Source organism: Hemiscyllium ocellatum, chromosome 15 (assembly GCF_020745735.1).
Source record: "Hemiscyllium ocellatum isolate sHemOce1 chromosome 15, sHemOce1.pat.X.cur, whole genome shotgun sequence".
Classification (NCBI taxonomy): Eukaryota; Metazoa; Chordata; class Chondrichthyes; order Orectolobiformes; family Hemiscylliidae; genus Hemiscyllium; species Hemiscyllium ocellatum.
Window position 1 is genome coordinate 32,495,087 of NC_083415.1, and position 144,179 is coordinate 32,639,265.

Here is a 144,179-nt window from a genome sequence, read left to right on the forward strand (position 1 = left end):
TTCAGCGAGAGAGAGAGGTGAATATTTTAAAATCTCTATCCCAGAGGACTGTAGAGGCTCAGGTATTAAGTAAGTTTAAGACAAGAGATCAAAAATTTCTAGGTATCAAGGGATACAGGCTAGCATGGGAAAATTGTGTTGAGGTGTTACAGGATGATGTTGTTGAATAGTGGAGCAGGCTCAATTCACCAGTTGGTCTATTCCTCCTATTTCCTATGTTACTTTTCTTACAGGGCCCCATAAATAATGAGAAAAAAATAGTAGATTAGCGAGGTTCAAATACTGTTGAAATATTAAAATTCACATGGGATTGACACTTTTACACATAATATTCAAAACTAGATGAAAATCGGCCAACCTGTTTTTTGACATGTAAATTGTGCTTTGAGTTTTAACTTTCATCTGTGTACACCCTTTGCTACAGTATAGTTATTCAAAACTACTGCAGCTTTTACTGAAGCACGATTTTACCAGAATATTATAAGTTACTGTATTTGATATTTTAAAATTAATTTGTCTTTCAGATTCACATTGCTGATTTGTAATACTCAATTTTAGTTAAAAATCCATGACTGAGAAAGAAGAAAATATTATGATAAAACTTAATGGTCAGATTTTTAAAATATATGTAGAGAGTGGAAGGGTTAGCAAGGTTGAATGATATTTTTCTAGGTGAAGGCTAGGAAAGGAAATGGAAAGTACACTAAAAGGTTAGCTCATAAGTTTTCTTTGTTACCCAAACTGGCAGCCTGATATTGCAATGATGCCTTACAAAATATCTTTTGCATCATAGAAATCATACCGCTTCACTTGCACGTCATTGTGTGTCATACTTGTCATAGCTATATACAAAACCTCAATTTGCAAATTGGTAACTTCACCCTTATCACTACAAGATATTTTACCTTCAATTTGCTAGTAGACTGATTTGATTGCAAAACACTTTTTCCACCATAAAGCCCTGACAGGTGAGATATATTATTAGTGACATTTTACTGTTCTAATAGTAGGCTTTTCTGGCACAGTGGTAGTGTCGCTACCTCTGGGCCAGGAGATCCATGTTCAAGTCCCAATTGCTCTGAAGGTGTGCAATAACATCTCTGAACAAGTAAATTCAAAACTATTTACTGGTCTAGTAGTAAGGGGCTCTTGTGATACTGTCCCTACCATGGGACTTGGTTTTGAGTGTCGCACCTACTCCAAAGGTCTGTTAATAAGATAGCTGAATATATTGTTTAGAAAATACCTCTACTGGTGTAGTCGTTAAGGACTCTTGTGGTGCAATGGTAATGTCCCTATCACTGGACCAGGAAGACCAGAATCAAGATCCATGTGCTCTAGAACTGTGTCAATTTATATCTGAACAGGTTGATTAAGAAATATCTTATGGTGAAGTATTACAGTTCCTACCTCTGGGTCAGGTCCACATACTCCAAAGGTGTGAATGGAACAGATTGATTAAAAAAAAACTCTACTGGTATGGTACTACTTTCCCATACTTCATTTTGAAATTATTGAATTTTGGAACGAGTAACAGGAATGCAGACTACTGGGCGAATGGTAAGATTCTTGGTAGTGTAGATGAGCAGAGAGATCTCAGTGTTCATATACATAGATCCCTCAAAGTTGCCACCCAGGTTGATAGGACTGTTAAGAAGGCATAATGTGTGTTAGCTTTTATTAATAGAGAGATCGAGTTTCAGAACCATGACGTCATGCTGCAGCTGTACAAAACTCTGGTGCGGCTGCACTTGGAGTATTGTGTACAGTTCTGGTCACATTATAGGAAGGATGTGTAAATTTTGGAAAGGTTTCAAGGGAGATTTACTAGGATGTTGCCTGGTATGGAGGGAAGGTCTTATGAGGAAATGCTGAAGGATTTGCGGCTGTTTTCATCAGAGAGAAGGTTGAGAGATGACTTAATTGAGACACATAAGATAATCAGAGGGTTAGATCGGGTGGACAATAAGAACCTTTTTCCTAGGATGGTGATGGCTAGCACAAGGGGGCATAGCTTCAAATTGAGAGGTGATAGATACAGGACAGATGTAAGAGGTAGATTCTTTACTTGTAGGGGCTCAGAGAGTGGAACAGTCTGCCTGCAACAGTTGTAGACTCGTCCAACTTTACAGCATTTAAATGGTCATTGGATAGGCATATGGATGAGAATGCAATAGTGTAGGTTAGATGGGCTTTAGACTGATTTCACAGGGCAATGCAACATCGAGGGCTGAAGGGTCTGTACTACGCTATGTTCTATGATTTAGTAAACAAGTTCATATTTTCATTAGTATCCAGGAATGACACAGAAACGCTACTCACCATTAGAAATTTCTTAACTTTGATCTTTAAACAATAAAGCATAAAAATGCTTAAGAGTCTTAATAACTTCAAAAAATGTAGATTATATTCAGTTGGTTACCATCTTGTGATTTTGGGACCAGTATTCTGACATAAACGAACTATGCGTAACAGGAATAATTTGTAAATATTCTATGGAGGCATGTATACATTAGTCAGCTAAGCTTTAGCAATGCTCTATGGTCTTTATTCTGCACTAAGATCTCTGGATCTGAGTGAGTAGTGTAGATCCTTCACTACAAGTCAAACTGAAATTCTACTATTGTGGATGCTCAACGGTTGTTTGGAGATATGAAATATAATAATATTGTCATGTGCAATTAATGTAAGTCCATGTTTGGGCACTCAGACTGGATGCTTCAGCTTGAGCCCCAATCAACATCTAGTGTGGAATGCATTTGTACAGACCATCTGCCAGGGACCCTTAGACACCTGCTTGTTGCTAGTTTAAAACAGGTGCTGTGTGATCCAACTTTTAATCCAGGGCGTCTGAATGTGTTCTAATTGAACCATTTTTACTTTTTAAAAACACTTTATGAAAACTTAATAAGGAAAACGGAGAATTCCTGGAGCTAAATACGTATTTATGTCATCTCAATGGTAGCAAAATATGGTACAGTTTATGACTATTGCCTGTCGTGTTGCCGAGATTTAGGAATTCCGATTGTAATTTTCACCGTTTGCGAGAGAGGGCATGGTGAGCTGTAAAAATGGGTTTCCAAATTTGTGCTCACACTGGGTCCCACAGACTCACAGAAGTCTCGACGGCACAAAGGAGGCCACTCAGCCCATCGTGTTCACAGCTACCCGCTAAAACGAACAAAACGTTGTAATCATTGTTATGCGGAGGGAAAGGAAACCATCAAGGATGTAAACTCTTAATCAATCTTGCTGTTTACATGTATAACTAAGAATCTGCCCGTCGGAGGTCCACATGCAGGATATTACTAGTTTCCGGAAAATTCAGTTCCACCACGCAACCAATCATTCACTGATGTACCCAAGCAGACCAGTTAAAGACATTTGAAGCAAAAATGGTAATTGCAGCACCAAATAAATTTTAAGCGCAATGAATGTTATTGAAAATGAAAAAGGTACAGTTATAAAGAGGGGTGAGTAGAGTAGAAATGCAGCTTCGGTAGTTAATGGTTACTGTGTGTTGACGGGGGCGTGAGTTAACTCAATGTTCGAAGCTTTAGAGAACCGCACCTTTTTATGACACACTGCGTTACCTGAGGTGAACGGAATTGCTGTGTCCTCCCACCCACGGTTCAGGACATCTGTTGATGCCCATAAACCTTTGAAACAGTCATCTCAGATTTAGCAATAAAAGCTCATCAGAACAGCAAGGGCTCACTTCATTCCATGTCCAATTAAATAGGAAAGGGTTTCAGTGACAGACACATGGGGGATTTTTACAGGAAAGCTTTCTCGGAAGGAGAACTGTCAGTGCAGACGACTCTCGTCGGGCACTGAATTGTTGCTAAGTTTCTGGGAGGCCATTTGAAAGATGAAACAACAATGTTGTACTCCGATAAAATTATGGTGAGCCGGAGAAGAAATCGTTTACACTTAATCAGCGAAAAGAGGGAATCGACATTTTTATATTAAAACGAAAGAAAATTGCAGGATGAATCCCCGAACTGTGCAGAGGCGTGCAATGTAGGGAGATGTCTGGTTGTGCCCTACGTATTTTTGAAGTAAATAGACTTTGGTTTATTACATTGTGCGATCACGGTGTGAAATATCAGTTGAGACCAACCCCCTCCTTCCCCTTCCCCAACCCAGGACATGGGCAATGATTTTTTTTTTGAAAAGGCGTTTGCGGAGATTGTTGATTGGGTTTTATTTTTGGAGCTGAGTGGGATCTGATAGCCTTGTTGGGTATGTTATAACATTCCGGCTCCCTCTGTGTGTGTCTCCCTCTCTGTGCGTGTATGTGTGTGTGTGTGTGGAAGGGGGAAAGCACAGCTCCCTCCCTGACTGCTCTCGCACTGACGCCTGGCTGGGGTGGGGGGGGGGACAGTCCCTGAACCCTGGATACTGAGGGGTGGGGGGGACAGTCCTTGAACCCTGGATACTGAGGGGTGGGGTGGGGGGGACAGTCCCTGAACCCTGGATACTGAGGGGGTGGGGGGACAGTCCCTGTGCTCTGATACTGAGGGGGGGGGAATAGTCTCTGAGCTCTGATACTGGGGGGGGGGAGAGAAAATCCTTGAGCTCTGATACTGAGGGGTGGGGGGACAGTCCCTGAGCTCTGATACTGAGGGAGGAGGGACAGTCCCTGAGCTCCGATATTAATGGGTGGGGGGACAGTCCCTGAGCTCTGATACTGAGGGAGGAGGGACAGTCCCTGAGCTCTGATCCGGGTGGGGAGGGGGGGTGACCTGCTGCTGGGATCACCCTGTGCCACCCCCTTCTCCACCCATTCCCCCCCCAGCCCTCCCTCATCCTCCATCACGGGTACCTCCCTCCTTCCATCCTGCTCCATTTAAATTCACATCAACCCCCCTCCCCTCTCCTCTCCACCCCACATTACAGTACACCCCCCCCCCCCCAACACCACCGGGCGCCTTTTAAATTATATTTTTTTTAGTATTTTTTTCTCCCTGTGATCCCCCCCGGGGGGCGGCACCCCACCCCCCCGTTTCATGCATGAGCGGAGGACGCTTTGACTTCGACGATGGCGGGGCGTACTGCGGAGGCTGGGAGGGCGGCAAGGCTCACGGCCACGGCATCTGCACCGGACCCAAGGGCCAGGGCGAGTACGCGGGCTCCTGGAACTACGGCTTCGAGGTGGTCGGCGTCTACACCTGGCCCAGCGGCAACACCTACCAGGGTTACTGGTCCCAGGGCAAGAGGCACGGCCTGGGCTCGGAGACCAAGGGCCGCTGGGTCTACAAGGGCGAGTGGACCCACGGCTTCAAGGGCAGGTACGGGCTCCGGCAGAGCCAGGCCAGCGGCGCCAGGTATGAGGGCACCTGGAATAACGGCCTCCAGGACGGTTACGGCACCGAGAAATACGCGGATGGAGGTAAGACCCTGACCGCCTTGTTATCAGCAACATTATTAACACTTTAATCAGGATTTAACTACAGGCACCACAACTCATCTTACACCAAAAAAACTCTAAAAGATCAATTTTATGCCAACAGACTCTAAAATATCACTTTATATCAAAAGACTGTAAAACATTATACCAAAAACTGTAAAACAATTATTTTATACCAAAAGACTTAGAAAAATCATTTTATGACAACAGACTCTAAAATATCATTTTATATCAAAATACTCTAAAATCATTTTATATCAAAAGACTCTAAAAGATCATTTTATATCAAAATACTCTAAAATATCATTTTATATCAAAAGGCTCTAAGATCATTTTATATCAAAAGACTCTAAAAGATAATTTTATATCAAAAGACTCTAAAAGATCATAAATTAAAAGATTTATGCCAAAAGACTCCAAAGGATTACATTTATATTTTCCTAAAGGTCATTCTTCGGACCATACTCAACGTCTATGTTATTTTTAACGTGTGGTTTATTTCCTGGGAAAACCAGTTGTTTGCTTTTCGTCGTTTTTCCTGGCCGCGAGTTCGACAATATTTGTGATTTTTTTTCCTCTCGGTCGTCATGGTAACTGTATCAAAACATGTACCACGAGTAACAAAACTGAATGTTAACTAAAGATTTCTTTTACATTTTACAATTTCTGTCTTCAAGAAAGTTAGTTTGTGGGGAAAGATTTGTGACTTGACTCAACACACGTGTGCACAGTGCATTGTTAAGCAACAGAAGTTATCAGATTTAAAATGTATATCTAGAAGCTTTGTGGAGGAAACAGGTCTAAGTCGTTTAAGGGGAAATAATTCCTATCTCTTCTGTGTGAACTAGTGCATGCAAACATGGGTCACAGAAGGTCAAGTTTTTTCTTGTCACTTATGCTTCCCAAACTTTTCCCATTATGTTCTCATTTTGAGGCTTGATAATTGTTAATGCCCCTCTGTGAGAACTTGGAGAGCAGAAGCATGTTACAGAGGGAGCGTAGCTGTTATCACTTGGTCAGAGCTTGCAACCCCATTGGGGTCCCATCCCCACTTTGGGAGCATTGACATTTTTTAGTTTTTAAAGCATAATTTGCAGTGGAGGTAATTGGGGTCTCCTCAGGGGTCAGCATGGTTCCAGGAAATCCGTGGGCTGAAGAGGGTCAGACAGATGGAATTTAGTTTGGATAAATGCAAGTATTGCATTTTGGTAAAACAAGCAAGGGCAGGACTTATGCAATTAAAAGTAGGGCGTTTGATAGTGTCACAGAACAGAGAGATGTAGGGTTCAGGCACAAAATTCTTTGAAGTTTGAATCATAGAAAGCGTTGAAGAAAGCATTTAGCACACTTGCATTCAATGCTCAGATCTTTGAGTATAGGAGTTGGGACATTATGTTAAAGTTGTAGAGGACATTGGTGAGACCTCTTCTGGTGTACTGTGTTCAATTCTAGTCGCCCTGTTCGATGAAGGATATTATTAAGCTAGAGAGTGTTTAGAGGAGATGTACCAGGATGGAGAGATGAGTTATAAAGAGAGGCTGGGACATTTTTCTGCTGGAGCATTGGAGGTTGAGGGATGAGCTTATAGAAATTTATAAAATCGTGAGAGATATAGTTAATGGCAGGTATCTTTTCCCTGGGGATAGGTATTTCAAGACAAGGTGTCAAATCTTTAAGGTGAGAGGAGAAAGATTTGAAAAAAGACATGAGAGGCAGATTGTTTTATACAGAATGGTTTGTGTGTGGAATGAACCTCCAGGGAAAGTGGTGAATATGGGTACAGTTGCAACAGTTACAAGACGTTTAGATAAGTACACGAATAAGAAATGTTTAGGGTATATAGGCCAAGCACAGATAAATGGGATTAGTTTAGTTTGGGATCCTAGTTGGGCCGAAGGATCTGCTTCTGTGCTGTTCCTGTGTCAGTGGTGAACGTTAAGAACTAAGTCCATGCTTTTTAGCAGATTTGGTAATCTAATACCTGACTCTGACTCAGGTCCACAGTACTCCACCCAGGGTACTGTTGATCACTAACCAATCTTCCTTTCAAGAGAAACCCAGAGGAGTAGGCTTTTCACGAGCTGACATTCATCACATTTGTCTTCAGAGCCCTGTGAGTCAATGCACTATTGTTAAGATAGTGTGAGCATGACAAGCAGAGGGAAACATTTCTGGGCAAACTGCAGTTGCAATTGTTTAAAGCCCCAATAGTGCAGTTGCACACATTAAGTCCTTCTTGGTTTTGCAAATTTAGATTTAAGGAAATGATATGTGTCCTTAGGAAACCATGTGTGCACAATATTTTGGGAGAAGAGGAACCCTACCTTTGGCTGTTAGTCTTTCAGTAACATAATTTGGCAATTAGCATGTAAATGAGGAATATTAGACACCTGGCTGACATTTTCAAAAAAAAGTGTCAATATTAAGGAAGTAAGTTTTGATCCCCATGTTTCTTCTAGCAACCATACATACTCATGCAGTTGCAGCATGAATACAAGCCATTCAGCCCAACCATTGTACCAGTATTTAATTTGTGGCGGCAAATTGTTCTTGAGAATATTAAAACCACGAGGTAATGATAAACCTATGCAAAGCCTTAAAAAATTATGGAGTTTTGTGGACAGTTTTGCACTCTATGGTAAAGAAAAGGTACGGACACTTGAGATAAAGTATGATGAATGTCTCTAGTAATGAATGGATAAAATAGGTTAGGTAGAAAGACCTTTTTAGTAGTTGGGATATTACTAATGAGGATCCTTTTGCTAATTCATTTTAAAACAAAGAACTTGAATTGCTTTTTAAAAGATACTTATCAAAACCTGAGATGTTGTTTTTAATTTCTGTGAAATTGCACTCCAACGCGTCTTCGTTTGTTCAAAGCATCAAACATACCTGTATTTAAAATTTACTTAACACAACTTATTTTTTTCCAAGACACATTAAACCACATTCATTGATATTGAATTCCACCTAATTTTTTTTTACACATTTGCTCATCAATAATCCTTTGCTGTTTTCTTTTGTCTTCTAAAGATTCAACCAAATTTTGGTGTGATGTGCAGATTTCAACTTTCTCTTGGCCTCCATCCAAATCATTGTACACAGATTGAGCAGATGTGGCCCAAATTTGAACTTCAGGGATATGACTACTCATTTCCAACTATAACAAACAAAAACTGATAAGAACTAGTCTGTTTTTCTCCTTCTCACAGTTTTTAATCCAGTTTGCTGTCTTTCCATCATTTAAATCCCCATTAGTCTGCTCCACTAATCTCCCACATGGTACCGTGTCAAAGGCTTTTATGAAGTCCATGCACACTAAATGTAATCATTCATATTAAAGTAAGTTGTCTGTAATTACCTGGCTCTGTCTCCCTTTTTAAAAATAGGTACTAAATTAGCAGCTGTCCAATCTTGCAATCCCTGAAGGATCTCCTCTCGCTACCTCTGGAATGCAAGTATTGACCGACTCTATTTCCTATTTGAAGATAAAAACATATTCTCAAAACATATCTAAAAATTTATTTAACAATATAATCTCACAAGAAGACAAACAATCCAGTAGCTGCTGTAATTTATAAGCAACTGAATTATATATTTTCTGCAGACTTTCTTGGCCTTGTCAGTATAATTATAAACTTAATAGGAAGGAGTATTTTTGCAACAACAGTTGTCTATCTGTTCACCAAATTTGCAGCCTGTTGTTTAAATTATGATAGGTATTTTCTCTTGTATCTCAATCTTCTTTTTGACCTAGGCTTCAGTTTTGGAAAATGTAATGCATTTACACATATTCTGTGAAATGCAAAATTAATTTCTTCAGATAATCAGAATTAAATTCCAAGATAGAATTTTTAACCTTAACTGGATATTTATAAGTACCTCTAATTGGATTGATGTTACAAATGATTCCTCCATTTGAAACATGATTGATTTAGTAAAATTATGTTTTGGGTAATTGGATAAATGTTTTGGAAATTGAACATTTGTTCTTAAAGTTAATGAATAACCAGTAACATTTTAACAAGTATCGTCAGTTTTCAAAAGGATTCTAATCTGAAAAAAAAGGTGTTATTGGACTCCAAATGAAACATATTCCGATCTAATTATCTCAAATAATTTTTTCCTATCTAATTATTAGCAGTCAACATTATCGAAATTAGCACTTCAATTGAAAATGTACCAATTGAGTTCATGTCCATAATTAATTTTCACGTTGGAGAAATAGCAGAAATTCAGAAAATTTATTATACTGTTGTTAATCTCAATCAGAATCAAAATATCCAGCATTAGATTTTGATTAAACTAATTGGTGGCAAGATTTCTATTTCTTCCATTGAAATTATTGCAGAGGAAAAGACTCATTACTCATGAGTACATATTAAATGAGTACACAGATTCACAGATCTCTACCAGAAGGATGTGAATGTTTTGGAAAGAATGCAAGGAAGGTTTACTAGGATGTTGCCTTATCTGGAGTGTTTTAATCATGAGGAGAAGTTGGATAAATCTCAATTGTTTTCACCGGAAAAAGCGAGGCTAAGGAGCAGCCTGATAGAGGCATAGATAGGGTAGATAGCCTTGTAGTTGACCTTTCTCAAGGTGGAAAGGTCAACTTTACGAGGCTACAGGTTCAAGGTGAGAGGGGAAAACTTTAGGGGAGAAGTGCGGGAAAGTTTTTCACAGAGTGTGATGGATGCCTGGATCGCACTGCCAGTGGAGGTGGTGAAAGCAGGCACATTAGAAACATTTAAAGTATATCTTGCTAAACACATGAATGGGAGACAAACAGTGGGATAGAAACTGCATGTGGGCAATAAGTAGTGAATCTAAATAAGGCGTAGGAATCGGCGCAGGCTTGGTTGGCCTAAGGGCCTGTTCCCATGTTGTATTGTTCTTTGAATGCCTGTACATTTTTTAAATTGGAACAATTTAATTATCTGGCATAGAACAGTACGGCACAGTACAGGCTGTTAGGCCCTCGATGTTGTGCTGACCTTTTATCCTATGAAGATCAAACTAACCTACATACCCTACATTTTACTGTTATACTTGTTATAAAATATATAAAACATATTGTATATTAGTTTCCCTGTGTAATTGTGTCTAAATTAATGAAGCATTCTAACTTCGAAAACAATTTAACATCTTGCTTTCTATTCTATGTGTACCAAAGTGATGTTGCCAGAGATGTTGCCTGGTTTCCATAGTAACAAGCAACCCACACTGCATCAAATCCTAGCTGCAAAATAACACTGCAGTATATACAATATATTTCCTAAAAATTATTCAAATATATTTTAACAAGATTAAAAACCTCTCCATAGATTGATCTGTAAGTCATATATACCGTATGGCATTCTGAAGTCAGTGTACAGCTATTGGTAAAGATGAGTGTGGATTACCTAAGGATGTCTAATTCCCAAACAATATAATATCTACATTTTCATTTTGCCAGGGTTAAAAAATCTGTGTCCTGAAAATTCATAAGCTGAAAGCCACAATGAATAATGTATTAACTAATTTAGGGACTTAACAGTGACTAAAGTACTTCTTGCCGATGTTGTTTAGTTTTACACTTTTGGCATTAGGCAAGTAACAAATGCTATTTTATTATCCATTAAATACTTGTTAATATCATTGCTAATGTATAATTATGTTTAGTTTTAAAACCTGACACTGTTTTGAATTGTTTTGCATCAGAGCTGCTACAAAACCTTCCAAGTCAGGCAACAAATAAACACACTTAAATTTTAAAAATACCAATGCAATGATCAAAACCCAGTTATACAGCTTCCATGTTGGGAACATGAGAGACTATCTCTACAATCAGTTTTCTTTGATGTAGGATTCCTTAATGTGCTAAAATTGTTCAGGAGTCACACTTTTCAATTGGTTGTAATTGCTCTGAGTTGGAATACTGTGGGTTCAAATCCAACTCCAGGTACGTAATCTAAGTTTGGACTTTGGTCCATTACTGGGGGAGTGAGTACTGCAGTTTTGGAACTGTTTTTTAGATGAAACTTTAAAGTGAAGTCCTACCTTTTCCCTCAAGTGGATATAAATGATTCCATACTACATAGCAATATATATATTTGAGGAAGAGCAAAGGCATCCTGTTCTATTGGTTAAATTCTTTCCATCATCAACATCATTTAAGGTTTGTTGTTGTGTCTCTACCTCTGAACCAGAAGGCCTGCTCTAGAGGTGTGTAATAACAGGTTGATTAGGAAATGTAAATTAACATAATTAAAATATTATCTGGTTATTGTTATTGCTGTTTGTGGGAGCTTGTGAGCAAATTTGCATTGCAGAAGGCTTTTGACAAAGCTGCAGATAAGAGATGAGTGTATAAAAATAAAGCACATGGGCTTGGTGACAATAAGATGAGCTGGATAGAAAATTGGTTAGTAGACAGGAAACAGAGCAGGAATTAACATATCTTTTGCTGGATAGCAGTAGTGACTAGTGGTATACTGCAGGTATCAGTACTAGGACTGCAACTATTCACAATATACATTTAGTTCTCTCATTTAAATCATTACCTGCAATTTTGGACAAATTGTATTAATGTAAAATTGGGTGGGAGGGTGAGCTGTGAAGAGGATGCAGAGATCCTTTGGTGTGATTTAGACAACTAAGTGAGTGGGCTGATGCAATATAATGTGATTGTGAGGTTTTCTATTTTGGGAGCAAATACAGGAAGGTTGATTATTAGCTTGCTATAAATTGAGAAAGGGAATATGCAATAAGACCTGGGTGTCCATGTTCACAAGTCACTTAGGGTAAGCATGCAGGTGCAGCAGAAGATCATGAAGGTAAATGGTGTGTTGGCCTTCGCAGTGAGAGAATTGAGTACAGGAGTGGGGATTGCTGCAATTAACTAGGGTCTTAGTGAGACTACACCCAGAACATTGTGTGCAGTTTTGGTGTTCTTATTGAAGGAAGCAGGTTCTTGATATCAGAGGGAATACATTGAAGGATTACTGCACTGATTCCTGGGATGGCAGCACAGATGTAAAAGAAGGAGTTGAATTGGTAAGGATTATATTTGCTAGAGTTCAGAAGGATGAGGAGGGAATCTTGGAGAAACCTATAAAACTAAATGGGACTAGAGAGGGTAGATGGAGGAATGTTGTTCCTAATGATGGGGCAAGTCTAGAACCAGGGATTATAGTGCAAGAATATGTGGTTAAACATTCAGGACTGAGATGAAGGGAAATGTCTTCACCCAGAGAGTGGTGTGCCCGTGGAATTCACTAGCACAGATAGCAATCAAGACCAAAAGTTGTGGGATTTCAAGAAGGAGGTAGATATTACATTTAGGGTTAAAGAGATCAAAGGATATGGTGGAAAAATAAGAACAGATTTGAGTTGAATGATCAGCCATGGTTACACTATAATGAATGGCAGTGCAGTTTTGAATGGCTATATAGCCTGCTCCTGCTTCTATTTTCTATGTTTTACTATGTTTCTGTGATACTTCAAGAATTACTTAAGTTGTAAAATACTTTCGGACATCCTGAGATAATTAAAGATGCTGTGTAAATGCAAATTCTTACTCACTTTCAGTCACCTATACATTCTTGGTATATTGCATTTTAAGTTACTTCTGATACTTTTGCTATTCCAGTTTATATTAAAACTATGAAAATAATAAACTGAAATAACAAAATGCAGTATTTTGGGCATTTTAGTAATGATTTTATGATCAAAATAAATCTGCTGCAAAGTTACAGTTTTTAAATGCTTTGAGAAGTTTTCCATTTTTAAAAATTGTACAGAAAGGATAGCTCAAGGTACTGACATTGCATTATGCTGTGTCAAAGATGCTTAGGATGTGTTCACCACCTAAATTTTTCAAAAAAAGGAAGAAGGATAGGGATTGGTCTTGAGCAGTGGGGTAAAATGTTCAAATATTATTAACATTGGCTATAGTACTCACTTGCTGGGCAATTCCATTGATTCCAGTGCAGCCTGTTTTTCATAGTTGGGTAAGAAAAAAATTCCACCTTGGTGACTATTCAGCCTTACTAATGTCATTGCATGAAAGCCAAAACTTTCTCTAGATATTGCTGCGCTTCATAAATCTTATTGGTTGACTGTAGCATGACATTGTTAGGGAGCTACAGACAGATCTTCAGCTCAGTCTTTTAATCCCAAGATATATGTGTACCATGTGTAGGTTTCAAAAATTTGTTTTGTGGTTAATGGAATCACCACCTATCGCATGATTAGTATCTTAAACGTTTGTGGGTAAATGTCAAGAACATCCAGTTGTTTGGGCATTTTACTGCCCTGAAGTCTGTCACATGATCTTTTATTAATTAAGTATTCATTCTCATGACAAAGAGATATATCAGCCAATCATCAGGATCTCCTTTGTTCTTGTTCTTAAGTTGACAGTTTTAGAATCATCATTGTGTTTTGAAATTTTGCAACTTATTTCACTTTTGCACTTGGTGTAACTTTTCTGGCATTAGCCAAAGGAAAACAGGCTTTTTAATTAAGCTCGTCATTGAAATGAATTTCCAATCCAAAAGTACATTGATCTTGTTTTCTTTTTTTAAATAGCATTTAGGCCTAAAACTGACTTGTTGAAGTCTACAAGAAAGCACAGCCTTTTGTCAAATTGACTAAAGTATTGGAAACATTATAGTGTTTGTATCAGGCACTGTCGGGACAACTAACACTTTGGACTAAGCAAATGATTCATAGGCCTTGATTTTACCTTTGTGAATGCCAGTTGAAATTAAGTGGTAACTCACCTAACCTTTCTCCCACTTGATGTGATTGCCTGCAAATTAAACTTCAGGTGGAGAGTGGGCCAGCCCGCGCATATCAGTCTTCAATGATGTAAAAATTGGTGATGTCTATGTGCTTACCTTTAGAAGAGCTACCAAGTTCAGGAGTAACAAAGAGGGTATAATAAAAAGCAGAAGATTTGCCTCTTTTACTGACATATGGTGATCATGTTGCCTTGTGACAGACGAGAGTATTTCTAGTTTTTTTCAGTTATTATTCTCATTTGCATTTTTGGATTTGGGTCCCATACAAGTTTTTGTAACTCTTCTATCTGTATTTTGAAATGATAGTGCTGATTTTACATTTATGTTTACATGTGATAATAAGCTTGTAACTATTAACATTGACATGACTTATCAATGTTTCAATGCCTTCTCTGTCTTATTCATCTTCTTCATCCTATAGCAATCTCATATGACTTTTTAAAACACTTTTTTAATCAAGTTAGCATCAGCTTTTCTTTACTAAATATTTGGACCTGAATGATAAGAGTATATTGATTTCTGTGGTTTTCTATACGTTAAAATTCTTAAATATGATTGAATGACATCCTTAGTGTTGTACCTCTGGAGATCCCCTTGGTGCCTGGTTTAAATGTTAGCAAAGGAGAAATCTATGCTGGCAACTTTCTTTGAGATCTGCTGTGAAATTGGGCCATATGATTTATGGTACTGAGAAACAGGCAATTAAGCCCCACTAGTCAATGCTTCAACAAACAAAAAACAGAAACTCAGCAGGTCTGGCAGCACATGAGGAGAGAAAACCGTTAACATTTTGAGCCCTTCCTCAGAATGGTTTGTTTTAGATCTCCAGCATCTAGCACCCACATGTTTTAGTATATGGTGGCACAATCATTACGCCACCTTGCTTCCTTTTACCCTATCAGTATATCTTTCTGTTCTTTTCTTCCTCATGTAGTTATCTAGCTTGCCCTTGCACATAAGTGTTTGCCTATATGTGGTAATGTGTTCTTACCACTCTTTTTGTAAGGTTTTTCCTCTGAATTCCCTACTTTGAATCATAGACATGTACCGCTTCGACTCATAATCAGAAACATTGTATGTATGTCAAGGATATCAGACCCTTTTATCATTCTAGATATATGTTTTATGTAAGTCCCCTCTTTGCTAGATATCATAAGCCCTAACCTTCAGTATTTCCTGATTGTTGTAACCTCTTAGTTTTGGTTTCTCCATATAAATCTTTGGTATATATCATCTTCAATGCTTCCATATCCTACGTGGAGACCAGTACTGTGATAAGACACTTTAATTGTGGTTAATCAAAGATTTTATTTTGGATCATGTCTTTATTTTAGAACCTAACTTTGTATTGAGTTACATAAAGAACTTGCATTTATATAGGGCCATTTATTTTCTCAGGTTACACTACAAAATTCTACAACTAGTGAACTATTTCAGAAGTGTTAAATGTGAGGATTCACAAGTAGCAACAACCAGACATCAGCCTCAACCACAGCTGTCTATTCAGATGATTTACACTAGTCTGGTGATAATTGTTTGGGATTATTAATGGATGTTTATTTTCTGATTATGTTTCTAGGTACATACCAAGGCCAATTTACTGGGGGAATGCGACATGGCTATGGAGTGCGCCAAAGTGTTCCCTATGGTATGGCCACCATGATCCGCTCGCCATTGAGGACCTCGCTCACCTCCCTTCGTAGTGAGCACAGTAATGGAGCTGTGCTGCAACTCGAGCCACCAGCTGACTCTCTGACTTTGGCCACCCCCTCTGCTGCTGCCTCAGCCTCTTCCTCTGCCTCCACCATCGGACCGAGCCGTGGAGGGTTCGCCCTGAGCCTCCAGAGTGCTGGTGATGCTGAGCAAAAGCCTAAGAAGAAGGGTCTGTTCCGGCGGAGCTCACTGCTTGGCAAGCTGAGGAAGAGCGAGTCCAAGAGCTCCCTGTCCAGTCAGAGGAGCAAAATCAGCTTTCTCAGGAGTGATGCCGGACTCAGCTCAGCTGCCAGTGATGCCAACTCGACTGTCAGCCTGGGCGAAGGTGGTGATGACTTCCCACCTGTCGAATCCGACATTGATGCCACCACGACTGAGAGCTACATGGGCGAGTGGAAGAATGACAAACGCTCGGGATATGGGGTCAGTGAGAGGTCAAGTGGCCTCAAGTATGAGGGTGAGTGGCATGACAACCTAAGGCATGGCTATGGCTGCACCACCTTCCCAGATGGCAACAAGGAAGAGGGCAAGTACAAGAACAATGTGCTGGTCAAGGGCAAGAAGAAGCACCTGATACCACTGAGGACCAACAAGCTGAGAGAGAAGGTGGAAAGAAGCATGGAGGGGGCGCAAAGGGCAGCAGCTATTGCTCGGCAGAAATCAGAGATTGCCTTGTCCAGGTAAGCTGCTCTGAAACATCTAGAATTTATGGATATATCTTGGACTAATGGCACAAAATGGGTGGTATTGACTTAATTGCTCATTACAAGTATTGTCTAATAATTTAGAAATGAAAACAGAAAGTGCTGGCAAACTTCTGCAGGACTGGCAGCATCCATGGAGAGAAAACAGAGTTAAGGTTTCGAGTCCAGTACGACTCTTCTTCAGAATTTTGATAATTCAGTCTTACCTGTTTTATGCCATTGGCCAAGAGGAGTATCTACCCTCTATTGCTCAGATTCTGACATTGGGGAGGGAGAGTTGGATTACTGAACATTGACATAAGTATAGTAAGTGTTGTTGAACAAAGTGACCGTGGAGTGCAGGTTTGTAGTTCTTTGAAAGTGAAGTCACAGGTAGATAAGATAATGAAGAAGGCGTTTGGTATGCTGGCCTTTATTGGTCAGTGCATTGAGTATATGAATTAGGAGGTCATGTTGCAGCTGTACAGGACATTGGGAATACTGAATGCAATTCTGATCTCTCTGTTATAGGAAGGATGTTGCAAAACTTAAATGGGTTCAGTAAAAGATTTACAAGGATGTTGCTAGGATTGGAGAGTGTGAACTATAGGGAGAGGATGAATAGGCTGGGGCTGTTTTCCCTGCAGTGTTAGGGGCTGAGGGTGACCTTTGGAGGTTTAGAAAATCATGAGGGTCATGGATAAGGTAAATAGACAAGATCTTTTTCCCAGGATGGGGGAGTCCAGAACTAGAGGGCATAGGTTTATGGTGAGAGGGAAAAGATTTTGAAAGGAACTAAGGGGCAACGTTTTTCATGCAGAAGGTACTGCGTGTATGGAATGAACTGCCAGAGGAAGTGGTGGAGGCTGGTACAATTACAACATTTAAAAGGCATCTGGATGGGTCTATGAATAGAAAGGGTTTAGGGGGAATATGGGCCAAATGCTGGCAAATGGGATTAGATTTATTTAGGGTATCTGATCGGCATGGCTGAGTTGGACCAATGGGTCTGTTTCCATGCTGAGTAAGGTTGAGTCTACAATGCTATAAAATGCAACTGAAATAAATTACACTTGACAAGCCAACTATGGTGATGCCAAGTTTAGGAATGGTAAGTGGTAATAACCTCATCACTGAGGGTATTTTCAAACAGTGTGATTTTGATTGGGTGTTTGGGGGTGGGGCTTGTAATAGGAATTTTAGCATGTTAAAAGTTTGAATTAAAATTTCCATTCCATTTCCAAAACATTTCTGGTTCAACTAAATTTTCTGACTAAGCAGATCATTTAAAAAGTCTTTTCTGAGTGCACGGTTCACAGGTTACGTGAGAGAAAGTTTCCAAGAATGGGTTTTGCCAGTATATCTGTTTCAATTCCTTTAGTGTTGAATACAGAGTAGGAACACAAAATAGCAGTATCCAGTAATAGTCAAAGGTCAGGTGTCACATAATTATAAAGACATTGATTATGACTGGAATGCTCTTTGATATTAGGCTTTCTTTTATGGAAACCATTCCTTCTTTTCTTCAATTGAAGAAAAAACATGTTAGAAATTTCAAAACATGACAGCAGCTGAGGCTTTCAGCTGAGAATGTGTATTCATAAAATTGGCCCTCGTAAGTGATGCTTGGTCTGTATCTTTTCTCTAATATGTATAAATCTTTTAAAGATTTAATATGATTTTATGCGATTTGTGTTAAAATTTTATAGCAGCTACCCTAGTTTGTTAGTAAAAATTACGTAGACACTTAAAGTTATGAAATTAAGGGAAGCACATTTATCCTTAAAAATTTAGAGATGATATTGGCAATGACGTAGAATTAAGTATCTGTAGGAATTGTTCATTCAATGAACAATATTGATAATGAGAAACAACTATTTGAATAGATGAATTAGTTATACGTTTCCTTCATTTCTCTTCAAAATAGATTACCTTTTAATGATTTAAAATATACTTAAAAATGCATTTTAAAAAATCACTGGAGAAAATTGTATAGTTACTGCAACAAACACAGAATGCTTGAGAAACTCAGCAGGTCGGCACTGCAGCTGTGGAGAGAGAAACAGAGTTGATGTTTCAAGTCTGGTATGACTCTTCGGCTCTGAAGAGGAGTCATATGGACTCAAAATATTAGCTCTGTTTCACTTTACAGATTCTGCCAGATGCTAAGTTTTTCCAGCATTCTCTGTACTTTTTACAAATGCATAAGCCTTGTCTTTCACACTGATATGCTTGGTCCCTCATTGGAGGATGGGGATGCCTGTGGAGATTTGCTATTTCTCCACAGATGCTTCCAGACCCGTTGAGTTTCTCCAGAATTCTGTGCTTGTTTTAGATTTCTAGCATCTGCATAATTTTGTTTTATGGATAATTGGTGCATCTTATTTTGCATGTTCTCTGTGTCACCATCAATTCTACAAGAAATATTTTAATTCCAGTCACATGGAATTAATCTTAAATTCCAAGTGTGGTTATATCAGACTTTCTTTTCATGGAAAGAGTGAGGGCTGTGGATGCTGAAGAGTCAAAAAGTGTGGTGCTGGAAAAGCACAGTAGGTCAGGCAGCATCCGAGGAGCAGGGGAGTCAACATTTCCGGCATAAACAATTCATCAGGAATTCCTGATGAAGGACGTATGTCCAAAACATTGACCCTCCTGCTCCTCAGATGCTGCCTGACTTCTGCTGTTTCCAGGGCTACCCTTTTTTGACTCTTTTCTCTTTGTGGTCAATTTATCAGAATCCCCTTGCTTAATGTTGTTGTGGTTCTGTTCACCGAGCTGGGAATTTGTGTTGCAAACGTTTCATCCCCTGTCTAGGTGACATCCACAGTGCTTGGGAGCCTCCTGTGAAGTGCTTCTGTGATGTTTCCTCCTGCATTTATAGTGGCTTGTCTCTGCTGCTTCCGGTTGTCAGTTCCAGCTGTCCGCTGCAGTGGCCGGTATGTTGGGTCCAGGTCGATGTGTTTGTTGATAGAATCTGTGGATGAGTGCCATGCCTCTAGGAATTCCCTGGCTGTTCTCTGTTTGGCTTGCCCTATAATAGTAGTGTTGTCCCAGTCGAATTCATGTTGCTTGTCATCTGCATGTGTGGCTACTAAGGATAGCTGGTCATGTCTAGTTGGTGTTCATGGATGCGGATCGTTAGCTGCCTTCCTGTTTGTCCTGTGTAGTGTTTTGTGCAGTCCTTGTATGGGATTTTGTACACTACATTGTACATTGTGCAGTGGAAAGTGTGCGTTGCATATTTTCTCTGACACAAGGTCCTACTCATTATTTTACCCGAACACCTGGAAAGATGGTGTTAAGCAATTCTTTGAAATGTCAAACTTAATTTTTTACTGAAATAATTAAGCTGAAGAAGAATTGATTACAATATGTCTAATAAACTGTGATTTCGTATTTACTTTAATTTTATTTATCAATTTTGCACTTGGTAAAAGAATAACATTCATATTCGTTATTCCATATTCATTATTCGTTATTCATATTCGTTAGAATAAGTGGAACAAAGCTGATAATTTTTACAAAATTAAATTTCAGGCATTTTTAAAACATTGACATTGCTGCTACAGTTGTCAAAAGTTATAAAAGGAATCCTTTTGTTGGGTGTAAGAATCACTGACAAGGCCAGTATTTGTTGTCCATCACAAATTGCCTCTGAACTCAGTGGTTTGCTAGTCTGTTTCAGAGTGCAGCTAAAAGTCAGTCCACATTCATTTTGATCGGGGGTCACATGTAGGTAAAATCTGATAAAGAAAGCATATTTTCTTCCTAAATCAAAATAATGATTGTCTCAATAACAGTGACCATGAAACTAGTTTCAATTCCAGATTTTACCAATTCAAGATAAATTGCATGGCATGATTTAAAACTATATCCCAGTATATTTCACAGTGGAAGATACTAGCAACACACCAGAACTTCAAGAGAGTCAAGGGCAGAGGTGAGTGTAGTGGCTATCATTAAGGAGAAAGTGCTGGGGAAGCTGAAAAGTCTGAAAGTGATAATTCATCCAGATCGGATGGACTTCATCCCAGATTTTGGAAGAAGAAAGCTAAGAAGGTTATACAGACATTGATGGTGACCTTTCAAGAATCACTGGAGTAAGGGATGGTCCCAGAGGACTGGAAAATGGCTAATGTAACCAGCAAATGTTTAAAAAGGGAGGGAGACAGAAGATAGCAACTATAGTCCAATTAACCTGACCCTGGCTCACTTGGTGAGATTTTAGAGTCCATAATTAAGAATGAGATTACTGAGTACTTGGAAATGCAATGTGAAATAGGGAGATGTCAGCACAGCTTTGTTAAGGGGAGGTCATGCCTGATGAATCCTTTAGAATTCTTCAAGGAGATAATATGCAAGTTAGCCAAAGTAGAGCCAGTGGATTTGCTCTGTTTGAATTTCCAGGACATCTTTGATAGAGTGTCACAGAAAACTTCTAAATACGAGCCCATTATGTTAGGGGCCAAGTACTGGCATGGAGAGAGATGATTGGCTGACTGGCGGAAGGCAGAGTGTAGAGATAAATGGGTCTTTTTCAGGATAGCAGCCACTGACTCATGGATTTCTAGAGGGATCAATGTTGCAGCCACAGCTATTCACATTATACATTAAGTTTGCAGATGACACAAAGATAGAAGGCAGGACAGATAGTGTTGAGGAAGTGTTGAACATGCTAGGTGAGTAGTCACAGAAGTGGCAGATGGAATACAATGTGACAAAGTGTGTGGTTCTGCTCATTGGTAGGAAGAATAGAGGTATAGACTATTTTCTATACCTCTAGAAAAGATAGAGATAGGCTTTGGAAATCTGAATTGTAAACGGACTTGGGAATCCTAGTTCAAGATTCACTCGAGGTTAACATGCAGACTTAGTTGGCAGTTAGGAAGGCAAATCCAACATTGGTATTTATTTCAAGAAGGTTAGAATACAAGAGCTGAGATGCACTGCTGAGTCTATATAAAACTCTGGTCAGACCACATTTGGAATATTGTAAATAGATTTGGATCTCATATCTAAGGAAGGTGTGCTGGCACAGGAGGCAGTCCAGATGAGAATGATCCATAGTTGAAAGGCCTTTCATATGAGAAGCGGTTGAGGAATCTGGGTCTGCAATTGATAGACTTTAGATGGATGAGGGAGATTCTGATTGGAACTTACAGGATACTGAGAGGCCTGGATGGAGTGGACATGGAATGATGAAGCAGATTTGATGGACTGAATAGCCAAATTCTGTTCCTTGAAATTAAGGTTTTATTTGCCTGGGTCTTTGAATTAATAATCTAGTAAAATTACCACAATACTATCATCTTCTCAACATCCTTTTGCCAATGTTTTTTTGATGGTTGAAATCAGTTGTCAAATTGCTGTCTGTGGCTTCTGGCATAGCTACGTATCACAGTTAGTTTTGACATGTGCACAAACAGTGTTTGCATTTGAATGCTGTAGTCTGAATGAAAATTCTAGGAATTAATTTCTGATAAAAGGTGATTTCACTATTCCTTAAAAAAATCCATAAGTAAAAATAATAGTTTCTCCAAAATGTGATAGATTATAAATTCTGATCCAACTTGAATGTTGAGAGGATTGAGAAAACGTGTTACTAGGGTTTTATTGCATCTTGACCTAGGAGGAAATCCAAAGTTGATACATAATGCACCAGAGGAAAAATACACAAATTACCTTTTTCTCATAATTTACTCTCCAACTTTAATTTGAAGTATATGCAAACAAAAGGCATGATGCTGGAATGCACAAAATGTTTAAACTGGAACTTTGAATCTGCTTTACTTTTCCAACCCCATGTTATTTTTGTGTTGGTATTTCACTGGTCAGGAAGGGTGTTGGTTGTTATTCTGCATGCTCCTCTCTGAGGTCAGGTTCGCAATTGTGAGTGCAAGGCAGAACTTGTATTTCCTCCCCTAGCATCTTATTTTCATATGCTGGATTGGGTTTGCACATTCTAAAAAGAGTTCTCGACTGCTAAAGGAAGACTGGTGAGGAGTTTTAATTTTACGTTGTGTATTACAATATAGATGTGTTTTAACTGCAGTGAGTCATCGTAGGGCTGTGTCCTGAAAATGTAGTTAACCATTACATTCACCAGCATTGTTTATACATTGAGAAGTTTACTTTCTCCATTTGGAAAAGTGCTGTTCTGCATCCAAAATTAATCAAACACTCCTCATGATCTCTAGTGTAAAGATCTGAAGTGATTTCAATGACCAGGATTTTTAAAAATCAAACAAATCCTACAGCCGTTTAAACCTTAGGAAAAAAAAACAGGAGCTACCTGCTCCTGTTCATTGTTTTAACAGGATATCTGACTTGCTTGGAAAAAAGAGCCATCTTTCAGCCGTTTGATTGCTTGATTTGGTAATTGTTTGTTTGGAGGGCTGAACTTGTTACAAATGCTCAAAAGATATTGAACAGCTTTCTTCATCAGGAGGTGTGTTCACATTATCATTGCCAGTTTTTCAGTTGGTAACTGAATAAATATTTGTTTTTATATCAGTTACTATTTGAGGGAATCTTTGTTGCGTGGCTATTTTCTAAGGAGATTTTTTTCAGTGTGAAATATCTCTGAATGACAGATTGATAAGAATGTTAGAAGTTTTGTTACTGCCCATTTCAAAGAGATTCTGAAATCTGTTCCTAATGGAAAATGTATGTGGATACTGTGAGTGGCAATAGAGGACATATAGGAGTATGAGGGGACATGGATGGAGCATGAGCTAATATGGCAGTATGGAGGCATGTTGTGATTAAGGGTAGAGGATGATGTTTAGAAGATGTGAGAATTATATGGGAAGTTGGGCTGTTGTCCTTGTGAACAGAGGTGCACTGTATCACAGTTTGCAAAACCTAAGATATGTAGTCCACGGTCTGAGTCAAGAATGTGAGTCACAGCTCTGCTGTGGTTCAGAGCTGAGCTTGTGTTCCAGAAATCATAGAAGGGTTAATTCGGGCTTTCCCAATGCAACATGAAAATCCAGCTTTATACAGGAATATTTAGATATTTTAATAACTCTGACTGTCTTCTTTTTGCACATATCAGTTTCCCAATGAGGCAGATTGAAAGTACTATGTTAGGAGACTGACTGACTCTACTAATTTGTACTATGTTGGTTTTACACCTTAGCAGTTTTAACATTTAACTGTTCCATTGGTTCTGCAAATATCTTATTGTCTTATTAATAAATTGGTTGATGATAAATTGGTTTGACTCTTCAACATCCACTGGCTTATTTTAGGTGACAGATCCATATATGGCAGCATTCTGATAAATGACAGCTTTCATTTTTTCCCCTCTGCATCATCACCCCATTGTATAATGGCTGCTCTGTTACGACTTAGGAATAGCAAGCCAGAGCAAATTAGACTTGCTAACACTATATATTGCAACACAGTGAAAATATTCAAAGACCTTTAAAAATTGCCCATTTGACCCTAACTCAACGTTTTGAGTAATGGGTGTCACGCACCAAGTGTATAGATTAAACAGAAATTAAAATTTATTATTAATAATGTAACTTTGGCAGAGCAAAGTTAAACAACAAGGTAATTTAATTAATGTCTATGATTTAAACTCAATCTTCTTTGATCATAATGCCTGCTCTCGCTCACAGACTGACAGGTGCAGTTAAGGGATAATTAAAAAGAAAACAAGAGTTGTAACTGGCAAGTTCATTTAAAGAGTTTTGAGCAATATTTGCTAAACCTTCATGTAATTCTTGGATATTGAGTCATTTGTGGGCACATAGGATGGTATATCTTAGGGCTTGAGTTCTGACGTCACCCGTCAATAGAAACAGCTTCCACAAATTTATATTTATGTCCTACAGACTGGGGTTCTTTTCTCAGAACATTCATAACTTGGTGACTGGATATCAATTGGAGAGCAACCAAAGCTCTGTCCAACAGCTTTCACTGCCACACTGCCTTCTGTCCAAAACTCAATCCGATCAGGTCAATCCAACAGCTGTGCTATCTACTTTGGTTCACTCAATAACTCCCTTTCTCTTAATTCAGGGAAACTGGTCCATAATAGGAAGGAGGAGCCAAGATATGTGTTAGGGTGCTCAACTTTCAACTCCTCACCCTCCTACAAGGAGCGAGTCCTAACTTGTCGAGTCCAAGTGACTGCCTGACCGTTCTCAAGCCACTGTTCTGATATCAAAGGTGCCCTAGACCTATTTGACCAGGACCCCCAGCTGAAGGGTGGTTCCTTTAAGGTGACTTCACACTTCTCCTCTAGATTCTGAGCCTTGGCCATGTGTTTAAGCACATACAGTGTGTCTGCTACAGCAGCTGCTGGCATATGGTACAGGTGTAACACTGGCACAGAATGGTGAATTGCAATAATATGTCTTGGACTTGTGATTTTTGGCAACGTGACAAGCTGCCTGGCTTTGTGTCTGCATTAAAAGATAATCAAGACAGAAGTACTGACTGCTGGCTGTCTCTGCGGGTCAAAATGTTAGAAGGCAAGGAAGAGATGCTGTACATTCTGGGTAAGCAATAAGTGAGTGGATGATAAGGAAGCAAGGGAGGAGTTTTGAAATGCAGCTGAATACCATCCATCATCTTGGTGTAAAATGTCCTTGCAGCAGCATTCCATAGTTGCCAGTGCAATCCAAAGTGCAGCATTACACTGTTAAGCCACACTAAGTGAATTGGGAATGTGCCATGATGGTGCAGAGAGGCAGGCGTGTTTCAGACATCAAAGTCCATGGACATGGGGTTTGTGTAATGACTGGTTTCAAACATGCCCTAAGATTTGGTGCTGGGTATCCAAGATCCAGAGAAAGAAGCAGCAAGTTGTAGTTGCCAGGTACATGCTCTGACTGTCACGTCAGGAATTCCTAGTGTCTAATTTTAGTATGTCGAGTGGTGTGAGAGGTGGGTGCATGTTAATGAGGCAACTTTCATTGAGGGTGATAACGAGCAATAATCTCTGCTAACTGGTATCTTACTACTATCTAGTGGGAATGTTATTCCAACACAATGTACTCTGTTGGAAAATGTGTTTGGAGATGAAGAGGTATGAGTTAGCATGGGCAATTGTTTGAGTTTGACATGACACAGAAGAATGGATTGGGTGAGGGCTTTGAGGCTTTGAATGCTGTTGGTTGCTGAACTGTTTTGTTGGTGAACCAAGGCATACACCCACACACTCTGTATCCTCCACTGGAACCCATTGCAAATACACTGCAAACCTGACTCTTATGTGAAATGACAAAAGCCCCAGGCAAAATGACAGGAGTCAGCTGTGAATTTTGGAAGGCATAAATGTACACAAATTGACTTTTCCCAAACCTCCAGGAAAATATGACTCTATGATTAGCAAATATGGACAAATCTGGATAAATCTTCCAAATCCATGGCAATCTCAATATGTACTGAAAAATCACCAATATCATTGGAAGATTTTCCGATATGCTTTGTGATGGGAGAGAAAGGTGATGATTTAGAAGATCTATTATTCCCTACTCCAGCAGTCAAATTTGAGGCAATATTTATTGTTCATCGGCAACTTAATATTAAACTCCCTTTAAAGTAATATTGTCCACACAGAATAATTGCTAATTGTGATGATGAATGTTTATCAAATGATAATTTACAGATCATTACAATAAAGTATGTGGTGTAAATAATGATTATTTAAATGTTAAATTAAATGTTTCTTATTGTTTGTCAATAATTAATTGAGAATAACCCGAAGGTGACTGCAGCCTACCAAGCTCATATTGGCAAAACTGTCGATGGTTCAGTGGTATTCAATATGATTGGTCACATGGATTAGTGAACACCTTCCATTATTTATAAATTCCCTCAATGTTCACATTTAGGAAGTTTCTTGTGCAACAGTGTTGTTTAGAACTGACAGCAAGTATACTTTTCAAGTGCTGGTGGGATACTGCTGTTTGCTGTGTGCTATTTCAGCTTTGCATTTGTTTTGGGACTTTAATTAAGCCCTTAGGAGAAAACTGAATGAAAGAAAGCATCAGAAAGGATTAAAAAAATTACGAAAAAGTGACATAATTTACTTTTGGTCTGTTAAATAGAAAACAACATTGGGGCATTAAATGTTGTAGTTTGGAGCAGAGGAGTGAGAATTTGGAGAAACATGGTTGGATATAGCGAAATGTGGACTATTCAAGTATTACTAAAGCTGTCCATGTTTGTGACATTGTGCATTCTGCAAATGTTTTATTAAAAGGTCATGAGGGATAAGACCAAATAAAGACAAGAAGCAGGCTAAGTACATCATTTTGTTCTGTGACACATCAGAGCCAGCTTAATAAATTTTAAGATTCCAAGTGAGTTTAATGGTGTTGCAAGATATTGTGTGCAAGGTTTAAACGTTGATCTCACATATATTATGTTTTTGATAAATAGAACATGGAATGCAGCAATATTTCACTTAGCCAATTAATTTGTTTTTTTGAAATAATGTTGTCATTGGGTAACACTGACATGTTGGCAATGAATTGCAAACTGCAGCTTTGATTAGATGCCAAATCTGTTTGGCAAGTTTTAAAGTTTTTTTCCTTAATTTGGCATGTTTTTAAAAGGCTTGTGTTTCTCTTCAAAATAAGATAAATGCTTAGCTAGAACAAAATTTGATCACCATAAATAATATTCTTCTCAAATTTATCAGTGCTTTCAAGTCACTGTTTCTTCTACCTATTGAGTTGAGTATTCAGTACGCCTGTACAGCTGGATAGAGAGTCTCTTTGGGCCAGTTAAGCAGGGTGAAAATGACGCACATGTTTCTCAGAGTCAGCAGTGAGTCCTTACTAAATAAGGCAATGTACAAGCTAGTTTATCATTGCTGAAAGGGAATGCAACAGCTGATAGCCGACGTCTGCTCCTATTCCCGATTAGTACTGAGATGCACACAGAGGCCTCTCTTCTTCATGGCTGTAGTAATCAGATTGGTGAATACTTGGAGCTGCAAAGCATTCAAAGGCTAGAGCCATGATCAAACAAGTCATTTTATTGATCCAGTTTGTGCCTTTGCCCATTATTTAATAAAGCACATTTCTAACCAAATTAACAGAGCAACATTTTTTAGAAATTAAATCTGTGATATCTTTTATATATCAGAATTTTACTTTATATTTGTACTGTAAAGAAATATAGGACTTTTTATGAGCATCCATTAGACTAACATGAAAACTCCAGCAGCAAATCAGATTGACTTACTCCTGAAAGTTCACTTGTTCCAATGTTTTGAATGAACCTTGACTTTGCAGCCTGAGCTTCCACTGCAAGCACCTAAAGCCTTATTTATATGTGGACATAACTAATTAATTTCTCAACTTGTCTGGCGGCCTGGGATGGCAAATATCAGGATGTAAACATTTTTAAGGATCCTTGGGTGAGGCCAGGGAAATTGGAAACAGGTTTGGTATAAATGTTTTCAGCAGCTCTTGTCTTCCCTCATAAATCCTCCACTCCTGCATACTCCTGCATCAAGGTGTTGAGAAAGCTCTTGTCATATACTTCACAGGAAGCTTTGCACAACAGAATGAACATTATATCTGTTGTTATATTTAAAATATGTAATTTTAAAGGTTGTTTGATGGAATAATATAAAATTTAGATTTAAACATTTACCCAGTTTCATAAAATGTGTTTTGGTGTTATTAAAAAACCCATTTTTAAGAAAGGGAACATTTATACTTCAGGTAATGTAAAATAACATAAAATGTAGTATCTACTATTCAGAAAGATGTAGGTTGTTTATACCATGGATAGACTAAATATAATTTCATCAATATTTGAACATTAGTGACAGTAGATACAATCATTTGAAATAACATTAAGTTTGACTTAGAATTAACAGCATATTGGAATAGCAAGTATGTAAATATACAGTACTAAAGTAAACTTATTAACACAGTTTGTATAGTAAACAAAAATAGACGGCACTAATAAATTGGTCGGTTCGTATAATAATAAATCTGCCCATGTGGGAGCAAATAAAGAAGAATGCTAGCACCAGGTTTGAGAGTTCATAATTGACACTGATGCTGTGTCAGGTTTGATTGTGAAATATGAGTGACATTTCTTTGGGAATGAGTACCTAAAAAGCATATTGTGGGAAACAGGCAAAAACTTTTGTTTTGCTCATAATGTTACAAACTTTCTAAACAGTCCTTTTTGTGTAATAGACCTGTGTTGTTGTGTTAACGAAAATCGCCACCCTCATGTGAATAGGTTCAGTAACTAATCACCAGTTTTACTAAACTCTTAAAAATTGAAACTTATTATCTATCTAGTCCATTTTATCTGTACATAAATTCCCTCTCTAATCTTACAAATAATTTATCCAGCAGAATTTGAACAAGCATTCCACCTTCCTGCTGATCTTTCAAATATAATATTTCCATTGAACTTGATGCTGTGTTCAAATCACCTCTTGAGAGTGTTTACTATTTTACATTGTTGTAGGTCTTTAATCTTATGACCATGCATTATTTGACACCCTGTGGCAAATTCTAGATGTCAGTTTCTGAAACAAGAAGCTTTACTGAGTTTTTACATGGAACAAACTTATTCACAGCTTGTAACATCATGGGCATATATCTGCTGGCTCAACTGCCTCTCTGTGTGCTAATGTTTCTTTTTATGTGCTCAAGTAACAAGCTAGAGTGCCCATTCCCTATTTTTGCTTAATCCAAATTGCCATAATTAACACATTGTCCCACCCTTTCCCTTCACTGCCATTGGTTGACCTTTCTGTCAGGTAACAATACACCAGGGGTTTGACCAATTATATAAATTAGGCTGATTTGGAGAGACTAGAAGAAAGATTTGCATTCCATGAAATGGGGGTTGGGGGGTACTTTCCTGCCCTTATCGTGTGGACATCATCTTTATAATGAATAATCTAGACAATTTTGTCTGAAATTACTTCCATCATGCTTTACTGCAAATGATTCCTCCTTTTTACTTTGTTGTAAGCTTCGTTTGGGAAAGAAGTGAGAAAATTTCTGAAAGAGACAATTGGATTTTTTTCTTTATCACAGACATGATGTATGTTACATTTCTTCTACACTACAAAAAGCCACTACTGGTACTTAAACCACGTATTCATACAAGCTTAGTTTTTCCATCAACTGGGTTATTCCTGTGTCAGTTCAATTCTGATTCAGCTTTGTGTTGATTTTCTATTTTTAGTCTTTTCTTCCCCATTTCTCTTGGGTCTCTCTGACTGCACGCTGTTACCTGTTCCAAGTTGAATTTAGTAGGGCCCATGGCAAGCTGAAACTCCCTACTAACATCAGATGGAGCACTTGACTAAGGTGGCTTACCATCTCCAACCCAGAAGTGACGAGCAATGACCTTTCCATCAACAATCCAAACTTGCATCCCATGAATACATTTTTAAAAAGACATTGCTCATTGAACACACACTTGCAGAGGCAGATACGTAGTTACATTCAAAAATCATTATTGTCCAAGATGTGGTACACCTCCAGAAAAGCTAAGTCTTAGTGATTTTTTAAAAAATGGTCACAGCTGCTAAAGTGTGATCCTTTAATTCATGGGAAGCAACCATACCTGTAGTCCAGCAGCTATAATGTGTTTGGGAATAGTCCTTCGCTTGAACCATCACAATAATACCCACAACCTTTCCTGCCCTGATCTTCCATCAAGTAGACTGATGCCAGCATCCCTGAGTGTAAAACCAATTGACAGTTAACAACAGGGTCATAATAGATTTCATAATTATTAATTTGCAGATAATTAGCTGCCTCTACCTCCATGTTGGATAGCTAACCCAACACTAACCTGACCTCTTTGACAATATCTTGGCATGGGATAATGGCAGACAACAGTTAGTATCACCAAATTGTGAGCTTGCCACCTCTGAACCTGGCATTGACTGAAGGTGTGACCTATAGAATGAATTGGCAGAGATGGTGAAAACACCAACAGATGCAAGAAGCATCAACTCACTCACATGGAAGTAGCAGACAAAGATTGTGGAAAAAAATGTGAATAGTAAAATAGATTAACTGTTTACTGCCAGTACATTTCTGATTACACATGGTAATACAGGTTTGCAGATTAGCAAATCTGTGGTAACTGGAATCAGATCTAGGGCATACTTGAGGATCTTCAATGTTCTGTTCACATTTAAAACTGGACTGTAGGATAGGCTCCATCAAAAATCCTTTTAGAATTAAATTTGGGATTGATGGAACCAGGATTTGAGTGATTGCAAGTTATTATTTTATGCCCAGCCTGATTTAATTTTCTTGTAGATTAGGCATGCTATAAGAAGAATTTCTGATTTACTGTTGGTTTATTTAAACTATTGTTGAAGTTGTATTTCCACTGCCCTCGCCCCCATTCCATAATTATACTGAGATTATATAAAAGATGAATTGCACTTTTATTTAGTATTCTAATAAGTTGCCTATCCAAACAATGCTTTGTTTAGAACTTTGACGATTTTTTTTGTATTAATTCCACATTGTAAGGCACAAATGCTATTTAGAGAAGGAGACTACTGTCCTTATCTGGTCTGGCCTACATGTAATTCCAGACCCACAACAATGTGGTTCACTCTTAACTGCCCTCTGGGCAATTAGGGAGTGGCAATAACTGTTGGCCTGACCAGTGACAACCTCATCCCATGGTTGAATTTTAAAAAAGCCTCTTAATATAATTCATAATGCATGTCACATATTATTTTGCTGCAGTATGCAAATAAAATATGTAGCTATATGATAATTCACAGTTGCTTTTTGCTTGAGTAATATAAAGTAATATGTAGTTAAATTCAATATAAAGAAAAGTCACGTGAACTAATCTTAACTTCAGACAATTTGCCGATTCTATCTCTCCTCATTGCCAAAACCACTAAGTGCTGAGAGATTACGAGTGTACGTTTCAGTTCAGGCCAGACGCTCAGATGAGATGCTCCCACTAGTGAAATAGGTTGTTCATATTCAGCATCAAGGTTCATATCTGAATTAAGGTTGCATATGTGAAGTACAGCCCTACTCCTTAGAACCATTTGCTGTAGGAAGAGAATAAGGTTTGAATGTGATTTCTGCTGCATGCTGGAATCAAGATTTATCCCCTTGCGTGCCTTTAACAATGTGATTGTTGGAGTCAAATGCATTTTGGCCAGTGTCAAGGCACAGAAGAAAAATATGGAAGGCTGGGGGGAGAGATGGGCCAGATACAATCCAGAGTTGTTTTGTGGAATCAGGAGGAACACTCCTCTTACCTCTGACTCCACAAATAATTTTACAGTGTCAAAATCTTTGTGCCTTTTTTCAATGGCTTTCTCAAGGACCTTCATTCTGTGTTCAGCACCCAAATGAAGCAAATTTAATTCACTGACTATAACACTGACTCAGAACTTATACATTGTATGCTCCTATCTAGGCAAGCAAATTTAAGAATACAGTTCTAAAATTAATGGAGGAACCCCACTGCAACATTTTTACTTCATTTTTTTCTTGAGATATGAGCTTCTCTAGCTAGACCAACATTTATTCTTTGTCCCACATTGCCCTTGATTGAGAAGATAGTGATGAACTGCCTTCCTGAACCGTTGGAATCCATGTGCTACAAATATACCCACGGTGCTGTTAGGAAGAGAATTCTTGAATGTGTATGCAGTTACGGTGTGGAATGATGAGATAATCACATCATGATGGCTTGTGGCTTGGCACAGCTTGGAACTGGTGTTAGCATGGAAATGCTGTTCTTTCTGAGTGGTAGTCACAGATTTGGAAAGGAACCTTTGGTGAGATTTGCATTGCACATTGTAGATAGAGCATACTGTTGCTACAATGCGTTGATGGTGGATGAGGTGCTCATCATATTGGCTGATGTATCAGTGTCGGTGTCATGGGAATTGTCATGAGTCTTGAACGTATTGGAGCTGCATTTATTTAGGCAAGCAGACGGTAGCCCATCACACTCCTGACTCCATGGTGAACAGGCATTGGATAGTCAGAAGATGAGTTAGTTATTGTAGACTTCCCAGTGTCTGATCTGTTTTTGAAGCCAGAGCAGTTATATGGCTGATTAAGTTCATTTTCTGGTCAGTGCTAGTCCACCAGTGATGAAAGCAGTCATGACAATGTAATCAAATATGAAGGGGAAATTGTTAGATCCTTCCTTTTGGAGATGGTTATTGCCTAATGCTGGTGTTGGGTGAATGTTACTTTCAATTTATCTGCCCAAGTCTAATGTTTTCCAAGACTTGGTCCATTTTGGCAGGGGCTTCTTTGATATTGGCGAAAAAGTGAGTAGTGCTGAGTCTTGTATAATTATCAGCAAGCATCCCTTTATCTGACCTTTTGATGAAGGGAATCTCATTGATAAAACAGCTGAAGATGATTGATAATAGGAATTCCTGAAGGATTTCTGCAACCTTATTTTGAGGTTGAAATGGTAGGCTTCCAACAAGCACAACTACTGGTTTTCATATTGAGTACTGTATGTCTCTAACCAGAGGAAGTATGACCAAGTTTGACATCAAGGAGCAAAACTGACATTGAAGAATCATGCAAAATCTTGAGTTTGAAAATCACTTATCTTGAGTTTACCTGTTTTGTAAATATTTGGATGAAGGCTATAATGAGACCAAGAGCAGAGTTTCCCTGATGGAAACTAAACTGAGGGTCATTGAGCAGGTTATTATAAGTAAGTGTAACATCGCTTTGAATAAAAGTAAACAGATAGGAAGGTAATTGGCTGTGTTGGATTTGTCCTGCTTTATGATAGGCAGGATATATCTGGGTAATTTTCCATGTTGCTGGGTTGGTGGCAGTGTAATATCAGTATTGGAACAGCCTTGTTGGATGTGCAGTTAATTCTGGAGCACCAGTCTACAGTTGACCCATAGCCTTTGTATTATCCAGTGCCTTCAGCAACTTCTTGATATCATGAAGAATGAATCAAATTGACTGAAAGCTGGCATTTGTGAAACTGGTGACTTCAGGAGGAGGCTGATATGGACATCCTCTATGCAACCTTCAATCACAAGCACAAAGGTATACCACAGGGACTGTTCCCTCTGTGGTACTCCTCAAAGACTCCCTGAAGTCCCAAAAAAAGCCATTTGGCCCATCAAGTCTACACTGACCCTCCAAAGAGCATCCCACCCAGACTCAGCCCCTATCCATTCACTGTAACCCTGCATTTCCCATGACTAATCCACCTAGCCTTCACATCTCTGGGACAATTTAGTATGGCCAATCCACCTAATCTGCACATCTTTTGACTGTGGAAGGAAACTGGAGCACTCTGAGGAAAACCATGCAGAAACAGAGAACGTGCAAACTCCACTCAGTCATCCAAGGCTGGAATTAAACCTGGATTGCTGGTGCTGTGAGGGGGCAGTGCTAACCACTGAACCACTGTGCCACCCTCCATCACTCCTCATATTTCCTCACTTACCCCAGGCATCTTGGTCAATCACCTCCCTTCCAGGTGAAGCAGCATTTTATTAGTAATCCTTGCAGTCTAGTCCATTGGATTCATCGCTCACAATTTGTGGTCTCCTGTGCATTGGCGAGACCAAACCCAGACTGGATGGTGACTTTGTTGAACACTTCTGTTCAATCTGTAGGAATGATCCTTACCTCCCAGTTGCTTGCCTTTTCATAAACCACCTTGCTGTCATGCTAACATGTCTGTCCTGGGCTTGCCATAATGTTCCAGTGAAGCACAATGCAGGATTGAGAAAAAAGGTTGTACTTTTCACTTAGGCCTTTACAGCCTTAAGATGTCAATAGCAAATTTCATAACCTCAGGAATGACTGCATTATGTCTGTTCTCCATCTTTCTTGCGTTCTCTCTCCACAGCTCACCCTTAACCCCACCTCCATAAATCCTCAACCCACAAGAGTGTATATGGTTATTTTGCCTTTATAGAGAGGAACCATTTTTTCCCTTTCACAAGTTACATTTCTTTTTCTCTTTCCTCACCGTTAATAATCCTTTTGTCTTTTACACTGGGCCTTGGCGCCATCTTCTGCCTCTGTTAAAAGTATAACCAAAATTTTCCAACACCTTTCAGTCTTGCTGCTGCTGAGGGAGGTGCCTATGACTGATGGGCACCACAGGGCTGGCATGCACCATTATCCCCCATTATCCCCCAAACATGTGTGCTTCAGAGCCTGTCAACCCTAATTTTTGGTAAATTTGGTCAATTACGTTTTCAAAGAGTAGGAAGGAGGTATTGTCCACAACTGGTGTGGAAATTTAAATGTACTCAGTTTCTTTTGTGATTTGGAGTTTGTAGGAGTGCTCCTTTTGGGCTCGCGATGTTAATTTTGTATATCTTAAAATAGTAGGAAGGTGAATTGGGGGCAACACTCAGAAGTTGGTGTTGCAACATACGACATGTACTGTACCTACTGAAAATTTGAGATGAGGCCTGTGCTAATTCTGTGTGCCCTGCGGTCCTACCAGGGAAAAGGGACAAAATAATGTAGCATAGGCCTTGCCTGCCATGCAAATCAAGTGTTGGCCTCTACATTCTAACTTTCTTCTCTTTTTGCTCCTGGTTTAGGGTTATAAGGTAGGTGTAGTGAGGTTCAATTTAGATACCTTTGCCTTAAAAAGAAATTAAATGATTAGATTGGATTGGGGAGGGATTATGAAGTACCAGTTATGAGCTACCATGCTTGCTTGTGAACAATCTTAACCTCTTCAATTGAACCCTTTGAATTTAATTTTACTTTTGCTATTGCCATATCTGAAGAGGACTGAGTTCTACATGTTTTTGTTCCAGCGAATACTAGATTTTGTGGTTTGTCCCTCTGCCTCCACATGGTAGTATACTTTGGTAGCGGCTTCACATGAGGGAATAGAGGCTTTTAATGTTTAATTTTTGCTTCCAAGTTGAGAGTGCTATCAGTTTTCCCTTATTCAGAATCAGCAGTAGCATCTCCTTTCCCAAAGATACATCCAGAAAAGGAAGTAAAGCTGTTGATCAACAGACTGGTGGAGATTCAAATCCTGCTAATTGTTCCATTGGGACATATCATTTACTTGCTGATCTGAGTAGGCACATTTATTTATGAACATGTGTCAAGTTACAATATTCGAGAAATTTGCAAGGTGATCATCTGTAATTCATTGTGGAATTAGAGCATAGCTGTTCCATGCTACGTGTTAGAAATCAAAATTAATTTGTATTCTATCATGTCACAGAGGTCAAACCTTTATCATCCATAGGGGAAGACATATGGTCTACATTTGATCACAAGAAATCTTATTAACCAATATTGTAATTTTAATGATGGAAATGCACAGTGTTTGAGCATATGTGTTTTCACCTTTGGTTTCCAGTAGGTCACTCTGGTCCATGTTCTCTCTGCTACCAGTAGAGGTCCGACATGAAGTAGAACAAGAATATCAATTGAATTTGTAGTGGACAGAATCTGCACCGTAAGACTGACCAAAATTTGAGACTATTTGCAGTCTCGCCCATGGCCAACACAGTAATGCAGAGGCAAAAAAAAAAAGCAAAAACAAAGGCTAAAATAATTAAATTTACTGTGATTGTTGGAGAAAACATTTGGCTGTTAGGATCAGATATTCTCCTAAACGTGTTTTCTAATGACAAATCATCAAATTAAAAATTAAAAAGTTTTTTTAAAAAATAAGAGATTGGTTTGAGTTGTTGTTTAACCTCATGGTCGACTGACCAGGATCCTGTGCCAGCTCTTCAGCCTCCACTGCCAGACCTGTGGATTTCCAAATATTTCAATTGCCCTGCACAAATAAAATACTAGTAATGAAAGATGTCATCTGATGTATTTTCCTGTCATGAGTGCCTTATCTGTGTTGCTATAATGACCTCAAATACTTCTTTCTATTGTTGCTGAGGCAGCAGATGGAGCATTTGAAAATTTAACGGGTGGCAGAGGCTATTGCAGTTGGTGAAGTGTAGATCATCTCTCATGTTTGTTTCTAGCGTATTCTGTTTTGTATGCGTAAGCAAGAGATTACAGATAGTGAGAGATATTGACCACAAACAGGAGTAGTGTGGGGTGGGCCATCAAAATTATGATACTTAAATGCTTAGAGGTAAAAGTAGATTAGATTAGATTGCCTATAGTATGGAAACAGGCCCTTCGGCCCAACAAGTCTTCACCGACCCTCTAAAGAGCAGCCTATCCAGACCCATTCCCCTACCCTATATTTACCCCTGACTAATGCACATAACATTATGGGCAATTGAGCATGTGGAGAACATAAGATACACAGGGTCTCATTGGGCTCCTACCTCTGGAAAATTCCAAGTTGAGGCTTGAGGCATAGAATGTTTTTAAGGCATTTACTAATTTGTAAGAGGTCCCATGGCTATGCACGAGAACACTGCTCTGGCTGTGTTTTACCTGTGTTGCTACACTTGGATTCCCTGTGTAGGAGTCTTATTAGGATAACGATATTTTAGGAACTGTTAGCCTCATAAATTATTTGATTGTGGCTTTACAGGCCATGGCTTTAATTTAAAGCAGCATTCACCATATGAAGAACCAGACTCCAGTGCAATGCATTGTATCAACATCCACTATTTTGTTTCTCACAAGATCTCCAACTATGTTGAGTAACAGTAGCAGTGGAATGGCAGGCGCTGGAAGAGTTCGCTCTTATTGCTAAAGTGGCTATAACAATTTTTCTGAGCAAACAGAACTCAATCAATTACACAAATTCCAATGATGTCAAGAGGTGCAAAACTACCTATTACCACAGGACAAGGTACCACTGGACTCTCTCTATCTATACTTGCATTTCTTGACACCCAGTAACTGACACTTCCTTCTTCCAACTGAGGAGCCATATAAGGGAAGCACAGAGTTGAGAGTTAGAAAAGATATGGGGCTAGATTTTACAGGATGTCAAATCCCATCACCCATCCAAACTGCAGTTTTTTTGGTATCCTGCCACCGGAAACCTGGTTGCTGAGTGCTTTTGGATGAAACAGTTTTGAATACACCAAGTAACAGGCATTCATGTGCATATTCCTGTTCTGATGACCACAGATCAATTGCTCATTCAGGGATTGGTAGTCCTTTGTGTGGCTGATCGGGGCAGTAGTAGGGGGCAGGGATGCTTGTAGCCACTTAAGCATAATCAAGAATGCTCTTCACAACTAAATTATTGTAAGCTAAAAATGGAGGACAATTTTCTTGCCGCTACCTATTTTCCTAAAGGAAACTGGTAACTTTATTGGCCGCAACAAGAAATGCATGAATGATCTGCATGGTGCAAGCATTCACTGAAGGTTGATAAATACAATGAAAATCTCAATACATGTGCAACTAGCGTTTGCAGTCACTGCAACTTTTGATACATACCTGTGCTTAAACCTACAGGGTGGTGTTCAGCTACTTTACTCATTTTACAGAGATGTCACCCTTTTATGAAAATGATTACCTTACTGAGATAACTGTGCAATATGCACAGCCTATAACCTGTGGAGGCTTGCGAAGCATTATCTACTACTGTGTACTTCTTAACTGGTCTTGAGGCCTCAGTTCCCACAAAACATGAGCTGGACTTCAATCAGCAGCAATATTATGTGCACTAAGGATTGTATTAGCAATCCACGTTTCCAATGGTAACGTGCTTGCAATGTTACTCAGTGCTTTCCACTGTCTCATTGAGATACAAAAAAAGAGAAGTTAATCACAATCAGATCTCATGAAGTGGCCAATCTTTCCATGAAATAAAATCTGTTTCTTACTTCCTCTGGTGGATCTTTGTTTCAATCTTCAGTAGTGGCCCCACAAAGATGCCACAAAATGTAAATCAATACTTATTACTTGAACTTGCTTCTTCTCTCACTCCTTCCCCTTACTCTCCAGTGTGTCTCTTGGCAATATTTGCTTTCCAGCACCACACCTCTACTCCTATTCTTTACTCCATGCGTGAATTAACTAGAAGATTAAATCTAAAAGATTATGTTAAATCCTCTTCTGTTTTTTAATGCATTCTCTAGCTTTTTAGGTTTCATCTGCGTGGGTTTCCTCTGGGTGCTCTGGTTTCCTCCCACAGTCCAAAAATATGCAGGTTAGGTGCATTGGCCATGCTAAATTGCCCGTAGTGTTAGGTGAAGGGGTAAAATGTAGGGGAATGGGTCTGGGTAGGTTGCACTTCAGCGGGTCGGTGTGGACTTATTGGGCCGAAGGGCCTGCTTCCACACTGTAAGTAATCTAATCTAATCTAATGACTGAAATAATAGTTGGTCAGCATTGTTCCTGGCTTTGTCCAGCATTAGATAGATTCATGATTGATTGGGAGTTCAAAGGGTGTGGGGAGAAGATAGGAGAATGGGGTTGGGAAATTTATTAGCCATGATCAAATGTTGAAGCACTCAGTGGGCTGCATGGCCTAATTCTGTTTCTTTTTCTTGAAACCCTGTCACAAGGCATATAAAGGCAGATCCACTGGAAGTGAAATTCAATTTTGGGCTTTAGTGGATTTACTACCCATGTATAAACCTTATCCACTTTTGCTTTTCATTGCCTTACTTACTCTCTTTCTTCCACAGTCTCATCTCATTCAGACATTTGCCTGCTTCGGTAACTCAGTTGAAATTTGAATAAATTTTTTCAGATGTTGTTATCTATCACTCTGTGGCAATTCACTGCTGTGTAAAAAGGCTGTTGTAATGTAGTTTGCTATTATAGGCAGCTAAGCTTGAATCAACATTAATATGTAAATTGCAACTTTGAAACTGTTCAAAAATATACTCAGGGTGTTAATAAACATTTAACAGACTTTTTTAATATATGCTGTGTTTATACTACATTCCTTAGCCTACTGCTGTGAGTCTCACGCCTTTTGAGCTTTAATATACCGAGCAACCTTTTGATTTATAAAGGATCATCTTCTGACCTTTCACTCCCAGTCAGAGTATCACCTGTCAAGAGCACATGTGCGCAAGTTGGAATTTCCATGAGACTATCTAGTCAGGTAAGGTACTGTATTGAAAGGTTTCCTCCAAACTGCCAAATTTCTATTGACACAGCATTAATGAAAATGTAATCTCCATTTACATCATAAAAATATTTTTGTTATATGTAAGGTCGGATGCCACTTTTCTAACCCAATTTCATGTTTTATAATTTCATTACACCTTTAATTTCAAAGAAATGAAGTGAACATTTGAAGTGAACAAATGAAGTAAATTATTATTTTCTCTCCATAGCTATCTCTTTTGCTATTGACTTCCTTGTAACATTTTGATTAGTTATATTGTGTACATGGGTTTAACAAAAGTACTATTATAAGAATGTGGTAGAGGTTAAAGGAGGCTTATACCTCTTTGGCTTGCTTATTGGTGGGAGTCAGTGGATTGCCTATTCTGTGTATTTTGCACATAAGAAAGCATTCCAATCGGTAAAGATACTGAGAATATTTATGATTTTGTTGTATCTGATAATTGGAAATCTTGTGTAAATCTTTGGTAGTGACATGCAGAAAAGAGCAGTTATGTGACGAACTGGGAATTGAATTGAATTGAATTTATTGTCATGTGTACTAAGGCACAGTGAAAAGCATTGTCTTGTGAGCAATACAGACAGATCACATAGTTAAGTAGCATAGATAGTAATAATAGAAAAACAGCGGCAAAAACAAAAACAGGTACAAGTGAATGTTAAGAATTTGTGAGTCCATTCAGTAGTCTAACAACAGTAGGGTAGAAACTGTTTCAAAACCGGCTGGTGTGTGTGTGTTCAGGCTTTGGTACCTTCTCCCCGATGGTAGAGGTTGTGGAAAAACATTGCCAGTGTGGGATGGAACTTTAAGAATGCTGGCGGCCTATCCTTGTCAGCGGGCCTGGTAGATGGATTCTGTGGATGGGAGGTTGACCTTTGTGAATGTCTGGGCTGAGTTCTCCACTCTCTGTAGCCACCTCCGATCTTGAATGGTACAGTTGCCATACCAGGTAGTAATATATCCAGACAGAATGCTCTCGATGGCACACCTATAAAAATTGGCAAAGATATTCGCCGTCATGCCAAATTTCCTCAGCTGCCTGAGGAAGAAGAGATTGCTGGGCCTTTGTAACCGGTGCATCCACATGAAGAGTCCAAGAAAGTTTGTTATTGATGACCACTCCCCACTTGCTTGACACTCTCCACTTGTTCCACCTCTGTGCTGTTAATGTGTAGGGGGGCATGGGTAACATTCCACCGAAGGTCAATAATGAGTTCTTTGGTTTTGCTGGCATTGAGAGCTAGGTTGATCTCAGTGTACCATTTTTCCAGGTCTTCCACCTCCCGTCTGTAGGCTGTTTTGTCCCCATCTGAGCTTTGACCGACTATGGTGGTGTCATCAGCGAACTTGTAAATGGCACTAGTCTGGTATTTGGCAACGCAGTCATGGGTATACAGTAAGTACAGTAAGGGGCAGAGTACGCACCCCTGGGGTGCTCCAGTGTTGAATGTTAGTAGGGATGAAATATTGTACCCAGTCTTCACTGGTTGTGTAATGTGGGTCAGGAAACTGAGGATCCAGTTGCAGAGAGTGGGGCTTAGTCCGAGAGCACTAAGTTTAGTAATCAGTCTTGAAACAGTGTTGAAGCCTGAACTCTAGTCAATGAGTAGGATTCTTACGTAGCTGTTCTTGGTGTCAAGATGTTCGAGGGAGGAGTGAAGGACAAGTGATATGGCATCTGATGTGGATCTGTTGGTTCGATCTGCAAATTGGAGTGGGTCAAGATTAGTGGGAGGCTGGAATTAATTAATGCCATGACTAGCCTTTCAAAGCACTTCATGACTATTGAAGTTAGGACTACTGGGCGGTAGTCATTGAGACATGCTGCATGGGCCTTCTTAGGCACAGGGATGATGTTGGCCCTCTTGAAACAGGCAGGGACAGTGGCCTGCTGCAGGAGAGATTGAAGATGTCCGAGAAGACCTCGGCCAGTGGATTTGCAGATGATCTAAGTGCACGGTCTGGTACTCCGTCTGGTCCCATCGCTTTCCTTGGATTCACACGAAGGAAAACTGATCTGACCTCTGATGCAGGTGCTGTTGGGATAGGTTCATCAGGACTTGTCAGAATAGGTGTTTCCTCTCCATCAAAATTCTGCTCAAAGCAAGCATAGAAGGCGTTGAGCCGATCTGGGAAGGTTATGTCATCATCTGCTATATTGCACTGTCTCTTTTTAAAACCTGTGATGTCATTCAGTTCTTGCCATAGTAGTCAGGTATCTGTCTAGGTCTCTAGTTTGGATCGGTATTGGTCCTTGGCTGTCTTAATGGCTCTGCAAAAGACATACTTGGATTCCTTATATTTGAGTGGGTCTCCTGATCTGAAGGCCTCATGCCTGGTTTTTAGCAGGTTCTGTATGTCCTGATTCATTCAGGGTTTCCTGTTGGGGAACACCCAGATTGATTTCCTTGGTATACAGTCCTCCAAACACTTGCAGATATGGTGGCATACACATCCAAGGTACCTGTAGACTGTTTGAACATTCCCAAATCGGCCGATTCCAGACAGCACCGGAGTTGATCCTTTGCCCCCTCCGACCAGCACTGGACCTGTATCGGTGAGGGGATCTCCTGCTTGAGCTTTTGCCTGTAAGCCGGGAGAAGAAGCACGGCATTGTGGTCAGAGTTCCCAAAATGAAGGTGGAGGATGGAGTGGTAGGCATCTTTCATAGTGGAGCAGCAGTGATTTAAAATGCTTGGGCCCTTGGTGGGGCAGGTAATGTTCTGGTGATACCTGGGCAACACCTTCCTTAGATTGGCTTGATTGGAGTTGCTAGTCTAATAAACAGGGCCTCGGGGTGTTCCATCTCCACGGTGTTAGTGGTGGAGTACAGCACATCCAGAGCTCCCTCAACCTTTGATTGTGGCAGTATGTACACAGCAATTAGTATAGCAGTGATAAATTCCAGTAGTAGGTAGATGGGACGGCATTTGATGGTGAGGATTTCAAGGTTTGGGGAACAGTGGTTGCCCAGGGTTGCAATGTCCATGCACCACAAGTTGTTGATTAAAAAGCAAACCTCTCCACTCTTTGTCTTACCCAAGAACGCTGTGTGGTCCATACAATGGATAGAAAAACCATCAGCCTGAAGTGCGCAGTTGGGAATGGATGGGTTGAGCCAGACTTTTGTGAAGCAGAATGCGCAGCAGTCCTGCAGTTCACGCTGGAAGCTGAGCCGTGATCTGAGTTCGTCCATCTTGTTCTCCAGAGGTTGTACATTTGCTAAGGGTAATTTAGGAAGGAGGGTCTTGAAACCACGTACTCTCAGTCTTACTAGCAAGCCGGCATGCTTACCCTGCTTCCTCGCAAGGTTTTTACATTTGAGTGGTCCAGTAGTGTGGTGGAGTGGATTCTGACTGTTTCCAGTTAAATGATCTTTATAAAGTGTATAGCATTGATAATGTTCTATCGTACACATTGTATGTATTCTGTAGTAGTTTCATGACCAAAACTGTATCTTTGAGTCAAATTTTCCACTCCCCTACTGGCTGTTGGTGCCATGGTAACAGGTATACTCATGAAATTCAGTGAGTGGCCTGTCTGACACCTTACCATTGTGCTGTGTGTGGCCTACCCGCTAGTGAGGTAGGTAAAAACAATGACTGCAGATGCTGGAAACCAGAGTCTAGATTAGAGTGGTGCTGGAAAAGCACAGCAATTCAGGCAGCATCCGAGGAGCAGTAAAATCGACATTCAAAGGGCTTTTGCCCGAAACGTCGATTTTACTGCTCCTCGGGTGCTGCCTGAACCGCTGTGCTTTTCCAGCACCCCCCACCCACTAGTGAGACATCTGAGGGCCTGAAGTAAGAAAATAATGTCTATTCAAAGACCATAAGGTGTAGGAGCAGAATTAGGTCATTCAGCCAATCAAGTCTGCTCCACTATTTAGTCATGGCTGGTATGTGTATCAGCTCCATTCTCCCTGCCTTCTCTCCATAATCCTTAATTCCTGATGTTCCGACATGGCGGCGAACCCTTCTTTTAATTAAACCGAACACCCAGAAAAGTTCATCTCGCCTCGTAATCTTTTAAAATATGAGTGACAGAGAAGCCGCAAATTCCACTATTTAAAAAAAAATCAATTTATTTTTGAACATTAAACAACAACTATTCACAACTCTAAGCCCCCCTTTCTGTTAACTGCTTATTACCAGCTCCAACTCTATAAAAATATGCTGTTCTAATAAGTCACTTACATCAACTTAATTTCAAAACCACACATCTGCTGTTGTCTTCTGCGACTTCACTCTTTTGCCTGCTGAATTCTCTGGGTCATCTTCTTTCTTTTTATCGCGAGACTTTTTCATATGAAAAGGTGAATTTGATAGAGAGTTTCCTCATTTCTTGGATCTATTTCGATGGCAGTTTCTCTCTCTCCAATTTTCAAAATATCTGCATTTTTATATCCCTAATATTGGATTGTTTCATTTATTCAATGTTGTCAAAACAATAAGTTCAAACTCAATTGGGTTTTAGTATCCTGGGGCAAAATAAAAACTGATTGATTAAATTTGAATTGTTGTCAAAACAACGACCAAAACTCAGGTATCCATTTCACAGCCAAAAGTTTCATTTTTTCAATTTTCCACTACATTCTGGGACTGCCATCTAGTCATATACAGAGCTTGCAGGATCTCAGTTCTGAACAGCATTCTCTCTCTGAGATACAGTACATGCCTTCAATGTCATAACAGCTCCCACCTTAAGAAAAAAATGAACCATCATAATGAAAAGATGACTTCATTTTTTTCTAATTCTTAATCCCATTACAATGAAATACACAGATCATTAATCTACGTTATACTTTCATATTAATTTCTGTGCATGCACAGAATCTGTCCAATTTTATCTCAACTTTTTCCTTTAAATCTGCGATAATGCATCTACTATCACATTTTTACAACCTGCAACATGTACAATTTGTAAATTAAAAGTCTTTAACATAAGACTCCAACAAAATAGTATATTTTTGTATTTAATTTTTTCCAAGAAGGAAAGAAGTTTGTGGTCCATGTACAAACCATCTCTAATATATAGTTTATCATATAAACATTAAAATGTTGTAAGGTCAGTACCAAACACAATCAGTCTTTTTTGGTGTTAGAGTATTTTCCCTGGTGGTTGTTGAGTTTCTTTGAAAAGTAGCTAATTGGCCATTCAATTCAATCAACATCTTCCGGTAGCTGTACAGCTCTAACTCCTACATCGCTAGCATCGATTGCAACTTCGAAAGGTTTCAAAAAATTTGGTGTAGCTAAAACTAAAGATTGCTTTTAAGTTCTCAAATGCATCCTGGCATTGTTCTGTCCACTAAAATTTTGTGTTCTTCTTTAGTAAATCTGTTAATGGTATCACCATGCTGCTGAAGTTTGGAACAAACTTCCAGTAGAATCTGCTTAGTCCCAAAAGATCAAAGCACCTCTTTCTTTGAGGATGGTTATGGAAATTCCTCGATGGCCTTCATCTTTGTGTTACTAGGGAGTCACCCTTCCATGAATGATGTTATGTCCCAAGAATATCACCTCTGCCTTTGCGAATTTTGTTTTCTTTAAGTTTATTACCAGTTTTGCTTCTCATAATCTTTCAAAGGGCTCTGCCAGTGGTACAGTGTAATATTTCCATGACTCGCCAAAGATCACTACATCATCAGACAAACTGCACAATTTGTTAATCTGGCCACAACTCTGTTCGTGAATCTTTGGAATGTGGCTGGTGCATTCTTCATTCCAAAGGGCATCACTTTGAATTGATATAGCCCATTTGGAGTTACAAATGCAGAAACTTCTTTCACTTTCTCTGATAAAAGTATCTGCCATTACCCACACAGTAAGTCAAATTTTGTGATGTAACTGGTTTGTCCAATTTTCACTGTTCAGTCCTCCAATCTTGGTATTGGGTATGACTCTGATTTTGTTACGGCATTGACCTTCCAGTAGTCCACACAAAATCGTCGAGTTCTGTCATGTTTGGGAACTAACACAATTGGCGAACTCCCCTCACTCTGACTTGGTTCGTTGAGCATTGCATTCACTCCTTTCTGAACCTGTGTGGCTTTGAGAGGATTATGTCTGTAGGGGTGTTATCTTCTCAGAATAGCATTCCCTAATTCCACTTCATGCACGATAGTATTAGTCCACCCCATCTTATTTCTGCATATATCCTCATACCGCTGCAATAAACCTTTTGGCTGGATTCTTTGCTCCTGAGACAGATAGTTCACTAACCTATCCCTTTTCTATCAGGCTTCTTTACCAGATAGTTTAGGTGATTTAACTTTGTCTCAATTTGATAGGGACTAGTACATTTGGCTTTGAAGGGATTGCCCACCACTGATGACAATACTTTTGTGTCATCCCCACAGGAAAATGTCTGAATTTTAGAGTTTTTACCTGCCACTTGCTTCATTCTATGCTGTGCCTTCTTCAGGTGCTGTTTAGCTAACTTGCCTACCCATTTAATCTCTCCCTCACCTCAAATACATAATCTAAGTGTGAGATCTCTGACTTGGGTCCAGTGAATTTTTCTTTAATTAATTTCAAAGGCCCTCTCAGTTCATGTCTGAGTATTAACTCAAAGGGAGTAAACTGAGTCGATCCATTTGGGGCATCTTTAATGGCAAACAATGCATTCAGGTAATCCTGACAGTACGTTCTTCACATGGTCTTCAGGGTCTGATGCCACCTTCATAACACTCTCCAATCAAGAATCTATCTATCTCTGTCTTAAATACACTCACTGATTTGGCCTCTCGCAGCCTTTTATGGTAATGAGTTCCACAGATTCACAACCTTCTGGCTGAAGATATTCCTCCTCATCTCAGTTCTAAATGGTCATCCCTTCATTTTCAGATTGCACCCTCAGTCCTACTCTGTCCAACAAAGTGGAAACATATTCTCCACATTCATTCTATCTACTCTAATTTTCAATGCGATTCCCCCTTCATCCTTCTAAACTCAATTGAGTACAGACTTAGAGTCCTCAATTGCTTCTCATCTGACAAGTTGTTTAGCTGTCTTGAAATAAATGCTAACATTCATTACAAGTATCCTCAGGACATCAGAAGGCCACTGCAAAGTTTCACCTGTATTAAGTTGCCTTCCCGTATTGTTCTGTCCAATCATTGCAATCAATACATTCACTGGACTCTGTTGGCTTGGCCCCTTAAAACTGACCCAAATACTGATCCAATGGCACATTGTTCTTTCCCAGAATACAAGAGAGCATCCAGATTCTGATTTGCCAACAGCTCTCCGAAATGAAATTTCTTTTCTCTGAGGGATATACATTCCTCTACTGTTTGTAATTTTTATTAATGACTTGGATGAGGGGATTGAAGGATGGGTCAGCAAGTTTGCAGACAACACAAAGGTTGGAGGTGTTGTTGACAGTATAGAGGGCTGCAGCGGGACATTGACAGGATGCAGAGATGGGCTGAGAGGTGGCAGATGGAGTTCAACCTGGATAAATGCGAGGTGATGCATTTTGGAAGGTCGAATTTGAAAGCTGAGAATAGGATTAAGGATAGGATTTTTGGTAGTGTGGAGGACCAAAGGGATCTTGGTGTGCAGGTACATAGATCCCTTAAAATGGCCACCCAAGTGGACAGAGTTGTTAAGAAAGCATATGGTGTTTTGGCTTTCATTAACAGGGGATTGAGTTTAAGAGTCGTGAGATCTTGTTGCAGCTCTATAAAACTTTGGTTAGACCGCACTTGGAATAACTATTATAGGAAAGATGTGGATGCTTTGGAGAGGGTTCAGAGGAGGTTTACCAGGATGTTGCCTGAACTGGAGGGCTTATCTTATGAAGAGAGGTTGACTGAGCTCGGACTTTTTTCATTGGAGAAAAGAAGGAGGAGAAGGGACCTAATTGAGGTATACAAGATAATGAGAGACATAGATAGAGTAGATAGCCAGAGATTATTTTCCAGGGCAAACATGACTAACACGAGGGGTCATAGTTTTAAGCTGGTTGGAGGAAAGTATATAGGGGATGTCAGAGGCGGGCTCTTTACACAGAGAGTTGTGAGAGCATGGAATGCGTTGCCAGCAGCAGTTGTGGAAGCAAGATCATTGGGGACATTTAAGAGACTACTGGACATGCATATGGTCACAGAAATTTGAGGGTGCATACATGAGGATCAGTGGTCGGCACAACATCATTGGCTGAAGGGCCAGTTCTGTGCTGTACTGTTCTATGTTCTAAATCCAACTTGCAGTCTATTTGTGGATATAGAATGTTGCATGTTTTGAGTTTCATCTGCTGACATCTGCAGTGTAATTGGATTGTAAGTCAGTATATAATATTACAGAAGAAGGTGACATAAAATAAATGTCATGATCTTAGCTCTGAAGATATTGAAACAGAGGTCAGAGAATTGAGGCTGCAAGCATTGCTAGTCTTCTCCCTGGATTGTATCTTCTTTGAATTCAGCTCATTGGTGAAATTACTGAATTCACTGATCGTATTGTAAGTCAGACATGTAATTAAAATAGGCAACAATGTTAATTGGTATGATAGAGGATCTTTACTAATATCTTGTTTTTAATAGCACATTTCCCATTATTATGACAGAAAATCGAAGGGTTGGGGGAATAAACCCATGTATTTTGAGGATGGGATCTGTTTCACATGTCTATTTTGTAACTGTTTGATGGTTATATTTCTGGATTAGTTGGCTGTCAGTGTGAAAAGCTTGGGATTGTTTTGAATAGTCTTCAGCAATCTTGAATCAGTGTGAGAATCTGACTTACCATAGTTTTGTGATCTCTGACATGGTTAATTTCAGTTTAAATAGTAATCCACTGCATAGAACGTAAGTAGACAAACAGGAGGCTGGAAGAACACAGCAAGCCAGGCAGCATCAGGAGGTGCAGAAGTCAACATTTTGGGTATTACCCTCCTCACTGTCCAAGACCCCTGACACAATATCCAGGCAAAGCAGCAATTTACTTGCACTGTACTCAATGTAGTCTATTGTATTTGTTGCTCACAATTTCATGTCCTCTACATAGAGTAGATGAAACACAGACTGGGTGACACCTTTGCAGAACACTTATGTTGTGTCCACAAAAATCACCCTGAGCTTCCTGTTGCTGCCACTTCAACACACCACCATGTTCCCAGGCCAACATCTGTCTTGGGCTTGCTGTAGTGTTCCAGTGAAGCTCAGCACAAGCTGGAAGAGCAGCACCTCATTTTCTGCTTGGGGGCTGTGCAGCCTTTAGGACTCAATATAGAGTTCAGTAATTTTAGGGCCTGAGCAAGATGTTCTCATGTCTTTCCCCCAATGCCCACGCACCAGGTTTTGTCATCACATAGGCTGCTACCACAACCATCCCATTGTCAGCCACTATGGTTCTAGTTAGCAGCTATCGATACCCACAGGCTGACCTTTACTCATTCCTTTCTCTGTCCAACAGTTTATATCTCTCTCTGGGCTTCATCTCCATCCATTATTTACTCCTCACCCCACTCCATCCTCAGTACATATACCAACTTTTCCTTAGCTACAGTCACTTCTGATGAAGTGTCACTGAACCTGAAATGGTAACTCTGCTTTCTCTCAACAGATGCTGCCAGACCTACTGAGTTCTCCCAGCAATTTCTGTCTTTGTTTTTATAGGTCTGGGATATCTTCCTGAGGAGTATTGTCTCTAAGCAGATGAGAGTTTGAAACAAAATATTTAACGAGAGTTCCAAACTGCCTTAAAGTCCTGCCTCAAAGGTTATATTAGGGTGAGATAAATATTAAAAAGAAGTAATGAAGAAAGTGACAACTTACAGAATAAAGTAGCAGTATGGTGGCAGTTAATAAAAAATAAAAGCTTAAAGAATGTGTAAATCCAAAAGATCTCAATAAAGAAATCTCTGTACACCTCAGAAATTATTGAAGAAATTTTGCCATGATATGGGCCGGTTGCTGGCTGTTGGGACTAGATTGGGTTAGTATATCCGGTCGGCATGGACAGGTTGGACCAAAGGGTCTGTTTCCATGCTGTACATCTCTATGACTCTATAACTTACCATAGATACAAATGATACTTATTGGCAAGTAAAGGTGGATGCAAGTTTTTTTTTAACTACATTCTGGGTGCAATGTGAGAGATGCAGATTGTTGTACATGATGTGTAGCATTTTAACTGCTTGAGAAGACTGTCAACACAGACAGCATGAGATAGTCAGTGATCTTCCCTGGAGAGAAGGTATAATGAATGTTCTGTTAGTCTCTAGGTATAATGATATGATGGAAGAAGCTGTCACAAACCACCATCAGAATCTGCCTAACTGCTGGAGAGAGCTCGCCAAATTGACCCCTGGCTGAACAAGAAAAAAAAAGCAATTGCAAAAATGCCTGAAGTCAAATACGTAGGTCATATACTGCAAAAGGATTTCACCTAAATCCTGGCAAGGTCAGAAATGTGGCAAATATAGAGTGACCAACCGATCTGAAAATGGTGTAATGAGTTTGTTGGTTTCCTGAATTACCTAACAAATTTCTTGCCTAATTTCTCATCAGAGTGTGAACCCCTTAAAGAAAGGATGAAAAATGTGTAATATTATTGAAGCAGATAACAAGGAAAAACATTCCTGAGAATTTAACAACCAAAGACAGCGTTGTCTAGCATCATATCTTTTCATGTGGTTTCCCAATGTACAATAACTAATTTGTCCCTCATTGCCTCTCAGATTCCTTTATTAAGGTTAAGACCAATATATCCAACTGAAATATATCACTTTCAAGCTTAATGTAACATGCTACTATTTTATGGTCACTGTTTCCTAAAGGCTTCTTTATAACAAGATTACTAACTCGCCCTTTTTCATTGCAAACATTTTGTGATCCAGTTAGAAAAGTGTGCTAATTCACAAGCCCCACTACCCCGGAGTGTTCACAAAAGTTCATTTGGGGACTTGATTATATTTCTGTTTGTCTGATGGAATCAGGTGAACAAAAAACATACTTGTGAATCTGGATTTCAAATTTAAACTGTACGAGACGAGCCAGTTCTGAATATCTTAGTTGCCAGTTTTACTTGTTTTTCCTTCTGGGAATTTTAAGTGGATGACTAAGGTTGATCCCTTAAGGATTATTTTACCTTTAAAGTACTACATTGCAATCAAACCTGCATTGGTGAAGATGTGCTCTTCACTAGTTCTTCGATAGCAAAATGGGAAAACCTGCCCTCAGAAAAATCTTATATAAAAAATGACAATGTAATTATATTCTGAGGTTTCCTCAGACCCAATGGCCTCAGTACTTGCTTGATAGTGTGAAAACAGTGGAGCAGGAGGTTTTTAATACACTCTGAAGAAATTATCTGGAGGGCATGTTGTTCTTAATAGGTTACTACTAAGATTATCAAGGTGGGCTACCTGTTGGGCACTGGGTTCGGACATCACAAGGGAGATGTGCTTCAAATATCACAGGAGGATGTTTTGAACATTGTGAGTGAGAAGAGACACAGTTGGAAGACAGTTCATTAGTGGAGGATGAATCATTCATCATGGGGTAATCTGATCATGGCAGCATTAGGTGTACAAGCAGTGTATAAGGGGACATAGTTCATGGATCTAGCCATTGTTGCTACCTTTTACCAAATAGCAATTCTGAGGCCTGGAATTGGCAGAATTCATGTGGTAAAAACAATATTTTGCCTTACATGAGGCATACATCTTACAAAAGACCTCAGTGACTGACATGGCATTTGAAAACAGGTTGGTCACGTGCCCATTTCACCTGTCTCTGAGAAAATGGAAAAGGTTGGGGTGGAGGCATGCTGGGCTTAAGTTTGCAAATTTTGCAGTTTTTATTTTTCCTCCACTGGTTCCAACAGCAGCTCATCCAGTCTGGGGAGTTAGTTTACCCCAACTTGCAAAATGGATTTTGATATTTCAGCACAGATTTAGAGAAGCTAACTGAGAATGGTAGGACATTGGGTGGAGTGCAACTGTCATTTACCTGTCCTTGCTGGGTTGAGTGTCAGCCTTATTTACTTGGGTCACCATTTTCTTGCCTGCTTAAGTGCTGTTTAGAAATATGTTGCAGGAAAGATGCAGACTTGGAGTTAGACTTTAAAATATGTGGATTGAAAATAAATCCCCATGCAATTTTGTAACAATTTACATTCTGTTCTGATATAACACGGTAGTTCCGTTACCTTGCGATCCCATTTTATTACAAAATTGCGTAATAGCAGCACAAGTTAAGCCAATGGGACCGGAATTACATTATAGCCAATACAGGTGAGGAAAGGTCGAGTCTACAAATAATGGTCTAAATTTTTCAGTCACATCATAGCCAATTTGCGTTGAAGAAACGCTTGTTATAGCAGAACTGATTGCATACCTCAGAGAATTAAGGCAAGTGCCTATATTATAAATAATTTGAAAATTGAGAAATTCTTGTTGGCTCAAGTTTAGGTTTGCGTAAAGTACCAGTTTCTTAGGTTTTCCAATGGTCTTCCAACCCATGGAAACTGGGTCTACTGTTTCCAAGAGCAAGGTTGCTGATATAATTGCTGCGAAAATGTCTGATAAAACACTTGACCATTTCTGTCAGTACTTGAAAATACTAAACTTTTAGAAGTTCTGCCACATGTTTTAATTTTAAGTTTTGCACACTACTGCAATGATCCACCAGAGCTAAATTAATTAGTATTGTTCTTAGCTCTGTTTTGATTCAGAATATTGAAGTTCATGTCACAAAAATATTGGAAAGACTCCTCAGTGGTATGTGGACATCAATAGAAACAGGTCAGAACCAGTGGTAATATTAATATGTAATTCTCTGAATAACCTCATGCATTGCAATGTTGAAAATTAAAGTTAACCATTGAACTTAAAAATTACTGATTTAATTTTCTCTAAAGTGGTTCCAAAAGGAATGCTAATGAATAAGGTTCAATAATTACTTTCAAGAATTATCCTATGTTTTAAGTACTGTACTTGATAGTGTGGCCACTTTGTGTGTGGATGAAACAAACTAAAAGTTGCGCTTGGGATCAAATGCAGTCTTCTGAGGAAGCAGCATTACAGAGCAGAAAATCATTCTTCCAGAGTAAAGACAACATTCAGTTTATTTTTTATTTAAATTATAGATTCCTAAGTCCGCATTTATAAAAGAAGTTGCTAATATAAACTTGTCAAACTGTAACTGCATAAACAGGCTGGGGGATTTGGTCTTGTCATGATTAAAGTGAGCTTAGTTGAAAAAATGTGACTCTGTAATGTAAATATTAATGTGTAGGCTTTGATTTATGTGCATGTAGTGCAAACCTTTTGTGCTTATGGTGTGGTTATGCTCTGCATGGCAGCACACTCGTCCAAAATGAACAAAAGGCCAAGTTCTATAAGCAGAGGAGCTCTTTGGAAGGAGCAAGAGCTCTTTCAATTCATATATTTATGGTGCTTTTCAATGGTAGCTCAGTTAGCTCAGTTGGCTAGCTGGCTGGTTTGCAAGGTAGAGTGATGCCAGCAGTGCACTTCAGTTCCCACACTGGCTGAGGTTACTATAAAGGAGCCTCCTCCTCTCCCCTTGCCTGAGTTGTGGTGACCCTCTGGTTAAACCACCAGCGGTTATCTCCCTCTAATGAGAGAGCAGCCCTGTGGTCCAAAAGGATTATGGTGACTTTACCTATTTCTGCAAAATTTATTGATTTTATTATTCATTTGAACATTAGAATGCGATATGAATACATGTGGAAACAGCAAAGTTTCATAGAAATTAGTTCCACCAACTATAATTGCAAATTGTAAGAGTGCTTGCTGCTCTGCAGCTTAGGATAGTTTCTTAAAACATACAAAAGCAAATGCAGAGAATACTGGAGAAACTCAGGTGTGCCTTCCAGTTCTGAAGCAGAGTCAATGATAATTCTATATCTCACTCCAAAAATGCTGCCAGACCTGCTGAGTTTCTCCAGCATTTACAGTATTTTGTCTTTATTTAAAGAAAAATGTCAGTTGCATTCAAAGTTCCACTTTTCATTGTTGAAGTCGTGCAACTTGAAAGAAAGCATGTAGAGTGGAGCACCAAACATGCCTGGTTTATAGAACTACCTAATTACTCCAGGCACTGGTGTGTTTACTCGTCTGTGATCAAAGACAACTGCTGTCTTAGGCTCCAAATAGGCATAAAAGTCAAAGTTACAGCTGCCATCTGCTGCCAGGGAAGTTGTGGTGATGCTGTACTATTGTAATAGCTCTGTCATGGCAGACACATGCCATGTTGGTCACTTTAATTGACAAAACTGGGATGGGTTTGGGGTAAGTTAGAGGTTACAAGGTTGAAACCTGAAAAACCAACCCACTTCATACCCTTTCAGTTTTGATTTTAAAAGGGGCAGTGATCGATCCACTTTCAGAAGATGTGTCAGTCGTCAACATTCTATAGAAAACTGCAGTGCCTTAATTTTAAGATGGTTTTTATTGATAACCAATGTTCACCAAGTTTCTCAGTTTTTGGGAAACTCAAAGTCACAAGACATCAGGTTATAATCCAACAGTTTTTTTTTAAAAGTCTCAAGCTTTCAGAGCGCCGCTGTTTTGTCAGGTAAAGTGACTTCACTTGATGAAGGAGCAGTGCACTGAAAGCTTGTGATGTGAAATAAAACTGTTGGATTATAACCTGGTGTCGTGTGACTTCTGACTTTGTTAAACACTGGCACCTCTACATCTTGGGAAACCTGGTAGGTAAGAAGAGATAAGAAGGGCTAGGATTTAACAAAATGCTTGGGACTGAAAAAGAGCAGGAGTTTGCCTGTTGACCCTTGGTAATCTGTCTATTGAAGTCTTCCAATGCCTCCCTCTCGCGCAAACTGGTATCACCTGCCAGTTCCACTGTGATTTCTCCCCGAGCATCATTTCCACTACTGACCAAACCTTGCTGTTTCATTGAAGTGCTAGCGGACATTCAGGGAGAAGCACCTGAAATTTATTAAAAAAATGAATCGCCAAACTAGTGAAACTACAACACATGCTTGCACGCATGTTAAATAGGAGAAGCAGTATGCTTGGTGAAATCATATAACCATGCCACAACCAATGAGTTAATGCATGAGCAGTCATGCCACATCTGGTGATGAATGGTAATGGACAATTGAGCAAATAACCCAGAGGCAGTGGTTCCATAAACATCCCCATCCTCAATGTTGGGGCAGCCCACCATTGTGGATTATGTTAGTGAAAAAGTGCAAGCCTGAAGCATTCTCATCTGTCTAACCAACTTTAGCCAAATGTATTGAGTGGATGAACCATCATGCTCTTTTCCCAAGGTGCCCTCCCATCTAAGATATTCAGTGTTATGAACCTTGAGAAACTGATGGCTTTAAAGAAGAGATTTGAACTTGCTATGACTGACTCAAAGGATCGCCCAGCACGTTGTCAAATTTCAAGAATTTTACTATAGTAAATGAACTAAAAGCAAATTGACAAAACACAATGTAGTAAGCAACTAATTAATTTCTTCAACGCAAAATATCACCTCAACTTTTTCTCATGACTGAAAACTCTATGCCACAGATATATTCACTACTTGCATGAATTGCAGATTTTACAGGAATGAGTTCGACATCACTCCCTGCTTCCAATGGATACATTTCTCCTTGTTTTACCAAAGTGTAACATCAAGTGACCTTTGTTTGAAAGGTACTTCTGTCCATTTCTGGATGAATCTTAAATTGAATATAAATTGTAAAGTCTGCTGCACAATTTTTTCCACATCCCTTTTTGTGTTCATTAATTGAATCTTCTGTATTACATTGTGACAGGATGCGTCTCTCTGACTAGAGATCCTAGTTCCTCTTGCATTTCTGCCTAATTGCTCACAGAGAACTTAAACCCTCAATCTCTCTGCTGACCACACCAGGTACATACTCTTCCTCTCTGTATGAAACCTTTATTGCCTAAAAACTCAGAGACTGAATATCTTTCCATAGCTGCTTAATATTTATTTACACATACGAATATTTTAAACACTGCTCCCTGTAAGTAACGATCTATGCTTCCCTGCGACGCACTTACTAAGCCATCCAGGCCTGTTGCTGGGCAAAACTTAAAGGACAAGATCTTTCTCATCACTCCATTTAATATGGAATTGAAGATTGTTCCAAAGTTCGATCATCTTATAAAACCTCAGATTAATTACATTAATCAATTCAAGTCATAGTAAAAGGCATGGGATGCAGCAATTTATTTTAATTAACTGATTTTTCTAATCAACCTGATGTTATTATACACCTCTGGAGCAGGTGGGACTTGAGTCTCTTGGTTCAGGGGTAGGACACTATCACTGGGCTACAAGAGAGTTCTGAGATTTTTTTTCCCAGCGCCATATGTGCCCTGTAGCAAATGGTAGCAAAGGCTGTGGGCACTGAGAGAATTCAGCTATTGTATTAAAACTTGGTACTCCGGAACTATTCTAACCCAGTCAAATGCTGTAAGATTAGCATCTACTTAACAATGTGGAAAATTGAACAGTTATCCACAAAGCAAGGCAAATTTGATCTGGCTGACTGCCACCTCATGTCTGCTCTTAATCGTCTGCAAAGTGTTGGAGGGTGTCATTGACAGTGCTCTTCAGCAGCAGTCACTCAACCTGCTCACGTGCTTAAATTGCACTCCTGTAAAACCACAGAACTCCAATGATCATTACCTTTTGCGCCCAAACATGGAAAAAAGAAGTTGAATTTCAGAAATGGTGTGAGAGTGACTCCTTTGAGAGCAAGGCAACGTTTAACCACTTATGATATCAAGGAGCCCTAGCAAAACTGAAACCAATGAGAATCAGTGGGAAAACTCTGCATTGGTTGGAGTCATATCAAGCAGAAAGGAAAATAGTCTCCACCATACAGAACCAATTAGCTCAGTGCTGCAGGAATTCTTTGAGTACTTGATCCCACTATTCTTCTTCTGATTTATCAATGACCTACTATTGAAGATAGTCAAAAATGGGATTTTTGGTAATAATCACAGTGTTCAGTACCATTCACAACTTCTTAGACTTTGAAGCAGTCCATGCTCATATGCAGCAAGACCTAGACATTCAAAAATGGATTTATAAATAGCAAACAACATTTTCACTCTGCAAGTGCCAGGCAGTCACCATTTACAACATGAGAGAGTCTAATATCTGTCTTAACATCCTCTCTTTGATGTTCAATGGTGTTACCATCACTGAATTCCCTATTATCAGCATACTGGGCCTAACATGGACTGGAAACTAGAGACAAACTATGACAACAGGTTAAAAACAGGAATCCTGACAAAGTATCTTGCCTCTTCTTTCTCCAAAGCATGCAACCATATACACAGCATTTGCTGAGTAAACTGAATTACTTTCCACTTGCCTGGATGATTTGCAGCTCCAACAGCAGTGAAGGAACTCAGCGCTATCCAGGATGAAGCAGCTACTTTATCATCCATCACCTTCAACATTCACTCCCTTGAACACCATTGTGCAGAAGCAGCAGAATGTAATATGTCAAAGTTGGTTTCCATCAACTTGTCAAGGCTCCTTCAACACTATCTTCCAAACACAACCCCAGCACCTAGAAGAACAGAGCTAGCAGATGCATTGGAATCTGAGTGTCACACACACTTTGGAACTATAATGCTGTTCCTTTACTGCTGATGGACCAAAATGTTGGAACTTCTTCTCTAAAAGCAGTATAGGTGTACCATCAATCAATTGTGGTGGTTGAAAAAGGTGAATCACTACTGCAAACTCATCTCCAGGGCAATTTGGGTGGACAAATCACAAGGGCAAATCTAAGATTAAAAACAATCTCATTATTAAATATTAGTGTTAAATACATTTTGAACTCGATGCGAATCTGTTGTAGCCTATAGAAGTTTCTCCCTTTCTAACTGCAGTAAATTAGTTGCTAACCCGAGAATAAAGGTATTAGAAGGAACTGTTTCTGGGTGGGCCTGGTCAAAGTCACAATGATTTATCATGCTACTAACTGCATTGTGGAGCAAATCTTTGTTTTGCAAACCTTAAAATAATATGCACATTATTTTTTCCAGGTCTACATTTTCCCTTTTATGTAACGTTGCTAAAATACTGAGTTTGAAACTTTGGTCACTGTCCAGGTGTTTTTTTTTACTTTCCTGGCTCCATTTGTGATTCTCCAGTCAATTCCCATGCTTTGCAGCTACAAATCATGAGATTTCAACTATTGACATTTGAGAATAGCTCATATCAAAATCTTTAAAGCCATCAAACAGACATCTGCTGAGGCACATTGATGAAAAATATACAGTACAGGAGTAGAGTCTGCTGTGTGGCACAGTTGCCATGCCTGTGTCTTTTCCTTCCTCCAACCCCCCCCCCCCCCCCCCCCCCCCCCCACCCCCAACACACACACACACCCCAATGCAGTTAAGATTTAGAACATGAAAATGGGAGAGTCTTTAATACCCCAAATCTGGGGTAAGTCAGAGCAGGAGTAAGTGCCATGAAAATGGAGTCTGTCAGTTAACTTCCCCCCCCCCCCCCCCCCCCCCCCCTCCCCACATCCGCCCACCCCACCAAGCTTATCTCACTGTTGGGGATTTTAATAACATTGGTTCACAAATGGGACTGACTACGTTCGGCATGTATGTAAAATGTGGTCATATTAGATCAATAGGATCTCGATTACTTTTTAATTGTGATTTGAGCAGGAGAGCCACTTGCTTACTGAAATGTGCTCTGAGAATGAAAGAGGCTTTGAAGGGAAGTGATAAACTTTCCTTTATATAGCCAGGAGAATTATGAATGTTTCTTCAGCTCCCGCAAGGAAAAGTTGATCTCTCCTGTGTTCCTTCATCAATTTTCCCCTCTACATGCCTTCCATTCAGTGAATGGACTTTAGGTAGTTCAACTTTAACAAGTTTACAGCTAGTCAACTGTTCCTTTCACAGGAGCAGCTGATCAATTGTATGGGAATAAGGTCAAAAAGTTAGTTAAAATGTTTGGGGTCTCAGTTTGTTTGGGATTGTGACCTGATGCTTTTTAATGGACTAGAAGAAAGTGAGGACTGCAGATGCTGGAGATCAGAGTCGAGAGTGTGGTGCTGGAAAAGCGCAGTAGGTCAGGCAGCATCCGAGGAGCAGAAGCTCTTTCCTGATGAAGAGCTTATGCTCGAAACATCAATTCTGCTGCTGCTCGGATGCTGCCTGACCAGCTGTGCTTTTCCAACACCACACTCCTGCTTTTGAATATATGTTGAACAGGCTGCCTCAAAATCAAATGTTCAACGTTGTTGAAATTCAAGTTGCAAAGATACATTCACCATTGAGGGATTATGCAAAATGCTGTGAAAATTCTAAATAAAAGAAAACTTAAATTTCAAGTGCATTCTACATATCCACAATATCCTTGATTGATGCAAACTGTTGACATGCATTAAACATGGTTTGAGTTTCAATATGCAAACATTTTTCTTAACTTTTATGTGATTTGCTGTATTATCCTTCATCTCAGAACTATTATTTCAATGTTATACAGATGTCAAGAGAAGCAAGCTAATGTTTTGTGATGGCTTCTGTTTGTCTCAATTTTCCTTACAAAAAAAATCTGGGTTTTTGGATTTTTAAAAAAATTTAAAATGTGTTCTTGATATGATAGCTGATACCTTGTGTGTGTTGGGGTTGGAGCAAATGATGAGATCAATTGTGAATAAAATGGATTTATTTCCTCCACGTCAAAGCACAAGTTTTAGAACATAGCTTTATTAATTAATATCAGTACTTGACAATACTGAATTACTGTGAATGGGTTATACAAATTTGGCTTTAGCGTTGTGAATTTCAACATGCCCGGGAAATATAATGTATAAAAAGTGTCATGCAAATGCCTAATGTATGCATATCCAATTTCTTCAATTGCTATATTAGTAGTGGTTGTAAACTTTACAAAATAGTGTAGATATAATGTTCTAGCGTAAACTGTGAAAGCCACTATGCATGATTAACCTGTGTGCCAATGACAGACAGGAAAGATGTTTTTTGAATTCTGTTCTTTCCCAGACATTCTATTTAAGGCTAATATAAATTTCACAATTCTACACTTGAATAGTTCAGCCCTTAAGTAGAGTTCATGTCAATGGCAGAATAATTCTGTAGCTCTGATTCTCAGACGACACTTTCAACAAATCCAACTCCTGGTGGAAGCAAAGGCAGTGGGCCTAGTGTTATTGAGTTCAGTACTATTAATGTCAGTAAATCTAATTAATCAGGAAATCCCTCAGATTGAGGATAACGTGTTTCCATTCCAGTTCAATGAGTTCTGTACTTGATGATAAATCCAATGTAATCTGCAGACTCTGTGCATTTAGTTCAGGTGGTTGTTGTGGTTCTGTTCGCCGAGCTGGGAATTTGTGTTGCAGACGTTTCATCCCCTGTCTAGGTGACATCCTCAGTGCTTGGGAGCATCTTGTGAAGCACTTCTGTGATGTTTCCTCTGGCATTTATAGTGATTTGTATCTGCCGCTTCCGGTTGTCAGTTCCAGCTGTCCGCTGCAGTGGCCGGTATATGGGGTCCAGGTCGATGTGCTTATTGATTGAATCTGTGGATGAGTGCCATGCCTCTAGGAATTCCCTGGCTGTTCTCTGTTTGGCTTGTCCTATAATAGTAGTGTTGTCCCAGTCGAACTCATGTTGCTTGTCTTCTGAGTGTGTGGCTACTAAGGATATCTGGTCATGTCGTTTCGTGGCTAGTTGGTGTTCATGGATGCAGATCGTTAGCTGTCTTCCTGATTGTCCTATGTAGAGTTTTGTGCAGTTTTAGTGTACAAAATCCCATGCAAGGACTGCACAAGACACTACATAGGATAATCAGGAAGACAGCTAATGATCTGCATCCATGAACACCAACTAGCCACGAAACGACATGACCAGCTATCCTTAGTAGCCACATACTCAGATGACAAGCAACATGAGTTCGACTGGGACAACACTACTATTATAGGACAAGCCAAACAGAGAACAGCCAGGGAATTCCTAGAGGCATGGCACTCATCCACAGATTCAATCAATAAGCACATCGACCTGGACCCAATATACCGGCCACTGCAGCGGACAGCTGGAACTGACAACCGGAAGCGGCAGATACAAATCTCTATAATTGTTGGAGGAAACATCACTGAAGCGCTTCATAGGAGGCTCCCAAGCACTGAGGATGTCACCTAGACAGGGGACGAAACATCTGCAACACAAATTTCCAGCTCGGCGAACAGAACCACAACAACGAGCACCCAAGCTACAAATCTTCTCCCAAACTTTGAAGTTCAGGTGGTGTTGGAAGGGTTTAGTAGCTGAGAGGCTTCAAGGTTTGTGTGCTGCCTCCATATCCTCAACTTTAACTCCAAGTTCTGCACAATATCTCTCAATCTGTTTTTTGCCTTTTCAAATGAACCTGCTTCAGTTTGGTTGGTCACAAGCCAGGAGCTCTCATGAACTGGTGGTGATGTTTGACCGTTTATCAGGAAATGCAGAGAAATGTGTAACTGATCTTGGAATTCTCCTTGCAAGACTGAGTTCTGTTCAGAGTAGTACTTTGGAAGCCTGGTGACAGATACAAATGGTATGTCCTGCTCAGTGGAACTGGTTCTGAGTGATTAGTGCTCCAATGTTAGGCATATTGCCATGGAACAGGATGTTGTTTTTGGACTGCCTTTTGGCCAAATTTGGAAGATCGTGTGAAAACACCTTTGATGCTATTTCTGCAGAGCTTTGAGTACTTGCTGTCGGATGTCCAAATCTTTGAAACACAGGGGTCATTGAATTGAATTGAATTTATTGTTACATGTACCAAGGGACAGTGAAAAGCTTTGTCTTGTGAGCAATACAGACAGATCACATAGTTAAGTAGCATAGATAGTAAATAATAGAGAAACAGCAGCAAAAACAAAAACACAAGTACAGGCAATGCTAAGAGTTTGTGAATCCATTCAGCATTCTAACAACAATAGGGTAGAAACTGCTGCAAAACTGGTGGTGCGTGTATTCAGGCTTCTGTAACTTCTCCCCGATGGCAGAGGCTGTAGAAAAACATTGCCAGGGTGGGATGGATCTTTGAGAATTCTGGTGGCCTTTCCTTGACAGCGGGCCTGGTAGATGGATTCTGTAGATGGGAGGTTGGCCTTTGTGATTGTCCGGGCCGAGTTCACCACTCTCTGTCATCGTCTCCGATCTTGATTAGTACAGGTGCACCTGTAAAAGTTGGCAACGGTATTCGCCATCATGTCAAATCTCCTCAGCTCCCTGATGAGGAAGAAGAGTGGTTGTTGGGCCTTTGTAACCAGTGCTTCCTCATGAAGAGTCCAAGAATGCTTGTTGTGGATGACGACTCCCCACTTGCTAGACACTCTCCACTTGTTCCACCTCTGTGCTGTTAATGTGTAGGGGGGCATGAGTAACATTCCACCGAAAGTCAATAATGAGTTCCTTGGTTTTGCTGGCATTGAGACCTAGGTTGTTTTCAGTGCATCATTTTTCCAGGTCTTTCACCTCCTGTCTGTAGTCTGTTTTGTCACCATCTGAGTTTTGACCAACTATGGTCATGTCATCAGTGAACTTGTAAATTGCACTAGTGAGGTATTTAGTGACGCATTCGTGGGTATACAGTCAAGGGCTGAGTATGCACCCCTGGGTGGGGGAGGGAGGAGGGCTCCAGTGTTGTATGTTAGTGAGGATGAAATATTGTCCGCAATCTTCACTGATTGTGACCTGTGGGTCAGGAAACTGGGGATCCAGTTGCAGAGAGTGGGGCTTAGTCCGAGATCACTAAGTTTAGTAAACAGTCTCGAGGGGATAATAGTGTTGAAGGCTGAACTGTAGTCAGCGAGTAGGATTCTTACATACCTGTTCTTGGTGTCCAGATACTCTAGGGGGAGTGAAGGGAAGTGATCTGGCATCTGACGTGGATCTGTTGGCAAATTAGAGTGGGTCAAGAGTAGTGGGGAGGCTGGAGTTGACCAGCCTTTCAAAGCACTTCATGAATACCGAAGTTAAGATCACTGGGTGATAGTCATTGAGACATGCTGCATGAACTTTCTTAGGCACAGGGATAATGTTGGCCCTCTTGAAACAGGCAGGGACAGTGGCCTGCTGCAGCGAGAGGTTGAAGATGTCTGAGAAGACTTCTGCCAGTTGATTTGCACATACTCTAAGTGCACGGCCTGATACTCCGTCTGGTACCATCGCTTTACTTGGATTCACATGAAGGAAAACTGGTCTGACCTCTGATGCAGTTACTGGTAGGGTAGGTTCGTCAGGACTTGTCAGAATAGGTGTTACCTCTCATCTGAAATTCTGCTCAAAGTGAGCATCGAAGGTGTTGAGATAATCTGGGAGGGATATGTCATCGACTGCTGTATTGCACTGTCTCTTTTTAGAACCTGTGATGTCATTCAGTCATTACTGCTCGACAAACCATGACCTTAGCTGCGGGTTTGAGATTCTGTTCTCAAATACTCTTCCTCTCTCTGGCGAAGGCTGAGCTGACACATCTATTTCAGCATCTCTGTCTGGTAATAAGGAATGTCTCAAGATATGGGAAGTGGTTCTGCATTTTCCCGGAGCTCTCCAATGATCTTAATCAACATGAGGAAAGTGATGTGCTTAGACAACTGACTAGAGGAGGATCTTAGTTTTCTGGATGCCTGCTGAAAGGTTTGTTTTCTCATATACTTTGGATAACAAGTTGACTATTGGAGCTCAGTTTCGTAGTTCAAAATATCTTCAACATATGATGACTCAAATAGTATCTAGTGTTAAATCTCATGACAATGATGAAACATCTTCAGTAAATCTTCACAATTAACCTTGGATTGTACACAGAGAATGGTGGAGACACTGAGCAGATCTGGCAGCATCTGTAGAATGAGTTTGAATGTTTTGTGTCCAGTATGACTCTTCACAACAAGATTAATCCTGGATGCTTGAAGATTTTGTTTTGTGTAATTTCATACTTTCATACACCTTTCCTATTCTATCAAGCCCATTAACTGAACGATGAACTATCCCTGAATTTATTATTTTCTGTCAGGACTTTCAGGAAAAATATAAGCCTTGCAGAACAAAAGTAGCCCAGGATCTGCTCTGGCGATGTGACTATTTATACAGCCCAATAATCGCAAAAGGCCTGTTGGAATCTCTGAACCCAGGCCAGATGTCAGCTCCTCATCGTGTGTAAAAGTTTAATGTTCTGTTTTGTGCCTACCATATATTTGTGTAAAAGCAAAGATTTTACAAACTTTGTTAATACTAGTGAGTCAACCATTGCACTAGTATAATTTTTGTAGCGGTTGAAGTCCCATTGCCTCACTGTAACAGTATTAACACCAGAGATAGTACAAAAGGTGACAAAAATATTATCATTTGTAAAAGAAAACTTCAGTGAAGAGACCAAATTTAATGAATTTAGTGTTCAGAAATTGATAATCAAATTCATCAAAAACAAAATCTATGTTCACAAATTTATACAATTTCACTCAGTTTGTCTGTAATACAGAAGAAAAAAAAACGACTTAACTGCAGTGGATGCTTTGAATGTGTATTTAATCTGTAAAAACTACTGCACTCATCCTCAGAGCCAAATAATTCACCCTCATCTGCTTTTGGACAGACAGGATCATACAAATTATCTTCATTACTGTCCACATTGTCAAGAACCATGTCATTCCATAAATGATTAGGTTCTGTGCCTCAAAGTGCATTGGATAACCCACATGTCTTAAATGATTGATTCTATAGTAATCTCTGTTCTAGTTTCGTCCTAAACATCCATAACTCATTCGAACAGAATTGTTAACATCAAAGCCCTTATGCTGCCCCCTTTATGAATATCTTCTCTCTTCCAATCAATTAGTCAATGCACTTTCTGTCCCCTTGCTTTCTGAAGAACATGTTTAGAGAGACATGCTGTGTCTGAACACGGATGGTTAAAACACTGCAGTGTCGTTATTTTGTAGTCTAACTTCAGCGACAACCTAATCAACAAAGTGTTACCTGAGCATGTTCTAGATGAAAAGTCTTTATCCTAATTAGAAATGCTACACTTTCCTCAGCCATATCTTCAAGGAGAGGTGCTAAATGAACATTTCTCATCGGTTTTCACTCAGGAAAAGGAGGGTATTGTAGAGGAGAAGAATGAGGTACGAGATATTAAACTAGAAAGAATCGTGGTTAGTTAAGCACAGGTGTTATCAATTCTAGAAGGAGTGAAAGTAGACAAGTCCCCTGGGCCAGATGGGATTTATATGAGGATTCGCTGGGAAGCTAGGGTGGAGATAGCAGAGCCTTTGGCTTTGATATTTGAGTTGTCATTGTCTACAGGTTTAGTACCAGAGGACTGAAGGATTGCAAATGTTGTGTCCTTGTTCAAGAAGGGCAGTAGAGATTACTGAGGAAATTATAGACCAGTGAGTCTTATTTTTGTTATAGGAAAGTTTTTGGAAAGGATTATAAGAGATAAGATTTATAATCATCTAGTAAGCAACAATTTGATTTCAGATAGTCAACATGGTTTCATCAAGGGCAGGTCATGTCTCACAAACCTCATTGAGTTTTTTGAGAAGGTGACCAAGCACGTAGATGAGGGTAGGGCAGTTGATGTGGTATACATGGACTTCAGTAAAGCCTTTGATAAGGTTCCACATGGTAGGCTGTTGGAGAAAATGAAGAGGCATGGAATTAAGATTGATTTAGCAGTTTGGATTATAAACTGGCTTTCAGAAATAAGGCAGCTAGTGGTGGTTGATGGAAAATATTCAGCCTGGAGTCCAGGTACTAGTGGTGTGCCACATGGATCTGTTTTGGGATCACTGCTGTTTGTCATTTTTATAAATGACTTAGCCGCAGACATAAGTGGATGGATTAGTAAATTGGCAGACGACACTAAAGTTGGTGGAGTAGTGGACAGTTTGGAAGAATGTTACGGGTTGTAGGGGAACTTAGATAAACTGCAGAATTGGGCTGAGAGGTGACCAAATGGATTCTAGATTACAGTGGTGCTGGAAAAGCACAGCAGGTCAGGCAGCATCAGAGGAGCAGGAAAATTGACATTTTGGGCAAAAGCCCTTCAAAAGGAATATTCCAATTTTTGCCCAAAATGTCCATTTTCTTGCTCCTTGGTTGCTGCCTGACCTGCTGTGCTTTTTCAGCACGACTCTAATCTAGACTTTAGTTTTCAGCATCTGCAGTCCTTGTTTTTATCTTGGTGGCAAATGGAGTTCAATGCGGCTAAATGTGAGGTGATGCACTTTGGGAAGAATAACAGAAAGGTAGAGTACTTAATCAATGCAAAGATTCTTGGTAATGTGGATGTGCAGAGGGATCTTGGAGGTCATGTGCATAGATCCCTGAAAGTTGCCACCAAGGTGGATAGTGCTGTTAAGAAGGCATATGGTATGTTAGGTTTCAGTCGTAGAAGGATTGAGTTCCGGAGCTGCAATATCATGCTGCAACTCTACAAAATGCTGGTGCGGCCACACTTGGAATCTTGTGTAAAGTTCTGGTCCCCATATTTCGGGAAGGATGTGGAAGCATTGGAAAGTTGCAAAGGAGGTTTACCAGGATGTTGCCTGGTCTGTGGGAACGGCTGAGAGACTTGGGTCTGTTCTCATGGGAAAGAAGGCGGCTAAGGGGGGATTTGATAGAGACATTCAAAATGATCAGAGGATTAGATAGGGTAGACAATGAAAGTCTTTTTCTTAGGATGATGACGTCACTGTGTATGAGAGGGCATAACTACAAATTGAGAGGTGATAGATTTAAGACAGATGTCAGAGGCAGGTTCTTTACGCAGAGAGTGGTAAGGGCATGGAATGCCCTACTTACTATTGTAGTCAACTCAGCCACATTAGGGAGATTTAAATAATCCTTAGATTAATACATGGATGATTTTGGGGAAGTGTAGGGGGACAAGCTGAGAATAGTTCAAGGTCGGTGCAACATTGAGGGCCATGGCCTATTCTGTGCTGTATTGTTCTATGTTGTATGTGCAAGCCACCTTTATCCATCTTTTATCATGAATGTGGATGACTACTCCTTTTGGGAATGGATATTTTGGGATAATTATTTCTCTTGAGTGTCACCATTGGTTTAAGCATCTCCAGCATCATTCTCATTTATCCTGAGTTCTCTAATTGCTGCATAATCATTTGACTGCTCTGCAGTCTCAACAAATTTAGATAAGAACTGTGATTTTTATTCACTGTTCCTTCTTGATACATTTTAGAAGGTAGGTTTGATAGAAATACAGCATGCACTGCTGGTGTGGTAACCTTGACAACAAATGTTGACTTGCCCAAATACAAAGAGTTGAATAGCCATGTTTAACAATGTATTTTTCTATGATTGTATTAAGTAGGTTTGCTTTAAGGAGAGTTTGCTTTCAGTGATGAGTGAATGGTATGTATAAGGAGTTGGAGTGTTCAGCTAAAATCAATGGTTGACCTATACATGAATTAAAATGATGCTTTTGGCTAAAAAATGGGAGTTGACTTTTACACAACATTGAACATTATTCAAGTTTATGGAGTGTTTAATGTGTATAACTGTACATCTTCAGATCACAATGTATTCCATATCCAGGTGCAATCCATTTCCCTCTTCTAGACAACTGACTGTGTCATTTGCAAATATAATTCTTTGGATGACTTCCAAATTACTAACGGACAAATTGGCACTGAACCCTGAGGCATTTCTTTTGAGATGAGACGGTAAAGGGAAGCTATTCTATTTAAAACCATTCTTCATTCTTAGTCACAATAACAATTATTTTTTGTTTGCTGTACACTTCCCATTCAGTTCCCAGAGAATAAGTTTGATGTTTTCTTGCAACTGTAATAATAAGCATAAAATATTATCGCAATTATTTTAATATTAAGGATGATAAAAACTGTTGCTTATTGATTTCTGAAAGCATGTTCTATTGATACAAATTTGCTCAATCTGTTTGTGAAAGGAACACTGATTTTGTACTTAAAATGCTCATTAGTTTTCATAACTGTTGACAGACTATTGCAATTTTCTGTTTAATATCATTTGAACAATCTAACGTTGTTTCCCATGCTATATTTGTTTAATTATGTGTTAATGTGTGCTCAGTTTAGCACAGTTGCTTCTGAGTCTGAAGTTTATGGTTCAAATCCCACATTAGAGACTTTGGGTCAGATTTTCCAAGGAGTGGCAATCATACCAAGATTGCCATTCCACCCCTTTTGCTTTCTATGAAATTAGAGCCTCACATTCCTATTAAGAGAATCCAATCAGGAATGTGGAGCCATACTTCAATTCAGACTGGTCCCTTGTGGCACAGAACAGTCATGGGGAGACAAGTTAAGCTGTCCTTTTCACAGCAGTCATCTGCAATATTCTGCCATCTTTTCATTGAGCATCACAGTCAGCCACTTTATTGGCTTCTATGAAAGTGTAAGTGTGAGGGCTCTTATGGCACAGTGTTAATGTCCCTACCTCGAGGACAGCATATCCGGGTTCAAGTCTCACCTGCCCCAGATGTATCTCAACATGTCTGAACAGGCTATTAAAACACATATCTTTGGGGTTTTAAACCCTCTTTGGGGCTCTTATGATGAAGTTGTGATTTCCTACCTCTGAGCTAAAAGATTTAGATTCAAGTCCTACCTCCCTACATGTATGTCATAACAAAATTCTGAACAAGTTGACTCCAAATGTCTCTAAGCTAAGTGTGAAGTTAGGGTGCCAAATATGTAGGGGTTAGTATGCCAGGTGAGTGACGGTGTGCTTAGCTTGAGACAGGTGGCAGATATTGGATCTGGGACTGGGCTGGGTTGGTTAGCTGTGTCAATTCATGGGAGCTGATCCAGAAAAGGGAATGTAGGTGTCAGCTCCCTGGAGGAGGTGGGTATCAGGTCTGGTGGCAGAGATGCGGCAAGTCTGAAGGTGGGGAGGGGGGTGCTGGGGTGCGGGAGGAGTGTGTCAGGGTAAATGGAGTGGTTTGGGAGAGTGAAGATAATGGTGTGTTAAAGTATGTTAATGGGTCAGTTGAATAGCTACTTAGGAGTTAGACCAAGTTTTCTAAGGTCTAACTTTTCCTGAGTAACTATTAACTCCATCTGAACCCTTCAAAATCTTCAATTTAGATGAATACTTTTGGAGGATTCCACACAAAGGAGAATTGCCCAAGAGAATGTTGATTTTGCAGGATCCCCATGCACAACTTCCATCTTTGCTTCAGAAATAATAATCAAGCCTGTGGCTGGAAGGAACACATGAATCTTCTAACTCAGGTGCTGATTTTTTTTCATGTTTGTGATTTAGCTTTCTCTGAGTGTTGTTAAAATTTTTCAGATACTTCTTGCTGGTCTGGCAATGCTTAAGAACATTGGACACAGGAACAGGTGGAGACCATTTGGTGCTGTGAGACTACTCTGCCATTCAGTAAGATCAGAGTTGATCTGGTTGTAATTTAGTAAGATCCTAATAATAATTCCTGACCAAATGTTGTTGCGTCTATTGTTGCCATGCAATAAACCTTGTTATCAAAGTTCCTTCAAAACTGTGCATCCTTGTCTCTGCCTTGAGGGTCCGTGCACGGCAATCAGTGTCTTGACATTGACTTTCAGTTCTGAAAGTTGCTGCTGAGCATGACTCTCTGAGGTTGCACAGATAAAAATACAAAAAAACCCAGAATGCCGTTTGTCATCTTTTGTAGATTTATTACAGTGGTGTACCCTCTCTTGCAAATCATGAGATTTATTCAAGACAAAGCAAATAAAGTAGTGGACTGATTCATTTAACCTGTAACCAGTACCATATACTCAAAGAGGATGGAAATGTCACAATTATGAAATCAGTGAGAAAATGCATAAATTATTAATAATAATTGCACTAGCAACTAGTTTGTTTGGTATAGTAAGATATATAACATGGCACAATAATTAGTAACAAAGTCAATAAAAGGTCAGTATATGCACGATGTAAATGACTCATGTTATTTACTCGTGACCACTTCTGGACACGCGGGAGTCTTTTACTCCTGAGAAAACATCCTGCTTTTCCAATCTTCTGATGTAGACCGGAAGCCTTGCTTTCATATTGTCCACTTCTGGCTTAGTTTCTTCAGGCATTATGCTGAAAACAGGTTCTCCAGGAGCATCACTTTATGGTATGAAAAATATATTGGTGCTGATTGTGTTTAGATTTTCTTTTGCTTTGAGCTTTGCTGACAAGTTTCAGATATTTTGTGCTGGTTTGTCAATACTTAAGAGCAGGAGTAAGCCATTCATCCTTTGAGCCTACTTATCAATAAGATCATTGTTGATCTGGTTATGGTCTCAATTTCACTTTCCTGTCTGCTCCCCTTTAATCCTTAACTTCGTAGCTATCAAAAATCTAACTCAGCTCTCAGCCTTGAATAAATTCGAACACCCAATCTCCACTGCTTTCTGGGGTAGAGAATTTTATATACTGATCACCTCTGGGAAAAAAAAGGTCTTCTATCTATTTTTAAAAAGATACCTTGTACTGCGTGCAAAACAAAACTTTTCACTATACCTAGTGATAAATCTAGTGATATACCTAGACTCATAAATCAAATCACATTTTAAAAATTCGAGAGAAAACAATCTCCCAAACCCATCCTGTCTGGTCTCTTCAAATCCTGATATGTTTCAATAGGATCACCTCTTATTTTTGCAATCTTCCATTGTGCATATGTCCAACCTGTTCAACTTTTCTGGCAAAGATTAGACAGTCATCCCATGAATGAGTTGAGTAGACCATCTTTGAACTTCTTTGCACGCAGGGAAAGATATAGCCATGTCCCCAATGTCAAATTATTTGTACTGTGAAACCATGTCAATCTCTTTAAGGTAACACACTTCAAATTCACTGCATTTGGAATGGCTAGCTTGGACATTCTGTTGGGAAAGTTGTTTTCAGATGAGTCACTCCAATACTTCTTGACTCTTTGTTTTAGATAGTTAATGGGATTAATTATGAAGCCTTACTGTAAGTCTGCAGTAGTGAGTAGAGTGGTTTCTTTCTAGATTATATGTTTTATTGAGATCTGTCTTTGTTTAAACTTAAAAATATAAGCTATAAGTATTAAGTTATCCTGGAGCATTATTTTGTAGAGGAATAAGACAGTGCTATTTTCTGGGTCTAAAATTGAAAGAGGCAAAAATGGCCTTTAGTAGAGTGATTTGCTCTTCTTGTCTGATGTGGCCGTTTAGGGAGAGTTTATGGGTTACTGAGGGTTATATCTGCAATAAATGCCATTAGTTGCAAATCCTATCAGGTCGAATGGATCGGTTGGAGAGACAGTTAGAGGCTATGAGGACTTTGCAAGTGCAAGGGGATGTGATGGATGGCAGTTATAGGAAGGGAGAAAAACTGGAGAAACAGTCACATAGATGGGTTAACTCCAGGAAAGGTAAGAAAGGTAGGCAGTTAGTGCAGGAGTCTCCTGTTGCTATGCTCATTTCAAACAAGTATGCTGTTTTGGAAAATGGAGGGGGTGATAGATTCTCAGCGGAATGTAGCAAGAACAGCCAGGTCTCTGGCGTCGAGATTGGCTCTAATGCAATGAGGGGTACGAGTTCCAAAAGGTTGATTGTGTGAGGGGACTGCCTAGTCTGAGGCACAGACAGACATTTATATGGCCAGCAGCGAAAAATCAGAATGGTGTGTTACTTCTGTGCTGCCAGGATCAAGGATGTCTCCGAAATTGTGCAGAATGTTCTTGAGGGGGCGAGGGGCTAACTGGAGATCATTGTACACATTGGAACCAACGATATAGGAAAGGAAAAATTTGAGATTCTGAAGGTAGAATGTCGAGAGTTAGGCAGGAACTTAAAAAGGAGGTCCTCGAGAGTAGTAATATCTGGATTACTCCCGGTGCTACGAATTCAGGAGGGTAGGAATAGGAGGATAGTGCAAATGAATGCATGGATGAAGAGCTGATGTATGGGAGAGGGATTCACATTTTTGGATCATTGGAATCTCTTTTGGGGTAGACGTGACCTGTACAAGAAGGACGGATTGCACCTAAATTGGAAGGGGACTAATATACTGGCAGAGAGATTTGCCAGAGCTGCTTGGGAGGATTTAAACAAGTAGAGTGGGGTGGGGTAATGGTGGGGGTGGGATCCAGGGAGATGAGACTGGTATAGTTGAGAACAGAAGTGAGTCAAATAGTCAGGGCAGGCAGAGACAAAGATGAAAACAAGGTCAGACTGATAAAGGAAACTGCATTTATTTCAATGGAAGAGGCCTAACAGGGAAGGCAGATGAACTCAGGGCATGGTTAGGAACATGGGACTGGGATATCATAGCAATTACAGAAACATAGTTCAGAGATGGGCAGGACTGGCAACTTAATTTTCTAGGATACAAATGCTACAGGAAGGTCAGAAAGAGAGGAGGGGGAGTGGTGTTTTTGATAAGGGATAGCATTACACCTGTGCTGAGGGAGGATATTCCTGGAAATACATCCAGGGATGTTACTTGGCTTGAACTGAAAAATAAGAAAGGGATGATCGCCTTACTGGGATTGTACTATAGACTCCCTAATAGTCAGCGGGAAATTGAGAAACAAATTTGTAAGGAGGTCTCAGTTATCTGCAAGAATAATAGGATGGTTATGGTAGGGGATTTAAACTTTCCAAACATCGACTGGGACTGCCATAGTGTGAAGGGTTTAGATGGAGAGGAATTTGTTAAGTGTGTACAAGAAAATTTTCTCATTCAGTATGTGGATGTACCTACTGGAGAAGGTGAAAAACATGACCTGAAAAATAAGACAGGGCAGGTGACTGAGATATCAGTGGGGAGCACTTTGGGGTCAGCCACCATAATTTTATTAGTTTGAAAATAGTGATGGAAAAGGATAGACCAGATCTAAAAGTTGAAGTTCTGAATTGGAGAAAGTCCAGTTTTGATGGTATTAGGCAAGAACTTTCAAAAGCTGACTGGGGACAGATGTTTGCAGGTAAAGGGATGGCTGGAAAATGGAAGCCTTCAAAGATGAAATAATGAGAGTGCAGAGATAGTATATTTCTGCTAGTGTGAAACGAAAGACTGGTAGTTGTAGAGAATGCTGGATGACTAAAGAAATTGAGATTTTGGTTAAGAAAAAGAAGGAAGCATATGTTAGATATGGACAGGATAGATCAAGTGAATCCTGAGAGCATAAAGACAGTAGGGGTATATTTAAGAGGGAAATCAGGAGGGCAAAAAGGGGACATGAGATAGCTTTGGCAAATAGTGTTATGGAGAATCCAAAGAGCTTTTACAAATACATTAAGGGCAAAATGGGAACTAAGGAAAGAATAGGACCCATCAAAGATCAGCAAGGCAGCCTTTGTGTGGAGCTGCAGGAGATGGTGGAGATATTAAACAAGTATTTTTGCATCAGTATTTACTGTGGAAAAGGACATGGAAGGTGTAGAATGTAGGGAAATAGGTGGTGACATCTTGAAAGATGTCCATAATACAGAGGAGGAAGTACTCGATGTCTTGAAATGCATAAAAGCGAATAAATCCCCAGGACCTGATCAGATGTACCCTCGGACTCTGTGGGAACCTAGAGAAGAAGTTATTGCTGAGATATTTGTATCATCAACAGTCACAGGTGAGGTGCCAGAAGACTGGAGGTTGGCTAATGTGGTGCACCTATTTAAGAAAGGAGGTAAGGACAAGCCAGGGAAGTATAGACCAGTGAACCTGACGTCAGTGGTGGGCAAGTTGTTGGAGGGAATCCTGAGGGACAGGATGTACATATATTCGGAAAGGAAGAACTGATTAAGGATAGACAACATGGCTTTGTCCATGGGAAATCATGTCTCACAAACTTGGGCAGCATGGTGGCACAGTGGTTAGCACTGCTGCCTCACAGCGTCAGAGACCCGGGTTCAATTCCAGCCTCAGGCAACTGTCTGTGTGGATTTTGCACATTCTCCCCGTGTCTGCGTGGGTTTCCTCCCACAATCCAAAAATGTGCAGGTTAGGTAAATTGGCTATGCTAACTTGCCTATAGTGTTAGGTGAAGGGGTAAATGTAGGGCAATGGGTCTGGGTTGGTGTGGACTTGTTGGGCCAAAGGGCATGTTTCCACACTGTAAGTGATCTAATCAAACTTGATTGAGTTTTTTGAAGAAGTAACAAAGAAGATTGATGAGGGCTGAGCGATAGATGTGATCTATATGGTCTTCAGTAAGGAGTTTGACAAGGTTCCCCATGGGAGACTGGTTAGCAAGGTTAGATCTCTTGGAATACAGGGAGAACGAGCCATTTGGATAGAGAACTGGCTCAAAGGTAGAAGACAGAGACTGGCGGTGGAGGGTTGTTTTTCAGACTGGAGGCCTGTGACCAGTGGAGTGCCGCAAGGATCGGCGCTGGGTCCACTACTTTTCATCATTTATAAAAATGATTTGGATGTGAGCATAAGAGGTGTAGTTAGTAAGTTTGCAGATGACACCAAAATTAGAGGTGTAGTGGACAGCAAAGAAGATTACCTCAGATTACAACAGGATCTTGATCAAATGGGCTAATGGGCTGAGAAATGGCAGATGGAGTTTAATTTAGATAAATGCGAGATGCTGTATTTTGGGAAAGCAAATCTTAGCAGGATTTATACACTTAATGGTAAGGTCCTAGAGAGTGTTGCTGAACAAAAAGACCTTGGAGTGCAGGTTCATAGCTCCTTGAAAGTAGATAGACAGGATAGTGAAGGCAGCATTTGGTATGCTTTCCTTTATTTGTCAGAGTATTGAGTACAGGAGTTGCGAGGTATGTTGCGGCTGTACAGGACATTGGATAGGCTACTCTTGAAATATTGCATGCAATTTTGGTCTCCTTCCTATTGGAAAGATGTTGTGAAACTTGAAAGGATTCAGAAACTATTTAAAAGGATGTTGCCAGGGTTGGAGGATTTGAGCTTTTGAGAGAGGTTGAATTGATTGGGGCTGTTTTCCCTGCAGCGTCGGAGGCTGAGGGGTGACCTTATAGAGGTTTATAAATCATGAAGGGCATGGATAGGATAAATAGACAAAGTCCAGAACTAGAGGGCATAGGTTTAGGGTGAGAGGGGAAAGATATAAAAGTGATCTAAAGGGCAACTTTTTCACTCAGAGGGTGGTACGTATATGGAATGAGCTGCCAGAGGAAGTGATTGAGGCTGGTACAATTACAATATTTAAGAGGTTTCAGGATGGCTATATGAATAGGAAGGGTTTGGAGGGATATAGGCCGGGTGCTGGCAGGTGGGAATAGATTGGGTTGGATTGTCTGATTGGCATGGACGTGTTGGACCGAAGGATTTGTTTCCATGCTGTACTTCTCTATGACTCTCTGACTCTAATTGCTTCAGACTTCTATGCACTGTGCTCTCAAAGAGCTTGGCTCAAGTCCTTTTCTCCTGGTTCCTATTTATATCACTCATCAGCTCTTATACGAAAGGGCACTGAGAAATCAATATATTCTGTGCATAGTTTCAGATCATTGCTTAAAAGGAGAAAGTAAAGCTCAGCCACACTTCTTTGGCAATCATCTTGTTCGTGATGCATTTCTGTAGCTTTCTGAGGCATTCTTCCTCACCTACGTTCTGGACTTATCAATCAGCTTTCATTACATTACTGCTGCCAGGCCACTTTGTGTTCAGGAACAGCTCTCCATCTCAAAGAAACCTAAAAAATAGGAGTAGGAGTAAGCCCTTTGAGTCTGTTCCATGATTCACTATGACATGATTGATCACTCCATGTCCTATTCCTATTGTTAGCTATTGCTGCTTTCCTCTGAGAGGCCATGCTTCCAAGTATCCAAAGCAGTATAATTTATTTTGCAGGGGTATAGCCACAGGGACTCCTGCACTGTCTGCCTAGTCCTCTTTCTCTGCCTGGTGGTCATCCCATTTCGTCCCCGCCTGTGGGGTCTTAGCCAGTGGAGTGATCATTTCTTTGTACATACTGTCCATGATACTCTCAGCCTTGTCAATGCTCACAGTGTCCACAGCCACCGCTGCAAAACTCAGGCTTCTTGGAGCTACAGCTGAAGACATTTTCTGTACAAGTTCTGATTCTGGGCACTGAAACTGCATCAAACATCCTGTTTTGAGCATAATATTGAGCTCTCCTTCAGTTGGCCCATCAAATTAAACCTTTAGATTGCCCTTAAAGTCAAATATTATTCTAAGGCCCTTCTTCTCTGTACCTCTGTACTATTGCGCTTACAAAAAACTGTTAAATAATTAAAAATAGCATAAATAAATACCCAATTTTACCCTGTCAGCTGCTTCCTCTTGCCCGCATCAAGTTTTGAATCTGCCTCTAGATTCAGTGAAAGATCACTTTGCTTTTAAAGTGTTCCTGCCACTCTGCTCAGCTGCTCTCTACCAGGTAAGCCCACTCTTTCTCTCTCTCTCACTCTGGCGCATTGTGCTTTCAGGCTCTTAGTTTGCTTTCTTAATGCTCACTGACTTTACACCTACTTCGATGTTCACAATCTCTGCCTTGCCTTGCCACTTTATGCCTTTTAGTGCAGGCAGATAGCCAGGCAGATTGCCACGCTTGACAGCAATGAACAGTCAAGGGTTACCATTGCCTGCCAAAAGGCCTGGTCCAACGTCAGTCAAGAAAGGTGGTGAAACAGCCCAAATGAGTGAGCAGAAAGCACAGAGGGCCGGAAGGGTTAGTAGTTTGAGGGCATGTGGTGGTTTGAGAGTTAATGAGCAGGAGTGTGAGGTAGTAGATAGAACTGAATGAAGTTCTGAAGAAGAGTCATATTAGGCATGCAACATTAACTCTGCTTCTCTCTCCACAGGTGCTACCATACCTGCTGAGTTTTTCCAGCATCTGCAGTATTTTGCTTTTATTTTCCACTTCTTTGCTATATAATCACATTCTTTTGATCATTCAGGATTGACAAAAATTGTCTTTGGAATTTGGAATTGGTAAAATGGTGATATGCGCCATTAGGATTTCCTTTCCCTGGAATTGAGGCCAAAAAACTCAAACGCTGGTGGGGCATAGATTAGATTAGATTACTTACAGTGTGGAAACAGGCCCATCGGCCCAACAAGTCCACACTGACCCGCCACCCACCCATACATTTACCCCTTACCTAACACTACGGGCAATTTAGTATGGCCAATTCACCTGACCCGTACATCTTTGGATTGTGGGAGGAAACCGGAGCACCCGGAGGGGACCCACACAGACACGGGGAGAACATGCAAACTCCACACAGTCAGTCACCTGAGTCGGGAATTGAACCCGGGTCTCGGGGCTGTGAGACAGCAGTGCTAACCACTGTGCCACCGTGCCGCCCACAAAACAGTACTGAAAACAGTATCTACAGGGTCAGGAACAAATGTCAACCTGGATATAATTATAATGGACCAAGTGGACATTTAGTCAATATAGTGACATTTGGAAGTGGCCCACTTCTAATTTCTTTTTCTCCCACTTCATTTTTGATTCCTCACCACATAGACATGGGAGTTTGTGTGAAATCAGCAGGTGTTGTCTTGGCTGAGCTGCACACATGGCATTGGAAACAGTGTGAGGCAACAAGCTTTTGAAATAGCAGACTGCAGGCTATGGCCCCTGCTGTGAAATCTGCACAGTCTGGTTGTCCTAATTTTGTTTGCTTAGATTTATTCACATGCTAAATAAAATACAAAAGTCATAAGATTATTCTGATTGATATCATTTGACAAAGAAAATTTAATGGAAATGTTCAAAATCATGAAAATATAACCAAGAACTGCAGATACTGGGAATCTGGAACAAAAGCAAAGATTGCTCGAGAAACTCCGCAGGTCTGGAACAATCTGTGGGGAGAAAAAGAGTCAACATTTTGGGTGCAGTGGCTGTTCATCAGTTTCTCCAGCAATTTGTTTTCTCAGTCAAAATCATTTATGGTTTTAATAAAGTAAATAAGGAAGAACTGTTTCCAATAGCAGGACAGGAATGAGAGGGCATGGTTTTAAAATGACAAGCAAAAGAACCAGAAATCATGAGGGAAAATGTTTTACACTGTGAGTTGTTTTTGTGATCTGGAATGCACCATCTGAAAGGAAAGTAAGAGATTCAATGGTTACATTAATGAGGGAATTCTTTGAATATTTGAAGGCAAAAAAAATCACAGGGCTATGGGCAACAATCAGGGAATGGGACTGATTGGAAAGGTTAAACAAAAGACAGTATGAGCTTTGTAATTTTAATCAAATTGAGTTATTGTGGCTTACCTATGCACTCTACTGAGTGCTTTCTTCACTTGCATAAATATTTTCCTCTGAGATAATTATCTGACCTCATGGTGAAAAATTTGGATTACTGGGTATGGCAATTGCAAAGTGCAAATAACCCAATAGAGATAAACATCATGCTCCCTAATTATTAACATGATGACTACATGCAGCTCATTGCTGACTGATCCAGTCACACTGCAGCCCAAGCGAGACTACAAATATAGGCCATATTGAAGCAATTTTCCCCAGAAATTGGTTCAACATAAAACGTATCCGATAATACTGTTCACAGTATTTCCATCAATCTACAGTGCAAATTAAATTCAAAAGCACCTGACCTAAAGTTTACAATTTTCCCCCTTCAACTACCTATCTATTGGGAGAAGGGCAGAGAGCCCTTAATGTATGTTCAACTCAGAATGATTAAGAGAAATTGCTTGCATAACTTGTACAATCCATAATAATACATTATGCATCAAATCAGTGTTGAAAATCATTTGATGTTGTGATATCCCAACCTATGTGCTTCAGCACACATGTGGCACACTCATGCTAGTGTCGTTTCAGTCATGGCTCATTACACAGGCTGTGCCAATGTTCTGGCAAATCTTTATAGTTTCAGACTTATGTAGTGCCAGCACCAGCCAAGAAGCCAAATTTTGTGATCCATGTGCCTAATGGAGAGTGTCAACTGCAGGCACCTTTTGCTGGGTTTTTGGATCTGTTGTGTATAAAACCTTCTGCTTCCGAAAACCTTTGAATTCATGAATTCAAAATAACTGGAAAACCTGTAGTGTATATCCAATTTTCATATCTTGAGTTGCAATGTTACCTATTAACAAAGGAAGGCAGAAAATTATACAGGTTAATATTTTCAATATATATAAAGGAACAGTGAGTGGAATCAGACTTCAGATCACCATCATTTAACCAATAAATGTTTAAGTCTAGTGCTTATTACTTCATGTAAATGTTAATTGAATCATAACATTTAATTTTTTTAACCAAATATTTATTGCATTGATTTTTAGAATTTTTCTGGTAGTGAGGGAGGGCAATGTTATATAATTTTTTTCCTACTTATCCCGCATAGATTATAGTGTTCCGTGTGAACCAGTACTAGTGGAAATTTCCATTCTGGATGTGGGTTTTGAACTAGTGGATTGGAATAGAAACTTAATGCTCCTTTCTTCAATTTTACAGCTTGCATTACTGAGTGCTGAAAAAAGTTAATATTGCAAGTTAATGTAAATTTAATATAAAACTTAGAAAAATAAAACCATACAAAAAAATGATGTAAAAGAAAATAAGTGTCACTTCTATTCATCAAACTGTACCAAGAAGAATAAAGGATAATGAAAGAATTAGTGGTTTTCTAAAAACAGTGTATTTTTATCCTTTGAAATAAATGTTTTCAGCCAAAATGTTTTGCTGTACACATGAAGTATTATTCAACATTTGCTGGCTAAATAAATCTGACTACATCATGATGACTTACTGAAAGCTGTATTTTTAACTTAGCGTCCATACAACACCAATGTTATTATAAAAGTGGAATGTATTTTATGGAGGTTTCTCAATGGCTCATGATCAGAACTGAATGACATTTGTTTGAACCTAAGATTCTTCACATGATAAATTCCTGATTTTTGGTCCCAAATCATGAGTGAGGAGGAAAAGCAACAATGAAGTTACCCAGCTCTCCATTTCAGAATAGCTGAGTTAATAAAGATGAATATTTGTCCCATGGTAAAAATTATAATGATGTAATGAGATTGAGGACAATTGGTATTAATGATTTTAATCTTTGGCATCCTTTTAATGATAATGAAAATTACATTGATTTAGTTAAGAATTATATGTTATTTTAAATTCTGTTTTGTGCATTAAATCTCTGTTTTAAAGTATTTTTCATATTTTCTTTAAGATCTTCACATGCAAAAACTAAGGCTGAAGCAGCGGACCAGGCTTCACAGGCTGCAGTTAATGAATCCAGTATTGCAAGGGCAATCGCCAAGGAGCTATCTCCAACTTTTTACCAGCCAGGTATTTTTCTGATTTAAAATGCTGTAAGTTATTCTGCAGATTTGATGATTTTTCCGTAGGGAAAGAGGGAACTGTTAAATGAGTTAAATTTTCAGCCAAATATATGACAACTCACTCTCATTGCACTGCTTTATGACAGTGAAGAAGGTTATCTCAGAGTCCAGTGGGACCTTGTTCAGATAGACCGATGGGCCAAGGAGGGGCAGATAGAGTTTAATTGAGGTGTTGCATTTTAGTAAGGGAAATTAGGGCAGGTCGGATACATTTAAGATAGAGTCCTGGGCAGAGCTGACAAACGGAGATCTTGGCGTGCAGGTGCATAGTTCCTTGAAGGTGGAGTCACAGGTAGATAAGATGTTTGGCATACCTATCTTTATTGAGTATAGGAGTTGGAATGTCATGTTGCAGTTGTACATGACAATGATTAGGCCACTTCTGGAATCCCACATACAATTCTGGTGTCCCTGCTATAGGAAAGATGTTGTTAAACTTGAAATGGTGTAGAAATGATTTTATAACGATGTTGCCGGGGTTGGAGGGCTATCGGGAGAGGCTGAATACATCGGGACTATTTTTGCTGGATTCTGAGGCTGAGTAGTGACCTTACAGAGGTTTATAAAATTATGAGAGGCGTGGATAGGGTGAATAGCCAAAGTCTTTTCTCCAGGGTATGAGAGTCAAAAACTAGAGGGCTTGGTTTAAGGTAAGAAGGGGAAGATTTAAAAGGGACCTAAGAGGCAACTTTCTCGCACAGAGGATAGTGTGTGTATAGAATAAGCTGCCAGAGGAAATAGTTAAGACAGGTACAATTACAACATTTAACAGGCATTTGGAAGGGTATATGGATAGGAAGGGTTGAGAGGGATATGGGTCAAATGTTGGCAAATGGGACTAGGTAATTTAAGATGTCTTGTTGGTGTGGATGAGTTTCTGTGTTTCTCTGCTGTACAGCTGTCTGATTCTGTGTCTTCTTATACAAAGGTTGTGCATTGTTCATATCATTTCTGACTTGTTTAACAAGCTGCTTTCTCACAGTGAAATGCTGATTGGATTATAAGTGGAAACTCAGGCTTGTTTCAAATTCTGTCTAGAATTAAAATATGTAGTTATTGCTTGCATTCAGATTAGAATAAAAATTATCTATTTCCAAATGATGTTTTTCAAATGTGCCCAGATACTTACTTGGATCAATAATGACTAATGACAAGTGACTAATGGGATTTTTGAATGGGAAATCTGTTTTCTAAGTAGTCGACAAAAGTTAACTGCAGACATAATTTACTTTGCTCCTGAAAGAATGGGAAACCTCAATTTTAGCTGCAGAAAGTGGGAAACTTCTATTTCATCTACAGATATCAAGAAACATTCATTTAGTCGCAAAAGCCTGGAAGAATCGTCCAATAAGTAGTATTGTGAAGCAGCATTGCTTTACTGCACAGTCAAAAACCTTTAAGCAAAAGAAACTAAAACAGCATTGCTAAACAGCAGACTCAATGGCCACACAGACAAAGAGAATACAACAGTATTGATCACACTACAGAATTAAATCTGGCCATTTTATCTCTGAGTAATGTCAATGTTAGAGGAGAATAGTTGCAAGAGCTTCTTGCTAACACCCACAGATGATAAGAGAAGGTACAGAAAAGGTATAGGAGAAGAAAAGACCAGAGGAAGTAGAGCCAGGGTGAGAATGGAGATGGATTTGATTGACTCAAGGAACATTAATTATTTTATTTCCAGCTTTTCAAAACTGACCTTTCCAGTGCTACATTTGTCTGAGATGAGCATGAACTCTTTATTCTCATCATCTTTTTGGAATATAACCTTTAAAGCCACAATTTATGAGCAAGTGTTGTACATTTCTATACTTTTCCAATGTAATCAAATCTGTTAACTTTTCAAATGGGGTCTTTGCTTTTTTGACTTTTTAAATATTAGGATTTCTTATTACCTATTCTAAGTTGGCCAGATAACTAACATTATGTTTATAACACTGCAGTGCAATGCATTTTATTGTCACTACGTACCATTTTAAATCAATAAAGAGACATGAATAAACTAAGTGTCAAACATGAATTAAATACAAGGTCTTCAATCCATTTTAATACCTTGAAAGATCTGGAGATGGACTAAGTAAAATAGACAGTAAATGACAGTCCATAGCCAGCTTATCCATTTTCAATAAGTTGACAGCTGGTGTAATGGCAGTCAATTTTTTTTTATCCAGAATGGATCGTTTTAACGTTGGCCAGATGGTTTATTTATGACAGGCACGTATTTGAATCCCAGGCATGCAGCCATCCTGAAATGGAAATGCTGTTTCACTCTGTGTCAGTATTGAGCTTCACTTGGTTTCACAGGAAACCTTGACAGGAGAATTGGATCTTGATTAATTTGTTTTGTGTTCAGCCAATAAAAACAATCACAGTCAAAGGAATTGCTTTTACTGAGGCCCTAGTCAAGGCCAAAAGACTTGTGTGGCCAGAGAAACCTAGAAAGTGATCGTTCATTGGCTCCAGTTAGATTTGAAGAGAGACTTGCCTTATTTTTAGCTGCATTGCACATTTTGTTATTAAGAAATGGAAGTTGCTGAAGCACTCTTGCAGGTGTGATGCACCCATCCTGGTTCTGCTTATGACCCAGTCTCTACAGCTTGGAATAGACTGTGTTCCTCTTCACATGTGCAGAAATTGATTCCACTCTACCATTCTTCTTCTCATGAGATGGCCCATGTTAAACCTCAGAACTTTGGTGTTTGCTTATGTTTACCTGAACTGATATAGACAAGGCAGATTATTTACTTTATGGAAATTTCAATTGAAGTTACTACATTGTTGACAGGATGCCAGTGCATTGTCAGTTTTTTAAAAAATGGTAAGATGCATTATTCATCTCAGCTGGTTTTCCATGTTATAGTTCTCAAGCTAATAAACTGAGTTAGGGTCAAGCAATAGGTAAGTCCATTTCATTCTGACCAAGTTTCTCAGAATCTGGGCTGCTACAATGATATTACATGATAAACTGCACTGCAATTTACTTCTGTGAAGTGCTGAAATATTAGACATTGGAAACCTCCCACTGGTCAGTTAGTTGAAATTAACATAGTTGCTCATATGATTTATTGTGTTCATATTACTTGAATACTTTGCATCTATCTTTACACAGGAAGATACTGATGCCCAAATCATAGTGAAATAGAAATTAGTAAAGATATTGGTTTGGTTAAAATTTAACAAACAGGAGATATTGAATAGACTGGTGGTGCTTAAAGATGTGATTCACCAGAGTTGGATGAGGAGTATGTGGTGGAAGGGACCTTGCCAATTTAAAGAGGACAGCACCTTTCCAGATGGGTAGAACCTTGTTGTCAGAAAGCCACTCTGTTGGGTAGATGCTGCTCAAGTAGGAAGAGCTCACACCCCATCTGGCTGGCAGCCCATATTGCTTGTCCCCACCTGCTGCTTGTTGTGTATTAGCAACGGCAGGTTGAGCCCTCAAGTACCCTTGCTGATTTAATTCAGTGGGTGGGAGAGGGAAAGTCATGAAGGTAATGGGGTGCCTTTAACACATGTTCTTCCCTGACTATTCAAGTCCTTTTTCAGCCACTTGGGGAGGTATTAAATTCTAACTATCAAATCTTTTACTTTAACTGTTAGTCATTTAAAGCCCGACTGCTACTGAGAGATAAAAATAGCTGCTTCAAGAACAGGATGGTAAATTACTTTGAGATGTAGCACTGCCTGCTATAGCCAAAGATAACAGAGAAGAATGTGCTTTCTTGGAGAAGGTGACAACTGTGACAGCAGGAATTTCTTGGTTATCGTGCAAAACATAAATACATCTCCCTTCACAGAAATGGATTAAATAAGTACTCTATGAAGCTCTTCAAGCATGGGTTGGGATCAAGTTATGAAAATGAAAAATTGATTTGAATTTGGTGAGGGAATGTTGTTATTCTTCAGTTGCACAGTTGAACATGTATGCAAGTGGCACTTTGTATGTGACCAATATACAGTGTGTAGTTCATCTTTTTGTTTTCTCTTTGGAAGTTTTGCTTTTATGTCCTATATATTTCTGGGGGTATCTTGTTAAAGGCCGCTAAAAATATTTTAGATGAACTATTCATCATCATTTTCCACATCGATGCTGATGACATCCAGTTGTAGCTCATTACCAAAATCTTCAATTGCTTGCCAGACCAGAATATTCTTCCAATTTAATTTTCATAAAACTGAGCTGTTTTCCTCTGTCCCCACATGACTTGTCTTTTCTAGCTAATAATTCCATCCCTCTTCTGCCAGTTGTCTGAGGCTCAACCAGACTTTTCATAACCTTTATGATATATTTGACACTCTGAGCTTTCAAACACATCTCTGTCTCATCACTGAGACCACTTATTCCTACCTCCATAACAATGTGACCAAACAGTGTAAGACTTTAGCCAGAATTTTCGAGCACCTGAAATGACAAAAGACATGGATCAGAAAGTTGGGAAAATCAGATGAGAACGACAGTGATGTATGTGATTCTCAACGTCAAAAACAAAAAAAATTCCCATTCACCAAGCTGTGTGGTGAAGGAGCTGCTCCAATGTTTCCATCAGTTTAGGGGAGCTTTGCAGAATACTTGATACAAGATGCCACATAATCCTGACATTATGGGCTTTGTTCAATTGGCCCAGGCAAGGAAAGTATGTATGGGCTCTGAAGAGCTAGGTGAGCAGCAGCAGTCTTCTGAGGAGGAAGTAACATCATCTTCTGCATGACAGAGTATTTCAATGTCAGGCATGACAAACCAGACAGAACTTAAATACCTAGTTCCAATGAGGTGCAATGATCACTCATTCATTGTAAATTTGAGGCAAACAGTCCCTTCTTGTTGTTTGTTTATGCTTTGCTTTGTCTGTTGCTGAACGAAAATTAAGGTTTTTAAATATTTGAAAGCTTTCCAGCGGGTGATGGTCTCACATTGAACATTAACATGCTCCTCTCGTGTTGTTGGAGCAGTACTCATTCAGACAAGTGAGTATTCCTTCACACTCCTGACTTGTGTCATGTAAATGCTGCAAAGACTTTGGAAAGTCAGAGTTACTTAGCCTAGGATTTCTAGCCTCTGACCTGTTCTTGTAATCACAGTATTTATTTAGCCAGTCTTATAAGAGATGTGATGTGTCATTTATTTTGAATTTTCAACTAGTAGCATGTCAGTTTGTTTGTATCTATGAAGGTATTTAATGATTAATTTGTAAGCATTTTTGTAGACATTTTCAAAAATATCTTTAAAAATAGTTTGAGGTGGATAGTTCTTGGAAGCTAATGGGAATTTTCACTTGAGAACGTTTATACAAGCAAAGAAAATATATAGTTCTACACTAGGCTTTCAGTTTAGAAGGTCAACAATAGTTATTTTTTGATCAGGAGAGATGCCCATAGTTTGGAAAAGCTTTTTGGTTTTCAATTTGAGCAGTTTCTGTAAGTCTTGGCTGAAGCTGGATGTGTAAGATAGTTGTACCTAAAGAAGGGAAATAGTTTAGAACTGTTACACAACAGGGTTACTTCAGTATAAGGAGTTTAATTTTAAACTTCCAAACCAGAGGTATTTGAGTAAAACTTTGAAGAGGTTATTCAAAGCTGAGAAAATCTACACTCCATTGTACGAAGGGTCAAGGAAAAGTGGATCAAGTTTTTCCAACCTAGAGTTGAAGACACAGCTAAGTCAAACCCTCTCTGTGTTAGAGAAGCAAGTTTTTCAATGACGTTCTGATAGGATTAATGAGATTGAATTTACCATGTGTTTTGAAATCTTTAAATTTGTATCATATGTAAATACTTTGATTTATTCAATTTCATTTTCATTTATTTTGGATAATGATCTGTTTTATTATTATAACCAAATCAGGACCACATTATTAAAACAAAAGGAAAGAAAATATGATCTATATTGCCATTTCAGAGACTCTTACCTGTACTCAACCCATCTCCCACACTTTGTCCCCACCCCTTCCCTAACTTCTCATAATAGTAACAGGGTCCCCCAGTTCTCACTTATGACTTGACCAGCCTTCACATCCGAAGGATTGTAATCTGCAATTTGTGGTACTTTCATGGGATGCCATGACCAGACACACATTTCCCTCCCCTCCCTTCTCAGCATTCCATAAGGACCATTCCCTCCAGGATGCTCTGGGCGACTCCCCCTCTGCCTTCAGTGCCTCCTAACACCCTCACGGCAACTTCCCATGCAATTGCACAAGGTATAACACCTGCCTGTTTACGTCCTCGCTCCTCACCATCCAAGGCCCCAGGCATACCTTCCAGGTGAAACATCAATTTACCTTTACTTCACTCAATGTATTCTGCTGCATTCACTCTTCACACATTGGTCTCCCTCACATTGGGTGACACATAGAAACAGACTGGGTGATTGTTTTGCAGAACAACTATGTTATGTACATAAAAGTAACCCTGAGCTTCCAGTTGCCTGCCATTTCAACATACCACCATGTTCTCTGGCCAACATTTCTGTCACAGCCCTGTTGCAGTGTTCCAGTGAGCCTCAGGCACGCTCGAAGAACAATAACCTAATTTTCCACTTGAGGACCTTGCAGCCTCTAGGACTCAACATCATGCTCAATAACTTCAGAACTGATTCCATCCATTTTTTAGCCACCCCACATCCATTTCCATTATGACATGGATTATGTTTTGCACAGTCACCCTTTTCAGGTATTCCTAAACTCATTACCTCATTATATGGGTTGCATTCGGTACAGTTCCTTCATTTTCTCCTATTCTTGGCTCTTGAGTGAGACTGGAGTTGGGAGATTTCTTTTCCTTTAGGCTACTTCTGAGCTCATCATCTAATTAAGGAAAGTGGTTGAGATCCTGCTGCTGGTTTAACCTCAAGTGAAGGTGGAATTTGCTGACGGAGAGCACCAGGATGATTCAAAATGGAGTGACCCTCAGAAGGTTGAAAACTATTATAAAAATTACTGGAAAAGCTCAGCAGGTCTAACAGCATCCGTGGAAATAAATCAGAGTTAATGTTTCAAGTCAACTGACCCTTCTTCAGGACTATCTCCTTCTGATTGGCAAAGAAACCTCTTAAGAGACAACATTTACATCATGAGCATGGTCTTTGCTGCCATAATTCCCTTAAATCCATGTTCTCTGGTCACCTTTCTACCACTGGAAACAATCTCTATTTATTCTTAACAGGCACCCAGCCAGATCGGTTTCCAGAGCCATAACTCTAGGACTTGGCAGATACACTTCACACAGTAGTCAACAACAATAAATGTATTTTCATGAGACATTTCTTGCACATCACAGTACCAGCCACACATGCTGCTCAGTACATCCATCACACCTCCATCACTCACCAGCAGTATTTGGGATTCATACCTATGAGTAAACTATTTTACCTCACACACATCTACTGACACTGCCAGCTTCCCGCTCCACATACCTAACAAAGCACTTCATAATTTTCAACTCTTATTAAGTCTGCCCGCAATAGCAACAATTTTACATCAAGCATCTTTAATAATCATTAATATGTCCCAATATGCTTTAATAAGTGATTAGCAAACAAAATTTAACATTGAGAAACTTAAATAAAAATTAAGAAGGATGATTAGGGACTTGGTCAAAGGTGTTACTTTTAATGAAGAAAGATAGAGCTAAATGACAGAGTGATTTAGGGAGGAAATTGAAATTGAGGTAATGGTCATCAGTGCTAAAATGAAGAAAATCAGGGATGTGTAAGAGACAGAATTGAAGGGGCACAGAAATCTTAGATTATCTTAAATCTGTTATAGCACTGGAAGTGATTTTGGAGAGGTGGTGCGGATGAAGTCATGGATAAATTTGAATATAAGAATGGAAATTTTAAACTTGTGGCATTGCTTGACAGAGCTAAGGTTGAACACAATTGAGCAGTAGGATAATGGATGAACAAAACTTGGTGTGAGAGGACTCAATGATGCAGAGAGCAATGTGGGACACTGGTTGGGAGATTATTAGAATAATTAAGATGAAAGTTAATAAATATGTTGCTAACAAATTCTGAAAATGCAGTGGGATTTTGGGGACAAGTGTTGAAGACAAATAGTCTAGTGCTTCAGTCTTCCTATGTAAGTGATGTCTTACAGCCCTAATAGTAACTTTCCCCATCTCCCCAACCCCCTTTAAAACTGTAACATCCTTCCTAAAGTGAGGTTGCTAGAATTGAATACAATACTTAGGCTGAGGTCTTAGCAGTTACTTACAAAGAATCTGGTATAACTTGTTTGCTTTTTGTTCTGTAGATCTGGATTTATATTTTTGCAACAGAATACTCATGATTGGAGCATACTTCATTCTACATGTATTTCTAGTAGGATATAGTTTCAAGCTGTAAAATTAAAGATAGTAAAACTTATAAGATTGTTATACTGTTTTGTAGTGAACTTGTAATTTTGTAAAAAATTTAAAATCTTTTCTCAATAAAAATATACACAAAAAATAGTAAAGCATGATGACAAGGAACTGAAAAACTGAGTGTATGTGGTATTGAGGACAGAAACTTGCTAATTAGATGTGGTATTCTACACTCAGAGGTTGTAAAATTAATTGTAATAAATCTTATTATTTTTAGACTAGGCATTGTTACTATACTGAAATAATGTTGAGCAAGTCATGAAACTGTACTAAACAGCTAAATCTTCTTAATCAGGTCCTGAATATCAGAAAAGACGATTGCTTCAAGAACTAATAGAAAATGGAGGTAACGTAGAAAATACAGACCAGGAGCCTCCATCAATAGAAGAGCCTCCACCTACCCCTCCAGAGAGTCCTGGACTCCATGAAAAAGCCGCAACTCCACTTGAATCATCCCCTGCTGGCACTCCTTCTCCAAGTCCTTTGGAGACACCACCAGAGGTTAGAAAAATTAGAGGATCAAATCCTAAGATGGAAAACTCCAGCCACTTGAGTCCCGGCTACTGGAATGGTGAGCAAAATAAAAGTAACCGGTCAACTAGTCATCCTGCAACACCTTCTGGTTCACTGACCTTGCACGCTGAGAACAGGTCATCTGCCAATGACCGAAATCCTCTCAGGACCTCCAGTCTCCAGAACAACAGAAGAACCCCAACTAAACTGGAGGAGCAACTACAAAACAACTATGATTTGGACATAAAGCCTCTGGAAAGAATTGAAAGCAAGCCGAGCACAAATCAAAAGATCAAAGCAAGAGAACCCATCCCACCACATCAGCTGCAAGATGCTAAATTCCATGACAGCTACCACAGTTACGCTGTGCGGACACAAGTGGGACCTCCACCTTTAGATTTAGTGGATGATGAAACGCCTGTAAAATTATTGCCAGTCAAGCAAGAAGCACACCCAGCAAAACCTTTAACACCAGAGCCAAAAGCAGAGATCAAAGCAAAAAAGCCAGAACCAGAACCAAAGCCAGTGCCTCAAGTGCAAGAAACCGTACCACTTCCTAAACAGGAAAAACACTCACAACCCCGACCAGAATCCAGACCTCAGTCCAAGCCTGAACCCAAGCCTGGGCTTAAATCTGTGTCAAAACCAGTACCTAAACTCATAACACAACCTGACACAGCAGGGAAAGAGGTAGCAGACGTGGCACCATTTGATCAGGTGGGTTTATCATTAGAGCCATGGGCATAATACATGGATTTACAATCTGATTTGCAAACTGTCTCCTGTGACACAATTTGGCTTTTAGAACAGCTAGATAAATACTCCACATTATAAATATCCTCCTAGTATATTGTTACATTGACATTAAAATCCAAGCATGTTAAGGGGACAAGGCAAAGCAACATTGTTGATTGGATATTAATTGCATACAGGTGGCAGGCGTTAACAGGGGATTCACTTGAGCTCCTATAAATAAACACAGAAAATGTAGTTGTTGAGTTAGGAGGCATACACAGTAATGTGTAACTGTAAATAAATATGCAAGTGTTTAAAGATTGGCTTCAGTTCTATCCTTCACCACCTGGTTCCATGGAATAGAACACATTTATCATGCCAATAGTAGTTTGATGTATTTAAATATTGAGTTAAATGATGGATCAGATCTTTTACTATGTTAAGACGCAAGCTTGTACCTTTATGTTTTCCAACATGCGCGTGAGTGTGCAGAAGTTCCCTATACTCAATTTAGTGAAAACCTCAGTGCAGTGGAGGCATACTATTGTACGAACTATCACAGAGCAAGAATAAATTTCAGCATGAATAATAATCTTCATGTTCGTAAACCTAACTCTATTAATCATTTGAAATCACTGGATACTGATTACTGATCAGAATGGTCTTTCTATTTGTTGATATACTAAAGATCCAGTTTCCTTAAATTCAGAGCAGGAAAGCATTAAAAATGCTCCAAGAGACTTAAAGATATTGTGAATGAGCTCAGATCTACAACCTGTTACTTCCAGCTGTGCTGAAGAGCCTAGCACCAATATTGATTGATCAGAATAAAGTAAAAAAGTAAACATTAGGCTGCAACTGTTGACATTTTGTCAAGTTTCATGGAAGGTTTCTCTCAATGAGGCGAAGTGAGTTTCCTTGCATTAATTATCCCAAGCTCTACTAATTAACTATGCACCACCTGCCTATGGCATCCCTTGTCAGATACTAACCAAATTCTATCAGGAACTGGAGGAACTTGCCACTGCCGGGATAACCTGGAATAGACCAGCTTTCCTGACACAGACACCATCTTGGAACCCTGACTGTACACCTGGTCATTGGTACTCTGGAGTTTCCTTTCACTGTCAGTGGTTTAACACTGCCCCAAATCCAGTACTGTCACAAAACAGAGGTGGCACAGTTGACACTTCCATGCACTTACAACTGTACATTCCTATTCTAATCGCAGCTTAAGCATCTAACCACACACTCACCATTCTGTAGCTGTATCCTTTCTCAGAATCCTAACTAAGTGACAGATAGTCCGTCCTCATTGTCCACTGTAATCTCATCATTATTCACACTGAGGACATCATGGACAGAAATATATTCAAATAGTGCATGGCATAAACTTTTATTTGCCAAAATCAATAGAAATTGAGCAAGCAGAGACTGCATTCCTTGCAGGTACACTGTGCTGGCATGCTGAGCAATGTCCGGTCATTGCACACAGCTCTCATTACTGGAAACAGGTAACAATTAAATCCAGCTTAGTTTGTAGCACCTGACTCAGTTTGACTCTATCATGTACAAGTGATCTTCCTCCCGTTTGATATCCTCTTCCTTCTCCTTGGAAGACTGCTCCAGCTTTCTCACCCTCTTAGTTTTTATCAGATTCCATTGTTGCCCGCTTCAGTTATACGGAGTATGACATGTAAGATTATGTGGCACACACTACCCTGAATATACTCAAGGTCCCCGCCAGCCTATTGTCTGCTTCATCATGACTTTGGTCGACGAATGGGCTACATTGTATCCACGAGGAGAAAGTGAGGTCTGCAGATGCTGGAGATCAGAGCTGAAAATGTGTTGCTGGAAAAACGCAGCAGGTCAGGCAGCATCCAAGGAACAGGAAATTCAACATTTTCGTGCATAAGCCCTGATTTCCTGATGAAGGGCTTATGCCTGAAACGTCGAATTTCCTGTTCCTTGGATGCTGCCTGACCTGCTGCACTTTTCCAGCAACACATTTTCAGCTACATTGTATCCACGCTTGGTTTCATTTGGTGGTGGTGGGGCACTGGGGGGACATGTTACATAATGGAATCTTGCTCCAGTTGATCAGAATAGCAGTCAGTATTGCTGAACTTCTCTTCTTAAATGAAGTAATTTAAGTACAGCCAGGACTTTTGTGGTGCAGTGAATGTATGTTCCTATCTCTGGACTAGGAGACTCTGGGTTCAAGTTCACTTACTTCAATGATATGCAGTAACATCTCTGAGTAGGTTGATAAGAAAGTATCTATAAGTATGCCTTTCTTTAGAGTCTTGGAGGGTTTACAAAGGGTTGATTAGCTCAATTGGCTGGATGGCTGGTTTGTGATGCGTTGTGATGCCAACAGTTGGGATCAATGATGTTGCCGTGTAAGACTGTCTTTCTCAATCTCCCCTTTTCTGGAATGAAACCACCTCCAATCATCTCTGTCTAAGAGAGCAGTCCTGTGGTTCAAAATAGGACCATGGGACTTTCCCTTTACTTGAGGTCTACAGCACAGTGTCAGTACTGGTCAAAAACAAGCACCTACCAATTCTATCTCCCATTTTCCAGCATTAGCATGCTTGGCATTACAGGTGCACATCTAAACATTATTTTCTATTTAGTAACAGAAAGATAATTTTAAATGTTTATTCTTCTCTGGTCATATTTGATTAAATTTAGAATTTATGACTTATTTTTGGAATGCCCAAAAAGAAATACAAAATGGTTAAGTATAAATTTTAACTACTTAAAAATGTTAATTTTATCATATTGGAGAAATTTGAGTTTCTTGTAAAATTATAAAGCTATATATATGAAATATTTCTTCTTAAAAATTATAAATTGGTGCCCATTATGTTGCAGATCTCCAGCAAATTGGTTGGGCCACTTTTGGAATACTGCATTCAATTCTGGTCTTGCTGCTATAGGAAAGATGTTGTTAAACTTGAAAGGGTTCAGAAACTATTTACAAGGATGATGCTGTGATTGGTGGGTTTGAATAGGAAGAGGCTGAATAAGCTGGGGCTATTTTCCCTGGAGCTGAGGGGTGATCTTAGATAGCTTTATAAAATCATAAGGGGCATGGATATGATGAATAGCTAAGGTCTTTTCCCCAGGGTAGAGGAATCCAAAACTAGAATGCATAGGTTTGAGATGAGAGGGGAAAGATTTAAAAGGGACTTAAAGCGTACGTTTTTCACACAGAGAGTTGTGTATATATGGAGCAAGCTGGCAGAAGACATGATAGAGGTGGGTCAATCAACATTTAAAAGGCGTCTGGGTGGGTATCTGAGTAGGAAGGGTTCAGGATATTGGGTCAGCGTGGATGAGTTGGACCAAAGGGTTTATTTCCGTGCTGTATAATTCTGAGTTAATGTGACTCAGCATTAATTATGAAGTTAGTATGCTGTTTAAAAATCCAGTTATGCCTCATTTACATGATAAAGTTTATCAGTGGTTTTTGCAGTGAGAAAAACAGAGGGGAAGTTCTCAGCAGTTCCTTGATTATTCAGCTTACAGTCTGGGGATGCCTTAACAACACACTATGGAGGAGCACAGTCCATATTATTCTAAGCAAACTCTGTCAGTTTTAGAGGCATAATAACAGCTAATGCTGACAACTTTGCTGTCATTTACCATCGCAAACCTGTATAAAATCAGAAGAAATTTGATTAATATTTTAAACTCTGTAACATGTTGGTTGTAACAATAATAAATCTTGCTCACAAAAGTTTGGGGTATAACCTTCCAATTTCAAACAGAACTGTAGGAGTTCTGCTTCCTCAATACGTAGTATAGATGCTCCTTGTAAAAAGCTAGAGATATAATTTAGCTAAGCCCTTACTTGTTAACATCAGTTGTCAGAACAAAATACTGCTGGAGTTGAATCAGCTCAAAGTACTGGTCAGCTTGCTGGCATTATTTCAAGCTCTGGTCAGAATACCCATTTATGCTTTGATTATCAATTTATCTGGAGCTTACTATGAAATACCTCAGTGCCCAATGACAGACCTATCCTGTAATAAGCATGACTGTACTAACAGAACCTTTGTATTGTGTGCTCAAGTCAGGTTACCAAGTCTATATGGAAGTTTGACTTGCTTCTAAAATATGATCGCCAGGCAGATTACTTCCAGAGTTATTTCATGTTCAAAAACACACAACCTATCTTTTCCTCAGGAAGAATAGAAATTTAGACCTTAGTAGAAAATAGATATTAGGTAAACATGAGTTTGAGCCCTTTTTGGATGAACCAATTTGCTAAAAGTCCATGATTTTGTGGCACAAGAAATACAAATATCATTGTATTGCCATTATCCTTATGATCATAGGCTGGATGCATCCTATATCCTGTACACTTATGCTTCATCTCAATTTATGTAAATCTTATTCTGTATGGGAAGTATTAGAGTGTTAAAGTGTTATATTTAATAACATCATGCCAAAGTTAACGATGGAATTATTTTCATATGTAATGTTTACAGTAAGTACTTTTAGTGTGTGATAGTAAGTTAAACTTGTAGTGTTGAAAGATGTTTGAACTGCAGCACTGCTTTAACTAATACCATATGTTGTTTAAAATATCCAGATTGGCATTGCAATGAATATGTTGAAAGGAAATAGACAAAGTGTACTTGGTCTTTTCAAAAATATTTTAAAGCCTTTATATGAACTAAACCTGTGTCATGATCTATCTACTGCTTTAGATAATCTCTTTGCAAGCATGTCAGACAGTGGGAGGTTGGAGGCTAAAACTCCAGAATTTTGAATTACTTTTCTTATTACAGGATCCTCGCAGAAAATAAACAGTTTAGTTTTGGAATTGCACATAAATAATTGGCAAAATTAAATACTTATAGAATATAAACATCTTAAAACCATTATTTGCACCTATTTGAAATAACTAGTGACAGCATGTTACAATCAACAAACTGTACATTTTGTTGTTCAATACACCCAGAATGTTGACAAATTATTTATGTTTATTTCAGGGACCTAATACCATTATGATTGCCATGGTCATTCTGTTGAACATTGGCCTAGCTGTCTTGTTTGTTCATTTCCTAACATAACTTGTTTGTAAGGTAAGAACAAGATTTTCATTCAGATAACAAAGCAGTAACAGAAACAACTTATATTTATGTAGCACTTTTAATGTAATAAACATTCTGAGGAGCCTCACCTCAATGTGACAAAACAAAATATGGCAGCAAGCCACTTATGGAAATATTATGTCAGGTGATTAAAAACCTTAGGTCAAACATGTGGTTTTAAGGAGTTTCATAAAAAAAAGGAAAGCAAGACAAAGAGGTGTGGAGGAGGTAGGGCAAAATTCAAGATCTTAGGACACAGGTAGCTGAACACACAGTCATCAGTATTGAAGCAGTTGAGATCAGGAACCAAAACAGTCTGGAATTAGAGGAATATAAATACAGAAGAACCTCAATTATTCGGCATTCAATTATCCGATTATTGGATTATCCGGCAAGATCGCAAAGTCCCAATGCTTGGCAAAACTATATTATCCTACATTAAATTACCTAGAATTTGATTAACTGTCCACCCATGTCCTTCAGATAATTAAGGTTCCTCTGTATCTTGAAAGGTTGAGACTGGACAGGATTGCAGACATAAGGAGCGGTGAAACTTGGGGGATTTCAAAATAAGGATGAGAATTTTAAAATTAAAATATTTCTTGAGCAGGAGTCATATAAGTTGTGAGCATGGATGAACGAGATTTAAGATGCTCAGTCGTGCAGCAGAAGTTTGCTAACTTCAGGCTTAAAAAATGAAAAAATGTAGGAGACCAGCCAGGAATATATATTGGAATAATCAAGTCTGGAAGTAACAGGATGGAGGAAGATTTCAGCAGTGGACAAGCTGAGACAGGATTTTTGAGTAATGTTATAGAGGGGGAGAAAGGCAGTCTTGGTGATGGCATGACTGAGGTCAGCAAATCGTTTCAGGGTACATGACATCAAGGTTGCGAACATACTGGCTAACCTCAGATTGTTGCTCAGGTGAGAGATGGAGTCACTAGCTCAGGATCAGAGTTTAGAATGAGGACCCAGTATTTAATTGGTGGATATTTTGGGCTCATACTGATTGTCAGAGAAGCTGTCTGAAAATTTAACCAAATAGAGATGACAAAGGTAAATGTCGATCATGTCAATGTACATCTGAAAACTAACATTATGCTTATAGATGATGTCAATGAGAACATACGAAGATAACAACATCAGAAATCGGAGTAGGAGTAGGCTAGTCTGCCCTCAAGTCCATCCTACCATTTGGCAAGATCATATCTGATCCACCCAAGGCCTCAACTGCTCTTTCATGCCAACTCAGCAGAGCTGCCAGTTGCACATTATTTCAAAAATCTATCTACCTCCTCTTTAAATACTTTCAGTGACTCATCTGCCACAACTCTTTGGGGTACAGAATTCCAGAAACTTGGTACCCTCTGGGAGAAGAAACTCCGCTGTACCTGAGTTTTATCTGCATGTCAGCTTATTTTGTAGCTATGTCACCTAGATTGAGATACTCCCACAGTGCATTTACCTGTTAGAATCTTGTATCTTCATTCTTCTAAACTCTAATTAATAAAGATCTAACCTATTTAGCCATTTTTGACAACCCCGTCATCCCAGGAATCAGCCCTGTGAATCTCTTTTAAACAGTCTCCAAAGCTACTACATCCTTTTTGTAAATACAGGAGCTGCAAATATAGCCTCATCAACACCCTGTGCAGTTTTAACAAGACTTTTTTGTTTTGAAACTCCAAACCACTAGCAAGAAGGGCCAAAATCTAACTTTTTGTGTTTCATGCAAAAGAGCACTCCGATCCCTCTGCATTGTACATTTTTTTGGAATCTCTCTCCATTTAAATAATAATTTGCTTTTTGATCCTTCCTACCTCACCACGACATTTAACTCCATCAGCCAAAATTTTGTCCAGTCACTCAGCCTATCCGATGTCCTCAAAATAACATGTCCTCCTATCTATTTTTGTATCATCACCAAATTTGGATACGTTACACTTTGTCCCCTGCTCAAAGTCATTAATATGAACAGTAAATAATTAGGACTGATCCTTGTGGTACTCCACTAGTTACATCTGTCCAGCCTGAAGAAGTCCCATTAATCCTGATTCTCAGCTTTGTGTGTTAACCAAACCTCAATCCACACTAACATATTACCCTTAATACATAAGCTCTTTTCTTTTACAATAACATTTATGTGACACCTTATAGAACATCTTCTGAAAATCCAAATACACTACCTCTACCAGTTCTCCTTTATAACTCTGCTTGTTATATCCTCAAAGAAGTCCAGAAAATTTATTAAAATGATTTCTCTTAATCATGTTGACTTTGATTATGTTAATCTTTTCTAAGTGCTTTACTATTTCTAAAAATAGATTCTATCATTTTCCCAGCAATAGATTTTAGGCTAACTGGTCCATAGTTTCCCACTTTCTGTCACCTTACCTTCTTGAACAAGGGTATTTCACTTTTCTAGAATCCAATAACTTCTGCACTATTTTGTCCAATGCTTCCATTATTTTGGTCAATGCTTTGTAGGCATTTCCTTTACAATCTTTGGATGCAAGCAATCACGTCCTGTTGACTTGTCTGTCTTTAATCCCATTAGTTTCTTCCCTTGTAACAGAGTCTGTTACAAAATATTTTCTCTCATTAACACCTTGTTTGCCTGTCCTTCAGAATTACTTCCAATAGTTTCCCCCTTACTGAAATTAGACTGATTGGCCTATAGTTTCCAGGTTTATGCCTTGATTGCTTTTTGAATAACAGTACCACATAAGCTGTCCTCCAGTCCTCTGGCATCTCTCCTGTGACCAGAGACGAATTTAAGTTATTGCCAGCATCCCTGCGATGTCCCCGCTTGCCTCATTCAACAGCCTGGGATACAATTCATCTGGCCCAGGGGATTTATCTACTTTTCAGCCAACAAGATTACTCAGAACTTCCTCTCTGTCTACACTGCCTTATTTAATTTTATCATAGTTATTCTGCCTCTCACAAATGAACACCAACACAAAGTATACATTTAGAACCCTGTCTACATCATCTAGCTCCACATGTAAGTTACCACTGTGGTTCTTAATGGTCCCTATTCTTTCCCTTGTTTTCCTTTCATCTTTAGCACTTGTAAAATAAACTAAGATTTTCCTTTATTTTATATGCAATCACACTTTAATGCTCCCTTTTTTCTGTCCTAATTTCCTTTTTAAGTTCTCCCTTCATATTCTATACTCCTTCACATCTTCTGTTTAAGCCTTTAGTATCTGCCGTAAGCCTCCCTTTTTCTCTTTATCCAATTCTTTATATTTCTTTATATAATGTTTGCTGGATTTGTTGGCCCTACCCTTTAGATTTATTGGAACAGGTTGTCCTGTACTCTCCATATTTCTTTCTTGAACGCATCCCACTGCTCTGACCCAGATTTACCTAAAAGTATCTGTTCCCAGTCCACTCGAGCTAAATTACTTGTGATCTTATTAAAGTTCTCACAATTTAGAACCTTGACTGCAGGCCCATCTTTGTCCAGTTCCATGATAATCTTGAATCTGACGGAATATTGATCATTGTCTGCAAAATGTATCTCCAATAAAACTTCAACCATCTACCCAATTTCATTACCTAAACTTGAGTCCAGGACATCTCTTGTAGGACCTCCAATGTACTGACTTTAAAGGTTTTCTTGGATGCATTATAAAAATTCCAGTTTGTCTAAACCTTTCACGGTTAATGTTGAGGAAATTAAAATTCCTCATTAAGACTCTCCTATTACCCCTCCCTGCAATTTGCCTACATATCTGCTTTTCTATTTCTCTCTGACTGTTAGAGGGCTTGCAGTACACTTCCAGGAATGTAATTGCTCCAATTTGGTTTTCCCTCTCCACACGTGTTGTTCCCCTCTCATTCAAATCTGCCATTATCATCCCTCTCCTCAAAGTAATACTCTTGACCTCACAGTCCTTGTATAAACATAGAGAGGGGCGATAATGCTAAATTTGAATGAGAGGGGAAAAACACCTGCAGAGAACAAACTTGCAATGATACTGGCCAAAAGGATGTTAGGGAGATATTCAATGATGATTGGTTTAGTGGGAATAAGATCAATGGAGCAAGAGGTGGGTTATAAAGACAAGATAAGCTCAGAGGGAATATGACGGAAATAAAGAAACTATGAGAAAAAATGAGAGCTCAGGATATGGTAGGATGAATATTAGAGGAAGTGTGCAAGTGAGAGGAAAGCAGCAGAGCTAGTAGATCAAATGGTCTAGATCTCCGTGACAAACTCCTTGCACCTACAATTGCTCCACAATATGATTGGTCCTTTAACAATCTTTATTTGATTCAGTTGTAAAATCGAAAAGCCTAAGGTTTTCTTGTAACAGTTTTAGAAATTTCCTCTTAATTTTCTCTTGAACCAAGAATGATGTCACTCAAATTCTTTGTGATCATTGCAGAAGCTCTTGTGGTACTTTTTCTGATGAGAATAAGGAAGACGACTTTTGGAAAGTTAAACATCCTGCAAGACCTGACACAGAAAGACACTGCAGAGTCTGATTTCACTGCCCCCCTTTTGAAGAATTCCCTGATCTGTTTTCTGTCACCAGTTTGTGCCCTACAATTTTGGAAATGAGATACATTGGAAGATCTACAACTGACCTGAATTTATTTGTAGAAACTAACAACTGCCTTACCTTATGTCTGTGTTTATATAATACAGTACTAGCTGCCAAGGATTGTGCTTGAAAGTTTGGATTATTCTATTGTATAAAGAGAGGAGAGGAGAGGAAAAGATTCTTGAAAAGAAAAGGTTGACTTAGTTAAGGGAGATCTTGCTCACATATTTTTGTAGGTTTGATGACATTTTTGGTTAATCTAGGTACAATGAAAAAGATTAATATGAACATGACTGTATGTACTTAACTCTTAAGTCTAAAAGATTTAGGGCTATATTTTCCTCTGTTCATTATTCACCGTGAAAAATGTAAAGTGGTGTTCCCCATTTTATGTGCACTCTTTCCCCACTGAAAATAACAGAGGACATTACTTCCTTAGAGATTGCCTTTGGAAGAAGAGATTGTGGATGCTTTGCACTGCATTCATAGGGCCTTTTATATGTCATGAAGGGAAATATTGGTCTTATCGCGAATTTTTAACACATTGTTCTCTTTCTCTCTGCATTACAGTCCTAATCAGATGAGTAAGAGAATTATGATTCATGTTTGTTGCATGTTTGTCAATGAGCTATTTTTCATAATATTTTAAAATTAATTATGCCAACTACCATACTTAAGTCAGTATTTATTTTTGAGCAATGCTGTCATAAGCTAAATGAAAAGGGAATGCACAAATCTGCTTTTAACATCGTGACGCTTTCAGAAATAAATTTATTAAAAATACAAGGAAGACCAACACTACTTTGCAACAAATTTAATACTGCTTTACATTTTGAATGCCATATTACATTTTAAAAAAACACGTAATTGCAGTTAGTCACCATATATTTTTGACGAAAATCGTTGGCACATTGAAGCTGTACAACTACAAGATACAAATCACAGGCCTTGTTTCTCTTTCAGATTTTTTTTTAAAATGCCTAACAGTATTTCTGTCACTGCATTCAAAGTACATTCTTGAGCCTAGACCAGCCATGTCACAAAGTACTTGCTACTTGATTGCTTTCAGGGTATTACGCTTTCCATTTTTGTGCTGAAGTACAAAATCTTTTGAGCTTTTTTTTCCTGCTTTTCTCTGCATGTGTGCACTTTGTAGAATGATAGCATAGGTGATTTTAAATTTTGTTTTACATATGACAAGGTATTTATGCTTTTGTGTGGATATACATTCAGGACTGTTTTACCTTGTAAGATTTATATGAAAAAAGATAAAAGTACCTCAGAGATGCATGCTTCTGCAAAATTTTGATTGAAATGCTTATTTAGTATTTTCAGGTCTTGTTACAATGTGAATAATTACACCAGCCACACTGAACACTTCCAGATATTTAATCAATTTCTATAAATATGTTTTGGTAAATATTACCTTGTTGGGTGTTACCACCAGAAGGATTTTGTGGGAAATGGTCCAGTAAAGAAATGTGTATTTATAACCTGAAACACACGATATTTTAAAAAATCCTCCATAATTTGAATATCCAAAACATCATATCGTATTCTGAGTTTTTTTTTACACTGCCTCGTGATGAGACAATGAAAGTGAAATGAATCAAAATTAATGTAATTTGACAGTTATTACATTAAACAGTTTTGACATTGTAAACTGAGGGAAGTTTAGTTCAGACACATATTATCAGAAGCATGAGGATTAGTGCCTTAAATTACAGCTGTTTCTTAATACACATAAAATACTTCAAATTGTAATTTTTTAAAAATCTCATTGATGTTTTGAGTTTCAAAACTCCATATTAGATGATGGGAATCACCATAGTCTGACTAAGGATCCATAGATACAGGAAGTCACATGATTAACCTTAAGAACTTCCTGGAAAATGCACTAACTTTTAAAGGTTATAAACCAGAGTGAACCTAGCATATTCCAAAGCTCCAAAATAATAGTACTTCCTATAATATTTAATTTCTCAATTTGAAATAGTAGAACTGATTTAAATTTTGACAATATTGTTAAAAATGTGTAGTTGCAGATTAGTCACCCACTATGAAATTTTCCCAATTATCGTTGCTTTTGACTCCAGGTAAAGAGCACAACTGGCTACAAGCCTGTGACCACCTATTTTCTACTATCACTGAAAGGTGAGATCACTTGGGTGTTTGTTTAATTTGATGATTTTAATCGTGCTGGGACTGATTATAACTAGCTGAGATTGGCATTTATGACAAAGTAATACCTTTAGATGGATTTGGGAAATTTTCTTGTTTTCTGGCAGTATTACACTGCAGTTTTAAAAGGGTCTTCTTGCCCAATACCCAAGAACCTGCCAATTTCAAATGATAGACCTCTTTATTATGCAAATTAGAGTATTATGACCAAGTTAGGCCTTTGATTTCAATTTCAAGGGTGACATGGTGGGAGAATTCATTGCAGCTCAATCATGTTTTTTTGCCTTTCAGCAGCTTAAACAGAGATCTGTAAATGGATTCATTCCAGAAGCTGCAAGGAAACTTTTTCCAAGTTAAATTTGTGCAAAGCCCATAGGTCCAGAAAGAAATTACAAATCAGCGATGGTGTGAATTTACCTCCCTCACTTTATCTACATCTCCCTGTAAGTTCCAGCAAAATGTGCACTGAGTCTTCAGCTTCCCTTTGTTATACATCTAGAGCCAGATTTTTGCAGCTGTGGGGACTGTAGGGACTTAAAAATACCAGTGGGATCCACATATGAAAGTCCTGCCATGCCTCCCCATTTCCAACCGATGCCATTACGGCAGTGTTCTCTTGGAGTCAGGATTTGACTCAAGCATGAGCAACAGTGCTATGTTCAAACTGATCCCATTTTCATGGCCACAAAGGCACTATCCCACTGTGTGAGACTTACAATCCTTATAAAGTATGTAGCATTGTCATGTTAAATGGCCAACCTTTTACAAATTGAAACTGCAGACTCATGAAATATGAAGCAAAAACAGAAGTTGTTGGAAATTCAGCAAATCTGGCTGCATCTGTGGGGAGAGAACAGAGTTGATGTTTCAAGTCCAGTGATGTTTCTATTCTGAACCAGTTCGGATGAAGGGCCGAATGGTTAAGAAAAAAAACTGGTTTAAAATCAAAGAACAGGAGCAAGCCTTTCAAACAATCTGAATGATCCTGAAGAGTCACTGAACTTGAAACATTAACTCTATTTCTCTCTCCCCAGATGTTGCCAGACCTGAGGGGTTTCTCTAGCACTTCCTATTTTGTTGAGGCAAAAAAGATGTCAGCCAGTGTTTGGGAGTTAAAGAAAATCTGCTTGAGCAATGTGAATTGTTGTTTTTAGAGTATTATTAATGATAGGTGGTAAAAAGCAGCCAACCATGATCATAATTTGGGAGGGGGTTTAAGTTCATAGTTTAATTGACAGCTCAATTCAAATAGGTTATTTAAGATTCTGTCTTTGTGCAATTATGAATATAAGTACTTAATTCTTTTGTAGAGAGGATTAAGTACTTGAGAAGTTTCAAATGTATTGATGGGATTTGAATGGACTTTTTACACACTGAAATCTGCAATAAATTTTCTAGAACGTGTTTAATTTGAACATGAACTTCTGTGTTGGATGCTCGATGAGCTGGCGTGGAGGATGTAAAGGCAAAGGCCAGCAGATCAGGGGCATGGGTTGGCATTGGTGCTTTTAGAGACTATGGGTGGTTCATGAGGTGGCATTGTGCCATAAGAGCTCTTGAAAGTCGGTGAGTAGAGACTGAGGGAGTATTATGAGTGGGAGGAAGATGCTGTGCATGGCAATGGGAATTGGGTCAGAACTGTTAAGGTTAGAAGGCCTAATGAATTAAAATAAACTGGGACAAAACTCCAGAGAATAGAAACAAGCCTTTCAAAGAGTCTCTATAGTGGCACTCCTATAGCCCATGTGGTCACTTCCAATCTGCCCAACTCCACTCCAGGATTTCCATTACCCTAATTTTTCCCACTCCCTGCTGTCCTGCCCCCCCCCCCCCCACACACACATGCGTACATACCCTGTCGAGGCATATGCTTTCAGGATATAGTGAGTTGAGCTGGAAATTTCCCAAATCGAATTATTGGTATCAGGCAAAATGCATCTCAGGTTTCCCACAAGCAGGTGAGGAGAGGCCACTGTTCAGTCACTGTTCTTCACAATGCAACTGGCTGGAGTGTTTAAAAATTACTCCTTTATTTCCTTGTAAGGAAGCATTTTTGGAATCGTACATGATGTACTTCAATTTTGAATGCCATCAGTTTTTTTTTTAAAAAGCAAACAATCTACTGGCCTTGATTTCTGCATTCCCATTAAAAGTTACCCTGATAATTGTCACTGAATGTCAAGTGCCTAGACATCCTGCCAATTGCTATGATCAGTATAAGTAATGCAGACAGCAGTTTTGCAATTGAACATTGAAGTTTCAGAATATGGAATCTAATTTTAACATACTTTTCTTTACATGTGTAATTGAATGGCACTTTTTCGGTCGAGGTGATTGGAACAGGAACTTCTGATAAGTAAATATTACCCTTTAATCTAAGCATTATGCAGAAATCAAGAATAGATTGGCTAATAAAAAACAAATAAAACAGGTTAAGAATTAAACTGATTCTAAAACAGCTTTGCTGAATATTTCAAAGAAGATATATTTTTTATTTTGTGGGATCCACAATGAATTACAATAATGCAATTGTGATTGAACACACAAAATATTTTAACAAGCTGCAAATCATTATTTCAGTTTGATCTGGTAAAGAAATAACAATAATGAAACATTTTTGCTGTGGGGGTGTCTAACACATACTGTCATTAGCTAGGCCTGCCCTTGCGTGAAAAGTTTCCAAAATACTTGTGCATCAAGTGCTAAATGTGTGAGCTGATAATGGGGCAGGGAGAGAAACAAAGAAACTGGGGCATGAGTGAACAGGGCAAGAAACTACATACTGGCTTTACCAGATTGGATTGAAGGATTGGGATCTAAACATTACAAGAACTGAGAAGTGAGTGTATGTTGAAATCAATGCCAAATAATTTCCGGGAAGAGAAATAATCAGAGTGGGAAAGAAGGTTCGGATAAAAAGTGAGGAAGAAAAGAATTTTACTTATTACAATTACTAAAAACTATTAAAGCCTGAAGTGGTGAGTGTCATTTCCAGAGAGGGTAATTAGCATTAATACTTCCACTTTGTTAAAGGGATACTTAAATTGCAAATGACAAGACAACTTCTGGTGGCAAGTTCAATTCCTAACAACTGTGCAAACACCTGAACTTCACATTGGTCAATATATCATCAGTATGGAGATTGACAGTGACATGCCATTTTGTGAATCATTGACAGAGCTGAATATCTTGGATATCATTTATTGGATCACTGCATTAAATAGCCAGAGCATTTTCATCTGACATTGCTGTGCCACGTATGGATGAATAATGGTGAAGGTTATTCCCATTTAATTTGCCCATAAGTTATGGCCTGTTGAACATTTTGTTATAATCTAGGTAGAGACCAGTAACTTATTTACACAAAAATGAAATTCAAAATCCCATTAATATATCCAAAGAAGAAAGGCATTAAATTGCACAATTTTAAACTTTTTAAAAAATTTATAGAGGAGTGAAACAAAGCAAATGCTAAATACTGTTTTGACTAACTGTTTTGGTTATCTCCATTGCCATAGGAGTTCCCCCTGTGTAGTGACTTAATCCCAACCACCTTCAGCTACTTCATCCATGACCTTCCCTTCATCATTACATCAGAAATGGAGTAGTTCACTGATTGCACAGCATTAGCCACCATTCACAACTCCCTGGTACTAATGACTCTGTGTCCAATTGTAGCAAGACTAGAGCAACTGTCAGACATGAGCTGATAGATAGCAAGTAACTTTCTGATCACACAAATACCAGACAATGACCATCTTCAACCAATGAGAATCTTGTCATTTACACTTTTCATTCAATTCAATCTGACACTATCGACATCTGAGGGTTACCGTTGGTCAGAATACAAACTGCACTTGCCATATAAATTCATGGCTATAAGAGCAGGTTAAAGGCTGAAAGTTCTGAAGCAAATAACTCCTCTCCTGATTTTCCCAAAGCCTCTCCAATTTTCTGCAAGGTACAGATCAGGAGTATGATTGAAGACTCTGCACTTCCTTAGAAGAGTAGATCTCAAAAACTAAAAAAGCTTGACACCATATAGGACAAAGCAGCGGCCTTGATTGACAATTGATTCACAACCTTCAACATTCATACTCTCTGTCACTGATGCTCAGTGACAGCGGTTTGTGCCATCTACACAAGATACACTGTACCAACTTAGTAAGCTTCCTTTGACAGCATCTTCCAAAACTGTGACCTCTAGAAGGGTAAGGGTAGCAGAAGCATGGCAATACTAACACCCAGGGAAAGTTCCCCTCCAAATCATACACCTTCTCGAATGTTATTACATTGTTTTTTTTTCACTCTCATTAGGTCAAAATACTTCTTAACAGCACTGTGAGTATAAACATCACAAGGACTACAGGGTCTGCAAGAAAGCATCTCACCCCTGTCTTTCAGAGGGAATAAGGGATAAGTAATAAATGATGGCATATCCAGCAATGCCCAAATCCTGTGAACTAAAAAAAACACATAATCAACATGCGTTATCATGAATTAACAGGCAAATTGCTGTTGGATTGTAATCTGTAAATTACACATTAAGTGGTAATTATAATTAAGGCCAAGATTAGAGTGGTGCTGGAAAAGCACAGCAGGTCAGGATGCTGCCTGACCTGCCGTGCTTTTCCAGCACCACTCTAATCTTGACTGTAATCTCCAGCATCTGCAGTACCTACCTCTGACTAATTATAATTAAGGTACATCTAACAAATTGGTTTAGCAGTCTTGCACACAGATCAGATCAAACAGATGAAAAAAGTTGAAAACTCTTTCTTCCTTACAACGAATTTCATCTCCTTCTCGGACTTCTCACCCCAGCCAAAGGTAGCAGATCTCCAACTCAAAGAAACAACAGAAATAAATAATCTCTTTGCTTATACTTAGCTTCTCAGCCTAACCTGTTTTATTCATGTTGCCTTTACTGAACACTGAACTCACCAATGCAACTACTGAACTTGATAACTTTGCATTATGTGAACCAGTTTCATTCAGTTCAGTTTTGGTTTCAGTTTTTGTTTCCTTAAGAATTGTGAATTTTCTTGCCTTGTTCCCCAAATGAGACCTATCTTTAAAAAAAAATGATAGTTTGAAATTGAGATTCCATCAAAACAGACAAGCCCATGCTTTTTATTTGGCATTATTTTAGGACCAGTGGTAATCAGACCCATGGTAACTGATTAGAAAATCTAGGCCAAAATCTTTCTTTAAGATGAGATTTCAGTTTTGCTTATAAAACAACAAAGACATGCATTCAAGATAAACTTGTTCCAATTATGTTTATACAACTGATCAGACCTTTGCAAGAAAATCTGACTTCTGTCAACCCTATTGGATTTTGATACAAAGCATGAAACTAAAGAGTATTTTGTATTTTGGTGTAATAAGATACTTTGGACTTTGAATGTAATATATAAGATAATCTTTGATCCTGCTGTAGTAGATCTGCTCCAATGATTTTTGTCACTTAAAAATGCCTAGTACTGAGTGTAAAATGAGAATTTTAAGTGTAAATTAGCTAATTAATTCAATTAACTAAATGGTTCCATGTAATTTCTTACTGCTTATTGATTATCAATAGACAAATAAATTAGTGATACTGAGAATATCCATGCATATTTTATGCAGTTTTCAAACTCAAACATCCATTAACTTACTGTGTAGTATTCTTCTCAGCAGAATATGCTGTATTAAATGTTACCTTATTTATTTATGTTAGAATACATTCACCATGTAGAAATTTTAATGCTTTCATATGACTGTAGACAATTAAATTTTGTTCTCTTTTTTTCTGTTACTGTTGCAAGATATGAAACAAAAATATTTTAGGTCTATGTTCCACTTATGCACGACCTTTTCATGAATGTTATTCATGTTTTAAATCTTTTTCTGCCTTTGGACAGAATTTAATCACCTATACAGAAACCTTGAAGTATAGAAACAAGGAGATATTGCAGTTAAATAGGATGTAACAGTGTTATATGTGTTTATTTTTCTTGGCATATAAAAATCTGAGGAGCCAAAAACCAGTTTGTACTTTGCTACAGAAAACAGCAATATATGTTTTGTATTTTTAACTGGCTGAAAACAGCAGTGACATAAAACACTCTGAAGTACAGCCTGTCGCCACTTTTGGATACTGACATGGATTTAAACTTAATATAAACAATGTTTAATCTATGTTTATTTATTATATTGCATGTCTCGCTCAGGCTGCCTGAATTTTAAGTTTCATTATTTCTGCAAAAGACTAAAATAATCAATTATATAAGTAAGCTACTGTAATTTCTGTGGTTACTTAAATAAGTGTTAATTTCTTGTAAATAATTTTATTGGTATGAAATATTCTTCTGATTAGAGCAACAATAAAGTCTTTAACAAAATAACCAACAAGGTAGAAATGATTTGATATCTAAACCTGAGAAGTGACCTTATCAGTTAATAGGTTGAATTCAATAAAGTAAGCCTTATTGGCATTAGGTCTGGAAAACCGGAGTTTAGTTTTCTGTTGGCTTAATGGAAACTTGAAGCAGCATTAAGTTTACACGATGTCATTGACATAGAGGCAGCCTGTTATTAGTTCAGACTTAGGTCAGATTTAATTGGATGTTATTTGTTCATCATTACTACACTGGGGGCAATAGATGTTTTGAAAGAAAGTCAACAAACCAACGTATGTAAATTTTAGAAGGTCCACATTGCATCCTTCCGAACTTTTGATGTGACAGAACAATTTCAAATTCCTTTATTAAATTTTAGTGCATTGTACATTTCAGGGTTAGATAGAGTTAGCCTTGCCTGTGATATCGCAGGATGTTGGTATTGACTCATGCATAATGAAAGGTCTGAGACTAATCAATGAGAATGCTGCACAGATAGAAAAAGGATAAATTATGCCAAAACTGAAACTTTGTCTCAAAATTTCCCCTACAAATAGGTAAGGTTGCTGAATAGCATTGGGCTTTTATATTCATGTTAACTTCATACCCAAATACTGTATTAATTTTGCTTATAGTGTGTGTATATGTGTGCGTGAAACACAAATTGAAGTCAGAGAGCTGAATGAGTCTCAGTTCAATTATGTTGCATCAGTATGCCTTTCAAATGAAAAAAATACATCTGATTGAGGCTCCACAGACTAACAAGATGGCATGAGCACTATATAAACACTGTACAAAACTAATCCTGCTGGTTTACTTTATGATGATATTAATGTGTTTTCTTGTTCGAACGAACATTTTCCCTTCACTGTTGCTTTTAAATAAACATACTTTTCATTCGTTGTTTTTGTATTGAACCTTTGTCTAAAGTTGCCAAATAGATTTGTTTAGCAATCTGCAGAGTTAACTGAGCTCAGGAAGAATAGCAGTAACCATAAATAGCATTAACACACTTGAAACAAGGTGAAATAAAAATCTAGTCTGGATTCTCACTGCCATTTACCATCCAGGGATTCACTATTAGAAGTGCATTAAGTGGCAAGTATGGAGTATTTTATCCTTGGTATCCTCTTCCATTGTCAAATAGTCATCATTCAATAACAATGTTCACAAGATACAAGAGCAGGTCATTGGGCGATCAGTATTAATGTAGCCAAAAGCAAAGTTAATACTTTTCTGAATCTGCACTCTCCTCTCTAAAAATAATATTTATTTTCTGACTGCATTCCCCAAAAACTCAAAAGCTTAAATTTATAAAACAATTGCAACATGGTAAAAGTGCTTCACAATAGCACAATTAGGGAAATTTATCACAAAATCATATTTGTCATGTGGTCAGAAACTTAGTTAAAAAGGTAGTTTCTAAAGAGCAACTTGAAGGATTACGGAAGTTAGGGCCCAGGCTGCTAAAAGCACAACTAACAATGGTGAAGCGATGAAAAAAGCCGAATGCAGTACTCCATATGGACGTCTTAACAACTGAAGTATCACATGCACTCTTACATTTTAACTCTCAAGAAATAAAGACTAAATATTTTTAACACCTTGATTTTGCTTCAACTGATGTCCATGGTGAGTAACAGATGGACATGAACAACAGCATCCGGAGGGTACCACACTGCATTCTCAGCACCCTCTGGTATTGTCCTGAAAGCTGGGCAACATATTCTAGGCAGAAGTGAGGTTGAATAGTTTCCATTTTCACTATCTCAGACTAGTTCAGCATCCCTCAGCAAGGTCACAAATAACAGTGTGCTAATTCCATCAGCATACACTGAGTACCAAGCCAAGAACATCTGTATTGGCTTAACTACATTCTTTGAATGAATGACAGCCATATACTCAAACTTTCTGTATGGTGAGCAGATCACATGGTCGTGATCTGTGTGGTATCCTTACCTTCTTATGAGAATAACTGCAAGTGAGAAATGAATATGGCAAATATTTAAACTGATAACTGGGACACAGTCACTAATCATGATCACCAAAGACTGACTGAAGAGCATTGGAAGAGGAAGCAGAAGCAAAAATCGCAGCTGGATGGGAAGAGGGCTTAGAAAAAATGGGATAATAAATCGTGCACGATGTCAGCCCACTATTTTCCTCTGCAGCAAATGCAGGAGAGACTGTCACAGCAGAATGGGACTCCAGAGTAAAACCAGATGATGCTGAACAGAAAGTTGACCATCAGGGTCAATAAAGTTAAACACGATGTTCATGTTGCAGCTACACTTGGATATTGCATACAATTCTGGTTGCTGCATGATAGGAAGGATGTAAAAGCTTTGGAAAGAGTTTAGAGGAGATTTACTAGGATATTGCCTGGAAGGTGTTATGAGGAAAGGCTGTTTTTGTTAGAGCGAAGAATGTTGAAAGGTGATTTAATTGAGACATATAAGATAATCAGAGGGTTAGATACGGTGGATAGTGAGAACCTTTTTTCCTTAGATGGTGATGGCTGGCACAAAGGGGCCTAGGTTCAAACTGATGGGCGATATATATGTCAGAGGGAGTTTCTTTACTCAGAGTAGTAGGGGTGTGGAGCGCCCTGCCTGCAACAGTAGTAGTCTCGCCAACTTTAAGTTTATTTAAATGGTCATTGGATAAACATATGGACTAGAGTAGAATAGTGTAGGTTAGATGGGCTTCAGATTGGTTCCATAGGTCGGTGCAGCATCGAGGGCCAAAGGGTCTGTACTGTGCTGTAATGTTCCACATTCTATGCGTATGGCATCAACTATCAAATGAAACAAATAATCTTTTTGAGTCTTTTGGGGTGCATCAGTAGTGGTTTTTAAAAATGCTTGTTTCTTCAATCAAAAGACTTAAAGGATTACAATTTTTAATGATTTATAACAATATTAGCTAGTGTCAAGGTTTACTAAAAGTAATATGGATTTTTTTTCCAATTACTCGTGAAGTTCAGTGGTTTCTCATCAGTGGAAGGAAAAATATCTGTCTTTTATTTATCATGTCCTACATTAATATACTTCCATGCTAAAGACATGGGAACCAGAACTAGTTATCCCTGTAATCAGACTGTTTCAGTATACCCATTACACAGACTTTTTAAAATATTCTTTCATGAAATATGATCATCCCTGGCATGTCCTGAAATTCTCACTCATCCTTAATTGCCCTGGAACCAAAGGGCTTACTAAGTCATATAAAAGCAGGGATGTACTTCTGAGGCTCTATAAGGCCCTGGTCAGATCACATTTGGAGTATTGTGCACAGTTTTGGGCCCCATATCTCAGGAAGGATGGACTGGCCCTAGAGCATATTCAGAGGAGGTTCATGAGAATGGTCCCAGGAATGAAAAGCTTCACATGTGAGGACTCTGGGCTTAAACTCAATAGAGTTTATAAGGATGAGGTGGTGGGGTTGGGATCTAATTGAAACATACAGAATACTGAATGACCTGGAGAAAATAAATGCTGGGAAGATGCTTCCATTGGTAGGACAGACTATGTCCCGAGGGCAGAGCCTTATAGCAAAGGGAAGACTTTGCAGAACGGAGATAAGGAAATATTTCTACAGTCAGAGAGCAGTGATTCTATGGAACTCATTGCAACAGAGAGCTGTGGAGGCCAAGTCACTGAGTATATTTAAGACTGAGATAGATAGATTCTTGAGTATCAAGTGGATCATGTGTTACGGGGAGAAAGCAGAAGAATGGGGTTGACACACTTATCAGCCATGATTGAATGGCAGAGCAAACTCGAGGGGCTGAATAGCCTAATTTATGCTCCTATGTCTTATGGCGTTATTGTCATTACAGAATGGAATTAATACTTTGAAGTGGATCTGGAGTAACTTTTTAAAAATGCATTCGTATGATGTGGGCATTGCTGGATAGTCTATCATTTATTGCCTGTCTAAAGTTTCCCTTGAGAAGATAATGGTGAGCTAACATCTTGAACCATAGAACATAGAACATTACAGCGCAGTACATGCCCTTCAGCCCTCGATGTTGCGCCGCCCTGTCATACTAATCTGAAGCCCATCCCACCTACACTATTCCATGTACGTCCATTTGCCTGTCCAATGACGACTTAAATGCACTTAAACTTGGCTAATCTGCGACCAAAGCAGGCAAAGCATTCCATACTCTTACTACTCTCTGAGTAAAGAAGCTACCACTGACATCTGTCCTATATCTATCATCCTCAATTTAAAGCTATGCCCCCTCGTGCTAGCTATCACCATACTTGGAAAAAGGCTCCCTATTCCCTATCTAACCCTCTGATTATCCTATATGTCTCTATTAAGTCACCTCTCAACCTTCTTCTCTCTAACGAAAACCGTCTCAAGTCCCTCAGCCTTTCCTCATAAGACCTTCCCTCCATACCAGGTAACATCCTAGTAAATCTCTTCTGCACCCTTTCCAAAGCTTCCACATCCTTCTTATAATGCGGTGACCAGAACTGCACACAATACTCCAAGTACGGCTGCACCAGAGTTTTGTGCAGCTGCAGCATAACCCCATGGTTCCAGAACTCAATCCCTCTAATAATAAAAGCTAAAACACTGTATGCCTCCTTAACAACCCTGTCAACCTGGGTGGCAACTTTCAAGGATCTATGTACCTGGACACCGAGATCTCTCTGCTAATCTACACTACCAAGAATCTTACCATTAGCCCAGTACTTTGCATTCTGGTTACTCCGATCAAAATGAATCACCTGATAAGTGTCCGCATTAAACTCCATTTGCCACCTCTTGGCCCAGCTCTGCAGCTTATCTATGTCTCATTGTAACCTACAACATCCTTCGTCACTATCTGACATCGGTCTTATACCCATCTCCCCTCAATTTAAAGTTGTGTCCCCTCGTGTTTGCTGTCTCCGTACTTGGAAAAAGACTCTCCCTGTTCACCCTATCTAACTCTCTGATTATCTTGTATGTCTCTATTAAGTCACCTCTCAACCTTCTTCTTTCTAACGAGAACAGCCTCAAGATCGTCAGCCTTTCCTCGTAAGACATTCCTTCCATTCCAGGCAACATCCTAGCAAATCTCCTCTGCACCCTTTCCAAAGCTTCCCCATCCTTCTTATAATGCGGTGACCAGAACTGTACACAATACTCCAAGTGTGGCATACCAGAGCTTTGTACAGCTGCAGCATAACCTCCTGGTTCCAGAACTCAATTCTGCTATTAATAAAGGCCAAAACACTGTATGTCTTCTTAACAACCCTATCAATCTGGGTGGCAACTTTCAGGGATCTATGTACATGGACACCGAGATCTCTCTGCTCATCTGCACTCCCAAGAATCTTACCATTAGCCCAGTACTTTGCATTCCAATTACTCCATCCAAAGTGTATCACCTCACGCCTGTCCACATTAAACTCCATTTGCCACCTCTCAGCCCAGCTCTGCATCCTATCTATGTCTCTCTGCAACCTACTACATCCTTCGTCACTATCCACAATTCCACCGACCTTAGTGTCATCCGCAAATTTACTAACCCACCCTTCTAAGCCTTCATCCAGGTCATTTGTAAAAATGGCGAACAGTAGTGGACCCAACACCAACCCTTGTGGTAAGCCACTAGTAGCTGGACACCAAGATGAACATGTTCCATCAACTACAACCCTTTGTTTTCTTTCAGGCAGACAATTACTGATCCAAACTGCTATGTCTCCCACAATCCCATTCCTCCGCATTTTGTATAATAGCCTATGTGAGAAACCTTATCGACTGCCTTGCTGAAATCCGTATACACCACATCAACCAGTTTACGCTATCTACCTGTTTGTCCTAGCTCTAAGCATCCATGCTAGCTCCCTGAATTTCTGCCTCAAGTCCCCATCTTTCTTCCGACCTATGTCGTTGATGCTAATGTGGACCATGACTTGGGGTTGCTCTCCTTCCCCCTGAAGGATCCCAAAAACACAATCAGAGACCACTGCAGTCCTTGAGGCCTAGGTAAACCCACAGTGCTGTTAGGAAGGAGTTTTGAACCGGGGGGTTTTGACTGGGGAATGTGACTTTTCAATTTTGTCCCTGATTGGGTTACAGCAGGTGAGTTGCCAACTATACTCATGCTGATCATACACTGCTGGCTTCATGGGAAGTGAGAAAATCAGGTCACCTGACATGACTTCAAGGCAGCTTGCATCTCCCACAGGCAACCCTCATTCCAGATAAAGGGCTTTTGCCCGAAACAGCAATTTTCCTGCTCCTCAGATGCTGCTTCACTTGCTGTGCTTTTCCAGCACCACTCTAATCTCAACACCCTCTTTAGGCAGCTGAAATTCACTTTAACAATGAAGTGGAGAAATAAATGCTACTGCCAGGCGATTTGACACTCTGCCACATTGGAGATTCTAGTGAAAAGGATAACTGGACAAGAGAGAAGCTTTTCCCATTGGGACCCTTTCAACAAAATGTCCTGGCTGCAATGGTAAACATTTATAGAGAAGGAAATGCCAGGAGTTCTGCAGCCAGGACCAGGTAACAAGGTATAAATATTTTGCAGGTTGTCAGTAAAGAAGTCCTTCATTTCATGCATGTTGCTCCGTGCTGAGTTGTGCACCACCTACAGCCTCACCACTCACGTGCCTTACTCCATTCTCCCATCACTGTTCTCCAATCACTGCAGCTCACTGAAACTTCCTTGCACTGTAACAGTAATAATCTTACCCCCATTAATGCTTCTCTCATTTCCCCACAACTCTGCCACTTTTCATTATGCATCCACAACTTACATCCTCAAGACAACTCCAACTAACACATTATTTTCTTTCCTTACTTACATAATATGTACTGGAAGACATAAGGGAGGTCAGACTTGCATGTTCTGTTCTCCCTTTGAGAGATGCCAGAGATCCTGGGCAGAAGTCATGCCAGGACTGTTGTTACTGGTGGGGCTGAAGGACAAATCCTACAGGACTTTCTGTCTAATTCACTCTCCTCCCCACACACTCTGCTTGACAAAATGCAACTGCTTTGAGCAGCCATCCATGTTTCCTTCCCTGACATTGCCACCAAGAATCCCTCTCCCTTTCCAGTTAACAAGAATAGATCTCAGAGTGAACTGTAGAAGAACATAACAAATATGAAAAATTGAGCACCAAAGGTGAGCATTAGCTCAAAGACTGATAACAGCATACTTCAATGGGTAAGGAAAGAGGCTTTTGTACTGTGAAATGCACCAAGTGCAGAGAAATAAGATGGACAAGAAAGAGTTCTGCCTGAGGAGGAGCTCACATGACAGCACGCTGCAGTGAACACCATTCAAGATAAGATGTACCTGTTCCAAGCTTCCTCCTTATCTTCAAATAAAGAACCTACATTATATTTTCACCAATTTTTCTATACAATTGGTAGATTAAAATTGAAGACGAAAATGTAATCAAGCTGTCACCATATTCTGAAGATTTTTATTAGATTAGTTACAGTGTGGAAACAGGCCCTTCTGTCCAACAAGTCCACACCGACCCTCCGAAGAGCAACCCACCCAGAACTATTTCCCTACATGTACCCCTTCACCTAACACTATGGGCAATTTAGCATGGCCAATTCACCTAACCTGCACATTTTTGGTGCTGTGGGAGGAAACCAACGCAGACACAGGGAGAATGTGCAAACTCCACACAGACAGTTGTCTGAGGTGGGAATTGAACCCAGGTCTCTGGCACTGTGAGGCAGCAGTGCTAACCACTGAGCCACCGTGCCACCCTTGTTTGAAGTATTCAAGCCTCAACCCTTTTAGATGCAGCAGATAAAAAGGATGGTTAATTCATCTATAGAAATGTATGATGTAAATCTTTTGCAGGAATAGAAATTAAATAATTGACACCAGAAACTTTAACTTTATGCAACAATCAGAGCCAGGAGAATCTCCCTTACTGTTGTTTACTCTCCAACCACCATCTCTGAGGAAGCTGAATATTACAGTCTGGGGCTGGAAAAATTAATCCATCCATAACCAGCTCCTTAAAGCAAAAAGAAGCAGGTGAGAATCAAATTCTTTTTTTTAAATTTAGTTTCATTAATGAAGTCCAGAATTCCTACTTGTGCATGAGTTATAGTTCAGAGTAGAACTTCACTCAACCCAGGAAAATCAGTCAGAGCTCAAGAGCATCACCATTGAAGTCAAGCAGCAGCCTATGATTAAGGAGTTGGCCATTGAAGGCATATTGAAGAACAAAATTAAGCTTAGCTATAAATGAAAACCTGAATAATTGTAGCTATAAATGAAAACCTGAATAATTGTACCTAGTTCAGATGCTGCAGTAGGTATTGTTTATGAGGATTGTGTACTAGAAGATACGTGTATTAAAACACAGAGTCCTGTTCTTAATATATACATACATTGCATCTATTTCAACTCAAAGTATATAAGAAACATTCCCTGGTTAATTTCTCAGAGCATTGATTTGAACAATCAAAGTTAATCCTCTTCGTTTCAGATGTAATAAAAGCTCAACTGTTAACTGTCAGTCATTGCTTACCTGTGTATTCTCCTTTGCAACATGCCTACCAATCAGACTCCATTTGCTAACCAACAAACCCTCTCTATTCTCATCTTGTACAGTATAAATATTATTTTTCCTTTGCAGCGATACTTCTCACAGATTGTCCTGGAAAAGGAAGACTAAAAGCTTCCACAATTTTTTTTCAGCAAGATTCAAGTTCTATACTACAAAATTACCAATTACAAATTACTTTAAATCAAAGATATCAGAATTAAATCATATAAATTAGAGAGAGTCTAGTAAGTCAACATCCAACTGAGACTCTTTCAGTTGGCTGAGCACAGAAGTGACTGTTCTCGCGCGCTTCAAGTCTAATTGCTGATGCATGTGTCCTAATTATGAGGCGAGAATTGGTTCACTTCACAGATGAAAGACAAGGTTTCCTTTTCGGGGAGCAGATTTTTGAGAGATACTGAGATCAGAGCAGGAGCTGCTTACTGTTTGGATGTCACAGCCTACAAACAGTAGATAGACCTGTACAGGTGAAGGTTTTTAAACAAACCAGCAAGTTATTCATATAGCTAGGGTTTTGGATGGAGACAGTCAGCTAACGAAGTAGATTTGATGTTCTTTCATTTCTTTTGTGGCAGATAAACAAGGATTCATTTGCTGTGATTCATGCACTTGTGAATTTTACTCTTTGTTGAGAACTGGCTGAGGTAGATATCTCATCTACTACTCCTTCGTGTTGACTTGCCTGGAGTGTTCATACAATGGATGTGATGAATTTGCTTTTACCCGAATAATTCCAGGATATTTCGGGAAGCAGTCAACTTGCCTATTTTGTGTTCAATAACAGCTATTTGAAAATCTAGCAAGAGTCCATTTAAAATAAAGAGAATTTACAATGTCTGTCTTCCTATCCTCTTGACATTCATTTGCAAATAAGACTATTGTAATTAACCCCATTGTTGTCACACCAACCCTTCTGTATGATTGACATATTTGAAACAAAGTGAAGGACAGAGCAACTGGTTCTAAATTACACTGCATGAGAGCCTGATGTGAGTTTTAAATTGATGTACAGCTTGATTCAGTGGAACAGATCTCAGCCAATTCATCAATTATGATAGGTTTTGTATTTGTACTTCCACACTTGCTTGTCCCAAAGAAAAATTGGAGCCAGTGACTTGCTAGAGCCACGGAGAATCAGCCCGTGCAGCTGCTCTTACAGAACAAACCACAAGAGGTCAGAGTCCCACCTGCTACTATCTGTCCAGAGAATTATTCAAAGCTAATACTTGGCAAGTGTAAAGGAGACAGTTCTGAAATAGCCAGTAACATTAGTAAATGTTGGTATTAAATAGCAGACCATGGCAACTTGAAAGCCAGCAGCTTATCTAATTACATAGAAAACAAACCTCACCAAGGGCTCACACTGAAATCAGATTGTGTGACTTGTTGCTTTTTTTTTAAACTTTCCACATGGATGTTTTATTTTAAAAATAGCAAATATTTAGAAGGCTAACCAACAAGGGATTTATTTTTAACATACACAGACACACCTGTTTTCATTTCCACAACCACATACTCTAGCACAGCAGAAAGATTTAGGAACCTCCATACACTACTCTTAATTAGTTCACAATTTACCAAACGAGTTTGTGTGGAATCTGACACAACTGATTGAATGCACTATCAGATCTCTAGACAAAACAAAAAAAAACATTATTTTTCCAAAGATAATAGCTGTATGAAAAGCCCAAAAGTTTTGATAACTTATGAGAATTACCTTTCAAAGACGTAATTCCTTGTTCATTGTGAAAAAATCTAAATGACTGTTTACAAAAAGTAAGGACACTAATCTTTTCACTTTAACAAACTCTGTAATAGTGTCTAAAGATGAATCTTACCATCAGGGCTCTATTACAGATCAAACTGTTATCACCTCTGATTATTGATATCATTCGAGTTTTTAACAGTTTAGTTAACACTCTGATTTAAATATTGGATCTTGAGGTAGTGATTTAGAAAGTGGACTGACTTCACAGAGTATGTGAATTACAAAGCAGAGTGATGTTAAAATATATTTAGTATATTTATTGTGTTGTTTTTCACATGAATTCATCTCCTTTACACTGTGGTGTAATTCTGTAACTCCTGTGTCTCATTGCTGGTGGTAAGATAAATGCTTTCAGATTAACGTAGTTAAGATCACATTACAAAATGTTCCATACCAATATTTCCAACAATTACAATTTACCATATTAAAGTTTAAGGGTTTTTCTGCGAGATCAATTGTTTTTCTCAAACAAGTCTACACAATTTTTAAAAATATGAGATTAAACTCCCCCATCTCCTTCCTTTCAAACTAATTTATATTTCATGTGAATTAGATTCTCAAGTACTCAAATCACGTCTTCAATATGTGATGTCGAACAAAAATGTCTGTCTTGTATTTAGATAATGCTACGTTTTCAGGCAGTTTGAAACTTGCATTGCTCAGGCCTGGCCTCCATGAAGCTACGTCTCTGGATTCCTAATCAGACAAAATATCATTCATGGCTTGAATTTTTAACTCAGCTGCCTGTTACAGGTGGGGTTGATACTTGACAGTGCGGCCTTAAGTGCTTCATTGTCAAGTAGGCAAATTGACAAGCAGCCTTATCCTGCTTAAACATACATCCTACTGTTAGACTCAATTAAATAGCAGAAAAATATAGAAATTCTATGAATAACTGTAGTAGAATGTTCCTGTTACTCCCTTGGAATGGCTCACAGAAACTAGAGCCTTCACATCTACTTTTCTGAAATTTAGCAATTCTTTCTACTTGTAAGCTGAGACAGTTTTATACTGCAGGGACAAGTAGACATGTATCATAGATTTACTCAACTATGTATTAATTTATTTTGGGAAAAAAATCAAAGTAACTGTTAAAAGATAAGGTTTCCCAATATTAAAATGATCTGGATATTATTTTGACAACAGCTATGCATATATAGGTAAAATGTGGCCGTAGTTACTGAACTTGAACAACTGTAGAAAAACAGAAATTGCTGGAAAAGTTCAACAAGTCTGGCAGCATCGGTGGAGAGAAATCAAAGTTAACATTTTGGTTCAAGTGACCCTTCCTCAGCACTGAGGAGCTGCCAGATCTGCTGAACTTTTCCAGCAATTTCTGTTTTTGTTTCTGATTTACAGTGTCGCAGTTTTCTCGTTTTTTATTTGGAGATAATGTATAAAGTTTAGTCACTTTCTCCACCATCTGGTCACAAAGCTGTACTGCAGGGAGGATGAGCAAATTGACCTATATCGCACCATGACACAGGGAAGCATTCAAGACAATGGAGAAAGAGAAATGTAGTTGTAATCAGGGAAAGTATAGTCAGGAGAATACCGTTCTCTGTGTTCAGAATGGACAGTCCTAAAGCTTGTTTTTTTCTGCCTGGTTACCTTGTTCAGGATATCTCATTAGGGCTACATAGGAACTTGGAGTGGGAGGGGAAAGATCCAGTTAAGGTCCAATAGGTGCCAACAATATAAGTAGAAAAAGGAAAGAGGTTCTACAGAGGGAATTTGAGCAACTAAGGGCTAAAGTAAAAAGCAGAACAAAAAAGGTCATAATCTCAGGGTTACTACCTCAGCCACAAGATAATTGACACAAGGTCCTCAAGATCCAAGAGGTAAATGGATAGCTCAACGATTGGTATGGAGAAATGGATTTGAATTCATGAGACATTCGAACTAGTACTAAGGAAGGAGGGAACTGTTCTTATGTGTTGGATTCTATCTGAATCATTCTGGGATTAGAATCCTAGTGAATCGCATAACTAGAACTATGGGTAGAGCTTTAAGCTAAATACTGAGGGAATGGGTCAGTTGCATGAAAAATTATGGTAAAGTTAATGGTGTGGGGGAGGGCTCAGCAGAAGTTAAAGTTTCCAGAACTTGTATTAGAACAGGCCTATTAGCTCGGGAATCAGGCATAACAGATAAGGGGGCAACTATGAAAAGGGGAGCAGTCAATGCAGGACAGAGGGTACTGAAATGCACAAGGTAAATGAGATGGGAGTGCAAATTGAAATTGACGAGTATGGTATTGCAAGTATTGGAGAAATGTAGCAACAAGGGGATAAGGGCTGGGTGCTATTGAAAGGATACCCAGATGGGCAGGGAGGGTGGGGTTGCCTTGTTACTAAGAAATGAAATCAAAAAGTGATGTAGAATCAGAAGGTGTATAATCTGTGTGGTTAGAGTTTAGATTAGATTTCCTACAGTGTGGAAACAGGCCCTTCAGCCCAACATGACCCTCCGAAGAGTAACCCACCCAAACCCATTTCCCTCTGACTAATGCATCTATGGGCAATTTAGAATGGTCTATTCACCAAACTGCACATCTTTGGACCATGGGAGGAAACCAGAGCAAACCCACACACACATGGGGGGAACGTGCAAACTCCACACAGTCACCCAAGGCTGGAATCAAACCTGGGACCCTGGTGCTGTGAGGCAGCAGTGCTAACCACTGAGCGACTGTGCCACCCCATTGAGGAACTTCAAATGAAAAATGACCCTAATTGGAGTTATGTACAGGCCTCCTAGCAATAGTTAGGATGTGGGGCAGAAAATAAATGAGGAGATAGAAAAGGCACGTAAGAAAGATGCTATTACAATAGTACTGTGGGACTTCAAGATGCAGGAGGACTGTGAAAGCTAGGTTGATAGCAGATCCCAAGCAAAAGAATTCATGGAATGCCTATTAGATAGTTTCTTAGAGCAGATTGTGGTACAGCCCACTAGGGAACAGGCAATTTTAGAATTGGTTATAAGTACTGAGGCAGACTTTATAATTAGGAGCTTAAGGTGAAGGAACTCCTAGGGGGCAATGACCATTATATAGAGTCATACAGCACATAAATACACCCTTTGTGCCAACCCATCCATGCTCACTAGGTTTTCTAAAATGAACTAGTCTCATTTGAACAAAGAACAAAGAACTAATACAGCAAAAGAACAGACTGCTCAGCCCTCCAAGCCTGTGCCTACATATTTTGCCCTTCCATACTAAAACTGTCTTCAGTGACAGGATCGGCATCTCTCTATTCCATTCCTATTCATGTATTCATCTAGGTGCTTCGTGAATACTGCTATTTGCTTCCATTTGGCCCATATCCCTCTCAACCTTTCCTATCTACGTACTTGTCCAAATGAATTTTAAAAGCTGTAGTTGTACGTATCCCTACCACTTCCTCTAGCAGCTTGTTTCATATACACACTACCGTTTGTAAATGTTGCTCTTCAGGTCCCTTTTAAATCTTTCCCCTCTCACCTTAAACATATACTCTCTAGTCTTGGACTCCCTTATCCTTGGAAAAAGACTTTGGCTTTTCACTCTATCCATGCCCCTCATGATTTATAAACTTCTATAAGGTCATCCCTTAACCTTTAATGCTCGGGGAAAAAAAGTCCCAACCTATCCAGCCTCTCATTATAACACAAACATTCCAGCCTCAGTGACATCCTTGTAAATTTTTTTTGCACCCTTTTTAGTTTAATAACATTCTTTCTATAGCAGGACAAGCAGAACCGTATGCTGTACTCCAAATGTGGCCTCACTAATATCTTGTACTCCTGTACTCAATGCTCTGACCGATGACGATAAGCGTGCCAAGCACCTCTCCACCACCCTGTCAATATGTAATGCCACTTCCAAGGGACTGTGTACCTCTACCCTTAGTTCTCTCTGTTCAACAGCACACCCCAGGGCCCTACCATTAATTGTGTAAGTCCTACCCTGGTTTGTCTTACCAAAATGCAATACCTCGCTTTTATTTGTTTTGAACTCCATTTACCATTCCTCAGTCCACTGGCCCAGTTGATCAAGAATTTGTTACTTTTAGGTAACCTTCTTTATTGTCCACTATGCCACATCTGCAAACTTACTAACCATACCTCCTAAATTCTCCTCCAAATTGTTTATATAAATGACGAACAACAATGGACCCAGCACAGATTCTTGCAGCATACCACTGGTCACAGGCCTCTGGTCTGAATGATAGAACTCACTCTGCAGTTTGAGATGGAGAAGCTTGAATCAGATGTAATGATATTACAACGAATAGAGGTAACTACAAAGACATGAGGGGAAAGCTTTGGCCAGAGTTGATTGGAAGGGGAGCCAAGCAGGGAAGACAAATAGTGGCAGTAATTTCTTGGAGTAATTTGGGATGCACAGTAAAAACACATTCCAAGGAAGAAGAAACATAATAAGGAGAGGATAATGCAACGAGGATGAAAAGGGAAGTCAGAGATGGCACAACAGTAAAATAAAAACATATGTAGCAGAGATTAGTGGGAAGCCAAAGGATTGGGAAGCTTTTAAAAACCAGCAGAGGAGAAGCAAAAAAAAGCACCAAGGGGCAGAAGATGAAATATGAGTGTAAACTAGCTAGTACAGTAAACTTTATGAACCTACACTTTTGATAAACGAGCAAGAATATTACACATCAAATACCATAAACTTTACTGTATTATCATCATCTCTGCAATGTCCGAGTAGTCAGTTTGAGAACGCGAGTGAGAAGTTTTATTTAAGGCAAAGATGCATTATTTAAGTAATTTATGCCATAAATAAAGTGTAGCAATGATGTGTATATCTCCTACATTACATTTCTATTACTTAACATGCATTTTATACTGATCATGTGGACCTCTTGATCAACAAGATATTTGATCAACCAGTGTACTACTGGCCCCATAGGTGCCAGTTAATAAAACATTTGCTGTAATGTAAAAGCATTGTAAATGTAATGTAAAAGAGTTTTTCTGAGATATATAAAAAGTAAGAGACAGGCAAGAGAGGACTTTGGACTGCTGGTAAGTAAGGCTGGAGAGGTAGTAAATGGGGAATAAAGAAAAGGCAAGTGAACTAAACAGGTATTTTGTATCAGTCTTCACAGTGATTGGTAATGTGATATTATAGAATTCAGAGCTTTAATAACTGTTTATGGATTGAATGAAACAACAAAGATAAACTGTTACACATGGAAAAAATCAGTAATAACTTTGTATGTAAACTATTAGCCATGTCCTGGAAAGGAGGGAGTCAAGACTATGTAGACTATATAGGGGGCAGCATGGTGGCACAGTGGTTAGCACTGCTGCCTCACAGCGTCAGAGACCCAGGTTCAATTCCAGCCTCAGGCAACTGTCTGTGTGGATTTTGCACATTCTCCCCATGTCTGTGTGGGTTTCCTCCCACAATCCAAAAATGTGCAGGTTAGGTAAATTGGCTATGCTAAATTGCCTGTAGTGTTAGGTGAAGGGGTAAATGTAGGGCAATGGGTCTGGGTTGGTGTGGACTTGTTGGGCCAAAGGGCCTGTTTCCACACTGTAAGTAATCTAATCAAACTTGATTGAGTTTTATGGGCGACACGGTGGCACAGTGGTTAGCACTGCTGTCTCCCAGCGCCTGAGACCCGGGTTCAATTCCCGACTCAGGCGACTGACTGTGTGGAGTTTGCACGTTCTCCCCTTGTCTGCGTGGGTTTCCTCCAGGTGCTCCGGTTTCCTCCCACAGTCCAAAGATGTGTGGGTCAGGTGAATTGGCCATGCTAAATTGCCCATAATGCTAGGTAAGGGGCAAATGTAGGGATAGGGGTATGGGTGGGTTTCGCTTCGGCGGGTCGGTGTGGACTTGTTGGGCCAAAGGGCCTGTTTCCACACTGTAAGTATTCTAAGCTAATCTAATCTAATCTAAACTGCTTTGCTCCCTATTTGATAAACTGGATGTTTTATTGCCACAAAGGACAACTAATTGCCCTTCAAAAGAAGTTACGGAGTTAACTACAGGAAATCTGCAGACAATTAAAACCAAATGTAACAAGGAACAAAGAAACTAATTCTGATAAGAAGAGGATAGCAAATGTGGTTCCCCTGTTCAAGATGGGGAGTGAAGACAACCCTGGTAATTATAGACCAGTGAGCCTTGCATCAGTTGTTGGTAAAGTGTTGGAAAAGGTTATAAGAGATAGGATTTATAATCATCTAGAAAAGAATAATTTGATTAGGGATAGTCAGCACGGTTTTGTTAAGGGTAGGTCATGCCTCACAAACCTTATTGAGTTCTTTGAGAAGGTGACCAAACAGGAAGATGAGAGTAAACCGGTTGATGTGGTGTATATTAATTTCAGCAAGGCATTCAATAAGGTTCCCCACAGTAGGCTATTGTACAAAATGCGGAGGAATGGGATTGAGGGAGATATAGCAGTTTGGATCAGTAATTGGCTTGCTGAAAGAAGACAGAGGGTGGTGGTTGATGGGAAATGTTCTTCCTGAAGTGGCATACTGCAAGGGTCGGTGTTGGGTCCACTGCTGTTTGTCATTTTTATAAACGACCTGGATGAGGGCGTAGAAGGGTGGGTTAGTAAATTTGCAGACGACACTAAGGTCGGTGGAGGTGTGGATAGTGACGAAGGATGTTGTAGGTTACAATGAGACATAGATAAGCTGCAGAGCTGGGCTAAGTAATGGCAAATGGAGTTTAATGCGGACACGTTTCAGGTGATTCACTTTGGTCGGAGTAACCGGAATGCAAAGTATTGGGCTAATGGTAAGATTCTTGGTAGTGTAGATGAGCAGAGAGATCTCGGTGTCCTTGTACACAGATCCTTGAAAGTTGCCACCCAGGTTGACAGGGTTGTTAAGAAGGCATAGAGAGTTGTAGCTTTTATTAATAGAGGGATCGAGTTCTGGAACCATGGGGTTATGCTGCAGCTGTACAAAACTCTGGTGCAGCCGTACTTGGAGTATTGTGTACAGCTCTGGTCACCGCATTATAAGAAGGATGTGGAAGCTTTGGAAAGGGTGCAGAAGAGATTTACTAGGATATTGCCTGGTATGGAGGGAAGGTCTTATAAGGAAAGGCTGAGGGACTTGAGGCGGTTTTTGTTAGAGAGAAGAAGGTTGAGAGGTGACTTAATAGAGACATATAGGATAATCAGAGGGTTAGATAGGGTGGATAGGGAGCCTTTTTCCAAGTATGGCGATAGCTAGCACGAGGGGGCATAGCTTTAAATTGAGGGTTGATAGATATAGGACAGATGTCAGTGGTAGCTTCTTTACTCAGAGAGTATTTAGGGTATGGAATGTTTTGCCTGCAATGGTAGTAGATTCACCAACTTTAAGTACATTTAAGTCGTCATTGGACAAGCATATGGGCGTACATGGAATAGTGTAGGTTAGACGGGTTTCAGATTGGTATGACAGGTTGGCACAACATCGAGGGCCGAAAGGCCTGTCCTGCGCTGTAATGTTCTATGCATATTTAAGAAGGCAAACTACAGACCTACAGTAATTTTGATGAAATGATTATTTTTTTAAAAAGTATTAACAATGACCTGAAGGACAAAAGTCTGTATAAGAATCAAACATCAGGCCCTCACCCTCAGCAGAAATTTGAAGAACAACACTGTACGAGGATTAAAACAAAGACAGTTCCAGAGATAGACCACTATTGGTTGAAATTCTGGCTGGATTCCAGTGTTATAGAGTCATAGAGTCATAGAGATGTACAGCATGGAAACAGACCTTTCCGTCCAACCCGTCCATGTCGACTAGATATCACAACCCAATCTATTCCCACCTGCCAGCACCCGGCCTATGTCCCTCCAAACCCTTTCTAGTCATATACCCAACCAAATTCCTCTTAAATATTGCAATTGTACCAGCCTCCACCACTCCCTCTGACAGCTCATTCCATACACGTACCACCCTCTGTGTGAAAACGTTGCTCCGTAGGTCTCTGTTATATCTTTCCCCTCTCACTCTAAACCTATGTCCTCTCGTTCTGGACTCCCCGACTCTAGGGAAAAGGCTTTGCCTATTTATCCTATCTATGCCCCTCATAATTTTGTAAACCTCTATAAGGTCACCCCTCAGTCTCCAATGGTCCAGGGAAAACAGCCCCAGCCTGTTCAGTCTCGTCCTATAGCTCAAATCCTCCAACCCTGACAACATCCTTGTAAATCTTTTCTGAACCCTTTCAAGTTTCACAACATCTTTCCGATAGGAAGGAGACCAGAATTGCATGCAATATTCCGACAGTGGCCTAACCAATGTCCTGTACAGCCGCAATATGACCTCCCAACTCCTCCACTGACCAATAAAGGAAAGTATACCAAACGCCTTCTTCACTATCCTATCTACCTACAACTCCACTTTCAAGGAGCTATGAACCTGCACTCCAAGGTTTCTTTGTTCGACAACACTCCCCAGGACCTTACCATTAAGTGTATAAGTCCCAAAATTCAGCACCTCCCATTTATCTGAATTAAACTCCATCTGCCACTTCTCCGCCCATTGACCCATCTGGTCAAGATCCTGTTGTAATCTGAGGTAACCTTCTTCTCTGTCCACCATACCTCCAATTTTGGGGTCATCTGCAAAGTTACTAACTATTCCTCTTATGCTCGCATCCAAATAATTTACATAAATGACAAAAGGTAGAGGACCCAGCACCGATCCTTATGGCAGTCCACTGATCACAGGCTTCTAGTCTGAAAAACAACCCTCCACCACCACCCTCTGTCTTCTACCTTTGAGCCAGTTCTGTATCCAAATGGCTAGTTTCTTTGTATTCCATGAGATCTAACTTTGCTAATCAGTCTCCCATGGGGAACTTTGTCGAACGCCTTACTGAAGTCCATCTACTACTCTACCCTCATCAATCCTCTTTATAACTTTCTCAAATAACTTAATCAAGTTTGTGAGATATGATTTCCCAGGCACAAAGCCATGTTGACTATCCCTAATCCGTTCTTGCCTTTCCAAATACAATTACATCCTGCCTCTCAGGATTCCCTCCAACAACTTGCCCACCACAGACGTCAGGCTCACTGGTCTATAGTTCCCTGGCTTGTCCTTACCACCCTTCTCAAACAGTGGCACCACGTTAGCCAGTCTTCCGGTACCTCACCTGTGACTATCGATGATACAAATAGCTCAGCAAGAGGCAAAGCAATCACTTCTCTAGCTTCCCACAGAGTTCTAGAGTACTCCTGATCAGGTCCTGGGGATTTATCCACCTTTATATGTTTCAAGACATCCAGCACTTCCTCCTCTCTAATAAGGACATTTTGCAAGATGTCATCATCTATTTCCCTACTGTCTATGTCTTCCATATCTTTTTCCACAGTAAATGCTCAAGCAAAATACTCATTTAGTATCTCCCCCATTTTCTGTGGCTTCTTGCTGATCTTTGAGGGGCCCTATTCTCTCCCTAGTTATCCTTTTGTCCTTAATGTACTTGTAAAAACTCTTTGGATTCTCCTTAATTCTATTTGACAAAGTTATCTCATGTCCTCTTTTTGCCCTCCTGATTTCCCTCTTAAGTATACTCCTACTTCCTTTATACTCTTCTAAGTATCCACTCAATCTATCCTGTCTATATCTGACATATGCTTCCTTCTTTTTCTTAAACAAATCCTCAATTTCTTTAGTCATCCAGCATTCCCTATACCTACCAGCCTTTCCTTTCACCCTGACAGGAATATACTTTCTCTGGATTCTTGTTATCTCATTTCTGAAGGCTTCCCATTTTCCAGCCATCCCTTTACCTGAGAACATCTGCCCCCAATCAGCTTTCAAAGATTCTTGCCTAATACTGTCAAAATTGGTCTTTCTCCAATTTAGAACTTCAACTTTTAGATCTGGTCTATCCTTTTCCATCATTATTTTAAATCTAACAGAATTATGGTCACTGGCCCCACAGTGCTCCCCCATTGACACCTCAGTCACCTGCCCTGCCTTATTTCCCAAGAGTAGGTCAAGTTTTTCACCTTTTCTTATAGGTTCATCCACATACTGAATGAGAAAATTGTCTTGTACACGCTTAACAAATTCCTCTCCATCTAAACCCTTAACACGATAGCAGTCACTGTCTATGTTTGGAAAGTTAAAATCCCCTACCATAACAATCCTATTATTTTTACAGATAGTGAGATCTCCTTACAAGTTTGTTTCTCAATTTCCCTCTGACTATTAGGGGGTCTATAATACAATCCCAATAAGGTGATCATCCCTTTCTTATTTCTCAGTTCCACCCAAATAACTTCCCTGGATGCATTTCCAGGAATATCTTCCCTCAGCACAGCTGTAATGCTATCCCTTATCAAAAATGCCACTCCCCCTCCTCTCTTGCCTCCCTTTCTATCCTTCCTGTAGCATTTGTATCCTGGAACATTAAGCTCCCAGTCCTGCCCATTCCTGAGCCATGTTTCCCAGTCCCATGTTCCTAACCATACCCTGAGTTCATCTGCCTTCCCTATTAGGTCCCTTGTATTGAAATAAATGCAGTTTAATTTATTAGTCCTACCTTGTCCCTGCCTGCCCTTACTGTTTGACTCGCTTCTGTTCTCAAGTGTACCAGTCTCAGATTGATCTCTTTCCTCACTCTCTCCCTGGGTCCCACCATCAGCACCTCCCCTCCCACCCCGACTTTACTACATTAAATCCTCCCAAGCAAAACTCCCTGCCAGTATATTAGTCCCCTTCCAAGTCAGGTGAAATCCGTCCTTCTTGTACAGGTCACTTCTACTCCAAAAGAGATTCCAATGATCCAAAAATGTGAATCCTTCTCCCATATACCAGCTCGTCAGCCATGCATTCATCTGCTCTATCGCCCTATCCCTGCCCTCACTAGCTTATAGCACCGGGAGTATTCCAGATATTACTACTCTCAAGGACCTCCTTTTTAAATTCCTGCCTAACTCCCTGTAATCTCCCTTCAGAATCTCAACCTTTTCCCTTCCTATATCATTGATTCCAATGTGGACAACGACTTCTTGCTGGCCCCTCTCCCCCGTGAGAACATTTTGCACCCTCTCTGAGACACCCTTGATCCTGGCACCAGGGAAGCAACACACCTTTCTGATTTTTCGCTGCTGGCCACAGAAACTTCTATTTATATCTCCGACTAGAGAATCCCTAACACAATTGATCTCTTGGAACCTAATGTACTCCTCGTTGCATTACAGCTAGTCTCAATAACAGAAACTTGGCTGTTCATGCTACATCCCCCTGAGAAACCCTCTACTTTTTCCAAAACAGCATACCTGTTTGAAATGGGTATATCCACAAAGGACTCCTGCACTAGCTGCCTACCTCTCTTACCTTTCCTGGAGTTAACCCATCCATGTGACTGTATCTGAGACTTTCCCCCCTTCCTATAGCTGCCATCCATCACATACTGTTGCTGTTGCAAATTCCTCATTGCTTCTAACCGTCTCTCCAACCAATCCATTCGATCTGATAAGATTCGCAGCCAACAGCATTTATGGCAGATATAATCCGCAGTTACCTTTAAACTCTCTTTAAACTCTCTTTAAACTCCCACATTTGACAAGAAGTACATATCACTCTATTAAAGGCAATTTTTGCTCCTTTACAATCTACAAACCCAGAAAATAACTCCATCTTATTCCTCTACAAACACTGCCCCAGGTTAAATTAATAGTTATGGCTTATATTTTAAGTTTAATCACGAGACATATCTCCAAAAACCTATAATCAAGAATGAACTCACTCTACTCACTACTGCAGATTCTCTGTAGGCCAGATTTAAAACAATGATTAACTTATCTGATTCTGTGCTGTGAACTTTGCCCAACAGTTCCTCCAAGATCAGTTGTGAATTTTACTGTTCGTTAATTTTCCCAGATCCACTCCTATGTTCGACGATACATGAATTCAAACATCAAAGGCAGTAACTATGCAGGTTCTGTCTTTTATTCTCCTGCAATGACCTCATCATGTGCTCCCTTTGTCTGTTCTTCTCCTTTTTAAAAAAACTGTTGTTTTGACTTTTTTTTGCAAAGTTCCAAAACAATGCAATAGCATATGAAACAGTAATTGCTGCTTCTGGAATTTAAGGAAATCACCTCCAGTACCTAAAATATGTCAAAATTAATCAGCTAATAACCAAGTTGGGTTGTGAGATTTAACTTACTTACTTGAAGGGTCTTATTTTGGTTGCTACATGTAATATTGCTACATTTAAATCATTGTTTTAGTGTTTAATTGGCTCTGACATTTGTTAATAAGTAGCTGAATTAAAGGTAAGTTGTGATTTACCAACAACAGTCAAATTTTAGAATCCATTGTTAAGGATGTGATTGTGGAGTACTTGGAAATGGGTGGTTAAAAAGGGCTGAGTTAGCATGAATTCATCAAGGGGAGGTCATGCCTGATTAATCTGTTCCAATTCTTGGAGGAGGTAATGAGCAAGTTAGGCAAAGCAAATCCAGCAGGCACGATCTATTTGGATTTCCAGAAGGCCTTTGAAAAGGTGCTGCACAGTAGCCTGCTAAAGAAGTTGAGTCCATAATGTTAGGGGCAAGGAACCGGCATGGAGAGAGGATTGCTGTCTGGCAGAGAATGGGTTTAAAGGGGTCTTTTACAGGATGGCAGCTGATGACTAGTGGAGTTCCATAGGGGTCAGTGTTGGGACCACAGCTATTCATGTTATAATGATGGTGATGAATGAACTCCGGGTATTATTGCTAAGTTTGCAGATGACACTAAGGTAGGTGGAGGGATAAATAGTGTTGAGGAGTCAGGGCGGTTGCAGAAGGACTTGGACAGGTGAGGACAGTGTGTAAAGAAGTGACAGTTGAAATACAATGCTAGAATGTGTGCGATTCTGCACTTTGGGAGGAAGAATAGAGGTGTAGACTGCTTTCTAAACAGGGAAAGGCTTCAGAAAACTGGAGTACGAAGGAACTTGGGAGTCTGAGTTCAGGATTCTCTTAAGGTTAACATGTAGGTTTGGTTGACAGTTCGGAAGGTGAACGCAATGTTGGCATTCATTTCAAGAGGTCTACGGTACAAGAACAGAGATGTACTGCTGAGACTGTACAAGGCTGGTCAGACCACACTTGGAATATTGTGAGCAGTTTCAGATCTTATTTCTAAGGAGGGATGTGCTGGCCTTTGAGGGGGCCCAGAGGAAGTTTCCAGGAATGATCCTGAGAATGAAGATCACGTCATATGAGTATTGGTTGAGGACTCTAGGTCTGTACTCGATGGAGTTTAGAAGGATGAGGGGTATCACATTGAAGCTTACAGAATATTGAGGGGCCTGGATGCAATGGACTTGAAGAAGATGTTTCCATTAGTAGAACAGACTGGGACTGAAGGCACAGTGTAAGAGTGACCCTTTAAAAGTGACAGATAGAGGAATTTCTTGAGTCAGAGGATGGTGAATCTGTAGAACTCATTTCTGCAGAAGGCTGGAGAGGCCATGTCATTGAGTATAGACAGAGATAGATAGGTTCTTGATGAGTAAAGGGACCAAGGATTACGAGGAGTCGGCAAGAGAATGGGTTTGAGAAACATATCAGTCTTGATCAAATGAGATGGGCCAAATAGGCTAATTCAGGTCCTACATCTTATGGTCTAATAACCAATTGCATCCACATACATAAACAATATGGAGTACGTGTTAGCACAGGAATAAATCCTAACAAGGCTAGAAATATTGAGATCTTGCTGACTTTGACTGCAAGGCTTCACTAAAAATCATGTTGGGGAACAATCTAAATTTACCACCAATGAGGCAGAGATATACACAACTGACCTAATTAGAAACTATGTTTCCTAATCAGCTAAGTGATATTTCAGTTCATTTTCATAGTGGATTTCTCTTCATGATACCTGGTGAGTTTTTGATTATCTTATTCCTATGGTGCTACTTTCATCTAATGATAGCCTTATTCTCTGATTCAGGACAGACTTGCCATTGCCTGCAATAATGATCCCAGGATCTTCAGCACTGGGGCCATATTTAAACAGCCTGTCAAGCACTGACAGTGGAGAATAGCTCTGCACAATTGGAGTCATTTGTCATATATGTGGCAGACAAGGGGAGAATGTGGATAGAAGCCTAGAGGTCTGGTTGCGTAGAGTGGTGCAGAATGTCCCCTTCCCTCTGAATTGGTAAAGGAGGCTGAGACACCAGACCCTCCCAGCCTGGTGTGTGGTTGCTTCCGGGGCCAATGTGGTAACTACAGTCTCAATGCTGTGCCATAAGTAAATTAATGATGATACTCCTCTCCATCAATGTCAGTGCTGATAAACAGAGCTAAGTAATCCCATAACAAATGGATCAGATGTAAGCTCTGCAGTTCTGCCATATCAAGTTGTGAATAATGGTGGAAAATTAAATAACTCACTTGAGGTGAAGGCTCCACAAATAGTCCCATCCTCAATGATCGAACAGCCCAAAACATCAGTGCAAATGATAAAGCTGAAGCGCCAATTGGATGATCCATTTCAGCTTCCTTCAGTGGTTCTCAGTTTTCAGCTAATTCAATTCACTCCACATGTTATCAAGAAATAGTTGGATGCACTGGACACTGCAAAGACTATGGGCCCCAACAACACTTTTTGCTGTCCTTTTCTCTGGGATGGAAGTGTACACATTAATGAGGCAAGATTTAGTAATAATGTGGGTAATAATGTGTAATAATCTCCATTATTTGTCTTCACACTGCTCATGAGGAAGAGACCATATCAACACCTGGGACTTGGTTGGAAAATCTGACTTTTTGGTCTTAATGTTGAGAAGGTCTTGCTTAATATTTCATCTGAATTTCTCAAATTTCTCACCACAGTTTACATCCTTCATGGACTGAGAAGATTTCATCCACAGTTCTCTCTCATTGTCTGTAGTCAGAACTTGTGTAGATATGAGGAAAGTTTTCCCATTGACAGGAAAGCCAAGAACCTATTGAAGGCAATTTGATAAAGAAACAATGCTGAAATGAGGAAATGTCTTTTTCCCATGTAGCAGGTGGTTTGGATCTAGAATGCACGTACGACATGTGAGATGAAGACAAATTCAACTGTGACTTTCTAAATGGAATTGCATAACAGAAGAGAAAAATATTGTAGGGTGTCAGGGAAAGGACAGAAAAGTAGGACTAGCTGAGTTGCTCTTGCAAAGAGCCAGCATGGACACAACAGACCAAATGTAATTTAATCTGACTAAATGTACAGTGCTCGTACCCTGCTTCTTTCCTGCCTCTTCTCCAATTAAGGCTTGTATATAGCCTTACCACTTCAATGCTAATTAATGTCTTTAAGTAAGTCCTATTATACAGTGTGTACTCTGTGAACACTAAAGTGCAAAGGTTAGCAATATCAGAACTCAGAATGGTGCACACGAGTCACAAAATGCAATTTTACAGGTACAGTACAGAAAGTGATTAGGAAAGTAAGTGGAGTAGTAGAGGAATTTTAAGCAGCTGTACAGGACCCTGTTGAGACCTCAAGTGGAACACAGTGCACAGTTTTTAACATGATAAACTATCATGACCTAATGTGGTTTGATATGCTGATTATGTGAAACTGACACACTTTGATACTTTAGTTAGATCCCATAACACAAGAGCAAGATGTAGATCATGTAGCATTGTAGAATGCAATTAATTTTTAATACCCTATCTAGTATTTGCATATGTACACTACAATAATAGGCACTTGCAAATTTGCAAGAAAATGAGGACTGTGGATGCTGGAGAGGCAGAGTTGAAAAGTGTGGTGCTGGAAAAGCTCAGCAGGTTTGGGAGCATCCAAGGAGCAGGAGAGTTGACGTTTCGGGCATAAGCCCTTCATCTGGAAACCTGGGCTCAAGCTAAGCAATCTGAATATACGGTAGCATGCTTTCCTCGATGTGTCATGCTGCAAGAGAACAGAACCCAGCAAGAATGAAACAGTGAGTTTTATAGAAATTTTTAAACGACCTGTTCTGACATGCTATGACATATTTCTGGAGCAGATAGGACTTGAATCCATGCTTTCTGGCCCAGAAGTACTAGGGGACATAACTATTATATCACATGGGCTCTCCTTTCTTTTACCTTAGTTTGGGGTTCTGGATAATTTGCCCAATAATATTACCATTACTCCACATCATTAGGACAGATGCCACAATATGGTGAAGACATCATAAGCATGTCCCTTAAAAGGCATGTCACACATTTACTATGGTGACATATAACACAATAGTTTTGCTCAAATTTTAAGGATTTAACCGCAATGGAAGCAGTTCAGAGAAAGCTCACTCTATATATTCCTTGATGAAGGAAAGAAAGTTTGTACAGGTTTTACCCATTGAAATTGAGAAAAATGAGCATCAATCCAATCACAACATTTAAGGAACCTGAAGAGACTTAACAGAGTCAATTCTGCAAGGATGTAGGAGTAGCCAGAACAAGGGGACACTGTTTAGTAAGTATAGTTCTTGTTTTTCAGGTAGAGATGAGGAGATGTGAAACATTCTTCCCCAGGAAATAGTGGTGACTGCGCTCTTCAATTTATTTCAAAACTTTACTCTGTAGAGTTTTTATAGATAATGGGATCAAAGGTTATGAAGGGCAGACAGGAAACTGGGATTGAAATAACAACCAGATCAACCATGATAATTGGTAAAGAAGGGCTGAATGACCTCCTCCCCGCTCCTAGGTCCCACCCATTAAAAAAATAATTAGTTGTTTGTGTCATCTGCTGCTGATGTGATCTGGCTCTGTACAAATTGGCTGTTATATTATGGTACAGTGATTAGCACTGTTGCCTCACAGCACCAGAGACCCGGGTTCAATTCCCACCACAGGTGACTGACTGTGTGGAGTTTGCACATTCTCCCCGTGTCTGCGTGTGTTTCCTCCGGGTGCTCCAGTTTCCTCCCACAGTCCAAAAATGTGCAAGTTAGGTGAATTGGCCATGCTAAATTGCCTGTAGTGTTAGGGGCAGGTGACTGACTGTGTGAAGTTCGCACATTCTCCCCGTGTGTGCGTGGGTTTCCTCCAGGTGCTCTGGTTTCTTCCCACGGTCCAAAAATGTGCAGATTTGGTGAGTTGGCCATGCTAAATTACCTGTAGTGTTAGGGGCAGGGGAATGGGTCTGGGTGGGATGCGGGTCGGTGTGGACTTCTTGGGCCAAAAGGCCTGTTTCCACACTGTAAGTAATCTAATCTAAAGTCTGATTACACTTCAAAATTTACTAACGTGCAGGTGGACTGCTCATGGATTTCAAAGGTCCTTGATAAATGTGAGTTGAAATAATTGACAATAATCTGTGCACATTTTAAGCATGTTTCACCTATTAATCAAAACTGGGCAGAGGGCAATTTTGAAACAGATTTTTAAACGACCTGTTCTGACATGCTATGACATATTTCTGGAGCAGGTAGGACTTGAATCCATGCTTTCTGGCCCAGAAGTACTAGGGGACATAACTATTATATCACATGGGCTCTCCTTTCTTTTCTGTTCATTATTTGCATCCTTTATCTATGTAAAATATTGTAAGTATGTCATGATCAAGATGGATTTTACAACTTCTTCAGTTACAGGAGGTATCCTGACCCTGCTGAGAGAGGAAACAAAAACCAAAACAAAAATTTGGAGAAACAAAGTAGGTTTGTCAGCATCTATAGAAGAAAAGAGAGTCAACACGTCAGATCCAGTGACCCTTCACCAGAACCAGTAGTAGCTAGGAAAAGGTGGTGCATAAATGCTGAAGATGGGTCGTTGGTAGTGAGCAATGAAGATATTAAAGGAATGACAAAGAGAGACAGAGACACAGTTAGGCAAACAAAGGAATGGATAACCATTGCCAGGGATGAAGAAAAGCTGATAATGGAGACTGTTAAGTAGGGAAAAATGTGATGTTTGTGCTGAAAACCAGACCATGTCATGACAGACCCTGGAGTGTGGGATTGGATAAAAGACATGGAAAGAAATGTTCAGACCTTAAAATTAATGAACTCGATATTTAATCTTGAAGGCTGTAGGGTCCCCAAATAGAAAATGAGGGTTGTTCTTCCAGTATGTGCTGGAGCACTGCAGCAATCCTGAAACAGAGATGCTGGCCAGGGAACGGGATAGTGTGTTGAGAGGGCAGGTCGTGGTTACTTTTGCAGACAGAATGTAAGTACTCCGCAGAGTGATCTCCCAGGCTGCATTTCGTCTCCCCACTATAGAGAAAACCATATTGTGAGTAGCAAATACAGTAGACTAGATTGAATGAAATGCTAGTAAATTGCTGTTTGACCTGGAAAAGTGTATAAGAAACCTTGGATAGTGAAGAGGGAGGAAGAAAATGGGCAGATGTTATGATTCCATGGGAAGGTGTTGAGGGGCTGTGGGGAGATGTTAGGAGTGAAAGAGGAGTGCATCAAAGTGTCTCAGAGGGAACGGTCCCTGTGATATGCTGACAAGGGAGAGGAGGGAAGGTGCCTGTGGTCATGGCATTCTGCTGGAGATGGCAGAAATGACGATTTATGATACTTGGAAGTAGAGACTGATCAAGTGGAAGATGAGGACAGGGGATTCCTATCACAGTTGATGGATGGGAGAGAAGGGATGAGGGCAGAAGTGCAGGTCATGGGTCAGATACAGCTAAAGACCGTGTCAACAAAGATGACAAGAATTCCTCGGTTGAGGAAACGATGGGCATCTGAGGTTCGCCTGCAAAAGGTAACATCAGAACAGATGTGCCAGAGATGGAGACACTGGGAGAATGGAATGGAATATTTATAATAAGCAGTGTGTGAGGAGGTATGATCAAAGGAACCTGTGGATGTCGGAGGGTTTTGTAGTGAGTATTGATGGCCAGCCTATCCCCAGGGAAAACGAAACAGATGTTGAGGAACGAAAGAGAGGCATCAGAGATGTTGAAAGCTGAATATATGCAGATACTTGAAGGAAGTTGGAATTAGGCTTGGGTCTGATGGCTTCTCACGGTTAGTGGTTTGCAGATATCCACTGGCCCAGGATTCCAATGAGTTCCCAAGTGGCAGATACTGCTCATGAAACTTGAGAGCCAGCACCTGTTCTCCCAATTAGATAGTGACTGATTTGCAGCTAATTTGCATTCTGCTATACCTAATAGTGTCTGATGGTGGCATTGTAACATAAATTTCTGCAGACTGTCACTGAGTAGTGAAACAATTGCATAGATTAGAAGACAGCTAAAATAAAGCCGCACTTTGAACTTCAATCCAAAATTCCTTACAGTCTTTAAATGGATGGCAGTGGTTGTAAGACTCCTTAAGAAGCAGATTAAAGCATGAAGTACCTTCCCTGCAAAGAACTGGTGGGTTGGCTCAATGTCCGGAATATACCAAGTTTGTTGATGAATAATGGCAGGGGCATATACACAAGGGATACAAATTAGCTTCAGTGCCCTAGATTGAAATGAGAGGAAATCAGCCATTGTCTCTATCTCTTAATCTCTCTTCAGTGCCTCTTGCAAAAAGCATGTTTATGGTTATTTGATTGAAGACAAGCTGAGGCTGATTGTTACCCTTCCTCCTTTTGAGTGACTTGCTGTCATTTATTGTCTAGGCTCGCACAGGAAGACTGATGACTTAATGATAAGTTGTCACAGGCTAACGCACTCTTGGAGACCGTAGCACTCCAGGAGAGGAAGAGAGCAGAATTACCAGGAAAAGGGGGAGGAAAGAAAAGGAAAGACAGACTTTTCGTGTTAACTGAAAATGTTATTAAAAATTTAAAATTGTAAAACCTCACAAAGAGATTAAACAAAGACCTAAAATTCTGCTTAGAGAGGGCAAATAGAGGATTTCTTAGAATTGCAAACAAATCTGATGCAGAAAGTCATTAACCCATCTCAGTTGCTTCATACAAAAGGACTCTGCAGATCCCAATCACAGCATCCAGATGTTAGTTCATTAATTCCACAGTTTCTTTCCCTATTCATTCATCAAGAAGTCATGCCATGTGTTAATCCTCCTCAGTATGAAGAATTTTATGTTAACATCCTAATTTCCCATTTTTCTTAAAAGACTATGACCATATTGCAGTGACCCACTTTAAGTAGTCTTCTAACTTTACATTTTCTGTATTATTTTCTACCTTATTCAACCCTGTTGTTACATTTCAAAATAGAAATGAAATCAAGGTGTTGCTGGTTGGTTAAACACTAATTGCCCACCCTTAATTGCTTCAGAATTGAATGGCTTGCGAGGGCCATTTCAGAGAAATGTTATGGATCTGGAGTCATACGTAGACCAGGCCAGATAAAGAAAGCAGATTTCCTTCCCTACAGGACATTAAAGAACTGGATGCATTTCTCCACCAATTAACAGAGGGAGGGTTACATAGTCACCATTAGGTTAGCTTATAATTCCAGATTTTTGGTGACCTTAAATTTCATCATCTGCAGAGGTGATATTTGAGTGACATCAGCATTACAACCCCTTTACCTGTCTATTGTGTTGGCCTGATTCAGTGGATAACACTCTCATCCATTAGTTTGAAGATTGTGGCTTAGCTATATTACTGAGCGATTACTGCATTATGATTTCTACATTGTAGAAAGAAAAAGTCACATTTATAGAATCTTTCATGGCACCAGGGACTCAGGTTCAATTTCTGCCTTGGGTGACTGTCTGTCTGGAGTTTTCACATTCTCCCTGTGACTGCGTGGGTTTCCTCGAGGTGCTCCAGTTTTCTCCCACAGTCCAAAGATGTGCAGGTCAGGTGAATTGGCCATGCTAAATTGCCCATAATGTTACGTGCACTAGTCAGAGGGAAATGGGTCTAGGTGGGTTAGTCTTCGGAGGGTCAGTGTGGACTAGTTGGGCCAAAGGGCCTGTTTTCACACTGTAGGGAAGCTAAAAAAAGCACAGGGCATTGAATGATCTACAACCATCAATTGCAGAAGGTGTAACACCAGCGTGTTTACCTCCTCCCTCCTCACCAGACACACCTTCCAGATGAAGCAGCAATTTATCAGCACCTCACACAGTCTAACCTATTGTATTCAGGCTGACAATGTGGACTCCTTTACATTGGGGAAAACGATGTGTAGACTGAGTGACTGTTTTGTCCAAAAATAAACCTGAGCTTCCAGTTGCTTACCAATTGAATGTTGTTCCATGGCCAACATCTCTGCCTCAGGCTTTCAGTGCTTCAACAAAGAGCAACTTCTTAATTTCTGCTTGGGGAGCCCACAGCCTTCAGGACTCAATACAGAGTTGAACAATTTTTGGGTCTGAGTACCTTCTTCCAGGTTCTTACCCCAATCTCCACACACCAGATCTTGTCATCACAACCATCCCATTATCAGCCACTAATGCTCCCCATTTACAGTTATTGATTGTTCTAGGCTGACCTTTACCTATTCCTTTGTCTGTCCAATCATTTTTCCTCTTTCTCTGGGTTCATTCTCACCTATTGTTTACTCCTCCCCCTTTTTCAGCATATTTACCAACCTTTTCCTAGCAACCATCAGTTCTGAAGATGGGTGACTGGAATTGAACTCTGCTTTCGTTCCACAAATGCTGCCAGACCTGCTGAGGTTCTCCAGAAGTTTCAGTTTTTGCCTCAGAAATTTGTGCTTATTGGAGATTTTGTGCTCTTTACGCTAAATAGATACATGTGAGCCTGCGAAGTGGATGTTTCATGCAAATTGACAACCTCTCTAAATAAAAACCAAAAGAACTGTGAATGCTGTAAATCAGAAAGAAAACCAAATTGCTGGAAAAGCTCGGTAGGTCTGGCAGCATCTATGGAGAGAAAGCAAAGTTAATTGGATTCTGAGGAAAGGTCACTTGACTCAGAATGTTAACTCTAATTTCTCTCCACAGTTGCTGCCAGACCTGCTGAGCTTTTCCAGCGACTTCTGTTTTCAATATCTCTGTTGGCAAAGTTAATTGTTTGCTGACCTTTTCTGTAGTTTGCCTCATCAGTTTTGCTCAGTGGTCCAGTGTTTATCTTGTTTCTTTCTGATATTGCTTTATCAGAAACATTTGGATCACTCAAAGCAACCATGGGTTCAAAGAGTATATTGACTTGATCTATGGGAAAGCATCACATGAATTTAAGAGCATCTACTTTGATCCATGTGTCCCTGTTGGACTGTTTCAAACACCTGGATTGGTGGCACGTTCTGATTTAAATTCTATTGTCCTCCTGCAGAAACAACTGCTGTGTAATGTTCCTGTCAATAGATGGCACAATAGCGAGACTGGAAAACATTGAATTCTCTCCAGTTTAAGTCACTTAGGAGCTTAACTTAATTTGTATCCTATTTGCAGTATATTACAGATGTCAGTTTCTTTTTCAAACATTCCGTCTCTGCTGCCTTAATAAAGTTATTTTGATTTGGCAATGTTGGTTGAGAAATGAATGCTATTCACACCATACGTGATCAAATAGTACCGGGATTTCTTTTAGAAAAAGTGTCAGCCCGAGTTCAGTAGTCACATTTCCACCTGAATTGAGAAGTCATAGTCCAAAGACTTGAGCTCATAATCTAGGCTGACAATTCGGTGCAGGTTTGAGGGAATACAGAGGTGCATACTTGCAGGTGAGACATTAAACTGAAGCCTTTCCTGCCTTGTGTTTGTGAAAGATCCCACAGCATTAATTTATAGACAAACCGATGAATTAGCACTGAACACATTTACAACTCATCCAACTTTATGTAATATCTGATTATTTCCCACTGGTATTTATGGGGTGTGAATTGTATACTTCCCATACCTTGGCAGCCACACCTCTCAAAAGGCCATCATTGATTAGAGCTTAAACTACAGCAGATTAGGTTTCTACAAACTACAGCCAGGAATGTTTGACAATATAGCAATGATGGTAAGACCAGTCCTCTGTCAATGCTCCCCAATTCATTCCAGCTCCAAATAGTTATGCTCATGGATGAAGGATGAAGTGGCTCCTTTCTTTGCTCAATACCTTCCTCAGTTGAATGCAACAAGGTTAATTTACAAATGATCCCTAGTCTTTGGTAAGTCTGTGACAAATAGATCATGAAGCATTACAATGGTTTAAGTAGGCAATTTTGGTAGTTAACTCTGGCAGTTGTGTAGCTGTTTGGAGATTGTTGGTTCTGCAGTTAACTGAAGGGAATTTGTCCAGTTTCCTTCAACAGTGACTTTCTGGCAATTGCTTTTCAACAACCAAACAGGTGCTTTATTTTTCTTTACCTGCACACACAGGGCATCCAGTGGAAGTTCTTAGCCCTTTACAACTTATGTTAGCCAGTAGAACTAGAACCAACACTCCAACAACGGTTCTCTAGCACACTACAATACTGAATTTCTTGTAAGGGTAAAACACAGACGTGTCTTTTACCCAGAAATAGAGTGTTGCAAAGAGGAATTATACCAAACTCAAAACATTCTCTTGTCTGCCTCCACAGATGCTGCCAGACCTGCTGAGTTTCTCCAACATTTTCTGTTTTTATTTCAGATCTCCAGCATCGACAGTATGCCATGTTATTTAAGTGCGGCAACTGAAATGTTGGATGCATTTAATTTATAACCATTTTTTCATTTTGTTGTGAATAACAATTGCAATTGCTATTGCACTCTTGACTTTTTCAGTGATCCATGTGCAGCAATATAAGTGGAGAGAGTTTGGATGGGGGCCTGATATATGTGGATATGAAATGGTAGGAAATACACAAAGGTTTCAGCAAATGGATTTTCAAATATTGACCTACAGCTGACTATGATGGCTGGGACATCTTCCTCACATCCTTATTCTTCAATTTCTATTTTTCTAAAACCTTTCTGCTTCAAAGAGCAAAATTGATTGCTCAATCTCCTGTCTGCCTGTGTCACTTGTCTAAAGAGATGAATTGAGCCTACTTTGGAACAAAAGCTATTTGTAACCTTCCATATGCAGTAATGTACCACAAATTGACTCATTTGGCAGAAGTCGCCACAAAGTCCCTTGAGGGTTTTATCAAAAGTAAGAGTGCAGTTATTATCCTCTTCTATACTAAGGGTCATAAGCACTTTTGTTTTAGTTTATAGCTCATCTAGTTAAAAAAAGGAACAATTTTCCTTGACGGCTTTGGGGTAAAATGAAGAGTCCAGCTGCAAACTGATGATATATGTTGGAAAAAGAGCACCAAAGTTTGGAGATCTCATTGTCAGGTATCTTGGAGGGTCTGGCTCCACTCCAGTATTGCACTGAATTGCTCTAGTCTACCATATTCATCTAACCTATAAAGCATTTACAAGGGAATTCTTATGGGCTTTTCCATGTTGCAGCCTTTGTTGTTTTTGAACAATTCATTTGATAGAAAGAAGAGTATCCCAAAATATAAGAAGAATTAACCTTGAGACTTCTAAAGGGCACCAATATTTTTATAAGGCAAAGGCCAAGGGAAGAAGAAGTTGCAGATAAAAGGAGGTTTGGATAGATTTAGCCTTTGTTGTATTTATGAAACCACTTCTACTGTCATCACCATATCTTGACAACAATATCTGTATTACTCTCTTGCTCTAATATTTAATGCAAATGTTCACAAATTTATTCAAGACTCATATTTTTATTTTGAAGACATATGTTCTTGCATCTTCTTCTTTTATGCTCCCAATTCCCAATGCTCTCTGATACATCATAGAGTCATACCACACAGAAACAGATTATTTGGTCCAAATTATCCATACCAACCAAGTTTCCCAAACTAAATTAATCCCACTTGTCTGCATTTGGCCCATATCCCTCTAAATTGTTCCTATTCATGTCCCTATCCAAATGTCTTTTAAATGTTGGAACTGTATCTTCATCTGCCACTTCCTCTGGCTGTTCATTCCATATATAAACCACCCTTTGCATGAACACATTACCCCTCATGTCCTTTTTAAACTTTTCTCTTCTCAACTTAAAAAATGACCCTTAGTTTTGAATTTATCCACCCTAGGAAAAAGAGCTTTGCAATTCACCTTATCAATGCCTCTCACGATTTTATGAACCTTCATAAGGTCACCTCTCAACCTCCTATGTTCCAGTGAAAAAAGGTCCCCAACTATCTAGCCTATTCTTATAACTCAAACTCTCCAGTGCCAGAAACATCCTGGTAAATCTTTTTTGAACCCTCTCTAATTTAATAATATCCTTCCTAGAGAAGGGTGATCAGAACTGTAGGCAGTACTCCTGAAGAGGCTTCACCAACATCCTGCGCAATCCCAACATAAAAGCCAAGCTCATATACTGAGCAATCAAGGTAAACAAGCTAAATATTTTCTTAACTATGCTGTCTCACATTTATCCAAATTAAACTTGATCTGCCATTCCTCAGCCCTTTGGGCCAGGAATCCTTTGTAATCTTAGAAAACATTCCTCACTGTTAACTATACCACCAATTTTGGTGTCATCTGCAAATTTACTAACCATGCTTCCTAAATTTTCATCCAAATTGTTTATATAAGGGACAAACAAAAGTAGACCCACACCAGTCCCTGCAGAACATCACAGGTCACAGGCCTCCAGTCAGAAAAAAACAACTTTCCACCACCAGCCCATCAAGCCAATTTTGTATCCAACTGGCAAACTTTCACTGAATCACATGTGATTTAACTTTACTAATTAGTCTTTCATGCAGAACCTTGTCAAAAACTTTACTAAGTCCATGCAGATAACATATACCACTCTGTCCGCTATCCGTTTGGTTTTGTCCTCAAAAATCTCAATCACGTTTATGAGACACAATTTTCCACACATAAAGCCCTAAGCATCCTTACCTCTCTAAATTCATATAAATCCTATCTGTCAGAATCTCCTCCAACAATTTACCCATCACTAATATCAAACCAAAAGGTCCCTACCTCCCAGGCTTCTCCTTACAGCCTTTCTTAGATAAAGGCACAATATTAGCCATCTTCTAGTCCTCCAGCACCTCATCTGTGGCTATAGATGATACAAATATCTTTGCTAGGGGTGCTGCAATTTCTTTCTTAACTTTCCAGAGCTGATCAAGTCCCAAAGATTTATCTAGCTTTATGTTTGTTAAGACCTCCAACACTTCCTCTTCTGTAATGTGGACTGCTTTCAGGGCATCAAAATTTATTTCC

At 39.5% G+C, this 144,179-nt stretch overlaps 1 protein-coding gene across 1 annotated transcript; it reads left to right on the top strand.

The window, feature by feature from the left end:
• The first annotated feature begins 4,610 nt into the window (after positions 1–4,610).
• Positions 4,611–108,684, top strand: jph2 (junctophilin 2). The gene is made up of 6 exons (XM_060836348.1): positions 4,611–5,395; positions 15,782–16,595; positions 79,756–79,874; positions 88,590–89,524; positions 94,555–94,647; positions 99,060–108,684. Exons 1-5 carry the CDS (start codon positions 5,017–5,019, stop codon positions 94,633–94,635), a joined length of 2,328 nt encoding a protein of 775 aa, XP_060692331.1. The 5' UTR covers positions 4,611–5,016; the 3' UTR covers positions 94,636–94,647; positions 99,060–108,684.
• The last annotated feature ends 35,495 nt before the right edge of the window (positions 108,685–144,179 follow it).

Bases quoted from the DNA above. Each gene is read 5' to 3' on its own strand.
- jph2 (XM_060836348.1), top strand. From the start codon at position 5,017: ATGAGCGGAGGACGCTTTGACTTCGACGATGGCGGGGCGTACTGCGGA. The intron at 5,396-15,781 runs GTAAGACCCTGA...TTATGTTTCTAG, and splicing joins CGAGAAATACGCGGATGGAG to GTACATACCAAGGCCAATTT. The intron at 16,596-79,755 runs GTAAGCTGCTCT...ATTTTCTTTAAG, and splicing joins TCAGAGATTGCCTTGTCCAG to ATCTTCACATGCAAAAACTA.